Source organism: Calliphora vicina, chromosome 1 (assembly GCF_958450345.1).
Source record: "Calliphora vicina chromosome 1, idCalVici1.1, whole genome shotgun sequence".
Taxonomy (NCBI): domain Eukaryota; kingdom Metazoa; phylum Arthropoda; class Insecta; order Diptera; family Calliphoridae; genus Calliphora; species Calliphora vicina.
Genome location: NC_088780.1, coordinates 145,620,814 through 145,764,992, shown reverse-complemented (window position 1 = coordinate 145,764,992; position 144,179 = coordinate 145,620,814). Strand labels below are relative to the sequence as shown.

The 144,179-nt window shown below is 29.8% G+C and overlaps 1 protein-coding gene across 1 annotated transcript; it reads right to left on the bottom strand.

The window, feature by feature from the left end:
• Nucleotides 1-36,490: 36,490 nt before the first annotated feature.
• On the bottom strand, nt 36,491-139,983 carry LOC135953281 (ETS-like protein pointed). Its single transcript, XM_065503104.1, has 4 exons — nt 139,579-139,983; nt 108,612-108,956; nt 99,040-99,142; nt 36,491-36,612 (listed from the first exon to the last, which is right to left on the bottom strand). The coding sequence occupies exons 2-4, from the start codon at nt 108,939-108,941 to the stop codon at nt 36,491-36,493; spliced, it is 555 nt and encodes a 184-aa protein (XP_065359176.1). The 5' UTR covers nt 108,942-108,956; nt 139,579-139,983.
• Nucleotides 139,984-144,179: the final 4,196 nt, after the last annotated feature.

Genomic DNA, 144,179 nt, shown 5'->3' with positions numbered 1-144,179 from the left:
ATTTATTTATTTAATTAAGTCTATGGATATAATCCTTACAGTTACAGTACTAAAAAAGTCCTTTTTTTATTTTAGTATTGGGTGTATAATTTTTTTAAATTTTTAGCTTTTATTTTGAAACATTTTTAAACTTTTAAGGCGTTTGTTTGACTAAAGAACATTATAAATTATATCTTATTATTTGGAAAATCATTCTAATTATATTGCAGATACTTTAACCTTTCCTAGGTATTAAGTAGTAACTATGTTTTCGTTTTAAGTTAAGTTTCGTAATGTTCTGATCTTAGGGTGTTAATTCCAAGTCGATTGGAATGAATGCAAATTGTCGTTTCTAATAAAATGTACATATAATGTACGTTAATTTTAAATTGAAAATAAATTTATTCGATTAATTTTATTCGAATTCGAATAATTTTTTGTTCAAAATTTATCATTCGAATAAAAAATATATTTTTTCCCCGATTATTCGAATGACAAAACCTACTATATAAACATAATAATTTGTATAATTCGTAAACAACCATAAATTATTTAAAATAAAAGTAATTTTTTTTACACCCCTCTCTACATTTAAATAGCTAATCAATATTTTACAAAATAAAAACATTATTGACACCTAATCAGACACGATGGCACTTTCAAGTTAAATTTTATAGAATATTCCAAGAAAATATAAAATAAATGTGTTGTACTTGAAACGTTTACACTCAAAGAAAAATAAATAAAATTAACACTTTAGCAATAAAAAAACTACAAAATAAGCTTTTAAATACTAAAAATTAAAAAAAAAAGAAAAAAATTATTCTACGAATTGCAAGAAAAAGATATATTTTATTTTCCACTGAAAAACATACAACAACCTGTATAAAACTATAAAAAGATACTAATACATGAGTGTAGCTAGCTCCGCTCCATACTCAACTACATCCATATAACATCAATAAAATAAAAAACTAAATAAATCATTATGAAAGGAATTAAACATAAAATATTATCAATAAACGGTGTGTTAAAAATGAAATCTACATAAAAACGACAAGCGGGAGAATAAGCAGAACACGCTGAAGATGATGATCACGTTGAGGAAGATACACAGTCACATTTATTGGGTATGACATTTCAATGTGAATTAAATTTTATGCAAAGCAACAGAATTAAATAAAACAACATACAGAGAAAAAATATGAAGCACAACTGCAGGTTGCAACAGGGGCAAATTAAAGTCAAAGCGAAGGGGAGTTTTTTTGTGGATGGTTTTTGGTTTTAGAGTGGGTAAATGAACACAGATACAAAATATTTAAAACAAGTAGAGTGCTATATTCTACTGTGCCGAATCTTATATACCCTTCACCAAGTTTACTTTAAAATAAAATTTAAAAATAGATTTTAGCGGAAAAAAATTTTTGGTGAAAAAAATTGTTAAAAAATTCTGTGAAACAAATTTTTTAAAAAAAACTTGTAAAAGAAAAATGGGAAATGATGACAGTTTTTGTTTATTTTTGTACAATGTATAATATGTACGTATCTATCCAGCAAAAACAAGCAAGTAATATTGGAGCTTAAATTGAGATACCTGTCGCTAGCTTATATCTCAGCCATTTATGGGTCGATTTTCTCGATTTTAAATAGCAACCTAAGTTCAACTATAGCGGATATATTGATGTATCAGGCATCTATATAAGTTATTTAGGGGCTTCGGAAAGTTGATTTCAACAGACACTGACAGAAGGACATTGCTATATCAGCTCCGCTATATATAAAACTTTTAAAATTAAAAATTTAGAAATTACAAACGGAATGACGAACTTATAGATACCCTTGCCACTCTTGATGGAGGGTATAAAAATACAGCTGAAACAGCAACAGGCTAAAACATACAAAACAACAACAAAAATATATATGTATTTATTTAAAAAAAAACTATGACACTCTTGTAAACAAATACAAATAAATGCACCACACATTTACAACCAGGGTACCCGAGGAGTCACCACATTCAGCCCAAAAGAAAAACAATCGCAAACAAACCAAACATTCTGCCAACCAGTCAAAAATCAAACGTAAATACTTGTGGAATAAAACTGAATGGGCAAAACATTGCCAAACATACTACTGCTGGAATACTACTTACTACTGGACTGGTACGTACAATTACAGCCCGAGACTGAGACCAGAGTTTTGCTACGTAAAGTCAAATCGGTTTGATTGGTATGAATGTATTTATTTTAAACGTGTATTTTTTTCGTTTATATATGCAATATTTGTATGAGCCTAAATATGTCTGTATGTTTTTCTTACACCGGAAATATAAAATTACACACTCAACACTTGAAATGTGTGTATGTTTATGAACGAACGAAAGAACGAACCTCTAACAAACACATCAGCTGTAAAGTTTTTATTCTTTTTTTATATAAATTGTATAAAAAATGAGCAATAAAATAAATTCAGACAAAAAATCATATAACATACAGTGGTTTTTGCACAAAATAATAGCAAAAGCTTGGAAAAGATTTTAAACAAGTTGGCAAAATTTGTTTTTCAAAAGAATTTTTTTTAGCAAACAAAAAAATACAGACAAACTTGCAAAACATAAGGTAAACAAGAGATTTTAGTCATTTTATTAACAGAGTAAAGTTAGTAACTTTATGATAATCTAAGTATCTCGAAACCCTTTAAATGCGGAACTAAATAATTTAACAAAAGGTTAAAAGATAAATGTACAAATCTGTGGTCGTTTGAAAAACTAGGTAACTCCATTTTTATGTACATTTAAAGTTTTAAACATATTTCACTAATTATTTAATATGAATTTATGTTATTATGCATGCGCATTAAACAAAACATAATTTTAAATATATAATGTTGAAGATTTCTGGTTCCATTGAACTAATTTTTGGACATTTGTTACTTTATTTTTTACGGAATTAAGGCAATTTTAGTAATCATTTGTGGTAAAACATTGACTATTTGACTCAGCACATTAATTTATCCGTTTTTTTTTTTAGTTTCATAATATTTTGAACATTAAAGCCCATAAAAGCAAAACAAAATTTCGTTATTTGACTCAGAATCAAAAATTCAAATAACGGTGAAATTTTGGACGTGATGTTGTTTTAATCTTTTTTAGTGTGAATTTATTTTTTTAACAAATATATTTCATTACTTTTAACTTACAAATACAGCTTTCATCGAAAGAAATTTAATTTGTACATGGGGCATTTCATGTCAAGTGAACCAACTTTTGAAATCGATGACTTCCGATCGATGAAATTTACACCAAGGTTAGTTCTATTGGATAGTAACTCAGACACAATTTTTCAACAAGATCGGTCGAGAACTCTCTGAGTTTTGAGCAAAAAAATTTAAAAAAGGGGCCCATATTGGAAAAAAATTTCGTTTTTGCAAAAAAATTTCAAAAATTGTATTTCTTGACTTATAAAATATTTATTTTGATAGATATCCCACTCGCATCCCACTAAGGGACTAAAAATATCTTAAAGGAAAAAACCTAAGCTTCCTTTTGACTAAAAAAAAATTTGGAAAAAAAAATCGTATTTGCAAAAAAAAACAAGTAAAAAATTGTAAGTCTTGAGTTAAAAAATATTTATTTTGATAGATATCCCACTCGCATCCCACTAAGCGACCAAAAGGGTCTTCAAGGATAATATCTAAGCTTTTGTTTGAGCTAAAAAAAAAAATTAAGAAAGGGTCCATTTTGAAAAAAAAGTCAACAAAGTTTTTGATTTTGCAAAAAAAGTCAAAAAATTTATGTTTTGAGTTACAAAATATTTATTTTGATAGATATCCCACTCGCATCCCACGAAGCGACCAAATAGGTGTTCAAGGAAAATATCTAAGCTTTATTTTAAGAAAAAAAGTCAAAAAAGTTTTTGATTTCGGAAAAAAAATATTAAAAATGTTTTATTTTTTATTTTAAATATTTGTTTTCGAAAGATTGAAGAAAGAGCTATCTAAACTATTTGGGGCACATTTTGCTAAGAACAATAGGTAATAAGTTACATGGATAAGAAAATACACCTGTTTGACCAAAATGTCAAAATTTGACCCCCTATAACTCAGAGAGTTCTCGACCGAACTTATTGTGTCTGAGTTACTATCCAATAGAACTAACCTTGGTGCAAATTTCATCCCGATCGGAAGAAATCGATTTCAAAAGTTGGTTCACTTGACATGAAATGCCCCACATATCAAAAGTAAGCCGAGTTTTTTTAGGTTAAAAATTTGGACCCAAAGAGCTTGTGACCCGAATTTGTCCTATTTCGCTCTTTCTCTCATAGTTTTTGAAACAACCTCGTTTTAAATTTCTAATTTTTCTGTTTTTTAAGAATCTATGTAGTAGTTACCTCTTTTAAAAAAAAAAGCATGGAGTTAGAATGTCTATAAATAAAAATAAGTTTTAAATGAGAAACTATATCAACATTTTGATCTGAAAGAGTGATCTATTTTTGTGTTATCTCAATTTTCGCAAAAAGTGGAGTTACCTAGTTTTATCAAACGACCACAGAAATACAGTGCATTGTTTTACCAGGACTTACACTTTACTGTAAAAAAGAAGACAATTTTGCAATGTATTTATAAATAAATAATAATAGTGATCTCTAATAGAATATCTAAATGCTATAGATTTAAACCTTTTGAGGACAGCTCAATGTTTAAGTGACAGATTCCCTTCTTATAACGATTTAATACTGATTAGAACAAATCTCTATGATCAAGTAACCAGTCTCTTTACTAGTTTTTTGCTAGTTTCCTACCCTCTAGAATACTATGTTACAAAGGATCTCAAATTCATAATTGAAAGAATTTCCTCTAATAACTTTAGGTAATTTGAGAAAAGTCTATTCAAAAGTTAACATAATTCTTAGATTGGTTGGATCCAGAAACTATAAAGATCTTAAAGATCTTACTCTGCTGGGAATATCCCAGAATTTTATCAAATTTATAAATACTTTCCTGTTTACTACGCATATGGGCATTTCCATGTCATAGTACGTGACAATTGTATGCCTATAGAGTGGAATAGATTTTGCAAAACTAAGAGTACAATCTGAAAAATAATTTGGTCTTTATGTTCAATTAAGATACTTAAAAAAAATAAGTTCTTTCGAATCTGTCCAAAATATACAGCGAAATAAAGGTATATCGTACGTGACATAAAACGGAAGTAATTTTGAAATACATGTAGAAATATTCGAAAATTTGCGAATCGTGAGAGTCGTTGTTTTCTTTTAATTTCTTACACTAAACCAAATATTTTTCCTTTAAAATCCGTCATATTTAAATAACAAAAAATCTTTGGATGATTTTTTAATAAATACAATTTAATATCGTACGTGACATACCGTACGTGACAGATTTTTCTCTTATTATGCAAATACTAAATATATATTCGGTTTCAGTAAACAATTTGATAATAGCAATAAGAGTCAAATTTATTTCGTACTACATGCTAATTGGGAGCTTAGTTTAAAAAATTAAAGATAGTCAGTTTAAACTATTATTTATGCCCTTAAAATGTTGTAATAAGCTCTAAATACTTTCACATAGTAACATTTTAGTGTTTTCTCCTATTCAAAATATCTTCAAAAAATATTCAAGGGTTTTTGTTTTTTCAGTAGTGGTTGTCATTCTCGTGGAATTGCCCATATTTCAATCCAATTGTCTTCAATCAATTCACATTAAACTATATATAAATTGAGGAAAGTCTATACTAAAGTCAATACAATTCTTAGATTTCGTTTGTCACTGCAGGGTATTCCCAGGTATTTTATCAAATTTATAAACAATTTAAAAACCAATTTCCTGTTGGCTACGGATATTCAGAACAAATTACCAGCCATCAATAAGTGTATTTAAGTACATTAAATAATTAAATAGTTTTTCCAAATGCTTAAATATTTGCAATGATTCATTAATAAACAGTATTTCAAGTTTTAGTTTCCCGGATCGGTAGTAGTGTTAAAAAGCATTTTTACTATTTGTTTGATAAAAAAACAGGTAAAATTTTACCAACAATGAGTATATGTATATCGTCACCAGTTAGCCAAAAGCGAGTAACAACCAAAAAATTAAAAATTGAGTTTTTAATGAATATTGGTGCAGCGCAACAAGACACTTGTCTTCAAATTTGTAAAAGTGATGATAGATAGGCCCTTTTGCATTTTATGTGACGATATATATATAAAATAGTTATTGAATCATCATTAAGAGTAGAAACACGGACCTAAGTACGCAGTGTTACTACGAATGGTCTCGAAACTGCCATGCAAAAACACATGTGTTACGATCTAATGTTCATATACATATATATTTTCTAATGTCAAATATGTTTTTAAGAAATGGCTGATTCAAATTTAAATAGATAGAACGTAAACCAACTACTATTGTCTGAACCATACCACTGTCACACTACACACACGAATAAAACTCATACATCAATATAGTTATTGAAAATTATGTTGCATGCTGCATTTCCTACTTGTCGCTTATAATTCAAACTGCATATGAATTTTCGAGGTGCAACATACACACACTCACAGCCATACACATAAACCTAATTACATATGTGCAACATTTACAAGTTGTATCGCCTTTTACCGTACATTGAGCAACAGCATAAATAAATGATTGTATTGCTGTTGTTGCACTGTTACACTTGCTAAAGTCATTGAAATTATTTAAACACTACATTTGGAATATTGAATACAAAAGGGGGGATTTATAACAAACATTCGTTCATTTATTTATTCATTCATTCATACTATTTTTAAGTACACATGTGTGTATATTAGGGTGGCTCAAATGCTGAAAATTTGAGCAAAATCGGATAACGTTTGCACTTTTATTTGACTTTCCGAGTTTAGGGTTAAAAAAATTTAATGTTGAAAAAAATTTCAATAAAAAATAGTTTTTGTATTTCTTTTATTCATAGATTTTAACTTTTAAAATCGATGTCTTCCGATCGGGATGAAATTTACACCAAGGTTAGACCTATTGGATAGTAATTCAGACACAATTATTCAACAAGATCAGTCCAGAACTCTCTGAGTTGGAGGGGGTCAAAATTTGACCAGTTTGATAGCTATTTCTTCAATCTTTCGAAAAAAAATATTTAAAAAAAAAATAAAAAAATTTTAATATTTTTTTTCCGAAATCGATTTTAAAAGTTGGTTCACTTGACGTGAAATCCCCCATATATAAAACACAAAAAATGTTCTACCTACCAAAGTATGTCCGCTATATACTCTGAAACCATCCAACCCATTTAGACACTGCATTAGGTCCATTCGTGAAGCCAATTTTCGAATTTTACCATATTTTTATTTTTTTTTAATTTTGAACTTTTGAAAATTTTTGTGTGTAGATCCACACTCTCCCGATGTGTAGATCCACTAAGAAGGGATTTTTGGAAATTCGATTTTTAAGGGGTAAAAATGCTTAAAATCCAACTTTTGTACGTACATATGTATGTACATTAGAGTGCTCCAAAAAAATAAAATTGCGAATTTTGACCGTCCCCCCCTCTAGAATTGTTCTATGTATTGTAGAAACACATTGTGTAAAATATTAGGATGATAGGATAACGTTAACTGGTGGCGCAACGACGCTGAAGTTTTGAGGTGCATTTACAAGGGGAAAATATGCAATTTTTTCAGTTTTTGTAAAAATTTTGCCATTAAAGAATGACTTTTACAATTTAATTTAAAAGAATCGAAATGTGTACGTAATTGTCGTTATAATAAGATATAAAAGACAAAAATTGGTGAAAAAATGTTAAAGTTATTAAAAAATCGCCAGGCAATTAACGTGTCTCAGGCCACTAGAACAAGAAATTTATGAACAAAATTAACATATTTTGAGAAATATTAAAATAAAAGCTCATTTTTACTTAAAATATATCCATATTTACTTGTATATGAGTTTTTGTCCTCGTAGGATACCGTTAACCTATTCGAAGGTATGACCAAAAAAATTAAATTTTTTTAACGGCAGTTTCAAAACTCCAATTTCAAATTTTTAAAAATTTTGTTAAACAAATTTCAGAATTTTTTGATCATCACATGGGGATTTATTGACAACATAATAGGGAATAAAAATGTGAAAAAAGTATGTCAATACCTCCTATAGTTTTTCCGTACCTGCGATATAAATTTTGCGATTTTCGAGAAAAACTAATTTTTTGGCCATATTTTGGGGAATGACCAGAATTTCCTTACTGTAATGATTTTTAAGTAAAAGCTATTCAGAATAATATAGTCCAGGTAATTTTAAATATAGTCTGAAAGTTTTACTAAAATCGGAAAACGTCAACCCTTAAATCGAGAAGGTCAAAGGTCAATTTTTTCAATATTTGGAATTTCTCATGGAAAGATAGCGAAATATTATATATTTTTGGGCCGATTTTAATGAAACTTACGAAAAATATAAAATGAAGTCTAGTGTTCACAATAACAGTACAAAAATGGAAATTAACCCTTAAGAGTACTTGGGGTCAAAATGAATGTGTTTTTCGTGATTTTAAAAGTTGAGGGTCATTTGGACCCCAAGTGCTATTAAGGGTTAATTTCCATTTTTGTACTGTTATTGTGAATACTAAACTTCATTTTATATTTTTCGTAAGTTTCATCAAAATCGGCCCAAAAATATATAATATTTCGCTATCTTTCCATGAGAAATTCCAAATATTGAAAAAATTGACCTTTGACCTTCTCGATTTAAGGGTTGACGTTTTCCGATTTTAGTAAAACTTTCAGACTATATTTAAAATTACCTGGACTATATTATTCTGAATAGCTTTTACTTTTACTCTTAAGGGTTAATTTCCATTTTTGTACTGTTATTGTGAACACTAGACTTCATTTTATATTTTTCGTAAGTTTCATTAAAATCGGCCCAAAAATATATAATATTTCGCTATCTTTCCATGAGAAATTCCAAATATTGAAAAAATTGACCTTTGACCTTCTCGATTTAAGGGTTGACGTTTTCCGATTTTAGTAAAACTTTCAGACTATATTTAAAATTACCTGGACTATATTATTCTGAATTGCTTTTACTTAAAAATCATTACAGTAAGGAAATTCTGGTCATTCCCCAAAATATGGCCAAAAAATTAGTTTTTCTCGAAAATCGCAAAATTTATATCGCAGGTACGGAAAAACTATAGGAGGTATTGACATACTTTTTTCACATTTTTATTCCCTATTATGTTGTCAATAAATCCCCATGTGATGATCAAAAAATTCTGAAATTTGTTTAACAAAATTTTTAAAAATTTGAAATTGGAGTTTTGAAACTGCCGTTAAAAAAATTTAATTTTTTTGGTCATACCTGCGAATAGGTTAACGGTATCCTACGAGGACAAAAACTCATATACAAGTAAATATGGATATATTTTAAGTAAAAATGAGCTTTTATTTTAATATTTCTCAAAATATGTTAATTTTGTTCATAAATTTCTTGTTCTAGTGGCCTGAGACACGTTAATTGCCTGGCGATTTTTTAATAACTTTAACATTTTTTCACCAATTTTTGTCTTTTATATCTTATTATAACGACAATTACGTGCACATTTCGATTCTTTTAGATTAAATTGTAAAAGTCATTATTTAATGGCAAAATTTTTACAAAAACTGAAAAAATTGCATATTTTCCCCTTGTAAATGCACCTCAAAACTTCAGCGTCGTTGCGCCACCAGTTAACGTTATCCTATCATCCTAATATTTTACACAATGTGTTTCTACAATACATAGAACAATTCTAGAGGGGGGGACGGCCTGTACCTAAAAAGTTTTTTTCGTCCATACAATCTTGGAGCACTCTAATGTACATAAATTGGTAAAAACATTTTTATTGTAAAATCCATTAATAAAGAAATATGATTTTTCTATACAGGGACAAACAAATAACCAAAACGGGTAATTTACGCAAAGGGCGGTACATTTTGAAACATAAAGGGTCCTGGACTAATTCGAAACAAAATTAACTTTTTTTCAACAAATAAACAAAATGCGTTTATGCGTAGTAGAACACGTCGGGTATCTTCTAGTTAATTATAAAACCCATTATTTGACATCAAAAAAATCATAAAATTTGATGCATATTTCAAATCTTAAATTTGACATTTTCCAAAAATTATTTAAACGAAATTTGAAACACATAAAACATTTTTTATTCTAATAAACGCTAAATGAGGATTTAGATCCTCGATAGATCTTACAAAACGGTTAACTGTCATACTGTTTATGATCAGTATCAACTCTGGCAAATCATCATGAATAGATATGTAGATCAATTTATAGACTGTTTTATGGTAAAATTGTGTTCAGCAATGTGGCTCATTTTTGGCTTAACGGTTTTTTAATAAACAAAATTGCGGCATATGGAGTGAGATCAAAACACAACAAACCCCACAGACTCCATTATATCTAGAAAAATGCAACGTTTACACGTTGGTTGCATCAAATTTCTTCAAAAATGAAGCCGAAGTTCACGATACGGTCATTGGAGAGCGGTACCGCACCATGATCAATGCTGTTTTGTTTGAGATGAGGTTTCAATAGAGACTGTCAATAAGAATTCAAGGTCGTGCGATTTGACACCTCTCGATGTGGCCACATGATAAACCAGCAACAATTGACACAAAATTACACTCTGTTGGACCATATTTATTCAAAAAAAATCAACATATTTTTTTTAGATGATGAAGAACTTGGGACCATTCAAAATCTTAAAAATGCAAAATAAGGCCCACCCTAATTTATATATTTTAACAATTACTTACAAGTAGATATTTTTCCTTTCAACATTTTGTTGCAGAGGTCGTGGTTGTTATTGTTAGCTTACATGTGTGTGAGTTGAGTTCGGTGCACATTAAAATTAAATGTGTGACACTATTAAAGTATTTATGACATTTTGAAATATTAATTGATATTTAATTGAATACTTGTGGAAAATATTTTAATATAATAATTTTCTGTATTTATGACTGCCACTGACAGCAAAGAGTAAAAACAGCAGCAAAATACTACACCTGTCATTAAGAAATTTGAGATGAACATTGATTTTGTTTGGAAATAAAAAAGAAACATCTTTGTTTTATTCTCTCACCGATAAGCATATAAATGTGTAAAGATGAATTATAGTCCTGTAACCGAAAAAGTTAGAATTGATGCATGACAGATAACATTTTTTCTTTTGAAGGTAAAGTCATAAGAGATTTGACAAGTCATCATATAATAAAAATGCCTACATGGGAATGTCATTAGGAGAAAAGTAACCAGAGATGTCATCAAGTAGTCACACAAGAGATCTTTTACAATTTCCCAGCTGGAATTCGAATGTCTATAACTTTTGCTGCGACCTCAATGAATCTGTTACCCTCCCAAGCTTCCTAACCCAAAATGTTTCCAAAATTTTTTGAATTTCTTAAATTATTTCATGGACTACTACTTCCTTGAATTACTATCAATTATTTTTTAGCAACATTAATTGTTTCTACGTAATAATTTTCGCCTTAAACTCGCACTCTTGTGCCACCCATCTTGTTCAAAAAACATGTTGACATGAAATTTAAAAAAAACGACGCAAATTTGAGCAATGAAGAAAAAAATATAGTGCACGTAGCAGTGACATGTTTATGACAAAGCATCCGTTACAAGACGTGCTAATTTTTTTGGATGCAACTGAAAATTCAACCTCAAAAAATTCACTCAAAATTTTCACAACAACATTTTTTTTGGATAAACAAAATAAATAGAAAAAAACTTAATTAAAACTAAATCATCACGTTGTAAATAAAACAGAGGCATAATTAACAAATGTTTTTAGCTTTAAAACAAGTAGTGAAAAAATATAAGGTATGCAAAGGCTATTTCAAGCGCTACTTTTAAAATATATCTCGAAATATCACTTAGGATTAATAAAATAAGACGGATTTGTTCAGTTCGGTATCAATCATACCAATAATATAATATAAAGGATTTAAATAATCCTGACTTACTTTAGTTGTCCTTAAAAGAAATTATTAACTTATTTGGATAAGACGAATTTTGCTAAATACACCCACAAAATAATATAAAATTCTTTAAAAGTGTAGAAAAGTTGATTTCACCATACCTAATTCTATGTTTATGTAGCTTAATTCTCTAAAGATTGAATTAATTGCAGTAATATGTGTAGGACTTTATTAATTAATTTGAACTTAAACTGAACAAATTAAATAAGCAAAATCCAACACATGAAATAAAAATACAATTGAATTTTAAAGCAAATAAAAATTCCTTAGAATTAAAAAAATTTCTCACGCCTTTTTTTGACATCATGTGTTGGGTTTTGTGAAAAAACAATAAAGAGAAAACAGAACTTATAAATATTTCTTTCACATTTTCTGTGATTTCAATAGATTTCAATCACTCTGCTCACATATGAATGTGTATGATCGTAATGATGATCACAATGTCTAAACATAAATACAGATTTACACATGTCTGTATCTACAAATATTTAAAAGCAACATCAGTTAAACAGTCGTCCAACAACAACAATCCAAAAAACTACTCAAATTACCAAAATAAGAAAAAAAAGGAATAAAATAAGTCCTGTACACACTGTCTCTGAGACAATCTAAAGAAGGATCAATTTAAGTGTATGAACTGTATAAGTACCTGCCTGATCTACAAGCTGCCGCCATCGACTCTTCCCACATATGTGTTCATATAAATATTATTTTTATTTTTATTATTATGTACATTGTAGTCTACATAAATATGTAAGTATTTATTTGTATTTATTTTTAAATACAGGGTATTTCATATATATATTTGTATTTAATTATTTAGTCCCTTGCTTAATTATGATAAACAAAATTCGGTAAAATTGGATTTTAATTCTAACATCTAAGTACTCTTTATCCAAGGTAGACGAACTGTGACACCTCCAAATCGTAATCGAATGGGTCATTGTGATTAGGGTTTTTAATTTCCCGACCTTTTTTGATTCCCGGGAAATGAGAAAATGTTTCTCTACATTCCCGGGTACCAGGCTATTCCCAAAATATATAATAATACTGTGAATTATGAATATTATAAAAAAATTTCATATAAGAACTTAGTGTTATAATCATTATATATAAAGCTTCGTATTAATTAATTCAATTTGAACTTAATTCATTTCATAAATCCATTCCCAATATCTAATTCTTTAACTTCCTTTAAAAGCTTCAATTTGAATGATTAAATTTTTGTTGATTCAAATCTACTACAAATTGAGTTAAAATGAATTGAAACAAATTTTATTTTAGTAAAAGGAATTAATTCAATACATTTAACTGAATCGTTAAGAGATAAAATTTATTTTGATCACGAAAATGGAATTAAGAATTAATTCCTTCGAGCCTTTGTTATATGTTATATTTGCTTATACATAAAGTCTTCATTTGATGCCTTGTTATTTACAAAATATAGAAGTTTATACAAATTAAAGATGAAAATTTCCAAATTATTGGATTCAAGGGTGTTCATTCACAAAATGAAGAATTATGAATTTTTATAATACAGAATGAATTTTTTTGCAGAAAACAACTCATTATAAAGATGTCATTGTTACCAAGAACTATTGCTGAGTTTCCTTTCAAAACCAAAATCAATTCTATACTTGAAAATACCAAATACCAAAATGTGCCGCCATCAAAAGTGGGGGAATCGGTATGATCGATAAACATGCGAGTAGAATCGAACAGCTGAGAACTTGGGAAATTACATATTGGTTTTTATCTCTCAGTGAATTTGCGGCTCATTCTATATCTTATAAATATAAAAATACAGGATATTTTATATAGATGATATTTTTAAAAGCAATATGGCGTAACAACCCATACTCTACTTACCTAGTAAGCCAACAAGAAATATTGGAGCTAAGTGATAACCACTTATTATGGGATTGTTTTTTGAGTTTGAAAGTCTAGTTGCTTACTCACTGCTCCATGTAAATTTTTGCTGTTAATTGTAACTAAGTTCCTTGAAATTTAATTTAAATTCCAACTTTTCCTCTATTGATATTCCAGATTTTGCTTCGGTCGAACTAGTAATTTTGATGTTATATTTTAATTGTAATTCATATAAATATGTACAAGTGAAATGAACTTTACAACCTTTAAATAATAACACGGTGCTACGATGGAAAAAAACTTGGAAAACGACCTAGCGTGGGTTATAGGGCTTGCCGAGTACATTAGAAATTATGTCAAAAAATTTCAGAAACACCCTCAAATACAGAAGTTATCCTGAAAAAAAGTTTTCAGTGATGTTCGTTAACTTATCGATTTGTAACTCTGTCAGTCTCTGTCCGACTTTAAATTTTTAAATGGGGTTGGAAAGAAAACTGAACACGCTTTAAAATGACATGCATTCTTTGATACATTTGTAAGTCATAAGTATTGTTTTTGTTAAGAATGTCTAAAAGAAAAACAAAATTTATCAACTTTTTTGATTTTAGTCGCTTTTCATTGTTTATTTTGATATGAAAGCTTATAAAAGATTTAATTATTCAAATCGGATGAAAATTGTAAAAGTTATTCAAGTTTTCATTAACACCATTTTTAGTATTTTCTCCCACCACTATACAAAAAAAAAAATTTTACAATTTTTAATTTACAGGGTAAATTTCGAAAATGTTTAATAACTTTTGCAAGTATAAACCGATTTTAATAAGTAATATCTCATTTTTGTCTATATAAAATTGTCTTTAAAAAACTTTGCAAAGAAAAATAGGTTTTCATAGAAAAACATTAAAATAACTATTGTTGATTTTGAAAAATGACGAAAAAAAATAAAAAAGAAAGCGAAAATATTTATAAAAACATATATGAAAGCTTAATTCTTTACCTAACTTTGGTTGTTTAAAATTTTGAAATCGGTCTAGAAATGTGTGAGTTAGAGGTACTAAAGTACTACGACCTACCCTAAAACAGTTTTTTCAAAATATCTCAAAATTTTGAGGGTGTTTCAAAATCTTTGAAAACGGTTTTAGTATGTCCTCAACTAGGCCTACAAACTCCATTAGGTGGCTTTTCAAGTTCTGACAAAAAGTGTCATTTTGTAGCAGAGTGTAATTCAAGGGATATTTTTAGGGCGATTTTATCACTGCAACTGGTCACTGGATGATCGATGAACATGCGGCTAGATTTGGGCAGCTGAGAACTTGAGAAGAGAGAGATAGTTTTCCTCTCTTTGGCTGATTATCTAACAATACATAGGTGATTATGTATCTGAGGTATCTTCAGCTAGATTGAAAGACTTTATTAGATTACTCAGATATTGAATATAGTACTTTTCTAATAGTACTTAGTTATGCTTCGATATTCTACTCTTAACAAGTGAAAAGGTCAAATCTATTTTATTGCTTGTGTTGAAGTGTACCAAACCCTCACTAAATTATAAACTAAATTGGACCATAGAAAGCTCGCTTCAAATAATCTTCCAAAAAAGTACTTTCCTTAACATGTGATGATTTTGAGAGACCTTTACTATTTGTGTCCATGACAACCAAGAAAGATAATTTTTAAGCATTTTTTTAAAAACTCATATGAAATCAGGATTTTTCAACAGTATTAATTTAAATTATAAATTAACCCTCTAACCGGCCAATTTTATTTTGAGGTAAAAAAATACCAATAAAAAATTAAATACGTTGGAATAAAAAAAAAACAAAAGACAAGTGCACGTTCATATTTATCACAATAAGTAAATTGTTTGTCTCTTTACACATATTTACCGTTATAACGGGAGAAATAAGCTAATAAAGCAACATTACATACATTTAACTCCGCCTAAAGGCAGCATTGCCGGTTAGAGGGTTAAATTGGAACCATCTCATCTCAACTTGTAAAACTTGGATTGAACTTAAAACTCTCCTGAATTCAGGATTCTTCAACACTTCCTAAATTATAAACTATGTGCAGGATTTTCAGTTACATATTACAACCCAATATTTGGTCTAATAATAACACATTTTCAATAAGTTCGATATAGTTCTTAGTCTTTAAATTTCACAAGAACCAAAACTAAAGTTGCCACAAGCTTATTTTACCTTTTGCAACTGAATCAAAGTTTTTATATATGAATAAATTTATTATTTGGGACCCAAAAAATACACCTTCCTTGAACATAGCTTCAATTAAACTTGAAAACTTCAGGCAAAGCATGCATCCATGTTTGATCATTATATTTACAAAATATTTAATTTAATAAGAAAATGGAAATATATCAATATTTCCAAATTAAAACGGGTTTCGAAAATTATATCTCCTAGTGCCGGAGTAAAATTTCACATTTTATTTAGTATACTATAAGGGTGGTAATGGATTTGTTTTGAGAACTTTATATTGAACATTGGGGTTTACCATGGTTCTGTCTCCTTTCTTTCCAATTTAATCCCAGATATTTCCGAGACTAGACTCTCTAGAATTAATATGGAAAACACACTTAATCGGAACCTTACTACAATATGGGATGAATTGTACGAGATTAATATTAAACTCAGTCTTGCTTGACAAATTCGAGAATATAATGTGACTTTCATTAGAAAATTCTATTTCGAATATCATGTCTTCGCGCGTTTAACGAAAATGTCTGGGGATTAGATATCCTTTCGATGTTCGAGAATACAATGTAACGTTTATTGGAAAAAAAATAATTGGAGGCTGTTTTTGTTGAGATATATTTTCCCCATCAGACCTAATACAATTTTATATGTTGGCCGGTGGTGGATCTCATAAAGGACGAAGCTGTTTGTATAGATACTCTGGAACATCGTCGGAACATATTATATAGATATTATCAAGGGGATTGTTCAGCAGAGTTAAGTAATCTTATACCCAATACGCGCCATTTTAATTAAGATTCTTTTCATTTGTTATTGATTAGTGGACGACTGCAAAAGAGATAGCTGAACTGCTTAAAGAGAAAATTTGTTGCTCTTTAAGCGATACCCTATTTAATAAAGTTATTCATTATCGTACTTAGCGTATCAACATAAAATCTGTGTGAATTTTTCGTTTAATTTAAAGAAAATATAGTTATAATCCAACTATGGTATATTATTTTTATAATACGATATTTTTAAAAATTAACAAACAAAAAAAAAACTATCGCGCAAGTGCTTTTAAACAATTGCTTTATGAACTCCAGTCAGTCAGCCCCCGTCTGTGTTGATTTTAAAATTTGAGACGTCCACAACAAAAGCCAACAACAACAAAAATAGTTTGTCCAGTTTTTTAAAAAAAAAAAACTTTAAAACCCGTTTAATCGTTCCTCAAAACATCCCAAAACATCAAGATCAACTGAGCTGGTGGAGAAAAACAACTCCTGTGCGTTTGTTTGTGTCAGCATGCACAACATCAGCCACATTATGGGGCAGCAGTGGCCGACCATAACAGCGGCAGCAGTAGCCGTGGGAATTTTTTGGTTTTTTCAGTGTTGAAGCAACAGAAACATTAAAAAAAAGTACGTAAAAGATGCGCCAAAACGCCTCTTTGTTTAAATGCTCTTATTTTAACTCCTTGTTCATTATTATGAGTATGTATACATATGTATGTAGTTAGTTAGTATGTGTTTCTTTAAAGATACTTTTTTGTGGATATTTCTTTCTTTGTGTTGTGTTGAGGAGCTTTTTAGTTGTTGTAGTTGCTGTTGTTGCAAAAACTTTCTCATGTACCTCGTACATTTGTTTGGTTTTTGAAACCAATTCTTCTTGGCTGTTTCTTTGTGGTACTTGAAAATCATTCTTCCCCCTTTTAGTTTTATTATATTGCAGTTTGAATTGTTTTTTTTTTTTGTTTAGTTCTTTCTTCATTCATTTGGGTTTAATCAGGTTGTCGCCTGTATACACCAGATTTGGTCAATATCAAAATGCATTTTATTTGTTGTTGTTTTTTTTTGTATTGTATTTGGTGGGGGTCTTTCTTATTTTATGTTTGATTATCCTTTTTGTTGAAATTTATTTTGTTGTTTTTTCATCATCATCATTTGATGTACTTCACATTACCATTAATTGATAACATGACATGGGAATTTTTTCACGGTTTATTTATATTAAGGCATTTTCTTTAAGGGTTTAAAAATAAAATAAAAGCTTAAGATATTAGTGGGTATTAGGTTAAAACTATTTAGTGTTTCTAATAAATGCTTTTCCCGAATTTTCTAAAACTTTTGTAGTTTTCAATCAAAAATGGGAATTTTGCATGAAAAAAAAGTCTTATTTAGTATAAACCATTGTTAATCAGCCCAATTATGAAAAACAATTCCCCTGGAGTTTTTTAAAACAAGTAAGAGAGCTATATTCGGCTGTGCCGAATCTTATATACCCTTCACCAAATTATACTTTAAAATAAAAATTTTTAATATTTTTAGGTAAACAAAATTTAATTTTTTTTAATTTTTTTATATTTTTTTTTAAATTTTATATTTTTTTTAAACTTTAAATTTTTTTTTTTTTTGTATTTTTAAAATTTTTTTTTTTTAATATTTAGTGAAAAAAAATTTTGGTGAAAAAAAAATTCGGGTTAAAAAATATTTTTTCCGATTTTGACCCATTGTAGGTCCAACTTACTATGGTCTTATATACGTCGTTGTATAGGTCTTTGAAATATCTATCATTAGATATCCATATTGTCTATATTAATGATTTAGTAATCCAGATATGGGTCAAAAATCGAGGTTGTCCTGGGTTTCTCCTTATATCTCAGCCATTTGTGGACCGATTTTCTCGATTTTAAATAGCAACCGAGCCGGAAGAATTTCGGAGATATTGATCATTCGTGTATGTAAGTTATTTGGGGGCTTCAGAAAGTTGATTTCAACATACAGACGGACATGGCTATATCGACTCCGCTATCTATAACGAATCAGAATATATATACTTTGTGGGGTCGCAAATGAAAAATGTAGAAATTACAAACGGAATGACAAACTTATATATACCCTTGTCACTCATGGTGAAGGGTATAAAATAGAAAAGTGAAAAAACTCCCGGGCAATTTTTTTCATAATTGGGCTCAATATGTTTCTATTTATCTGGTTTTTCTTGAAATATAATTACATACTAGTAGAGAGTCCTCCAATAGGGACTTCCGAAGTTGATATTATTGCATATGAGGAGGCGCAGAACAAAAGGTACTTTTTTGAATATTTAAAAATTTTAGGAAATTGATTTTTTCTAGAAGATTTCAACCCAAATATTATAAAAATACCAAAAAATCAATTTGTAAAAAAAATCAAAAAAGTACCTTTTGTTCTGCGGCTCCTCATATTATTGATTCACGATTTAAAGGTTAACGTTTTCCGATTTTAGTAAAACTTTCAGACCATATTTAAAATTACCAGGACTAAAAATATTAAATGGGAAAATATTATGAATAGGTTTTACTTAAAATTTATAACAAAAAAATGTTTTTTCCCGAAAATCACAAAATTTATATCGTAGTTACGGAAAAACTGTAGGAGGTATTGACATAATTTTTTCATATTTTTATTCTCTATTATGATGTCAATAAATCCCAATGTGATGATAAAAAAATTCTGAAATTTGTTTAACAAAATTTTTAAAAATGGAGATTCGAAACAGCCGTTAAAAAATATTTTATTTTTTGGCCATATCTGCGAATAGGTTAACGGTATCCTACAAAGACAAAAACTCATACACAAGTAAATACGGATATATTTTAAATAAAAACAAGTAAGAAAGTATGGTCGGCCAAGCCCGACCATATAATACCCTACACTAAGTAAAAGAGCAAAAAAAATTTTTCTTTTAAAATTTCAATAATTTATATTTTTGAGTGATTTTCGGAAGTGGGGTTATATGGGGGCTATGACCAATTATGAACCGATCATCATGAAAATAGGTCGTGTGATTTATGTCTATATTAAAGTTAACTATGTTGAATTTTGTGTGTTTACCAACATTTTTAAGCGATTTATGCACGTTAAAGTGATTTTCGGAAGCGGGTCTATATGGGAGCTATGACTAATTATGGACCGATCGTAACAAAATTTGGTGACATGAATTTTGTGTATATAAAACTTATTTGGAGCGGAATTTGTGGAGATACATATATAAATTAAACATTTATGACCGATAAAGTCCAATTTCGGGAGGACATTTGTATGGGGGCTAGGTGAAATAGTGGACCGATTTCAGCCAGTTTCAATAGGCTTGGTCCTTGAGAAAAAAATGATATGTACCAAATTTGATCGAAATATCTTCAAAATTGCGACCTGTACTCTGCGCACAAGGTTTACATGGACAGCCAGCCAGCCGACCAGACGGACGGGCGGACATCGCTAATCGACTCAGAAAGTGATTCTAAGTCGATCGGTATACTTTAAGGTGGGTGTTAGACTAATATTTTTGGGCGTTAAAAACATCTGCACAAACGCATAATACCCTCCCCACTATGGTGGTGTAGGGTATAATTAGCTTTTATTTTAATTTTTCTCGAAATATGTTAATTTTTTTCCTAAATTTCTTATTCAAGTGGCCTGAGGGGCATTAACGGTATAATTTGTAATAACATTAAATTTTTTTAAGCAAAGTTTGTCATTTATTTCTCATTACAACGACAATTACGTAGACATTTCGATTTTCAGCACTTTACTTTTAGTCCTAGTGTCATAATATTCCACCCTGCACTCTTCAAAATTTTAACAAACATTTTTTTCCATACAACTGATTTTGACTCCACTAATGATGTGTTACAGCAGAAAGTAAAAATCTGGGAATCTAAATTTTGGTTTTGACTTGTCCTTATAAAGGTACTTACAGAGAAATATTAATTTAATGTTTGTTGTTGCAATATTGATAAGCAAAGGAGATGATGAACAACTACTGGGAATCTCCGCTTTAGAGAATAGCTCAGGTATTATTAGTCAGGCAGAATCTGTTAGCGATAGCCTTTTTGAAAACTTCAGGACTCTTCCGGCACGGAAAGGCAAAGTCCGATTGAGCTAAAACTTTTACAGTCGTATTTTTACACCAAAAGGAACAATTCTAGATGTGAGCACTTAAACATTTTAAGAAAAAAAATTTGTCCTTTTACAAAAACCACCCTAGTATGAGATATACCAAAAGCACAAGGTCATTCACGAAAATTCCTAAAGTGATGTCCGTAGGACTCGGGACATCAGTGACAACTGAGGCTTCTAGAGTCTTAGGGCTGACATATCTCAGTTGAGTTTGCTGAAGATATCAAGGGAGGGCTACTCTCAGCACCTTGTATAAAATTAAAAAACAAAAACCTTCTGTCGGTAAAACTAAAAAAGCTTTTCTATTTCTAAACATATTCAATAACACAAATAAACCATTAAACAATTTTACAAATAAATATTCACCACCGTTTTTACTCAAGTTTAATAAAAATTTACATACAACTTCCTCTGAAATAATATCAAGTAATCAAATTTTCTGATGCAGTAAAATTTGTAGCAAACGCATTAATATGGAAAAAGCCATACAGTCTATTAAAATTTTTTGATTTGTTTAAAATTCAATAGCGATGAAAAGAAAGAAAAAAAAAGTATAAAAACAAATTTACTTTGTTTTTTAAACACTTCATAATCACTTCTAAACTCATCCGTTCCAGAGCTACTCATGCTGCCATTTGTTGAAGAATTTTTTCATCATTTTCCAAGTTTTTTTCCTATTTTTTTTGTTGTTGTTATTATTATTCCCCCCAATGAGCCATGTAATTGATTTGATTAGCGCTGTTCTTTGATCTAGTCATAAATATTTTTTCCCAAGTTTGTTTGTTTTCTTTACTATTCAATATTTTTCAAAAATTGCATTAAATGTCCGTCTGTGTTGTTTATGATGATGCATGTTTAGATTTGTGTGCACTTATGAGTTGTAATTGTTAGAAAAATGCTTTTAAATCTTTTTTTTCGGCTATTTCAATAATACATATGAACAAAAGTGAGTGTGTGTGTTTTTATTTTTGCGTACTTTTCCACCAACAAATAGTACGTACGAGCGAGTATCCCGCTGTTCCCATTCATATAAACTTTACATTTTTATTGCATTTCAGAGCAAATCGAGTTGTTAAATGATGTTTATTTCGGTTTTCAATTTAAATGTTTATAATAATTCAATCAAATAATCATAATGTTGCTGCTATTTCAAAAAAGATCATGCATATTTACAGATATTGTATTTTGAATGCGGTTTTTGGTTTTTGATTTGAAAATCTTAATTATTAGTGTTAGTGATATCTTTTGTCGTTTGTTAAATGTTTTGGTTTCTAATTTAGAGGATGTTTAATTTTTGCAGCAAAAATATATGGGCCATTTGTTAAAAAGTTCAATTATTATACGAAACTGTATGCATTTAAGTATGTAAGTATTAATCACAGATCCAGGGTATTAGTTAGTAGAGATTTTATATAGTATGCCATTAAATAGTCACGTTTCATGTCAATGGGTTTCAATTGAAAAATTTCATATTTTAAAATTGTTGTAAACCACAACAACATTTAATAACTTCTCCATACCATACTGACAATTGCTGCCCACATATAAAATAGTTTTGTGTTTATTTTTTACGATTCTGTTAATTTAAATGAATAAATGAAACGAAAACGAACGTGCCATCATTTAATTGTTACTCACTTAAACTACAACAGAACAGAACCAGAACCAGAAAAAAGCTTTACTAATGAACAAGACATTATAATTATTATTAAATCTAATTAAATTCAAGACCATATTCATTCAAGCCACACAACAACAGCTACTAAATCTACAGTCACAAAAATCCTTAATTAATATTAAATGCTGCAGTTGTAGTTGTAGCAGTTTAAAAGATAAAGCAAATATCAGATTTACCACAACCCCTCTATAAAAGCTGGGTAAGAAAATTAAAACTAAAAATTGTTAAATTCAATAGAATTTAAATGCAATTACAACACTTTGTACAGCAGTTACAACAAAAATAATATTAAATGCAAAAAAAACATATATGTTGCTTTAGTAGTTTAAACATAAAAACGCCCACTTAAGTGGACACAACAATTAAAACCAAAAAACTTTAAATGAAACTAAAAAAAAGAGACTTGAATGAAGCATATGAATGGAAGACCATTTAAATATTTATTAATAACTGAGAATTGTTTAAGAAACAACAAGAATATTACAATAAATATCACAGAGATTGAGTATGCTAGTACAGGGTTCGCAGATGCTGTAGTAGTTAACAGAAATGTTTGTTATAACTGTAACTTCAACAGCTTCCAACATGCATTACTATAGCAACTTTCACCTAATTCGTACCATAACCAGGGGCCGAATGCATTCGTGATCGAATATACTATATTATTTCTTTTGTATTCGACGACTAATATTTTCCGATTTGTTTCACTTAATGATTCCCTAGTGTTCGTAATGCTGGTCTAACTAAAGATTTCTTTATGATTTGGAAAAATTATTGAAGTAAGGAGTCCCAAAATTCTCACTAGATTTGAATTTGCCGCCATTTTTTGCTAACCCAAAAAAAGTTTGATAGTTTTAAATGTGCTTAACGAGAGAACGTCACATTTCATTGATTTGCAATATTTCAAGAATAACTAAATTTTGGCAGTCATAGATCGAGCAAAATCATTCTAAGCCATCAAGGATATTTTCACATTGATGGCTTTGTTAACCTTCAAAATTGCTTCATGTGAAGTTCAGAGAACTCACATGTGATTGTCGAATAATAAATGCACACGCAGAGAAAAAATATAATTGGGCATTGTTACTGTAACCTTTAAATAGTGTTACAAGATTTTTAACAATATTACAGTCACAGTAACTATTTACATGATTGTGGTAACCATAATATGGTTAATTTATGATTCACATGATTGTATCAACCATATATATGGTTACAGTAAACAAGTATATGTTTGTGACAACCATATTTATGATGAATAATTTTATCATTATATGTTGTTCTCAGATTATGATAAGCCTTAAGCCGAGAGCAACATAATATGATAAGTCCTTCATCATATGAATGGTTGTCACAAACATATATTTGTTTACTGTAACCATATACATATATGGTTGATACAATCATGTGAATCGTAAATTAACCATATTATGGATACCACAATCATATAAATGGTTACTGTGACAATAATATAGTTAAAAAACTTGTAACAATATTGAAATGGTTACAGTAACCATGCCCAACTATATTTTTTCTCTGCGTGCATATACAACATGTGACAGTTGAATGCGGATTTTCGGCTAAAGGCATAATTGGACTATAATTATTTGAGAATGAGACTGGTCAAGTAGTTACTGGTACTCGATATTGACATATGATAACAGAGTTAATTCTATCTAAAATGATTGATATTGATGTGAACGACAGAATTGCGCAACAATTCTATTACTCATAAAACATTTCCTCTCCAGTACTCTTTCGTTTCGGTGATCAGAACTGGCCCATAGATCGTGTGATTTAACACCAATTGATTACTTCAAAATAGAAAAACAGTTATGCAAAAAAAGTATAATTTCAGAGTACTTAGAACTCATTTGTGTAAAATTTTATCAGGATTGCAGCATAATCAACATATTTATGACAAAATTCCGGGATCACATTTGAATGGGGGCTACATGAAATCATGGATCGATATTGCCCATTTCCAATAACCAACAAATTTTCTCAACAGCGAATATTTGTGGAAAATCAACAGACAGACGGACGGACGGACATAGCTAGATTGTCTTAGAATCTTATGTGGATCCAGAATGTATATGTGGGGAATTTCATGTCAAGTGAACAAACTTTTGAAATCGATGTCTTCCGATCGACACAATTTTTCAACAAGATCAGTCAAGAACTCTCTGAATTACATTTTGGCCAAACATGTGTTTTTCTCATCCATGTAACATTTCTTAGCGAAATATGTCCCAAATAGCTATTAGATAGTTATATTTCTTCAATCTTTCGAAAAAAAATTTTTTTTCTCAGCTAAGGTCTTTTTCTTGAAGACCTTTTTGATCGCTTAATGGGATGCACGTTGAATATCTGTCGAAATAAATGTTTTGTAATTCAAAACATAAAATTTTTGACTTTTTTTGCAAAATCAAAAACTTGACTTGACTTTTTTTCAATTGCCCAATTGCGGATAATAATTCGGACATTACCATCTATGATGGTGCCCGATTTATTATCTGCCTGTGGGAAGCATAGCTGAATGCTACCGGACGCGTCACAGGTTGCGGATAGTGGTACGTCCCACAGATATGTGGGGTAGCTGCTTTATGCAGTCGCGGACAATCAGCGGTTTCGAGAGTAGAGTCTCAGAGGGATACCGGGTTGCACCGGTCTCCACCTAAATTCTGAGTGTCAATGATACTCGAAATGACATGGCGAGTCATTGGCGCCATCCAAAACCATTAGCTACTGCAGGGTGTGTCGATTTGGTACAGCTGCAAGCGGGCGTCTGTTCTTGCATCAAGCGGCTCGCTATATAAATGTGTTCGGATGTTCTCCGTGCCTGTCTGGTAGGCTTAGCTAGCAGCCCTAGCACCAGTCTAGGATGCTTTAGCCCAATCCGCTAATCATCCGAAGCTTAAATGATTAATGAAACCGTAACGAATGAAGAAAATGAAATACAACCGGATATGTTGACGAACTTTGGCATGAAAAAACGGACACGAATAGGAATATGGAACGTAAGGACGCTTTTACACCCATCCAGACTGGAACAACTATGTAAGGAGTTCAAAGATTATGAACTGGCACTACTTGGCATTAGCGAGCTGCGTTGGTCTGATTCAGGAGAACACAGGACCAGTGATGGTCTAACCCTGCTGTACTCTGGAAGAAGGGCGGACGAAGTTAGAGCAAGTGGTGTAGGGTTTTTACTCTCGAAGGAAACTCGTCGAGCACTTGTAAGTTGGCAACCATGCTCGGATCGAATAATAACTGCCACATTTAACACCAGAGCTAGAAGACTAACATGCATCCAGTGTTACGCTCCTACTGAAACAACGGAAAGGTCAATAAAGGATGCATTCTATAGGCAACTTGAAGGGGTTTTGGCTACTGTTAATCGCGGGGACATACTAATGGTCATAGGCGATTTCAATGCGCAAGTTGGTGCTGAAAACTACAGTATGGGGAGTACGATGGGCAGACATGGCTTAGGGAGAATGACGGAAAATGGCGAACTATTTACCGAAATGTGTACTACAAACTCGCTCGTCATTGGTGGCACACTATTTCCTCACAAGAGAATTCACAAGGTTACTTGGATTTCATCTGACCATGTGACCGAAAACCAAATTGATCACATCACCATCAGCCGGAAATGGCGGGGGTCTCTTTTAGACGTACGTAATAAGAGAGGGGCCGACATTGCCAGTGATCACCACTTAGTAATTGCCACACTCCGAATGAAAGTCGCTGCTATAAGGAGGAACAAAACATCGTCAAGGGTCAAATTCGACATAAATAAACTGAAGGATCCCGGCGTTGCTAAGAAGTACACCGAAACATTGGAAACCGCAATGCCAAGCTATATTACTTCCCCTGAATATAGCTGGGCGAAACTTGAACACCTGTTGGCCGACACAGCAGTTCAGAATATAGGTTTCAAAGTGAAGGGACGGAAGGAATGGATGTCTGAGGAAACATGGAAGCTGGTGGAGGAAAGAAAAGTAGCAAAGAATGACATTAACACCTCCAAAACACGCCTCGCTAAGATGACAAGTCAGGTGAAGCATTCTAATCTAGATCGAGCTGTCAAGAAAAGCGCAAGACGCGATAAGAGACGTTGGGCGGAAAATATTGCCAAAGATGCGCAAAAGGCTGCGGAAACAAATCGGAGCAGAGATTTGTATGGAGCAATACGTAAACTAACAAAGACCCCTGTACTCGGTGGAAGGCCCTTAAAAGATGACAATGGGGAGTTAACAACATCAAAGGATAAACAAATGCAGCTTTGGACCGATTTTTACAGGAACATGCTAGCGCAAACCCCCAACACACATGATCAGGCACTGTGCGACTGCGAGTCACATGAGGTTAACCGAAATATCAACACGGAATGTCCCTCTATTCCCGAAATATGTGAAGCTATAAAAGCATTGAAAACCAACAAATCTCCAGGCCTGGACAATATCCCTCCCGAATTGCTGCTGGTCGATCCAATGACAAGCTCGAAACTACTGCTACCGCTCATGGATGGATTTTGGTCTTCCAAGTATTTACCAGATTCACTCTTGGAAGGTGTAATCATTAAAATACCGAAAAAAGGAGACTTATCAGAACGTAGTAACTGGAGGGGTATCACTCTTTTGAATATGCTGTTTAAGGTTATTGCCCACATTATCAAGAAAAGGGTTTGTGATGCAATCTCTCCCGGTATGAGGAGGGAACAAGCCGGTTTCCGCCGTGGAAAATCCTGTGTTGACCATGTCAACAGTCTCAGGATAATAGTCGAGCAGTCCGTTGAATGGAGATCCCCATTATATCTCCTTTTTATAGATTTTGAAAAGGCGTTTGACACGCTCAACCATACAGCAATTTGGAACGCGTTAGCCTGTAAGGGAGTGCCACAACAGCTGATCTCTCTCATAAAATCTATTTATGCTAATGCAACATGCAGAATATTGCATGAAAATGAACTATCTGATAAGATAAACATCGGTAAAGGAGTCCGCCAGGGATGTGTGCTCTCGCCACTTCTCTTTAATATTGTGCTAGATGTCATTATGCAACAAGCTACAACATCAAGAAATGGAATTGTGTGGGGCCTTCAAGATAGACTTGAAGACCTTGACTATGCTGACGATATTTGTCTCCTCACACATTCACATGCTGGTATGGAACACAAGTTGCGCAAAATTGTCGAACATGCCCTGACTGCTGGTCTGAGAATAAACATCGGTAAAACGAAAATAATGCGCATTTTTACCGAAAATAATACCCCTTTTCACATTGGTGGCACACAACTTGAGGAGGTAGAATCCTTTTGTTACCTTGGAAGCATAATTGACAGGCAGGGCGGCTCCAGCGCAGATATTTCGGCGCGCGTAAGGAAAGCAAGGCAAGCATTTGGAATGTTGACTAACGTGTGGAAATCGTCCAATATTTCACAAAGGACGAAGCTCAAAATCTTTAACTCCAACGTAAAGTCAGTTCTACTATATGGTTGTGAAACATGGAATGCCGCCAGCTCTGATGTTCAATCTATGCAAGTTTTCACCAACAACTGTCTTCGTAGACTTCTTAAAATATATTGGCCAAATACAATATCCAACTCTCGTCTTTGGGAAACAACCAACCAAATTCCAATACAAACGGAACTATGTAAACGCAAATGGAAGTGGATAGGTCACACACTTCGTAAAGATGATAATGATATTGCTAAGCAGGCAATCGAATGGAATCCCCAGGGAAGCAGGCGTAGAGGTCGACCTGCTCATACATGGAAGCGGCAGATTGATGTGGAATTGACGAGAATTCGTAAAAGCTGGAGGGAAACTAAAGCCATTGCATACGACAGATCCGAATGGAACGAACTAGTTACGGCCCTATGCTCCTTATAGGAACAACAGGAATTAATATATAAGGTCTTTTTCTTGAAGACCTTTTTGATCGCTTAATGGGATGCACGTTGAATATCTGTCGAAATAAATGTTTTGTAATTCAAAACATAAAATTTTTGACTTTTTTTGCAAAATCAAAAACTTGACTTGACTTTTTTTCAAACCCAAAAGAAAGCTTAGGTCTTTTCCTTTAAGAAATTTTTTATCGCTGAGTGGGATATCTGTCAAAATAATAGTTTTGTAACTCAAGACATACAGTTTTTGACTTTTTGGACCCTTTTTTAATTTACTTTTGCTCAAAAGAAAGCTTAGGTCTTTTCCTTTAAGAGATTTTTGGTCGCTTAGTGCGATGTGAGTGGGATAAGTGTTTTGTAGCTCTAGACATAAAATGTTTGAATTTTTTTTGCAAAAAAAAGGACCCATTTGCAAAAAAGCCAAAAAAGTTTTAGATTTTGGAAAAAAATTTCAAAAATTGTATGTCTTGAGTTACAAAACAATTATTTTGATAGATATCCCACTCGCATCTCACTCAGCGACAAAACAAAATCTTTTAAAGGAAAAGACCTAAATTTCTTTTGAGCAAAAAAATAATAAAAAGGGTCCATTTTGAAAATAAGTCAAGTTTTTTTCGAAAGATTGAATAAATAGCTATCTAAACTATTTGGGACATATTTCGCTATGAACAATGGGTAGTCAGTTACATGGATGAAAAAAAACACATGTTTGGCCAAAATTTCAAATTTGTCTGAATTACTATAATTACTAAGGTAGGTCTGCAACAAACCTATTTATTTTTGGTATAAAGAAATTTCTTTAAATTACACATATTTCGCTCTTTTTGTTAACTCTTTGTTGGGTTCACCTAAAAATTCTACTTAATTGCTGCTACTACATTTGCTGCTACATAAGTTGCAAACCCTATTTCCATGTACTTGCAAGTATGTTGACATATTAATTGAACAAATATTCGTTTTTTTTTCAAACCACATCTTAGGTCAACAATAAGTAAATCTAAAATTTTGTCGCAAACTCTTTTTGAATTGCTTAGTTGGATTGGTCTGATACAAATACTTTTGTATTCTATTCTAAAAGACATGACAAATCTTTTAAAAGTCATCTGTTGTCATCTTGTTGTTACACTATTTGAACAACAAATACAAATATATGATAATATAGACGAAAAGGCAGATGTTTGTTAATAAAGTATTTGTAAATATTAAATTTAAATGTTTCATTTTGTGTGTGTGTGTGTGTCCGTAGAATATTTGTTTAAGAGTAAAGGCAGGGATACACCACTAAGAGGCGACACAATTTGCATACTCACTGTTGCCATCATCATACCTTTTCTTTTAAAGGTTTTATTAACAATATTTTCGCGTTGCTTTTTTAATTTTTATATTTTCTTTTGTATCTTTTAGGAATCAATGGAAAATTGTTGTAATTTGTGTGTGTGTGTGTTTGTGTATTTAGCTGACTTTACCTTTATTGTTTTTGTAATAATGCCTTGAGTCATATTTTTTACTTGTTGTTTGTTATCTGTATTTTTTTTGTTCCTATACTACTCTGTACTAATTCAGTTCATTGATGTCTAGACTTTTTTACTAAAACCTATAGATGACAATAGTTGCAAAAAAAAGCAGAAAAAAATTTATGAAATGTGAACAAACAATCTTCTCGTTAGAAAAACAAAGACAACAAACGCTAATTGAACAATAAAATGTTGTAGCTGGTAGCTACATACTACGGGCACTTATTACTTGGTAAGTAGCTGCGAGTTTTATTGCTACTACTGCTATTATTACTTTTTGAAAGAGTATTTTGTCACTGCTGCACTTTCATTTCTAATGACTTATAATGGCATTTGTATGTATATTGATGAGATGTTAAATATATTATGGAGAGAAACAACTGAATAATTATTAATGGTTGTAAAGTGATTTTTTTTTTCAATTTGATCGCTAATAATTTCGAAATTTAGATATTTAAAAAAACAATCATGAGATATTAAAAAAAAAACAATTTCTACTAAAATATTTCGAAAAAGGGCTTTGTATAAATCGATATTGTTTGGGAATGTATTGAAAACTTATTCATACATTTAATGAGATTTGATAATATTTTGAAGAGAAAAGCTTCTTAGAATATTCTCCGAAGAAATGGCTTTATAGCAGTGTTCGGTACACCTAGCCACCAGAGGTCGAACACGATCGATTATTTATAATATTTACGAGCTTTTTTTTTAGTCTCCTAACTCAGAGCATTCTCCAGAATCTATTCATATCACAGGACTAGGGAAAAGCGAAAAATCTTAACGCTGTAGTGCAAAGAACGGCACATATCCCATCATATATCGGTCATATATCCCATCAAAGATTCATATTGCCTAGATTACAAGGTTGATCCGCTTTGACATATACGAATGTGAAGGAATTCCTATAAAAATGACTATCTGAGAGACAATTTATTTTTATAAAGCAGTGATAGGCATAAAGAGAGAAAGCCGAAATCCAAATCATTGGTATTTTGCTGATTATTATCTCAAAATTACAACATTTCGTATTTTTTGGTTTATTCTATAATGATATTTATAGCAAAATTGTGTAAGAAACTCTATAAAAATAACTAATCATGAGAAGGACAACAATTTCTTTCTATAAATGAGTGATAGACACAGAGAAATAAAGCGAATTCAATAAGCAAACTTGACATTTTGCAGATTATTAGCTCAAAATTACAACACTGCTTATAAAATTCGAATTTTTTTATAAAAATTTATAACAAAAATGTGAACGAAACTCTATAGAAATAACTACTTGCTCGACAATTTCTTTTCACATATTTTTTTTATATATACGTTTATTATAATATTGTAATTAAATCTAGACAATTATTGTTCTTTCAGTGGAAAATCATATTTGGTAAATTAGTCTTAAATTAGATGAGTGGTAAATTTGCTCTATGATACCTTGAACTGTCTTGAGTTACTGTAATAGGGGGTCACACGGTATGTATTGCATTTGTTTTGTGACATGTACTTTGACAATTTTCCACGTGTAAACATGTTCTAATTTCATGTCATATTGTCATAATGTCCTAATATTTCACAATGGTTTAAAAATGTTGTTATTGCATTTCAAGCAAACAATTTCCTAAAATAATACTACTCTGTATTGTGTTGTCGTAACCAATCAGCAGAGACCGGCGCCGAACGCCTAAGATTCGCTTAAGCCGAACCGCCGATTCGAGAAATATTAGGACCTTATGACAATATGACTAATAAGAGACCTTGTGAATTTAACAAGTGTATATTTTGAAATACAACACTGTATGAGTGAAAAATAAAAAACGTGAATTTTAAAATACACATGAAATTTCATATGTATCGAATACATGTCCCAATACATTAGGAATACATACCGTGTGACCCACCTTTAAGTAGCCTTGCGATTTCACATATAAATCAGTGATAGGCACTGAAAGATAGAGAAATTTGTAAAGTTTATTTTAAAATTTAAAACAAATAAAATTTCCGTAAATTCTTTTAAATATTTAGCTCCCTTTCCACTTACATTTAGTATTGTAGATAATCAGAAACTTTATCAAAAATTCATTAAGAAGTGTTATTTTTATTTAAATTTCAGACTTGTTAAACATTTTGAAAATGAAGTTAAATTATTGAAACTGATTAATTGGACTCTTGACAACAACAACTAAAAAAATCACTCTACAAACAGCAATAACAATGAATTTAAATTGAAAACATTGATGTCTACTTAAATTATAATTGTCACGCATATTCAACATGGACAGATATGAAATAATCAATTCATAAGCAGCGAATGGGTATATTCAAGGTTTAAGTCCAATATTAACTTGTTTACTTGAAAGCCTAAAAATATTATAGGCCAACTATAGGTGCAAATTCAGTACATGTCAGTCTGAATATTTAAAATAATATACATATTTATATATAAATATGAACACAACCGCTTTAAAGTTTATCAGCAATAAACAAAATAAGTGTATATAGTTTCTTAAAACCCCCCAGACTGATTCTGTCAATTTTTTTTGAAACAAAACATTATTATTACTTTGGTTTACTCATTGACTTTAACCCCAGCAAACTGAAGAATTCTTATCTGTATTTTTTTAGCATATTAAAGTTTTGGAAAAAAAATAAGCGTGTAGAAAAATTAATCACTTATTTCAACACCTGAAAATTGATTTATATCTTAAAGAACCAGCACAGATATAAATAAAAAATAAAAAAACTGACCAAATAACAATTTATGTTTATTATTCAATTAAAAAAGTGTTTGTCGTAGAACATACACAGAGAAAACAGATTCATAGTAGCAACCGGATTTGTTGTCAATCGAATGATTCGGTTGCACACATAGAATTTTTCGGTTCTATTAACAGAAAGTCACTTGATAAAGAAGAAATTTGGTTGCAGCAACCAAAATTTTGTTACCCCTTCTAAAATTTTGTTAGCCACAACTGTAAAATTCGGCTACTAAGATGAAATCATTCGATTGGCAACAAATTCGGTTGCTATCACGAATCTGTTTTCTCTGTGTACATATGTATGTACAATTCAACTACCGAATTATTTAGTTCAATATTTAGTTAAGTTTTGTTTTTAACAATAAATTCTAAAATAAATAAACTTTAATTTTATTGCTAACAAAAACACACACACACAAAAACAACATTTCGTGGTAAATAAATAAAACCTTTACTTTGAAAAGTTTTTTTTTTTTTTGCTTTAAAAATCAAATTAAATTGAAAATTATGGCTTTGTAAACAATTGTTCGTTCGCCTCTTTCATACACAGATGCAGCTACATATAAATAACAATGGCCAAGAAAAAGTACAAGTATGTTAATCTAAATAAGAAGGTGGTGATTGGATACATTTGTATCCGATGTATGTATATATGTATTTGGACGTACGAATGCCAATATGTAGTAGCCAATAGATACGAACATCTTAATGAATGACTGACTGACCGTTTAGTTGAGCATTGAGTTGTTGGTTGTATGTCAGTCTAGAAGGTGATGTGAACAATTTTATTTATATTTTGGTGTTTTTGAAATTGACCCACAATTTGTAAATGTTATTAATGGTGATATTAATGCTGCTACTGACTGCAGTAGCAGGCAACACACACAAAATAAACCACTATAAAATTCACACAGAAAATTAATTAACTAAATAATAAGACAACCGAAATGTTGGACCCCAATTAACAGTAGTTGTAAAGTGTTTATTCTTTAGTTATGCCCTACACCACCATAGTGGGGATATTAAAGTGTACCAATCTGCTCAGGATCTGAGTCGATTAAGCGATGTCCGTCCATCCGTATGTCCGTCCATGTCACAATTTCAAATGTCCGTCCATGTCACAATTCCATCCGTATGTCCGTCCATGTCACAATTTCAAAGATAATGTGATAATGTGATAAATGCTCAGGATCTGAGTCGATTAAGCGATGTCCGTCCATCCGTATGTCCGTCCATGTCACAATTTCAAAGATAATGTGATAAAATTTTGTACAAGCTTTTCTATTATCCCAATCGGTCCATTATATCTCTTAGCCCCCATACGATTGCTCTATCTGAAATTAGTTAAGCTCTCATAAATATCTTATTTACAGTTATCCAAACCAAATTCAGCACAAATAAGTTTTATATAAACTCGCACCAACAAATTTTGTGATGATCGGTCCATAATTAGTCATAGCTCCCATAAAAGGCCCACGTCCTTTTTTTTTTGTAAGTCATCTCAACATTTTTCTAACAATTTCGTTTAGTTTGAAGCTTTAAGATTTCATAAAAATCCAGATTTTGGATAGAGCATCACTTCATGATCGGATCACCTAACTTCCAATGGCCAGAGCAAATCATTTTTCTTTTAAAATTTCAATAATTGTTTCTCATGAGTAATTTTCGGAAGTGGGTCTTACATCGGACTGATGACCAATTATGGACTGATCGTCATGAAATTAGGTCGCGAATCAATATTTCACATGAAATATTTTCCCTTTTCTTTTTTTCGTTCATCAACTTTGTTCACGTGAAAAAATTCCCCTTGTTGTGAAATTTTTAGATGGAATTTTGTAAACAATAAACAGCTGTTACGAACAAAATCAACTATTGTGAATGTAAAGTTCATCGTGATATTCCCGATAGCAATTTTGACTTCGAGGAAAATGAATATTTCATGGGAACAAAATTTCACATGTTATTGCCGATAGGAGTGTATAATTGTTAAATTTTATTTGAATACCAAAATTTGTATGAGATTTATGATGGTTAAAATGATTTTCAGAAATGGGTCTTATATGGGAGCTATAACCAATATCCATCGCCATGAAATTAGGTCGCATGATTTATTTCTATATGAAACTTATTTGTTTTAAATTTTATGTAGAATATAAGAGATTTATGCTCGTTAACGTTAAATTAATAATTCCCAATGATTTCATATATTCAAACAACTATTAATTTTGAATTTCTACATATTTGTGAATTAATATTGATGCTGCTGCTGTTTTATTTATGATCGTGTAAATTTCTGTTTGATCATCAAATTTTATTGTTTTCTCATTTTGTTGATGATGATGACGACGATGATCATCAATGTTGATTTTAATGATGCTGCTTGCTGCTGGCTTTGTGGCTGTCGTAGATGGCTACTATTGTTGGTAGTTTGGGGGTATTTTATATTGTTGATAAAACTAATGTTGTTATCGTTGCCTGCCAATGATGGTGATGGCTATTGATGTTTTAAAATTTGTTTGTGATGTGTTTTTGTTAAACCAAAAAGCAACAAAAGTTTTATTTTTTTACGATTTTTTCATCTTTTCTTTTTGTTTAAAAAACAATTTAAACAACAAGCTACTGTTTGTTTTCTAAAGAAAATCAATATCATTTCATTTATATGGCCAATAGAGTCGTAATACTTGTATTACCATTTAGAAAAACAACTTCGCCATCACCCAACATCTTTGGATCGGTTGGCGCATCTGGCGTTAGAACTTAAATTTAGCTATTTTTTTTAGTTTCTTTTAACCCGATTTGTTTTCTCAATAAACATGTCTATTAAATTAACATATTATTTTTCTTTTTTAGTTGTTTTTATTTCCACTACTATGTATAAATTTCTTGTTATTTTTATTATCATGCAATTTTAAATGTCTTTTTCTATTTGTTTAATTTAATGGAAATTTCATTTTATTTTTATTTTCTTTATTGTATGGTAACCAACAGATAAAGATTTTTATTTTAATGGTGAGAGAGTTAAAATGTCTTTAAATGAGGTGATAGTTTTATTTTAGATTTGTTTGTGGTTGGGGTTTTTTTAGGCCTGGGAAACAAATCTCTGTGAATTATTAAGAATAAATTGATTTATGATTAAAACGACTGTTTTGAAAGTTGAATTTTATTAAATGCTCGTAAAGATTTCATTAGTGTCAGATATGATGAGCGTTTTTTTGAATGAAGACATTTTAAATCATAAAACGGCTGATAGTTATAAATGTAAACAAGTTTAACTTTTATATAGAGTTAATTATGTTATTTTTAAATTTAAAAAATAGATTTATCTGTAACTTTAAAAGATGTGTACAAAACAAGGAAATTATTTAAATGTATTTTTAAATAAAAAAGTTTAATGAGTTAATAATTTTGAAAATTAAAAAATCAAAGTATTTCCAAAGTTCAGGGCTCAGAAAATGATACCATTAGGGTTGTAAAATGTGCTATGTATCTTAAAAGTATTTGTTTTTAGAATAATAAATTTTGTATTTGAAAATCAGTTCTAAAATAAACATTTTTCATTTAGAGTTTGAATAAGTAGAAACTAAAACAATATTTGGAAATTTAAGCCAGATTTTTTTATATATTTAATATAAATACTTCGTTTAAACTTGTACATTACCCATATTTTATTTGTAATTAAACTGCAGACAAATAAGAACTTACCTGAAAAGAGAAAAAAAATAAATAATTTTAATAAAATTTTAAACTGTCACTTTATTATAAATTTAACTGAAATTTTAAAGTAACTATCAGCCAAAAATTTGTACTGACATGTTATTACATTACATAGAAGCAGTTTAGTAATGCATTATGATGTATGATTACTATGGTATTCAATTAATCGGGTTTCTGATTTAATTGGTTAATCGAGCAAATAATTAATCGAGGTTTAGATTTAATCGGTTAATTTTAAATTATTCGATTAACCGAATAATTTCCATTTTAATTTTAAATTGAAAAGAAAAACAAGAATTTTGTTAGCAAAAAGAACAAAAATATAAAAAAACAAACAAAACATAACATTCCAACAAAACAATAAATAAACATGTGAGTTTTTTACGATTTTAGGGAGATTTTCTGAAATAATCTTTTAAAAAAAGAATATAATTTAAATGATTTCTTTTTTAATAAAACTTGACTTTGAAAAACTCCCTCACTGATTGTAGATGTTGGAGAAATCGAAAGGAAGACATGATAAAGAATACCCAATTTCTCAGTTCTTTTTTTAGTTTTTTCTAAGCATATAAAATCCTCAATTATACATAGGGAGTCCTTTTTGGATTTTTTTTAGATTTTGAATACTTTAATAGTTTCTTTAAGTTGTGATAAAAGAATCATTTATGTAATATCTTCAGTTTCGTCTATTACCTTATCGTCCTTTGACTCATTAGGACAAAGTTCATCATAAAATATTCTAGAAAAAAGAGTCATTTCCAAATTCTTTAGTGTCAGTTTTCATACTATACTTCAAAAAACTATCGCTAGAAGGGAATGTTTACGAGTTAAGAAATAAAATTTTGTGTGTTTAAAACTATATTTCAACATAAAGTGCAAAAAAAAATAAATTTCGGGTAATCGGTTAATCGACACAACTTAATCGGTTTATTTATTATTATAAAACCATCAATTTTGAATTATTCGAACAGTTAACCGACCAAAATTAATCGGTTACTCGATTGTCGCTTATGCTTATCAATCTACCTAGGCGTCATTCACAAATCACCTCAGGCATAACTCATTTATAACAGGTGCTATATGTCGATGGACAACTGAAGCGAACTAATGATTTCACCGGTAACTTAGGCAGGCGCGGATCCAGGTCAACCATTTTGAGAGGGGGAAATTAAACTTTGTTCTACATATTTCTTTTTTTACCTTTTTTATATGAAAACTTTTCGGTTTTCGGGGCGGAAAATCCTGTTTCACCCCCTCTTTATCCGCGGCTGCATTTGGGTCACTACTGGTTCCAAAACTAGCTATGTGACTAGATATTTCAACATGTTCGTGTTTTACATAGATTTCAAAGACTAAAATCCGGGTTCCAAAAAGTACTTCTTGACAATTGACTCTCCAATAGATTACTTCTGGTGAACAAAATAACTACTTTTTAAAGTGCAGTACAGAAAAGTTTAAAGTTGCTATAGTACAGGTCCATTTACGCCGTACTTTATTTACGCGAATTCGATATAACGCGAACTGAAATTAGCAACCATTTTTTCAAATACGCAACTCTTTTTACACGATTTTTATATAACGCGGCAACAAACAACAAGAAACGAGAAAACACAAGCGAATAACAGATTTCTGTTTTGAAAACTTCGATAATTTTTATGAATTTTTTGTTAAGTTTTGATCTCTTTTATGTATTAGAATATTTTGTTTTTTTAATTGAAATTTTCTCCTTAATTTTCGATTAATTACTTTACTTTTATTTTAAGTAAGTTTTTAAAAGTACAAATAAAATAAGTTTACTTAAAGTATATATCGTCGCCTTAAATGCAAACGGACGTAACTACATTTTTATTGTTTTTACAGGATACGTTATAAAATCAATAATAATAGAGTATTCTTGGCAATTGTTCAATCAATCAAAAACTCAATTTTGAATTTTTGTGTAGTTACGTCCGCTTTCATTTAAGGTGACGATATTCTTGTATGTATGTACATATGTGTTTTCTATTTAACGCGATTTTTAGGTCCCAATTTCTTTTTTGTTATGTGACTGATGTATTGTTTTACGCGAAATAAAAAATTATTGGCCCCACAAAAGCATTTCGTTCTAAATTAGAACCTCGTTTTACGCGAATTTGATTTACACGCTATTTTTTTGGTCCCAACAAACCGCGTAAATGGAGGCCTACCTGTATATAGTATATAGTTTGTCAAAAACAAACTTAGTGCCCATGAAAATACATAATAAATATTTATGAATCAATTAATAAATAAGTTATTACTAGACTACTTCTAGCTAAGGCAAATCCTACGTTGTAGTCATTGAAATGTATTCTATAATTGCAAGTCAATTACCAAGTTTTTACTGGCACAGTTTGATACCTTGAAAACTTTCCTTTTCCATTCAACTATTATCACAACATCTGATTCTTAAAGTAAATAAGAATTTACATTACTTTTGACAAGATACTGATTGGGTCAATACACAAATTTATTGCGTGTTTAATTTAGGGCAGGAAATTAACAATATTTGCTTTAATAAACATTAAAACGACTAAATAAATTTGTGTTTAGTTTTATTTTTTATTAATTTACATCTGGCCAACATTTCTTGTTATCAACATTTCATTGATAAATCAATCGTGTTTTATTACAATTTTCTTAAAACAATATTACAAATCATTCAAATTCATTCAGAAAAAAAAAACTCAAATTCAAATCAAATAAAATCGATTTGAATATAATATTTTCCTTTCCCACACTTTTGTTGTTGTTGTTGTGAGTTGGTTTTTGTAAATGTATTTGTTAAAATGTTATTCGCGTACTAGACTTAATTAATCTCTTGTGAAAACTATCGGAAATGATAATTAATTATAATCTTTATCGCCAACTTTGATTATAATAAAATCAAATATTATTTGTATACACCAAAACTATATGGGCAAAAAGATAACATACATAGATACAAATACCAATACCAATATACATATATTGTGTAAAATAAAAACAAAAATAATCACTAACCAAATAAATCTATAATTTGCAAAACAAGTTTATTTACAAATTCATAAACATACAGTGTTGTACCGATCAATGTACATATGTATGTACTTATGTATTGTATTTATCTATGAGGTATATTTAATATATTTCATTGTATTGTTTTGTATTTTAATTTTGTTTTTTTTTTTCGGTTAATTTAGTTTAAGGTGTTTGAAAACAACTTTCATTCATGATTGTTTCTTTAACAGTTTTTTGAATTTGAAATCAAACACAAATCCATCTTGTATGTACAATGTACGAGTATGTATGTATAATGATCATGAGAGTTTGTTTAAGTTTGTGTATTATAAATCTTTGAGGTTTATTTACAATTCGTCTACTCGTATGTAGTTTTTGTTATTTTATTCATCAACAGCGGCATAATTATGGCTTGAAAATTATGTTTCCCTGGCGCTATAAAATTGAGGCAAACCAATACTTTATAGCTTTGTTTCTATACATTTATATGTGTTTTTCTGATTGAATGAATGAATTAATGAATGAACGAACGTATGTGCCATCAATCCATCCATCCATCTAACAAAATATTTATTGATTAGAGCAACATACAATATGTGAATGTCCGTCTGTCTGTCTATCCAACTAAATGAATGAATTTTTTTTAGCAATTCATCTAACGTAAAATTGTTAAGATCTAAACAACAAGCGAAACAGCACAAAAAAAAATAACACGAAGAAAAAATTCATTCATAAAACTTAGGCAGAACACTTGAAGATCGTCTGTTAAGGGGGAGGGGACAAGAGGAGCTGCGTGCTTTGAACTCCTTTAGATTTAACGTTAGCTAGTGTGTGTATATATGTATATAGTTGGGTAAACGTTGTTCAGTTATCTATTGAGGTTTTCAAAGTATTTTTTTTTTATTTATTTATGTTTTTTCTAACTCGTTGCTGTGTGTAGAGATTTTAATTCATAGTTATATTTTGCTATTTTTTCTCAATGAAACTGGTTTTTTGATAGTTTATCTGAAAGGCAGAGTTGGCCAATGTTTGTTATAGAATATAGTAGGTCTAGAAAATGGGCAAAAATAACTTTTTCAACATGACTATCAAATTATGAAAATACAAATTTCTTTTATAAATTTTAAGCATTTTCTAATTTGTATCACCTTTGTGTGAATCTGAAAAGTCGATGGCGTTCGGCAGGCCAACAGTGAGAACGAATGGCCAAAGTTCAAGGTGTAGACAAATGAAATTTGGTAGAAATATTTAGCAGGAAGTGCGATGTTTTAACAAAACTGAACCAATGACACACCCACCACACAAATATCTTGGAACCCAGGAAAATGTTCAGAACTTCTCCTAGAATTAGTGTAATTAGAACAACTTCAGGTTCCTTAATGACTGACTTGGAACTAGTGGTGTCGCAATTACTTCTGAGACCAGTTATGTGGTTTTATATTTTAATCTTAAAGTACTTCTATTGGAACCAGTTCTTTGGCAGTGGAAGGAATTTTTTGGAATAAAAAAAAACAAGTAAGAAAGTATGGTCGGTCAAGCCCGACCATATAATAACCTACAATAAGTAAAAGAGCAAAAAGATTTTTCTGTTAAAATTTCAATAATTTATATTTTTGAGTGATTTTCGGAAGTGGGCCTTATATGGGTGCTATGACCAATTATGGACCGATCAGCATGAAATTAGGTCGTGTGATTTATGCACGTTAAAGTGATTTTCGGAAGCGGGTCTATATGGGAGCTTTAAATAATGGACCGATTTCAGCCAGTTTCAATAGGCTTGGTCCTTGGGCCGAAAAAGTAATATGTACCAAATTTTACCGAAATATCTTCAAAATTGCGACCTGTACTCTGCGCACAAGGTTTACATGGACAGCCAGCCGACCAGACGGACGGACATCGTTTAATCGACTCAGAAAGTGATTCTAAGTCGATCGGTATACTTTAAGGTGGTGTTAGACTAATATTTTTGGGCGTTACAAACATCTGCACAAACGCATAATACCCTCCCCACTATGGTGGTGTAGGGTATAAATATGCCGTCGAAAAAATCAAAAAAAAAGTTTTTAAGATTTTTGAAGACACGAGTCCGTGACTTTTTTATCCAAAAACCTGTAATTCATTAGATTTTTGGTATAAAAAATAATTTTATTTTTCATTATTTGTCCAATGTTCTTTTATTTTGTTTATCCCTTCTAAAAAATAAGATTTAGTTAGGTCATCAAAATAAGTATTTGATAACCGATTCACATCGAGATATCTACTGTTTTGACTGCTTTTCTGGTCTCTGAAATATTGTGGATCCACGTTTCGTTCACGAATACGAAACGTCGCAAAAACTCGTCCATATTGCGGTTGAACAACGCCAAACACTCCTGCAAAGTTGTCACATGATTGCACAGACACAATCGATTGTGAGGAAATACAGTACGCATCTTGCGGAAAGCTTTCTCATACCCAAGTGATCATTCAAAATTGAAACCACTAAGTCATATATATCTTCCACAATCTATCGCACTTTCAATCTCTGATCGGCCAATACCATATCGTAAATTGTTTCGGGTGTAGAACCTTAACTGGGCGTCCAGAACATCTTCCGTGCTTGTATGGCCACAACGAAATTCAAAGTTCCCATAATATTTCCCATTTTATTTTTTTTCCGCAAAAAATAATGCTTAATGAGGACATGAAAGTCACCATTTTTAAATTTTCTTCTCAATTCATGAGGTAGTCTGCTATCAATAGCTGTCAAACACAAACTAAATGAGGCAGCTTGTTCAAATTTTGACAGTAGTCAACTGACAGATGCCTGTTGACAGGAGCACTATTGGCCTTTCAGTTAATAGGCAGTAAATTCACAAAGTCAGGGACTGTCCTCGCATAATTACAATAATAAATATAAATCGCTTTTGAAAATTATGTAATATATTTTAAAATGCTGTCGTGTATTTATTATTATCATTTAAAGTAGCTCCTTATAACTGTACGAAGTGAATAGTACTGCAAATTCAAAGACATCTTAATACTACAACAATTCAATAGTTTACACGAAATTTCGGAGTCCAATCAAACTTGAAAGGTAAATTTTTCTAGATACTCTTACAAATAGTGGAGTATCTGAAATTACTAGTTGGTCATTGGCCACCCCTGATCCGTAATCATTTCTCAAGTCTTTTAAATGTGGCTTAGTGTTGTGATGTGTATAAGTTTGAACGTGTATATATTTTTGTCATTTCCATCCTCCTAAAGTTAAGCAGCAAGCACTGGCACTAGCACCAGCTCTAACACTAGCACTAGCAAACGGCAACAAAAGCAGCTGCCCATCCGGTCGGTCAGTGGGAATAAAATAGTAAAATAAGAAAATTAAGAAAAAGAAAATCAAACTTACAAAAAAACAAACAAACTTGGTCAACAACGTCTTGGCCACTTTTGATACACACGCAAAATTAGAAATCAATTTAAACATTGATCAGGAGGTGGCCGTGGGGTAAAATGAATAGAATGATGTTTTACGTACAGTTCTTCTTCTTCTTAACAACAACAACACAAAAACAAGCACTGATCTAATATAATCAACACATTTGTTTAAGAAAACCTTTTCGGTTGTTATTTCTCTTTAAACAGCAACCCAGGGGGAACCCAAAATGATACAACATTGGTAGCAGTTGAAAAAAACAACTCAAAATTACAAGTTTATTTTTTTTTGTTTCTGTGAACAACATGTTGTTTGGTTGCCACAAATGAATTGAAAATTTTCTTCAATACTTGTTGTGATTTTAACAGGTTTTTCTTCATACAATTTTCTTAAGATCTAATGATATGCTTCCTTCCCCCTTTTTTGCGGATTTTTTTTTTGTTCTGTGCGCGCTGCGCTGTTTGTGTCTATTTGGCCCCTACAAAAGTGTTATTATTATTCTTATCGGCCATCTGAGATAAGAATGGTGGTCAAGGCGATGCACTGCAATATAAGGAGATCAGGCAACAATAATGCATGGAGAAACATCATCATTGTGCTAGACAAAAGATAAATACATCAACCTATTTTCAGAGGAAAATCTACATCCGTTTTATACATACATTTATGTATAGATACACTGTGATTTCCACATATTGTCCATGTATGTATGACAGACTTAATGTCAGTCTGTGTTAAGGAAATCGAGGATGTCAACTTGTGTGTCAAAGTGGCGCTTTTAATGTGTGTTTTTCACAACAACAAAAATGTTCAGCGCGTTTATTAGGTTGGTGAAAAAACATAAATGATCGATCATTTCTGGATATCTAATTTTATTCCTAATTATTGTTTAGAAATAATACTAAATTTACAAAGTTATTTGAAAAACATTTCAAACGACATAAATACAATTTTCGAGCAAGTCCAACTAAGTTAAGTACTCGTACATATACTTAAACAAAAAATCAGCCTAACTACAAAAGCCTGAAGACGATTTTGAAGCCATAAAATGGACTATTATTTTAAATTTCATATCATAAAACAAATTTCAAATATAATTTAAAATGTTGTTTTATTATTTTAAAAAAAGCTTTTTGTTTTGAACTTTTATGTACATTTTCACCCTAACTATAAAAAAAATTTTAAAGTTAATTTTTGTTTTTTTTTTTGAAAAAAGCTTCAAAACTTTTTCCAACATATAGTTCAAACATAAAGTTCAAAACAAAAAGCTTTTTTTGAAATAATAAAACAATATTTTAAATTATATTTGAAATTTGTTTTATGGTACGAAATTTAAAATAATAGTCAACTTTATGGACTTAAAGTCGACTTTAAGGATTTTGAAGTTAAGCTGTTTGTTTTGTTAATTTTTTGAAATTTCTTTTTTTTATTTTCATTTATTTGAATGTATTGGAAATAGTTTTGAAAGCTATTTTTATAATACATATTTCTTATGGTACGAAAAAAAAAAAAAGTTCTATTTTAAAATAAAGTCGACTTTAACAAAAATTAACTTTAACATTTATAGTTAGGGTGAATATTTTATTTATCAGAAAATTAATATTGATAAATTTAATTAAAATTCGAATTTGAACAAAACAAAAAACTAAAAACATTCGGTATAATCATACTATGTGGATTATTCTGTATTAATTTTTGTTAATATTCAATTTTAAAAGGAGCATCATCAAAATGTCTTGGGTCTTTTTAAACCAACAGAAATGACATATTTTTACCAACCAATAAATGCAACACCTTTAATAAATATCATTTCTCGCGCTCTAACTCTCTCCTCATGCATATGTATGCATTTTAATCTATAAATTTCAACTCTATCTTCATTAAAACTCAAAATACGAAAAACTAGGTCCGGAAGTTCCCAACCATGTAATAACAGTTAATGTGTTACATCCAACCTAATAACCCAAGTAAAGTAGTAAAAAACAAAAAACACAGAAAGAAAAACAACACAAAACGATCAGGATATATTTCCGCAAGAACTGGTTCTTTTTTGTGGTCATTCGATTTGTGGTTAGTGATGGTGAGAGAGTAGAATATGGGAGCAAGTATTAATTAATAAAAAAAAAATCAAACCAAATACAGTCTATCACACACTTAGTTAATACAGGGTTAAGAAAGGTGATTTAAAAATAATTACAGTAAGATGTGTCTAGAGAAGAAATGTAAAAATATTTTATTTTATAGTTATGATAATTATCTGTGGGATTTTTATTTTAAAAAACAGGCCTATCTAGGTATAAATTAAATTTTCCAATATATTGAATATAAATATCAATGTTTATCCCATAAATTTAAATATTTTTTTTTATTTATTTATGTATGTTTTTCCAATAGCCAAGCACAATTATCCTAAAGCTATTTTTTTAATGACTACTAATTAAAAAAGTCTGAAAATAAAAGAACAAAAAAAAACTCCCCCTACTGCTACTTATTTACTTAGTGGTATCAGAAAGAACACCCACATTGTGTTCATTATAACTCAAGGCACCCTACAATTTAGACTATAGAGTTGGTCTATAAGAAGTTATAAACAGTAAATTAGATCTGAAATGATTATTATAATTTCCGTATTCTTTACTGAGTATGTACCATTTATCGCATTGTTAAATATCATTGAAATAATCACTTAAAAATCCAACTTTAAAACAAAATGCGTAGAATTAAGAATTAATTATATCGAACCATTGCTATTGAGTAGAAAAATCGATAACCTCAGAGCCAATTGAATTTTCCTTGAGTTTACTTACATATGTACATCACTTACTAGACAACTTCTAAATAGTCAAACTCGAATGCATGAATATCTAACTTGAAAAAATGTTAATCCTTTAAAGTAGCATAACAATTAAACGGTTTCTAGCCTTCAAAAAAAACATATATACTTATTACTTATCTCTTCTTTTCTACACTTATGAATTACAGTAAATTCAAAATAATTATAAATAAATATTGAGAATAATAAAAAAAAAAAACTCATTTACAACTAGCACGAGTATCAAGTATCGCTACAATACAATAAAATGCATAAATATTGAAATGAACTTGCAAGTTCAGATAAATATTTTCAATATAAATACCACAAAAAAAAATGCCATTTTAATTGTTTATCATGCGAATAAATTTCAAAAGGAATTTTCTGTGATGTGAAATGTGTAAAATGCTAATATTTGTAATTTTTAATTGATGAAATAACAATAAATGGAAAATAATTACAATGATGTCATACTTAAAACATCTACTTCATTTTATAAGCGTTGATATGTAAATAAATTAAAATAAATTTTGTGTGATTAAAAAAAATTTAAATATGTAAATAAAGTTACAGGAATTTGAAAATTTTAAATCGAGAAACTTGACCAATAAGTAAATAGACCTGGGTAGGTTCTCACCTAAATTGCACATACTATTATTTTAACTCTTTCTATTTTAATCCGCCTAAGTTGGTTGGTCTTTAAATGGAGGAACCACAAAATAAGTTAGGATACTACACGCAGAGAAAAAATATAATTGGGCATGGTTACTGTAACCATTTAAATAGTGTTACAAGATTTTTAACAATATTATAGTCACAGGAACCATTTACATGATTGTGGTAACCATAATATGGTTAATTTACGATTCACATGATTGTATCAACCATATATATGGTTACAGTAAACAAATATGTTTGTGGCAACCATATTTATGATGAATAATTTTATCATAATATGTTGTTATCAGATTATGATAACCCTTAAGCCGAGAGCAACATAATATGATAATGGTTGTCACAAACATATATTTGTTTACTGTAACCATATATATGGTTGATACAATCATGTGAATCGTAATTTAACCATATTATGGTTACCACAATCATGTAAATGGTTACTGTGACTATAATATGGTTAAAAAACTTGTAACAATATTGAAATGGTTACAATAACCATGCCCAACTATATTTTTTCTCTGCGTGTATATTCGGCTGTGGAGAATCTTAAAAACTTCCATGTAAAAATGGATTTCCGTCAATTACACTGGTCAATTCAATGTTGACAATATCTGTTTTGGATAGTACTCTTCATCAAAGACTAGTTACTTTTAGTTAACGCAAATTAATATATGGGGGATTTCATGTCAAGTGAACCAACTTTTGAAATCGATGTCTTCCGATCGGGATGAAATTTGCACTAAGGTAACTTCTATTGGATAGTAATTCAGACACAAGCTATCTTTTGAGCAAAAAGGGACTATTTTGAAAAAAGTTTTTGATTTTGAAAAAAAAAATGTCAAATTTTTTTTTTTTATTTTTATTTAGAAAGATTGAGGAAATAGCTATCTAAACTATTTGGGACCAATAAATAATAGGTTACATGGATGAGAAAAAGACCTGCTTGGCCAAAATTTTGACCCCCTCTAACTCAGAGAGTTGATCTTGACCGATCTTGCTGAAAAATTGTGTCTGAATTACTTTCCAATAACCTTGGTGCAAATTTCATCCCGATCGGAAGACATCGATTTCAAAAGTATATTCACTTGACATGAAATTCCTCATATATTTAGGTCATTTCATTATAGTCTTGGTTACTTTACACGTTAATCAAACGTAGGGTCATTTGTCTCTTAAGTGTCCCTAAGTAACATTACCGCAACCTAACGTTAACCGTAATGTATACTTTCGGTTCCACTTCCAGAATACCGTTAGCGAAAGCGGTTTAGGAATACATATCATTATATTACTCTTTGAACACGAACTTGTTATGATAGCTAGTATGGTAACCATGAGCTAGTGCTGTAACTGAATCATTGTAATCAGTAAGTGCTTTGACATGCAATGGTTATTTGGGACCTGCTACTAGACAGTAGGTATATTTATAATCTATGTAGAGTCAAATTAAAAAAACGGAATGTAAAATCACTATTTCGGGGATCACATACGTAAATAACAACAACAAGCTAAGCTAAAGTAAAAATTTCTTTCCTTAAAACATCCAAAATATATGTTGGAGATTGTCTCACATTTTAATATATAATTTTCTTTCTACTGAAATGATTTGGCTGATTTTCAATACCGAACTGCTTAGGACAATGATAAACTTTACAGGCGAATCTCATTTAATTCAGTTTTGTTCTCTAGACGTGTGAGTGATTTACACATACAGACGGGTATATTAAAATCGACTTAGTATTTTATAAGGATTAAAAATGTGTATAAATGCTACAGGAATAAATTCGTATATCTTAAATTTAAACCTGTTAATGCTATTTATCTTTATTTGATTAAATATATTATTTTGAAAAAAAGTTCGTTTGAGACTTTCAATTCTTTTCTGTTATTTGTTTTGAATTTTTAACTAGACTTAGGACCATTATTACAACTTGCATTTATGTTCGTAACAGTAAAAGGTAACTTTATTCAAAAAAAAGTGGACTTATTACATTTGAACACTAAACTAAGCATGTGTAGTTTGTGTGGTCTTAGTCTAATATTTCTATTATATATTTAAAAACTTGAGAGTTAAAAAATTTTATATTTAGATAATTTTTATTTTAGAAATGCAATAGTCTAAGTATGTACAATATAAAAAAAACTAGGAGTGTTGTTTCACAAAAATTTTGTTTAATGAATGATTCTAAATTAACATAAACTAATGAATGAATGAAGAAATAAATGGCCGTCCACCGCCAACCCACTGCAAATGAATGAAAATTCAGTTTAGCGTAAAAAATAACTATTCATCATTGCAAAATTGCATTCGTTGAGATTGCGATAACAACAAAATGTATAAATAATAGTTGTTGTTGTTCAGATTGCAACACTATATTTTATTTACAAATACAATTAGTTTGTTTTTTATCTAAATATTACATACACACAAATATCAAATTAAAACCTTTTATCGTTTTTAGTTTATTTTAGAAATAAAGCTGTGAATCCATGAATGAATCTGTACAACCGAGAGAATCGAGAGAGAAATAGAAAGATGATGTATTATAGTACAATGGAAAAGGCACAAAAAAAAAGAAGAAAAAAATACAACAACATAGTATTTAATTTGAGGCAAACTAGCCATGATTAGGAACATCCGGTTTACTAACCGAAAAAAAGCTACACATGAACTCAACATGCGTTTTGTTTTGTTTTATTTATTTTTTTTATTTTGATACAACTTAAAAAAACGCTACGTAAAATAAAGGCAAATTCGAAACTGAATCAGAAACAGAAACAGAGATGAAATACAAAGTAGTAAAGTGATGATTCTAGAATACATGTAAACACATACAGAAATGTTGAAACATGCACATTATACACATGATTATAAGTATTCACTTATACATGTTTATGAAAAAAATATAGAGGTTAAGAGTAACAGTAATTTCGTACATTCGGACATTTCCATAGATAAATTCACCAGGTCTTAAAATGATCACGATTGCACACATCTTACGAAATGTTTCTATCAATAACAACGTAATACAAAAAAATTAAAACCGGACAAACCAGGCTTTATTAAGTGTAATTATTTCATTTGATATAGTTTATGTTCCAATGTCGCGTTCTTGTATCAAATCATCGTTTTTTATTAGCAGGGCTGCGAATTTCGTACAAAAGCATGTCTGTAGCCAGTAAACAATAATCAATTTTTACCAATTACTTTTCCTAATGGCATCGATTTTAAGTTCCATAAATTAAGTTGGGAAAATTAAAATAGAATTACTAAAGTATAAGGAATAATGTTATAAAGCATCTGAAAAAAAAATTTCAATTCCTAGATGTTTACATTTTTCTAGATGCGTTTCGTTTGTACAGAGAAATAGAAACAAGAAAAACATTTTTTTAAAATTTCTTTATTTATACCCTTCACCTTCGTGAGAAGGGTATATATAAGTTTGTCATTCCGTTTGTAATTTCTACATTTTTCATTTCCGACCCTATAAAGTATATATTCGATTAAGCCATGTCCGTCTGTCTGTCCGTCTGGCTTTCGAGAAGTTTGCTATTTAAAATCAGCAAAATCGGTCTACAAATGGCTGAGATATGTGGAAAAAACCAAGACAACCTCGATTTTTGACCTATATCTGGATTACTAAGACATTAATATGGACAATATGGATATCTAATGATAGATATTTCAAAGACATTTGCAACGACGTATATAAGACCATAGTAAGTTAGACCTACAATGGGTAAAAATCAGAAAAAAAATTTTAACCCGATTTTTTTTTCACAAAAAAAAATTGAAAAAACCAAAAAAAAAATAGAAAATTTAAAAAAAAAAATTTTAATTTAAAATAACAATTGAAAAAATTTTTTTTACAAAAAATTAAAAAAAACACCTGGAAAAAAAATAATTTTTTTTTTACCTAAAAATATTTAAAATTTTTAAGTATAATTTGGTGAAGGGTATATAAGATTCGGCACAGCCGAATATAGCACTCTTACTTGTTTTTTTTTTTTTTTTCAATTTCGCGTTCTTGTTCATGGAAATGGCAAATGTGTGAATTAGGATGTGTTTCTTACGAATTCAAAGGATACATTTCTTAATAATGTATCACATCAAAATTTTATCCAAATCAAACAATTTTAACACGTACCGCATCTTTTCAATAACTTGCGTATTTTAAGTAGAAGGCGCCGTGAATAGTTCAACATGACAACTATGAACATAAATTAAATAATTTAAAAAAATGTTTTCTCAGATTTTTGCATTTTTCTAGCTGCGTTTCGTTTATATAGAGACATGGAAACAAGAAAAACATATTTTTAAGATTTCGTTATTTATTTTTAAATTTAAAGACCTACGAATGTCGCGTTCTTGATCATGGAAATGGCCATATGTGTGTATTAAGGTGTATTTCATACGAATTCAAAGATACATGTCACAATAATGTATCACCTGGTACAAAACTATGGACATTTTATGACATATTTTCAATGGTTTGAAAATGCGTTTACAAGTTTTTCCTACAAAAAAAATGGTTATTGAATATTTTGTTTCTCATTTAGAGTAATTGGAATCGTAATTCAAACTCAATTATCTTTCTAAAATTTTTTAATAGACAAACATTATCAGACACTTCAAAAACGGCCAAAAAATACAGTTTATTTAATAACTGTGTGGTTGAAATGTTTGAAAAATTATTTAAAAATATTTTGTTAAAAAATAAAAATTTCAATTTTAATTATAAATCTAGTAAAATAGTATTTAACTACAATTTCATCAAAATCGGCCAATATTGAAAGATTTGACACCAGTACCTCGTTCTGTATTGTATGTGAGAAACTTTTCATTGATAAACTTCCTGTTAAACACAGGGCGAGTATTAGTAAATCGATAACTGTGTCTGTACTTTTAATGTATTCAGTTTAAGTCATCCTGTTAAAAACTGAACGACTACAAGAATTTTTAAATTTTTTTCGATGCGAAAACTTCTCACAAGTTACGGGGTACAGGAGTCAGAATGTCTTAAAATTCTCAAGTTATTTTATTAAAATTTAAACACAGTAATAACTTTTGGGCCGTGACATAGTTATTGCCAAGAATTAAGTTTTTACCAAAAGCCTGAAAATTTAAATACTTGAAATATTTCAAAGAGCAATACTTTATAAATTGTTTAACATAAAATGTTAAATTGGAGTTTTTAAATAAATTTTTATAACACTAAAATTTAGTTAAGGCATAACCAGCCTTCGTGTTAATGGGGGTTGGTCTAAGATCTAAAAAAATATGTTTTTTATGAATCAAAAAATTTTGTGTGACAGAAAGAAACCAATATTTATCTATTTGTTGAAACTACGCACATAAAAGTCGCCGAAGAAGCCTGGATCTTTCACAAAATGTAATTATAAACCAGCCTGTTCATATAAAATCTTTCGAGGTAGTACAATTTGGCTCCATACTGCTTGCTCTATGTCTAGTTAGCAGTAACATTTTCTAAAAGTTTAGGTCTTCCTCTATTTTAGATTGTCCTCACAATTTGGAAATCTTCTTGGTTGAAATATTGAGTATTGCCTAACATAGTTCACATTGCCTAACATAGTTCCCAACTTGAGACGTACGACCCAACGGAATTTTTCGAATATTAAAGAGGAAAAAATAGTGATCCATTTTTTTCATTTAGTTTTTCAAGTGTGCTGAGACTCATAATAATTGGGTGAATTTGTTTCTTAAAAGACAATTCAGTTCAGATTCTGATTCTGATTGTGTATTTAATAAAAAACAAACTGAAACAATTTTATTTTCGCCTTTTTCAAAATTCAAATCACTAAATAACAAACGATTTTTTAAAATTTTTGAGTATTGTAAAAGTATTATTTCAAGAGTCACCTTGATCCTACCAGCACTCCTAGAAATTCCAAAAATTTAATCACAATAAAATTTGGTAAAAGTGGTTGTTGATCTTCAACAAATAATTTTTTCCCTTAACCAATGAGTAGCGAATTCAAGCATACACTCGTAAATATCGTTACTATTCATTTGTTTATATAGATAGTTTTAGGCCAGTCTTGGAAAGATAATGACAGTGATGATGATGTTGATGTTGATTATAATGATGCCACATACTCTCTCGCTTATAAACTCAACAGCATTACACAAACACTAATAGTGATGCTGATGATGACGATGATGGTCATATACTTCTGTATTTGTAGCTTGGTCATTGCCTTAGCCTTCTTTCGATTTAATTTAACTATAGCTCAAATATATACCACTAACATTACTAAAAAAACATGGGGCGTGAGTAAGAGTGTCTGTGTGAATTTGTTATATCAAAAAAAAAAAAAACAAAAAGGATGAAAGTCAAGCCTATGACTTCGCAGACTACTTCACACAACTACTGTTAGCATTATTACTATTATGAGTACAACTGCTGCTATATTATATACTAGAATTATACTAAGAATACAACATCCATCAGTAAGTGGAACTACTGCGAGTACTACTGCTTCACTACTACTGTTTTTATTGTTTCTACTGATGCTGTTGTTATTTTTATGGATCTTTTTTTTATCCATTACTGATCATTATAATTATTATAATGATGATGGTTCTTTTAGCTACTCGACTTTAGTTTTTGTTGCTGTTATTGTTATTTGTATTTATATCTTTTTCTATGTCAGCCGCAGCAGCAGCTACAACAATAAACGATGTTGAAATTTTACTGGGGTCTGTCTGATAATGTTTGGCTACTAGTATTAAGCTTTAATTTGTTTTTCAATTCGTTTATTATTTCTTTTTTTTTTGCTTCTCTCTTTTTCATTTCAGATTTTGACGTTACGTGTTCATGTTCATTGATCTTATTTTTCAAAATTTTTTTTCTGTAACATTTTTATTAATTTGTTCTACAATACAAGCAGCAGCAGCACCAACCACCACCATCATCAGCATTAGCATCAGTAGCTGGAGCAGCATCATTATTCTTACTTTATGGTCGGTCCGTCATGGTCATCACTGTCGGTGTATTTCAATTCGTGTGATGTCTTCTTTCTTGATGTCTTGATAATCGCCTCTTTATGTAACTGTCATATTTAAATATTTTAATTACTCTAGTTTTATTTTACATTTGTAGTTTTTTTATGAAATAATACTTTCATGAATGATCTGAATAATTAATATTTTAATTATTTTCGCGAGAAACTTTAAAAAGAAATTATTACCGTTATTAGTGCAATTTTTTAGTTGGAGATTATTGGAATTGTATATGTAATCCATATTCATTGCAATAATAAAGCTAAAAAATCCTAAATAATATTCCTTCAAATCGAAGTAGGGAATAACCACACAGTCTAACCACAACGTTTTTTAGAATTGCATATAACTTTCAATAAATCTATATTGTAGAAATGTATATTCGGCATAGTACCTCTTATTTCTTCCTTATTTATTTTCTGGCCTTCATTTTTTTTTCAAAGTAGATACAAACTAAGGCTTACATTTACAAAAACATCACATTACCAAAACCATGTTTAAACCTCCATCACTTTATAATTTAAATTCTCTCCCTACTTTATATTAGTTTTATCTGCCAAACTAATAACATTTATAATTCATTAATCTCTAATTTAATTAAAAACCATTTAAAATAAAATGCTTTTATTTTAAGTGACTTTTATAAAAAAAAAAAACAAAACACATAAATAAAACAAAAATATTTTAAACTAGCAGACCCGGTGCGCTTCGCCACCCCAATTAGAAGAAAGAAATAGTACTATTAAGTCTCCGTTTGTGAATCTAATTGTAAATATCTAATTTCATATTTCTGGGTCCATTATTATAGAAAATGCAAAATGTGTTCCAAATTTTAAATTTTTATGTTTATTATTATAAAATATTCAAAAAGTACCATTGCAATAAGGAAATAGTACCATTGATTATCACTTTTAAATTCGCATTCACTAAACCATAACCTGTCAAGTTTGAATTTTAGATTTGTATATCATTTCCTATATTATCAACTAATTTTGTTTCTATAATACTTAAGATTTAATAAATTATCACAAAACCGAAACCGATCGGTTTTTAATTTTTTAAAACCGAAACCGCGGTTTTTAAATTCTTCGATTTTTTGGAAACTCTAGGTCCATTATTATAGGAAATTCAAAAAAGTACCATTAGAATATATAAAAAGTACCAAAAATCCCCCACTTGTGGTTTCCCACTCACTCGGGTCCATATAAGCTTAATTTCATGGCTTTAGGTTCATTGGTGTAGAAATTACAAAAAGTACCATTCGAATAAAGAAAAAGTACCAAAAAGTCTCCCCCTAGAATTCTCACTCACTTAGGACCATGTAGTATGCTTAATTTCATGTTTTTAAGTCCATTGCTATAGAAAATTAAAAAAAAGTACCATTAGAATAAACAAAAGGTACCATGAGGTATCCGCTTGAATTTTCAATCACTTAGGACCATATACGCTTAATTTCATATTTCTAGGTCCATTATATTATAGAAAATTCAAAAAGTACCATTAGAATATAGAAAAAGTACTAAAAAGTATAAACTTGTGGTTTTCCAGTCACTCGGGTTCATATAAGCTTTATTTCATGATTCTAGGTTCATTGGTGAAGAAATTACAAAAAGTAACATTCGAATAAAGAACAAGTAAGAGTGCTATATTCGGCTGTGCCGAATCTTATATACCCTTCACCAAATTATACTCCAAAATTTTAAATATTTTTAAGTAAACAAAATTTATTTTTTTTTTCCAGTTGTTTTTTGAATTTTTTGGAAAAAAAATTTTTCGATTGTTATTAAATTTTTTTTTTAAAATTTAAAAATTTTTTTTTTTTAAATTTTTCAATTTTTTTTTTTTAAATTTTAAATTTTTTTTTTTTGTTTTTTCAATTTTTTTTTTTTTTAAAAAAAATTCTGGTTCAAAATTTTTTTCCCGATTTTGACCCATTGTAGGTCCAACTTACTATGGTCTTATATACGTCGTTGCAAATGTCTTTGAAATATCTATCATTAGATATCCATATTGTCTATATTAATGTCTTAGTAATCCAGATATAGGTAAAAAAAATAGGTCAAAAATCGAGGTTGTCTTGGTTTTTTCCTCATATCTCAGCCATTTGTGGACCGATTTTGCTGATTTTAAATAGCAAAATTCTCGAAAGCATGTCTGACAGAATTATTGAAGATTTGGATCCCGAAGATATCTGGGGTCTTCAGAAAACTGATTTCAACAGACAGACAGACAGACGGACAGACAGACAGACAGACAGACAGACAGACAGACAGACAGACAGACAGACAGACAGACAGACAGACAGACAGACAGACAGACAGACAGACGGACATGGCTTAATCGACTCCGCTATCTATAAGGATCCAGAATATATATACTTTATAGGGTCGGAAATGAAAAATGTAGAAATTACAAACGGAATGACAAACTTATATATACCCTTCTCACGAAGGTGAAGGGTATAAAAAGTACCAAAAAGTGGCCCCCTAGAATTCTAACTCACTTAGGACCATGTATGCTTAATTTCATGTTTTTAAGTCCATTGCTATAGAAAATTAAAAAAAGTATCATTAGAATAAACAAAAAGTACCATGAAGTATCCGCTTGAATTTTCAATCACTTAGGACCATATACGCTTAATTTCATATTTCTAGGTCCATTATATTATAGAAAATTCAAAAAGTACCATTAGAATATAGAAAAAGTACCAAAAAGCACCCACTTGTAGTTTCCCACTCACTCGGTTCCATATAAGCTTTATTTCATGTTTCTAGGTTCATTGGTGAAGAAATTACAAAAAGTACCAATCGAATAAAGAAAAAGGACCACAAAGTCTCCCCATAGAATTCTCACTTACCTAGGACCATATATGCTTAATTTCATGTTTCTAAGTTCATTGTTATAGAAAATTCAAAAAAGTACTATTAGAATAAACAAAAAGTACCAAAAAGTCTCCCCCTAGAATTCTCACTCACTTAGGACCATATATGCTTAACTTCATATTTCTATGTCCATTATTACAGAAAATTCAAAAAGTATCATTCGAATATAGAAAAAGTACCAAAAAGCAGTCACTTGTAGATTCCCACTCACTCCGGTCTTAATTTCATGTTTTTAGGTTCATTGGTGAAGAAATTACAAAAAGTACCATTCGAATAAAGAAAAAGTACCAAAAAGTCTCCCCCTAGAATTCTCACTCACTTAGGACCATATATGCTTAATTTCATGTCTCTAAATCCATTGTTAAAGAAAATTCAAAAAAGTACCATTAGAATATAGAAAAAGTACCAAAAAACCCACACTTGTGGTTTCCCACTCACTCGGTTCCATATAAGCTTTATTTCATGTTTCTAGGTTCATTGGTGAAGAAATTACAAAAAGTACCATTCCAATAAAGAAAAAGTACCAAAAAGTCTCCCCCTAGAATTCTCACTCACTTAGGACCATATATGTTTAATTTCATGTTTCTAAGTCCATTATTATAGAAATTTCAAAAAAGTACCATTAGATGAACAAAAAAGTACCTATAGTACAGTTCACACATTTTGGTACCTAAATATTATCCCCTATTCCTAACACTAACTTCACTCAAATACATATCAGCTAACTTTAATCTCGATAACTGAAATTATTTAAAATGTTAAAAAAGTACCATTAGGAGAAAAGTACCAATTTCCCTTTTCTTACTTGAACACCCCTCAAGTTTGAAATTTAAAAATATTCCATTTTGCCAAAATTGTTTATGCTACAGGCATGTATCAAAATATTAAAATCTGTGTTAATGTGCCCAAGAATAAATATGTTTTAAAAAAAGTACCAAACTGTTTACCCGGATTTGGCCCAATATACACCTTGGTACTCGAGTTCCAAATAACACCCTGTTAGTTAATTTTTGTATGAATCCAGGAACCAACGTTAAAAAAAAATTATCAAAATTGGCTTAATAATTTCAAATATAATGTATTTTCCCGATTTTATCCCCTTTTTGGTACCTTTTTTATCCCCATTGAGGTGGTACAATTTCATAGAAATAAATTTCTGTAACGTTGTGGGAGCTCATAATAAAATATTCGTATGTCTATGTCAAATTATAGAAAAACATATTTTATGAAAAAGTACCAAAAATTAACACAATTTTTATCCCTTAAAGGATCGAATTTCCAAAAAGTACCAAACTTATATTTTTTATTTTTTGTTAATTAAAGAATACGATTTAAAATTTGTTTCTATGTTTATTGGTTTAAAAGATACATAGGGTGCAAAAAAAGTACCAAAATACAGTTTTTACCCGTTTTCTCCCCTAAAAGTTTCGAATTTCCAAAAAGTACGAAACACCTGTCAGCTTATTTTTTAAATGGAGTAACATGCTATTTTAAGTTTTTTTATATCTTTATTAGTTTTGAAGATATAAGGTTACCGAATTTACCCGTTTTTACCCTTTTTTACCCCCTAAACGTTCGAATTTCCAAAAATCCCTTCTTATCGGATCGTTTTGGGGAGGGAGGAACCCACAGTTAAAATTTCGTGATTCTAGCTTCAGCCGTTTGGGCTGTGCGATGATGAATCAGTCAGTCAGTCAGTCAGTCAGTCAGTCAGTAACGTTACTCTTTTATATATATAGATGTACGTACGTACATATTTAAAATGAAGCATAAAAAATTTGACAAGTGAGTGTGGAAAATGTCATATTTTAAATGTACGTACGTACATATTTAAAATGAAGCATAAAAAATTTGACAAGTGAGTGTGGAAAATGTCATTTAATACATAAAAGCATTGGATAAAAATATAAAATGTGACTTGCAGTTTTAAAATGGTTAAGAAAAGAAAAACGTTATAAAAAAGACATAGAGCAAAACTACTAAAAGGCAACAGCTATAATAAAAACTCTAAAAAGCAATTTGAAAATTTCAAATCGATTTCATAATTATTTGTTGTTGCGCATGCGCACCTTTTAATTTGTTGTAGTTTGTTGACTATTAAAAAGAGCAACAACAACAACAATAGCATTAAATAAACTTGAGAATCAAATGATGCATTAAATTACTAAACCATTTTTTTTTCATTTTTGTTCAGTTCGTTTTGTCTACAACGCTAGATATTTTGTGAAGATGTACTGGAACGTATTAAAAATAGGGTTTTGGAAAAAGAGATGTTTTTTGTGAGTCATACAAGTTAGTTCGAAATAAAAAAAACCCAAACATTCAGAAAATTCGTAATCTGCCTGTTTTAATACAGCATGAGCTATAGACTGCCAAAATGTTACCACTTCGACTATAAAAAGCATTATAAAATCTCAAAACTTTCTCATTCTCGAGGTAGTTAACTTTGTCACCCTGTAGCTTGCTCTTAGTCTAATTAGAAATAACATTTTCTAAAAGTTTAACCCCCATATGCATAAACAGTTCATAAATTTATCAAAGGTTTACAAAACAAAATTTCCATACAAAATCTGTTTCATAAACCTTTGATAAATTTATAAACTGTTTATGCATATGGGGGTAAGTCTTCGTCTATGACTTACATATATATGATTTGAACATCATTTTGGTTGAAATATTGAGAACAGCCCATTTTCTAATGCCTAGCACAGTTCCTAATGAGCAATTGAAAATGCTATTTTCAGTAAGATTTATAGAATTTTCTATATAACAATATTTTCTATAGAAAATTTTGTGTATAATAGTATTTTCTGTAGAAAATTTTCTATATTCTATAGAAATTTGTCTGCGTAACAGTTTTTTTCAACAAAAATTTTATGTATAATAGATTTTTTTCTATAGAAAATGTTATATACATATAGCAGATTTTTAATAGAAAATCTTCTATATAACAGTTTTATGCTATAAAAATTATCTGTATAACAGTTTTTTCTATAGAAAATTTTCTGTATAAAATTTTTTTATAGAAAATATTCTGTTTAACAGTTTTTGTTATAGAAAATGTTCTGTATAACAGTTATTTTCTATGATAATTGTTTGTATTACAGTTTTTTCCATACAAACTTTCTATAGAACGGTTTTTGTCTATAAAAATTGTCTGTATAACAGTTTTTTCTATAGAAAATGTTCTGTATAACAGTTTTTCCTATAGAAAATTATCTGTATAACAGTTTTTTCTATAGAAAATTTTCTGTATAAAATTTTTTTATAGAAAATGTTTTGTATAACAGTTTTTGTTATAGACAATGTTCTGTATAATAGTTATTTTCTATGATAATTATTTGTATTACAGTTTTTTCCATACAAACTTTCTATAGAACGGTTTTTGTCTATAAAAATTGTCTGTATAACAGTTTTTTCTATAGAAAATTATCTGTATAACAGTTTTTTTCCATAAAAATTATCTGTATAACAGTTTTTTCTATAGAAAAGTTTCTGTATAACAGTTTTTTTTTATAAAAAATGTTCTGTATAACTGTTATTTTCTATGATAATTGCTTGTATTGCAGTTTTTATCATAAAAACTTTCTGTATAACAGTTTTTTTCCATAGAAAATGTTCTGTATAACAGTTTATTCCATTGAAAAATTTCTGTGTAACAATACTTTTTTATACAAAATGTTGTGTTTTTTAAAGAAAATGTTATGTACCAGTATTCAGTATAGACTTTTTTGTATACCAGTTTGTAGACAATTTGCACCATGGAACTACGCTAATAATTTAAAATTTTAATTTTAGTGATGAATTTAATCTTCAATCCATAATTTCTATTCTGCGGATTCAGAAAAATCAATAATTTTGTTATTTTTACTATTGTTAAATTTTAATAAAAACATAATATTATGAACCTGAAATATAAATATATTGAACTCTTGACCAAAATAGGACAAATCTAATCCTGCATCTGCAAAGTCATAGTTAAAAAGTTGGAATATTTCGGATTTATCCTAAAAATTTTATTACAGATTTTGATAAAATTGTTATGTCAACATAATAAAAAAATATTAGACTAGTGAACAAAGAGTATCACAGTCAAGTTTAATATTATTCTATTTCAAATTCTATCAATTTATGTCCGTAATTTGAAGAAATAGATATCTACCGATAGAAATTACAAAATATTTTTACTCTATAGGTAATAGCTCTGATAGATATCTCCTTATTTGTTAAAATATCTGCCATCAAATGTTTTTAGACCAGTGATCTGTACTCATGGAAACCAGGGACAGAACACGATTGTTTATTTACTTCTAAAAATTATGAGCAAAGAAACACAAATTACAATCAATAGATGGTCCAGTGACAAAAGAGTAAAAAAGTGCTTAACATCTTTTTTTGCCGACCACTGGTTCAAACCTGTAATTCAACGATGTTATTCGTTTAAATCGAACAGTATACAGAACACAACACATATTTGAAATTCACAGTAAAATATGTTTAATCACCACAACCTCTTAAAACACCCTATTTAGATATCGCATCATATCTGCATGTTAAGATATTAACATAAAACCCATTAAAAATATACTTGCAACATTGATGGGCATTAAAATGTATAGCGAAACAAATAAAACAACAACAACACAAAAATAGAAAAACCGCTTGAATAAAGCGAGAGCAAACGCAACGAAAAAAGTCATATCAAATGTTAAAACATTTAAATTTCAAACAGCATTTAGTTAAAGGTGGTTGTATAAAATGCAACAACAAAAAATACAAATACGTAGCAAGAAAAAAGCACGCTTCATTTGTTTTATTGACTCTCTATGTCTGTTGCTGCATTTAACTGGTCTTCTGTCTTCTGGTCAATTGTACTTTAATCTTGTTGGTACGCATGCGCCACTTTAAATTGAAACGAGTGTACGAGCAGGGTATTATTTCGAACATCGACAGGGGCAACGACGCGACGCTGCAACAACTATCGACCATTACATTAATACTTTTCATATCAAAATGTAAATGTTTGAATGTATGTAACATTCATTGAATGTATGAACGAATGTTAGTAAGTAAGTATTTATAAATGAATGGATGGATGAATGAATGGATGATTTTTGTTATGACCATAGAACTGGAAAATTGTTTGCAATATTATTTACTAGAAGCAGGTGCATTTTCATTACTAATAGAGCGCGTACGTATGTATGTACATAAGTATGTAGCGAAATGATACGATTCATAATATCAATATCATATTCATGCCGATTTGTTGCATTTGTAGTGGTGGTGTTGTTGCTGGTGCTAGTAGTATTGATTGTTTATAAATCCATGTATTTTATTTAATCATACAATAGTTGTTGTAGCTGTTTTCAATTTATTGATCAAGTTTTCCATTTGATTTTCAGTTTAAATCGTATGCACTTAGAAAAAAAACATGTAAGAGAGCTATATTCGGCCGTGCCGAATCTTATATTTTTCAAATTATTCTTAAAAATATTTTTATTTAAACAAAATTTTTTTTTAAAAAAGTTTATTCCAATTTTTTTTTAAATTTTTTGAAAAAAAATTTTTTTAAAAAAAAGTTTTTTCCAAATTTTTTAAAAAAAAAATTTTTATGAAAAAAATTCGGGTTAAAAATTATTTTTCCCGATTTGACCCATTGTAGGTCCAACTTTCTAGTTATTATAGCTTATATACATCGTTGCAATGGACTTTGAAATATCTTTCATTAGATATCCATTTTGTCTATATTAATGACTTAGTAATCCAGATATAGATCAAAAATAAGGCAAAAATCGAGATTGCCCCGGATTTTTCCTTATATCTCAACCATTTGTGGGCCGATTTAGTCGAATTTAAATATCAACCGAGCCTGAAGAATTCCTAACATATTGCTGTATGAATCATGTATGTATGTATGTAAGTAATTTGGGGGCTACGGAAAGTTGATTTCAACATATATATACTTTGTGGGGTCGCAAATGAAAAATGTAGAAATTACAAACGGAATGACAAATGCATAATCACCATATTTATTGCTGCTCAAACTGTATTCCGGGGGACATTTGTATGGGGGCTAGATGAAATCATGGACAGATATTGCCCATTTTCAAGTATTTGTGGAAAATTTCAGCCAGCTAGCTACTTTAGTTTGGGCCCTATAATGTTTTCAACAAACATAGCTAGATCTTCCTAAAATCGTATAAGGACCCAGAATATATTCACTTTTTGGTTCTACGATCAATATTTCGATATGTTACAAATGGAATGACAAAATAGCCCTTCTAATCATACTAATTATCCTTTATCTGCTAAAAATGTTATCTTAAGTTTCTTCTGCATATATTTCAAACCATAATATTTCTTGCAGTGTATTTAAAAGCGCACACTCATACTTTCCTACAAATACTGACAAAATATCTAAGTGATCAGATATATTTTCTGTATTAGTTTGATTTGTCGTACGTACATTCATACATGCTGGCATACTGTTCACTCATTTGATTTTTATTTGTAAATATCCTGTGGTATTGATTTAGTCAATAACTAGACTTATGAAATTCTTAAGCTCTATTATTATTTCAGTTGATATTACAACATGTAGCATCATCTTCTTCATATGCCTCAAACGATCTAACTATCGTTTCATTATAGTTTCATTTGTGTCTCCCCTTGATTTCCTCACTTTAATATTGTTTTAAAGTTGATTGAAAGAAAAAAAAAATGTCGACATGTTCGTTAACATCTGGTTAGTTTTGTAAATTATAAGTTTATAACAAATAAGTATTGGCAACACTAACATAAATGTTTGTGTAACGGCCAAATAAATATAAATATAGGGGAATGAATTGTAGCTAGATTACTAATATATAGTTATAATATATTTGGTAACAAAGAAACAATTTTATATACCAACATTCAATATTTCGTTTTCGGAAATTATTAAAATGATTTCAACAGATTTCAAATTTTTAGGTTAAAGTTGCTACAGCTTTTCAATGTTAATTTTTTGTTATTTGTCTAGCTTATTTTTACTACTCTGTAGAGTTTATCTAGGATTTCATTGCCGTTGGTCAAACTAGCTATAAATGAAGTAATTTTGAAGTGTAGCACATGCTTGCCTTTAAGCCAGTACTTAACACAACCAGCTGCTGCATAAAAGAGATATTTTTTTATTTCCTTATAGCCTGTCTGTTTGACTGGATTATTAAAGGGGGCAAATAGCTAAACTAGTAAGTGAAAACTTAAAGAATCTTTAAAAGGTAGCCGTTTTTTTTGAACAGTTGCAAATTTAAATTAATAAATGAAGATTTGATTATTAATTTCCACGTACTAGTAACATATTAGAAATTAATTTTAACATGCACTCTAAACGAAATTCAAAATTTGTTTAGGCAGACCTTGTATGGGGACTAGGGACACATGTTGCCCAATACTTTACAGTACAATTTAAAAGTACGTAGAACTAAATTTTATCAGGATTGCCGCATAATCAACATATTTATTACTGCTCAAACAGTATGAATGGGGGCTACAAACCTTATCAACAGAGAGTATTAAGCTCCATTTGTTTGGGTCCTATTGTGTTTTAAACAGACAGACGGACGGATATAGCAAGATCGTCATAGAATCTTATGAGAACCCAGAATATATATATTTATGTGGGTCATGGACCCATATTGCCCATTTTCAATACCAAACAAACCTTGTCAACAGATAATATTTGTGGAAAATTTCAAGCAAGCTCCTATCGTTTGGGTCCTATCGTGTTTTCAACACACAGACAGACGAACGAACATAGCTAAATCGTCTAAAATCATATGAGGATTTATGTAAGTCTGCGACAAATATTTTGATGTGTTACAAGCGGAATTAGAACATCAATATACCCCTCATCTTTTTTTACGGTGGGTATAAAAAATTACAACACATTTTAAACCTAATTTATTCTCAAATGAAGTTTCTCTCTTTCAGCCTGACTATGGATTAATGAACTTAAATTCAATTCTTGTTAAACAAACACAAACTGCGAAGCCATTTTGCTTGCCTGGTAACACTTAAAGTCTTTGGCGGGCATCGAACCCAAAACCCCCCCCCCAGCTATATCATCGAGTCTATCGGAGCCCCTTCCTCAACAATTGTGAATTAAAGATATGATTTTTACAAAAAATCTTGGACAACGGAAGATTGCTAAGGCTCTATTACTTTTTATACCCTTTACCTTCGTTAGAAGGGTATATATAAGTTTTTCATTTCGTTTGCAATTTCCACAATAGAACTTTCCGACCCTATAAAGTATATCTATTCTGGATCTTTATAGATAGCGGAGTCGATTAAGCCATGTCCGAAATGAAATCAATTTTCTTTAATTTTTTTCAATAATTCTGTCAGACATGCTTTCGAGAAGTTTCCTATTTAAAATCAGTAACATCGGTCCACAAATCGCAGAGATATGAGGAAAAAACCAGGACAAACTTGATTTTTTTACCTATTTTTGACCTATATCTGGATTACTAAGTCATTTACAGGGAAACCAAAACATGCAAATGCATGTTTTTTCTGGTGAGTCTAATGGGCACATGGATAAGATATTTACACGTTTCAGAACTATTTAAGAATTTTGGCATCGATTTGTTAGTGCATATTTTTGCATATTTTACCCTTAAATGCATATTTTTGATATATTTGTTTTAAGAGCATATTTATGTCATATTTTTGCGTTTTAGAGCATATTTTACTGTTTAATAGCATATTTTGACTTTATCAAAAACAAATTTTGTCTTACTTTTTTTTTCAAAATTGAAATATATATGCCTTTTTTTAATATAAAATAAGCACTATTTTAATAATAGCGCCATCTAAATACAAAATTTTAGTTCTAATTCAAACTGAACCGTTCTAAAAGTTAAAGAAATATTATCTTTTAAATTTGCTCCTATAACATCAATTGATGTCGAAAGAACATTTTCTATGTATAAAAATGTTTTCAGATCCAAAAGACAACAATTTTTATTTGAAAATTTAAGTCAATATTTTGTAATTTATTGCAATAATAAGCTTAATTGAAGAAGTGACTTTATATTTATATAAAATATCATCAAAAAATACCTCTCGAGGCCTTTTCATAACTTAAGTTCCTATTGTTTTTATGTTGTATTTATTTTTTTTGTTATACTTGTTTTAGTTCTTGTTATTTTTGTTTATTTGATGTTACTTTACCTTTTAAGAAATGAATTGTATTGATTTTTTTAAATAAAAGTATATTTTTTGGTTAAAATGACCGGTTTCCCTGGTCATTAATATAGACAATATGGCTATTTAATGATAGATATTTCAAAGACCTTTGCAACGACGTATATAAGACCATAGTAAGTTGGACCTACAATGGGTCAAAATCGGAAAAAATATTTTTTAACCGGAATTTTTTTTTCACACAAAAAAAATTTTAAAAAAACAAAACATTTTTTTTTTTAAATTTAAAAAAAAGAAAAAATTCCAAAAAAATTAAAAAAACAACTTTGGAACAAAAAAATTATTTTGTTTACCTAAAAATATTTAAAATTTGTATTTTGAAGTATAATTTGGTGAAGGGTATATAAAATTCGGCACAGCCCAATATATAGCTCTCTTACTTAATTTATATATTCTTTGAATTATTGTAAATAATTTTTGTACAAATTTTCCCAAAAAATCTAAATGTTTTTCAAATTTTCTTTATCAAAAGGTCTGAGATACATATTTTGTTCGTCTTTTATCTTTTGACAGAGATAATTCATAATGTATTTAATAAAAAAGCGTATACTCTAGGAAACCTAGATTATTCTCTGTTTCTATAGTTTTGTACCTTATTTTAAAGGGAATTGTGTTCCAGATAATATATATACACTAATTCTAAATCATTGATTGTAACAATTACAAAACACTTATGAAATATAAAATCTGTTAAAAGACAAAACATTTGCAATGACATATTAATTTATGGCTTAAACTACAAATCTGCTAACAGTTAAATACCGAAAAACACCAAAATGTATTAAAACAAGAGAATTATTAACATAAACACTAGCAAATGAAAGATAACAAATAACAATAAATTTTATATAAAAAGAATCTACATAGATACGATACCAAAAAGATTAATGTTATAGAGAATTTCTTACATGGTGTTATGGCCAACATCATTATATTTCAATATAAATTTATTTTACAAAAAAAAGCAAAAAAATCACAATTAAATACAGCTACAACATTTAAAACATGTTGTAAACATAAACAAATCCCCAAATGTTGAGAGAAAAAAATGCTACAGATATAATTCAATGTTGCTGTTGGTTTTATATCGGTTCAAAGATAGCGCCCATAATAAAAAACGATAAAAAATTGTTTTACACGAAATACAATACAGCAAAACACAACACAACTACACCACCTATTGAATTGTCTTATATATGAATATATTTTTCCAATAGTATCCCATGGAGTAAGTGGCGCTTAAATTTATTGAAAAAAACACCAAAAACAACCAGCACACACACGATTTGTTTTTCTTTATTTTTTAACTTGCAGCATTAGGAGAGCATACAACCAACCTCCCCTTTCAACACTTTTTTAACCGAGTAGTAGCTGCCTGACTGCCACTTTAACATTCGAAAATAAAAACACCCAAAATACACACAGCACACCTTGTTTGCTGAAATATTATTGCTGAACTTTTTTACCAAAAGTGAAAAAATCAAAGAACTTGAAAATGTTACAAACTTATTTATGGTGGCAACTGCCACATATACTTACAAAGTGTTTGGGGTTTTTGCTGCTACTGCTGCTGTTGTAGTGTTGTTTTTGGTTTTTGGGGCCATGCCACAAAATTGTTTTGTTTAGAACAATAAAAGCACACACTGAAACAATCTTACATACTTACATACGTATTAAACCTTTGTCGGTATAGACACAAAAGCGCCACACGATATTTACACGGCAGCCAATGTGGCACACAAACAAAAGCTGATAGATAATAAAACCAAAATCCAAATAAACAAATAAATACTTATGTACTTACTACCGAATGTATAGAGCTGCAGACTGCAGTAGAAAAATACTCAGCTACAGGTGCTTAGTAGTGGTAGTTGCATGTTAAGATAAGGGCCACGTATCCCAGCAATTCTGACTTGCTGACCCGACGTATTATTAGAGAAAAAATTTGTTACAGAATAAGCTTACAAAGACTTAACTCCGGATTACTTAAGGACACTTAGTGACAATTGAATTTCCAATAGACTGGTGGTCAAAACCGCTACTTCCTAAAGTGCAGTACAAAATATATTTAAAGTGACTACACTCTTGAGTACTCAAAGGCAGGAAAGTGGCAATTGACTTCACCATGGATTACCTGGAATGTATAAAGTATCCAATTGACTTATTTTTGCATTACAAAAAGCTCATTCTATGGAGAGGTTTTTTTTTAAATTTTTGTAAGTAAAATTTTAATTTTTTTAGACGTTTCTCCATATAAATAATGATAACTCAAAAAGAGTTAGTCTGATGTTATTAAAATAAACTTAGGAAAACTGAGTTTACATAACCATTATTCCGTTATATATTGCGTTTCAATCGGCTCAGTAGTTTCGGAGTTATAATAACAAATTAAAGTAAAAACAAGTGAGAAAGTATGGTCGGTCTAGTCCGACCATATAATACCCTACACCAGGTAAATGAGCAAAAAAATGTTTCTTTTAAAATTTCAATAATTTATATTCATGAGAGATTTTCGGAAGTGCGCCTTATATGGGAGCTATGACCAATTATGGGCCGTTATTTATGTTGAATTTTGTGCGTATACCAACATTTTTAAGAGATTATTCACGTTAAAGTGATTCTCGGAAGCTGGTATATATGGGAGCTATGACTAATTATGGACCGATCGTAACAAACTTTGGTGACATGAATTTCGTATATATAAAACTTATTTGGAGCGAAATTTGTGGAGATACCTACATTAATTAAACATTTATGACCGATAAAGTCCAATTTCGGGAGGACATTTGTATGAGGGCTAGATGAAATAATGGACCGAATTCAGCCAGTTTCAATAGACTTGGTTGTTGGGCCGAAAAAATTATATGTACCAAATTTGACCGAAATATCTTCAAAATTGCGACCTGTACTTTGCGGACAGACGAACATCGTTTAATCTACTCATAAAGTGATTCTAAGTCGATCGGTATACTTTAATAGACCAATATTTTTGGGCGTTACAAACATCTGCACAAACGCATTATACTCTCCCCACCATGGTGCCCTACGCCATAAATATATTTTTTACGTGAAAATAGCAAATTTTTTTGTTTTAAAAAAATCATGAAAAATCGAAAACGACAAAAATTGTTCAGATTTATTACTGAATCGCTATTGGAGCAATATTGGAGCAATATTGGACCAATATTGGAGCAATATTGGACCAATATTACCCATTTTCAATACCAAAGAAACCTTATCAACAGAGAGTAATTGTGTTTGAATTTAAGCCAGCTAGCTCCTTTTGCTTGGGCCCTATCGTATTTTCAACAGACAGACGAATGAACGGACGAACATAGCTAGATCTTCTTAGAATCATATGAGAACTCACAATATACATACTAATGACAAAATCAATATACCCCCCATATTTTTTGATGGAGGGTATAAAAAGAAAAATTACTGTTAAATTACCAACCCAAACATTTTTCATAATATCTCTCTCTTACTGTTACCCTATAAACGAAAGTTTATTTAACAAATTAGATCACCAAACACTTTGTTAATATAATTAGTTGTTTCTTTCAAAAATCTCTGTAGATAAAATCAATTTGTTAATTATTTGTGTACCACATTTTAACTATTAATTTATGTCGAACAAATTTAATTAAAAATCAAAGAATTTAAAAAAATAAAACATTTTTTAAAAAGACTCTCCATCAAACACCTTTAAGAAATGGCGCCTAAAACGTAGCAGGTAGCAAAATGATTAATTAAATCGTTTAAAATTAATTAATTCAACAAATCTTTATCAGCGATTAATAATTTGTTACAGAGATGAAGAAAACTAAACTAAAACTTTGAAATACATTTAACACTATTTATAAATCTACGGATTACGGACTGATAATGAACTGGTATGTAGAGAATTTTTAATTAAATTATGTTTAAATCTAGATAACATATTAAATACATTCATTATTTAAGATGAGAGGGATAGAAGAGTGTTAAATAAATGTTCAATGCTAATTTACAGGTTTAATTTGAAATTGTTTTACATAGAAGTTATTAATTTAATGATTTGTATAATCAGTCTTTAAGCTTTTGCAGTCCTTTGTAAATAGTTTTAAAATGTTTTATGTTAAATTTAGTAGCTTCTCTAAGTTATTAATCGTATTAAGAAATTATCGATGTTTTTCTTTGGCAAGTCTTTTTTTTCCTAAAACATAAATGTATACATAAATATTGTATGAATATATTTAGGAATCCAAAAGCTAGCTTAAAAGTACAATGTGAAAATTATTATGTCCTACAAATTGTGTTACACAACATTCGAATTTATTAACACAAAAAACACTTGCAACAATTAACTTCCTAGCTCTTTTAACTACTGTCACGATCAAGTGAGTTTACCAATCATTAGGATCACCACTAGTTTAAAGATCATAGGGACGTTTTAATTGGCCTTACATACAATACAAATACTAAAATCCAGAATACAAAAGGAGTTACACCCTAGATTACTTAGATAAATTAAAGTGAAAATTTACTTCTCGGTAGATTACTTGGGATGTATAAAGTAACCAACTGACTTATATTTGCAATATAATGCGTACATACGTGTGAATGGAGAGTCAGTCAGCCAAGTAATTAGAGGAAATTACTGCAGTTTCGTGTTCTGCACAAAACCGAAAACCGACAATTATTCTTCGGTTATAGGTTTTTTCCTTTTTAACTATTTTTAGCAGAAAACTTAAAAATTTTGAGTTGAAAACAAACTCTTATTATATTATAAGTTAATTTTCATATATTTGGAATGAAAAAGCAGACTTAATTACGATTTTTGATCCGGAAATTTATTCACAATATTCCTCTAGTTCAGGCGCAGATCCAGGTCAACCATTTGGGGTAGGAAAAGTATTTAAAATTTTAATTTTTTCCTTTTTTATATAAAACTCTTCGGTTTTGGGAGGGGGAAATTTCCTTTTTTCAACACCCCCCCCCCCTGGGATCCATGCCTGTTCTAGTTGTACATCAGCATTTAATTAACTATAAAAATACAATTTTCTGAAGTCATATTTGAAACATGTAATAGTAACTGAGATACAGGTTAGAGAAATAAAGGGATACAAGACAAAATATTCATAATTTAATGAAAAAAGATTCCTTCAAAATTATGCATGTGTTTTTCAATAATAGCTTCTGTTGAAGTAGTATATCGCGTTTCGTACTTTCTAATCCATATTTTGAAATATCCAAACAATATCTACTGGCAAGTAAACTTTAAATTGAGTTATGACTGCCAGAAAATATCAAAATAATATCATTTGTTAAATAATTGTCATTAAATCCAAAATCATCACAGAGTTTTCAACATAAGAGCCAAGTATTTTATAGCAATTTTTATATTATCAAATATTAAGGGTTAATTTCAATTTTTGCACTGTTATTGTAAATCTAAGACCTTAAGGTATATTTTTCGCAACTTTCATTAAAATCGGCACAAAAATATATAATATTTCTCTATCATTCATTTAGAAATTCCAAATATTGTAAAATTTTACCTTTGACCTTCACGATTTAAAAGTTAACGTAGTCCAGTTTTAGTAAAACTTTCAGAGTATATTTAGAATTATCTGGCCTATAATATTCTGTATAGATTTTACTTAAAATTCATAACAGTAAGGGATTATGATATTCCCCGAAAATCTCAAAATTTAAGTCGCAGGTACGGAAAAACTGTAGGAGGTATGGACATATTTGTTGAATATTTTTATTCCCTATTATATTCTTAATAAACCCCTGTGTGATGATCAAAAAATTCTGAAATTTGTTTAGCAAAATTTTTAAAATTTTGAAAATGGAGTTTTGAAACTGCTGTTAAATTTAATTTGTTTGGTCATAGCTGCGAATAGGTTAGCGGTATCCTACGAAGCCAAAAACTCATATACAAATAAATACGGATATATTTTAAGTAAAAATGTTCTTTTATTTTAATATTTCTCAAAATATGTTAATTTTGTTCATACATTTCTTGTTCCAGTGGCCTGAGACACGTGAATGGTCTGGGGAATTTTTAATAACTTTAACATTTTTTAACCAATGTTTGTCTTTTATATCTCATTACAACGACAATTACGTACACATTTCGATTCTTTTATATTAAATTGCAAAAGTAATTATTTAATGGCAAAATTTGTCCAAAAATGTTTTACGAACTTTAACCCTCGTGCGGCACGCCAATTTTTAACCGACCGAGCTCAAATTTTTTTCAGATTTTTTTCTATCCTAACATCACACAAAATTGCCCTTCATTTTTGGAAAATCAAAAATAAAAAAAATTCTTTAAAAATCCTCTTACCAGTTGAGTAGCAAGTGGCAAAAGTGGCATTGTAATTATGAAACTTCATTCATTCAATTTAAAATTAATTCACTTAAATCTTAATTCAGGATTTAAAAATTTCAACAATACATTCACTTAACAAAAAAAACTTTAGATTTATTGAGATTTTTATTCATTGTTGACTTATGAATTAATTCATAATAAAATTCATTGTTAAATTTTTCCAAATTGTTAAATTTTTGTTAATTCAAATCAAATGCTAGGCCTATTTGTAATCAACTAAGTCTGAAATAAATTTTCAAAATCAAATTAAATTTTATCTCTTAACAATTCCATTAATAAATTCTTTTAGAATTAATTCATAGGCTTAATTCCTCAGTACTTCAAACGTATTGAATTCATGCCTTTGAGAATCATTCAAGTTTCTTTAATTCAAATCCATTGCAAAATAGCTTTACAAATGTATTAAATGATTAAATTTTTCTTCAATTTTAACTATTACAATTTTGTAAATGATTACAAACAAAACTGAATGAAGAAAACATATATTAATTAAATTTGATTAGATTTGAATCAATAAAAATTTAATCATACAACGGTATTCTACCGATTGTATTATGAATTAATTTTATTGAATTAGGCAGCAATTTAATTAATCAAATCGAAGCTATGTTTGTAATAGAATTGAAGAACATTTTAATCATTCAAAAAAATTTATTAAGGCCCTAATTTTGTAAATCACGTCACCAAAGTGATATTTATATGGAAAGCAAAAACAAAATTTCAAACATTTTAAAAGTTTGGTTTTGTTTTATATACAAAATTTTCAAATTATGAAAGGCAAATCAACGCTTGAATTTTGGTGCGTTTGTTCTGTTAAGAATTTGTATATAAAATAAAAACCAATTTTTAAAATTTTTTAAATTTTTTTTTTGCTTTCCAAATAAATATCACTTTGTGACGTGATTTACAAAATTAGGGCCTAAATCATTTTGTAATGGATTTGAATTAAAGAAAACTTAAATGATTGAGTAAGGAATTAATTCTACAAAGATTTAGTTCTTAATATAATGAATTAATTCGTAATTTTAAAAGATAAAATTTAATTTGATTTTGAAAATTTAATTTTGAATTAATTCTATGGAATCTTTGGGTAAAAATCACTACACGCACAGGAAAAAATATTGTTCGAGATGTATACAAATAATTGTATAAATATTTTTATGTTTATGAATTTAAGTACGGTTCAATCTTCTTTAAATTAAAAATCTCATCACAAAAACAATTCTGTCTATCACATTTCTTCTTACCCTGTACATCATTTATCCTCAACATGTATTCATAATCGTACATATATGTAACTAACTACGAGTATGATTCCCACTTACAAATCAACTAGTTTAAATTTTTCAAAAACACTATTAAACTGAATAAAGAAAAAAAATCTGCTGCAAATACAAATAATATGGCTTAAAATGATAGTCATCTCTTTTGCAACTAAAATGTAACAGCTACAAAAAAAATATAATGCAGAAAACTAAGAAAAATTGGGGGGCTAAAAGTTGTATGGTCAGCTGCTTGAAAAGAAATGCTGGACTGGATGCCTGTCTGGTTGCTAAAAGAAGAGTAAGTGTAACTGAACTCCTTACTTACCAATACTTACGGTTATTGCCTCAGATGTGTTGGTTGTTAGCAAAAATGAAGAAAAAAAAGCATAAAGTTTCACCTGCTCATTTTTAATTTTTAGTGTTTTATTTAACCATGATTTTACTGCCGTGATTTTCTTTAGATTTTTTTTTCACCATTTCATGGCTTACAATTGCATGGTATAAAAAAAAATCACAAACTACTACTGGCTACTATTTACTACTGCCACTACTTGTATGAATAAGTGTACGTGTATTAGCTACATGATGATGACCATCATCATCATCGTCATCCTTATAGCCATGATCATGCTCATATAGAGACGTTAAGTGGTAACTATATATTGGCTATTGCCAGCACTTGTATGTATTTATTTATATTGCTCTACTACTTGCTAAAAAAAAAAAAACTACTATGACCGCAAGCTTTGAAAATTTTAAATCTATGTTGTGATTTTTATTATTTGTGTAGTTTTTCCTTAAAACTCTTAATATACAATTTTGCATGGAGTGCTACATTTTTCTTGGTTTGCAAAACATTTATAATTTTATTAAGTATTAGTTTGCAGCTTGACGTTTGTTTTTTTTTTTTGTTTGATTAAATATTTATTTTTGTAGCTTCTGTTAAGACATGTTTTGCATGAATTTTGAAAACAAAGTGTTAAAGTTGATATAAATGGAAAAAACTGATCATTTTTGTTTGCTTTGTTTTACTACAATAGTTATTTCATTGTTAAAATTAACGATGCAGAAACTACACAAATTGTACTAACCATAATATGGTTAATTTACGATTCACATGATTGTATTAAACATATATATGGTTACAGTAAACAAGTATATACTTGTGACAACCATTTTTATGATGAATCATGGTTGTCACAAACATATACTTGTTTACTGTAACCATATATATGGTTAATACATTCATGTGAATCGTAAATTAACCATATTATGATACATTAATACATTTTTCACCAAAAATTTGTGTCTCCCAAAATATTCTTTTTTCACCAAAAATTGTTTTAAATTTTCTGAAGGGTATACGACTCGGCACAGTCGAATATAGCACTCTTACTTGTTTAATACTTATTTAAAAAAATAAATAAATAAAAATGACAATAAAGACATATTTTATTGGTAATAACAAGTTGATAATACTGCGTGAAGTTATTAGCAATTATGCTTAACTTGACTAATTAAAATATGACATAACACTAACTGGTCTTAAAATGTTTAAAAGTATACAATTTAGCAATAATTTGAATGGTGTAAATTTTCCACTCCAATCACAACTAATTTTATGTAAAGTATTAGAAATATAACTGGTTCCTAGCCTTAAGAAATAAGCTACATTAGTAGTATTTTTGGAAATTATAAAGATTTTATTTGCTACAAAAATTAACTTCTGCTTGGGTAAATAGTAATTTGAAGCCATTTCCAAATATTCTCCAAAATTTCTATTATAAAATATACAAATATATTTTCAACAGTCCCAAAGCCAAGCAAAATAAAGATCTCCCAACAAAAACTAAAATTAAATATAATTGCCTATAACAAATTTTTTTTCAATTAAAAAACACATACAAATTCTCAAATTCTTCAAAATTTCGCTTGATTTTGTGGCAACACCATTATTCTTGTAGTTCTTTATATTAATTTTACAGCCTTAAAGTCGGCAACACATATTGTGTGATAGCATTTGTAGCTAAGCCACTAACCATTACGGCAGAAATCTATTACAATTTAGTGTTGTTATAAACCCACAGCTAGCACAGACACTGCAGTTATTGTAGTTAACTGCAATATTATAAATTGAATTTAGTACTGTGGATGTGCTTGTACACATTTGTACTCTTATACACAAACCTTTGAGATTGTTATTGCAGTTAGTATAAAGCGAATTAATTAAATTTAAGGGCGAGGAAATTAAGAGCAAATACAATTTTAAATATGTATTTAATTTATTGTTGCCAGTTTCTATAAAATATATTTTATATATTTTTTTATTAAATTGAGTTAAGAGCATGTTTTGCAGAACTAAAAAAAAAATCCATTCGTAAAGTTGTATTGAAAACTTTATTGATATTTTTGGTTTTTTTCAGCATAATCAAATTTCAATACAGGTACTACCAACGATTTTAGAAATAAAGTAAAATTATGGTAGAAATGTTATGACTTTTGCGTCAAGGTTTATTGTATGTGGAGTCAGAAGCACACCCTTTGCCTTTTATCGACCGGAAGTTTCTAAAGTCAGAGATCATATATCGCACTGGTTTACTAGGCAGGATGCTGCTGCTTTGATAATTATCCTGAGTTTTGCTTGTTCATTGATCTGTGCAGTCAGTGTACGAAAAGTTGCAAAGATGATAGATTAGGCCTTCGGGCAGGTACGCATTAATATTCAGCACTTCAGTATTTCCCTATTATTTATTGACATAATGTTTATTAAACACTATTTGGCAAATACTTTTACTTATAGGCTGTAGGTTAATGTTAGTTTCTGATCACATAGGTATTCCGTTTGTATATAGGGTACTTATACATTCGTTTTCAGCCACTTAAAATACTCGCTGTATTTATTTAAAAGTGTTTTTTTTAGCAAAACGCTACCAGAGTGATGGAAGTAAGTCAATTATTTCCTGACTTAATTTAAATATGTACATTTGTAAATAACGTAAATTGTATTTGCATTTTTTATACTTTTTTTTGGAATAAAATTGTAAGTGACCAACCAGTACGAATAGTGGTTTTATTTTTATTATTTATTTTATTTTTTGTTCTTCTCGTTATTTGTATCATGCAGCTTACGGGATATGATTAATTTAGAGATTTCCGTTTTTCACTTTTTTCCAGCATTTCACGATTGAAATTGATAATGTTTTTCTTTTTTTTAATTTTAAACAAAAACCAGAATATTTGAGTTTCAGTATAAACTAAATACGAACAGCAACAACTAAAATGATTACAAAATTACGAAATATGATATGCTGTTGCAAGAAACAAATAATATTGTATTATTTATTGCAATTTAGTTGGTGTGGTTTAGCATATATGAAGTACATTTAAAGTATTTTTTTGAAAAAGCAGGGAAAATTTTAGTGATGACCCAGTTTGAAGTAAAACAATATTAAGTAATGAAAAAAAATTATTTTATTAATCGATGGTTTCAATGGTTGACAGTGCCTAACTGTCAATGGTTTTTAACATTAGCTGATTATAATGCAGTCAAACATCATCGGAAAGATTATTCCTACATCATACTGATGAAGTTTGGCTGCCTTTGCTCATATTAAACAAAATTTGTCAATTACGAGGTTTGAGCTTGGAAATTTTATATCTAAATTATAATTTAAACTAAATAATAAAATAACCATAAATTTAACTATAAATGTTTAAAATTATAGTCGATGTCCTACTAATGAAATCCATAACGTAAATTATAACAGATCTTTATATTTTCAAAATGATTATAACAAAAACAAAATATTAATTTTACACAAACTTTTAAGTGGTCGAAACAAATTATTATAAGATTTTGAAAGCAAAATACATACATATTCATAGTATTTTAATTAAATTAGCATTATTCAAATGTGCTTTAATCAAATACCTCCAATTCCAATTAAATACATTCAAATTATAGTTTAGCTACAATTATTTTTATTTGTTTCTATAAAATCAAATTTATGAATGAATATTTTTTTCATAACATGTTTGCAAATAAATACAATTTAAAAAAAAAAACACTTGCAGAAAATAAATTATGAATGAAAACCAGTAACGTATATTTAGAATTAAATGCAAAAAAAAAACGTACATATAAAATAAAAAATAAAACCAAACAAGCAATTTTATGAATGAAATTGAATGAAAAGTAAAAAAAATACAACATAAAAATGTTAACACAGCAATTTGAAACAAACAGCTACAACAAACGAGACAGAAAAATCATATACACAAATACAAAACCACAAATTACACTGAAAGTCAATGCAATAACCCAGCAAAACTATTAAAAACAAATTGAAAGTAATAAAGCCAAACCATCCAAGGCGATTGGCCCAGAGGGTATATCCATACTGATGTTGAAACGTCTTGGCTAGCGGGGAGTCGAGCACCTGACAATGGTTGTTAACTTGTTAGTGAGGAGCCAAATTATAGAGTCAATCCGATTACCAAACCTGGAAAGACGCTACTGAGGGTCAATCCAACAGGCCGATTTCTCTCTTGTCATCTGTCGCAAAGACTCTTGAGGTTCTTCTCGTACCCCACGACATAATTAACCGCCATTGCTACTCAAATCTCACAGGCCTTAAATCAGCGGAGGCCTTGTGAAAGGACGATCCTCGTGGCTCTAGATCTGTCGAAGGCCATTCTCTTCCAGGACATCAGTACCCAACAACATGAAGAGATGGAAGGTGACCTATTGGATGTGATTTCACGACATTGATGATCTAAGTGATCGATTTAATGGTTATCTCAGAGAAGTACACAACATCTTCGCTGCGTGTAACCTGCAACTATTACCGGCAAAGTCTTCAGTAACACGCTTCACCACATGGACGAAGGAGATAAAGCACAATCTTGGCGTCATAGTCGATGGAGACTTTAAACCACCTCTACATTTTAGGGGTCACCTTTGAAAGCTTCTTTTTCTCATCAGCCCATGGCACTGCAATTACCCAAAAATTGCGAAGTAGAAACATGGTTCTCAAAGTGTTGTCACCTTCGTTGAGTGATACAGGTTTTTGGAAAAAAAAAATATATTTTATTTTTTAACATAGTCTCCTTTGGAACTCTATGCATGTCCAACTCTATGTCCAACATTTCTTCAATTTTTGTAACCCTTCCAAGAAGATTTCATCGTTAGAGTCAAATCTCTTTCCGCCGAGACATTTCTTCAGGTTTAGAATCAAGACATAGTAACTCGGGTCTAAATCCGGAGAATAGGGCGGAAGAGGGAGCGCTTCCTTGTCTAATTCATGGATTTTTGCCATGAAAACTCCACATATGTGTACCCTTTTGTGCACCCGATTGAAGGAAGCTTTCTCATACCCAAGTGATCATTCAAAATTGAAACCAGTGAGCCATGTGAGATGCCTATGGCTTCCATAATCTATCGCACTTTCAATCTTAGATCTGCCAAAACTATATCGTGATTTTTTCAATTGTTTCGGGTGTAGAGATCTTAACTGGGCTTCCAGAACGTTTGGCATCTTGCGAGCATTCACATTTTCCCAATTTCTCCTCAAGTAACGAGGTATCCTGCTATCAATGGCTGTCTAACACAAACTAAATGACGCAGCTTGTTCAAATTTTGACAGGGGTTAGGTGACAAATACCCGTTGACAGCAGTAGTATTACCCTTTCAGTTAAGTGCCAGGAAATTCACTTAACTGAAAGGGCAATATTGGAAAATTATTAAAACCTACCAAAATGCTGCTTTAATAACTACCACAGGCTGCATGCAAATCCCTTCGGAACAACATCTACACGAGGAAACGAAGGTTCTCCCAGTAAAGGAATACAACGTCATGTTATAGAAAATTTCATCAGAAAATTCATCCTAACTTTAACATCACACTGCTGAAGCATCAGGAAGGACTTTCGTGTATACGAGGAGAACACAAAATTATATGTGCAGGATCCATTGGATCGCAATTCCTATATGGCAGGTTTGAACGACATTCATAGAGACGGCGTCATCACCTAAAGTAGATTCGGAGAAAAACCGTGCCGCGTAAACCAAAAATAGCTCTGGCACACCAAAGGACTGGATGGAACAACATGCTTAATGCCTGTTGATATCGCAGAGACTTTTGACGTCCTAAATGTATGCCCAGCATGTGATCGGGGTCCCCATGATACCCCCACATATTCAACTGCCCCGACAATCCTACTTTACTTAGTCCAATGCATTTGAGGATCAACCCAGTTGAAGTAGCACACTATATCATGGCCTTGACCTCGATGCAGAACCCCTAGATTTTAAACAAATTACGAAATAATAAAGTTACCCGTAAAAACATACAATAAACTTTATAAAATGTTATAGTAGATACAACAACGTAAATGTTTGCTGGGTTATGTTATACTACATGACATTAAAATTACACTACACACACGCACATCATGTAAGATTGATTCTTCAACTATTCGTAATCGTACCACCGTCCAGCCGGTCTATCAGCCCCGCCATTTATACATTTAATAGACGACAACAACTAGACAACAGCGTTTTTAACATACTCAGCGCGATAAAACTGCAAGTGTATGTAACTAACTACGAGTATGTCTGAATGTAAGTGTACTTACATACGATACGTTACGAGACGAGTGTGTGTCTGTATTTTTAAGAATACGCGATAAGTAATAATGATGAATAATGGGCCTGGTTAACTGGTAAACAAATCAGTAGACTTCTACCATCAGTCGTCCTCTAACTTTACAAGAAGATACCGTGAATAATGGACGGGGGGTTAAAAGTAGCATTTTGATACGTTTCGTAGTGGATGGATGGATGGATGCTTAGAAAGATTTATGAGAAAACATTTGTGTGTGAGTGTGCTGCAAGCGGCAGCAGCTTGTTGTCGCGTTTTAAATGATGGAAAACTTGTAACCAGTTCTTCTATTTGCTTAAAGTGGTTTAAATTGGAGGGCCTACACGTTGCAAATACAGCAACAGCAACAAAAAAGCCAAGTCAACAAGAATAATGAATGAATGAACGATGAAATGGCAAGTCGGGGTTAAAGGAGAATAAAATACAAGTATTTCAATAAGTTTTACTTAAATGCTTGTCTAAATTAATTATAGATTTTTGTTTTTAAATACACATTTACATACATAGGCAGTGTGTATGCCTCAAAAGTGAGTAAACACCAGTGAATTGCTTGATTTTTTTAAGATGAATGAAAATCCAAAATACTATCCCTCGATTAAAATTTAAAAGTTTTGATTTGTTGCAGATTAGTCTGAATATTACGTTCAGTTCTAAAATAAACATTTTCAGGTCGGACTCTAATGATTTTAATTATCTTAAAAAAACAAACAAATAAATCACTAGTGTTTATTCACTTTTGAGACTGTGTGTTTATGCAACTTTTGTTGGGTAAGATTTATTTGGTGGGGTCTACAAGTATTTTGTTGTTGTTTTTGTATCCCTTTATGAAATTTTAATAAAGATGCTTCAAGTTAGATCAATAGATATAAAATTGGGATCACTTAGTTCTCGATTCATTTCGAGATAATATTCATAATACAACTTGATAACAAAATATCGAATAGTTTTTCAAAGTTAGCAGACCTCATAAAGCTCATTATCTTTCTCACTACTGTATTAGCAGAGAATGTGTTGAAGCGTCTCGTCTTGACCGAGCAGTTTTGGTTTACAGTCCCAAACTAGTGATTACACCTATTATTAGGGTCACCACTGGTTACAAAAAAGGAATGAAAAAAGGAAATTCCTCCTTAAAAACTAAACAATTTTAATATAAAAATGGGAAAAAGAAAAAAAATAATTTTAATTAATTTGCCCTCTGTGACAATTTGCACTAAAGTGACAATTGACCTCACACTACATTATCTGGTATGTATCGCTCTCACAATTAGATCTACGCTACGGAACGACTCGAGTCTTACTCGAAAAGAAATTTCGACAATAGCTGAACTGTTACAACATGGGATGTGTGAATTTACTTCTCTTTACATTATAAAGAACCAATGACCCAAAAATATATAAATTGAAGGGATAAATTTACTTATTTAGTAGCCAATGAAGAACTGAGTAGCCTGCAGTAGTCGTTGAGCTCAACGCCCAGGCGCTTTGCGTGGCACTCAGTGAGACAGTTTCCAGTTAAAGGAGCTACAAATACAGAGACATTGGACAAGAAGTATTTAGTTTGTGTCTGAATTTTCAAGCTAATAACTGTATATCAAAACATTCGACATCAAATAAGACTCATAAGTTACTGCCAAGAGTATGGATCTCATTTTTCATAATATTCCCTTGAATATCATGAATTCCAACAAAGAGCACAGAAAAAGCACAAGTTTTTGACCTTGGGTTTTCCGATTTTGATCATATTCGGTAAACACATACCCCTTCGAGTCCTTTGGACATTTCCCTTTTTATACCCTACACCACCATAGTGGGGAAGGTATTATGGGTTTGTGCTGGCGGAATCACATGCTATGGATTTCGATCAGATTTGGTACATACAGTTTTCAGGGACGAAGTCTATTGAAACTGGCTGAAATCGGTTCATTTTTTTAGCTAGTCCCCATACAAATGACCTCCCGAAATAGGACTTTATCAGTCATAAATGTTTAATTTATATAGGTATCTACACAAATTTCGCTACAAATAAATTTTGTATATAACGAAGTCATGCCAACTAATTTTATGATGATAGCACCATAATTAGTCATAGCCCCCATCTAAGGCTAACTTTAACGAGCATTAATATTTTAAAAAGTTCATATCCACATTGAATTCAACAAAAATAAGTTTCATATAGACATAAAAGACATGACCTAATTTTATGGCGATCGGTCCATAATTGGAAGACCTACTATTTTTAATAATTTTGTACATATAACACCAATATTTTGTTGGGTAATGTCCTAGTGTTTTAGAAACATTAGCAAATTTTGGATTTAGTTAACATTCTACTATTATATGCAGACTAATGTGATGACAACATATTTGAAATCATCCACGAATATTATTATAGCTCACCTTCCTATCCAAAGTTTTCCAAAGGAAAGATTTTGGTATAAAAACAACCCTCACGTACCTAATTGTCTTATCTGGAAGAAACATAAGTTAAGAAACATGTGATATAATTGCGTTAAAATACCTGCAAGGTATTAACTAAAGCATTGGTTGTTGAACCCAAGATCTCATCTATTAACTGATGTTTATAAGTTGGAGAATAAATAGGAATATTCATTTGTGATGATAGTCAGTGAACTGGTATCAAAAATCTGGAGGAATCTTGATTTAACTGATAGAGTAGAGGAGACACTGGTTCCCCAAAGCGCAAAGTTTGGTTCATATCAACGGGCCATCCTTTCAACCTAACGGATAAAGAAGCTTAAACAAAGTGATACCGAAAATAAAACTAAGAGCTTAATATAAACTTTTCACTTTAATGGTGCACTAAAGCTTAATAAAAAGCACAAACTATTCCCAAAATAACTTCATTTATAAAAACACCCTTTAGTAAACAAAATCTATATTATGTGATGTATGTCAAAATAAATCTTTACTTTCATGCATGTACCCAACTACAAATTATGTATTTATGTAGGGTATCGACAGTAAGAGAATAAACGATAATACGAATAATAAAAACAAGTCTTAAAGTTTTTTTCGGTTTCGGAAAAATTAAAAAAAGTAAAAACTAAAGCGCCCACGGTCAATAGCAACAAAATGCATATAAATTTAAAATTGTAAACAAGAGGGGAGCATGCGCACATACACTTACGCAAACTTTAACACACAGCCATACATATGTACATCCGAACCAGGGATGACAAATGAAATTTTAAAATTGTACCATCCAATATTAGAAATTGTACTTTTTTCGGTTATGATTTATACTAAACAAATATATTTTTTTAAATTTTTACAAAAAGTAAACAATAAGATGAAAGTAAGAGTATTAAATTCCATCACTATATTAATTATTATATCGAGCCCTTAGCGCCAAATTATCGTAAGCGACAAAACACAAATTTTACAGGAGAAAGTTTTTTTGATTATTTTGAAATTTATACATAGAATTAAAAATTTTATGATGCGATATAATATAATTTCGTTCAAGCTATTTGTCTATTTTTCAAAAATATTTATAACTTTTGACAATTAAAAATTCATGGAATACTTTATTGAAAAATATGACAAAAAATTTGTTTTATTGAATTTTTGCATAGATAAAAATTTTTAGAATTGAAATTAAATTTTTATTTATGAATAGTTTTTAATGAAATTTCACAGTTATGTAGATTTTTCTATTTAAAATGGAAAAATAAAAACGAATTTTAAAATTTATTATCAGCAATCCCAAAAAAGGGTTGAAAAATTACAAAAATGGGATTTTTAATTTTTTTGGCTATAATATCCATACCAGATTCGGGGTTATCGGAACCCTTTACAAAATAATTAGAAACATATTGGGCCACCTAAAATCGGTTACTATATTTTGATATCGAATATGCAATTTGAGAATTTTTGCCCTAAAGTTTAATTTTGCATAATTTTTTTTTTTTTTTTTTGAATGGACTTGGTCCCCTCGTTAACAACAATTTTTAAATTCATTTTCATTTAAAATATTTTATCGAAACTTAGCTTTCAGAAAGTATATATTCCTATACATCCTCTTAGAAATTTTTTGCGATAACTTAAAAAGAAAAAAAGTTCTTTTTTGCCAAAAAATTAGCGAAAAATCGCCATTTAAATTTTTTTTTTAATTCAAATACATATAATTTTGGACTTAGTCATTACTTTTAAACAATTCTTTTTCTATTTGAGAAATACATGTGTTGTTAGTCCAACAGAGTAAAACTTGAGATCGGGAATATTTGGATACGCTGCTATCAAAAAACTGGAGTAGGGTGGGTAAAAATGTTGAAAATATAATTTTCAAATGCGAATATCTCCTAGCTTAAGATATAATTGATAGCTACGACTAGGTTTTTTGTAGTGCTCGATGAGGAGATTCTTTATGTGTAATTTTTTTTAAATCGGAACTCAAACGAAGAAATAGGATCATTTTATAAATGTAACATACCCGAGATGTCCTACTGTGAGGACCCTTAGTCGCGCCCCTGGTGGACCTATGAGGTCCACGTTCAAAAATTAAACTCGACAACACTTTTTCTTTGCGTATTCAAACCAATCTAACCATTTAGAAGTTACAGATTTATTTCCCTCTTATTTTCTATACCACTGTGTGTCGCTTACGATAAAATTCGTTTACTGTAAAATGTAAACATTGACTTACGATACAATCTTACCCTCTATAATTTTGAAGTTATTAACAATTTTGATATTCTGAGAACGCTAAAACATCTTCGGTCCATAAAATTTTAATTTTTGCAATAAAAAAAAATTTTGAAAATGTCGCTTACGATAATTTGGCGCTAAGGGCTCGATATGACAATTATGACTGTTCAAGTCAACTGAGGGAACATTGTATGGGGTTTAGGGACAAATGTTGACCGATTTTCAACATACATACTTTTCAGTAAAATTTCAGAGTACATAGAACTAATTTGTGCAATATTTGATCAGGATTTCCGAATAATCAACTTATTTATGACTGCTCAAACAGTATTACGAGGCAACATTTGTGAAATCATGTACCGATATTGGTAATTTTCAATACCAAACATATATTATCAACAAATAGTATATGTGTGTGAAAATTTCGTATGGGCCCTATCGTGTTTTCAATATACAGAGAGATTGCTAGATCTTCTTAGTACCCAAAATATATCTATTTTTTGATCTAAGGCCAATATTATGATATGTAACTAAAAATTTAAATAAATTATTTAGAAAATTTTTTAGTTATTAATTTTTTTTATAATTTTCCAATTTGAATTGTACCAAAAAAAAAAGTACAATTGTACTAACTTTGCCATCCCTGATCCGAACATAAGATTGTGTGGCTGTGTGTATAACTTATAGGCCTGGCTGGGTTCATTCATTCATACACTCACTCACTCACTATCTATTAAACATGTATCTTTTGGTTTTGATTTTTTTTGTTTTAATTTTTTTTATTGAAAATAAAATTGAGGTGTATGAGTACGTTTTGAAATTTTAGCCCTAGGTTAAGAAGATGTATGTAGCTTGAAAGAGCCAAACAAAAACAACAACACATCACAAAAAAGCCGGTTTAAAAAGAAAACGACAATAAACGCATTATGAAATCCCCCTCCCCTCAAAGCTGCCCTGCCGTCAATAAGCTCTTTCTCTTAAGAAAATTAAAAAAAATAATAATAAAAAACCTAAAACAAATTGCAATTGTCGTTATAGAACTACAACTGCAACAACAAGCAGAAGTGCAAGAAAAGAAAAAAAACGCTAAAATAAAGTGATCGATTATAAGAAAAAAAGTCAAAGTGATCTTTTTTGCATCGCATGCTCCCCCCTTTTTTTAATTTTATTGCTAAAAATAAGTACTTATGTATAAAAAAAAACAACAAGAAAACAGAATTTAAAACTTAAAAGACATAAACAACAACAGCAACTACTCTATAAACGTTTAACGAATAAAAGAGAAAAATAAAACAATATCAGCAGAAACAAAAACAAAATAATGAATGAATCGAATGACAATCGTCAGATGTACATATCTACATATATGTATATGTTTGTATATACAAAAGAAAAAAAATCAGCAACAATAAAGCAAAACAACGAAACAAAAATTATAAAGGTATCCACCGTACATACAAACACACTCACTAACATCCATCCATCCCAGCCATCCATTCATCCTCAAACATCCAATTCATTCATTCATCTACCCCATAGATCCCAAATGATCATACATGGCTGCATACATACATATGTATTTATATGCGAATTTGTATCTCTACTCTATTCGTTTGCTATAAATGACTTCGTTTTTAGTTTTTGCTTTATTTATGTATTTATTTGTTTCTTTTTCTTCGTCCGTTTTCATTTCTTTCGACTGCGACTGACTGAATTTATCAAATCGTATGAATGAAAATGAAGGCGCGTTTTATCAAAACATTCAAATAACAAAACAACAACAAACAAACAAACCTAAAGCAGAATAAGAGAGAATCGTCCGTCATATCGGCTCAATAATATTGTACTGAATGTACAATTTGTATGAATGAATATTTTTTTTATTTTTTGCAAACTATAAACAACGAAAAAAAGTAAGAACAAAAAAGTACAAGTAAGAACTATACAAGTCGGTCAAAATGCATCATGTGTTACCCTATTTCAATTACGAGCATTTATTATGATTTCTTTTTTGTGTAATTGCCTAACTGAATTCTCCAATAATCCTAAGCAGGATCTGGATCAGTGCTCGGCATAGAGAGATTATACATTTTAATAACATATTATTATGCACTTTCTTTATCACTAGAATGAAAATATTTCGAAAAATGTTTAAAATGTTCATCTTAAAGCATTTCTGCAGATAAAACAGATTATTTCTGATTTCTTGTTAATCGAAAATTCGATTATATCCATAGACTTTTTGATACTAGAAACAGAAAACAAGTTGACATAGAAGAATTACGATTTAAATAACCCCAACTAAAATTTTACAGCGACAACAGACAATGCGGTCATTTAGATTGAATCGTTTGATTAAAAACAAATTCGATTATCACAACCAAACATATTTTCTCTATGTGATAAAAAAAAATTAACTTTTTTAGTAGGTCGCTCGACTTAATACAAATTGAAATTGTAAGTTCTTAAAGTAATTATTAAGATGCTTAACATTAAAACTTCTAAGGATATTTATATTTAGAGGAAATAATTAGAGTTGGCCATAATACTTCATTTTACTGATTGGTAATTTTTGTTCACAACAAGTAAATGTTCTTTTTGTTCAGTAGTTCATTTTTATTCTGAAGTTTTTGACAGAACTAAGCGCAGACATTGGACAAAATAGTCGCTTTTGGAAACTAATGTTGAATAATATTGGCATGATTTTTAAAAAGTGATGAAAATAAAAAAAATTTCAAACAAATAGATGTCATTTAAAGGTAAGTTACAAACATCTACAGTTATGTCAAACGATAAAACAGAAAAAAGTGAATAAAAGTACAAAAAGACTGAACAGCTTCACATATGAGTGAATTGTTCAATTGAACTTATTCAATTCATATCAATATTGTCTGATAATCGTTAGTCCTATTTATCAACTAAGTGCGGTGAATCCGAATAGTCGGAATCGATCGATGGTTAAGTAATTTCACTTTCCATGCAACTAAAATGTGGACCATTGCGCTTGTAGGGTATACAAACTTGATTAAAAATGCTCACACACACATGAATGTTTAAAAAAACACACAGATACTGTTCGCTCATATTAATACTCTTTCAAATATAACAAAGAGAATTTGTATAAAGATCAGACTTTAAGAAAGAGATTGCCTTTTGCCAAAATACTCTTTTATACATGTAGTTACAAACGTTAAACAAAATTTTATTTAAATATTAATTTCAAATCAAAACAATGCGTGGAAAATTCTTTTTAGGCATTTCATGATTCCTTTCTAATATTGTTTGGTTTAATGTGTTAGAATGGATCTTTATTAGTAAAAGTATTTTACATCTATATATACATATATATTTAAACAAAAATTGTCTATAAAAACCCACGAATTATATTTTAGCAGATAAATTCAATAGATTTGTTTGACTTCAATATTAATCAATACTAAAACAAATTACACATTTACAGTGGAACCTTACAAAAGCAATTTATTGGGGATAAAAGGATCCTACACGCAGAGAAAAAATATAATTGGGCATGGTTACTGTAACCATTTAAATAGTGTTACAAGATTTTTAACAATATTATAGTCACAGTAACTATTTACATGATTGTGGTAACCATAATATGGTTAATTTATGATTCACATGATTGTATCAACCATATATATGGTTACAGTAAACAAATATATGTTTGTTTACCACAATATTTATGATGAATAATTTTATCATAATATGTTGTTCTCAGATTATGATAAGCCTTAAGCCGAGAGCAACATAATATGATAAGTCCTTCATCATATGAATGGTTGTCACAAACATATATTTGTTTACTGTAACCATATATATGGTTGATACAATCATGTGAATCGTAAATTAACCATATTATGGTTACCACAATCATGTAAATGGTTACTGTGACTATAATATAGTTAAAAAACTTGTAACAATATTGAAATGGTTACAGTAACCATGCCCAACTATATTTTTTCTTTTATTATATATATTATTTTATTCCATATTCTCTTTATATCGACAACTGATCTACCTGTGTTGTCATATCGGCATTTAAAGTGCCCTAGTTTAAAAGAAAAAAATGCTAAAATTGTATACATTTTGTTTCTAGACAAAATTACAATTTTAGGCGTAAATCTCGATCTGTTTGATGCGCGAGATAATGGAGATCAATTTTTTTTATTTTTGATCTCATTAGACCTCAGTAAAATCCTTATTTGAATATATTAACAACTAAATTTGTTGTATCTACCAAATTTTAGTTTATAAGCGAATCATTCGATTGTCAATAATTTCGTTTGTTATAACGAATCTTTTTTTCTCGGTATTCCAATTTATTTTAATTGTACCTATTATTATTATATTTTTTTAATTTAATATTAAATATTACGAAGAAGCTTTAAATGGTTCTTAAAATTTTGAATTATTTGCTTTATATTAAACACTGTGGCATGCCTGAATTTATTGTTATCGGTCTATTTTTAGAAGCAAATGAAATTGATAATATAAATATATTTTATAAATTTAGCAAAAAAGAAAGTCTTCTTTTAGAATAGTTATTTAATTTTATTAATTTGATTAAATTTAATACTCTATGTATGAGAGTAAATGAGAAGTAGTTTTTCGTAATCAATAAACTCTAGTACTGCAATTTGACAGCAATTTACATATAAGTTATATGGGACTTGAGGAGTGTTAATTCAGGCAATTCTCAGTTTGATGGTACGCTGCTGAAAATAAAAGTTAACGACATTTCATAACCATTCATGATCAAAATTTTCATATAAATCCAGCATTTAGCACATTCAGAGAATTTATGTTGTCGTATTATAATTAATAGTTTGCTATATCTCCATATTGTAGTTAGCCGATTGATTATTAGCTATCACTTCTAATAACTGGTGCCTAGCCGACCCAAGCCAATTAAATTATCTAGTGGTATCGTAATCGTTAGCCAATAATCGGATTGCATGCATAGGTATTAATCCCAATAACTTGTTGTTGGCCGACCGAGTGTCGAAGCAGATATATCCTTCGATTGTATTCTTTAGCCAATAAGTCATATTTAGAAGATTGAGAGCAGAACTATTGATCTAGTCGGTTTTACGGTTATTATAGTTTGGTAAGCGTATAAAGTGCCGAAAATATGCCACATGTATCACCTTCAATCAAAGGGTTGGAAAGGCACCACTTTTTAAATAGATCTTCTTGTTATTGGTTTTGAAGTTCGTTTAGGTTAATGAAATAGTTTTTGTATTTTTTGATCAAAAGTGTTAAAATTTAAGCAAAAAGTAGGTTTTAGAATATTTAGATGAAAACAATAACAAACTCAGGGTAGCAGTGGTTTTTTGATTCAATCTCAACCATTTGTAGGCCGATTTTTCGGATTATAAATAGAAAGTTTATTTCAACAGACATACAGACATCGCTATATTGACTAGGATATCTCTTCGCGGACCTAGGACCAATATTTATAAAATTAGTAAAAGAAAACATCAGCAGTTAATGATTATTTTGAGCAGTACTTATTTAGTGGTTAAATGAAAAAAAAAAATACTCATTGTTATAGTCTTGGATGTCAATCAATATTGTAAAACGTACAAAAATAATGCATTTGTACTGTACAAATATTTATGTTATTTCAGACAGTTATAGTGAAAGACAAAAATTAAGGAAATCTTAAGAAAAATTTATGAATTTAATAATTCTTTATCTTTCAACCAAAAATCGTCTACATTATGAACTTTTAAAAGGCAAAGAAATTCCTAAAATATTAGTAACAGTTAATTATAATTTAAACAATTTTTAAACCAATTGTTGATGTATGGAATTAATTCTTGCTTCGCTAAATTTATTTTTTGCCCGACAAATTTCAAAATCATTAAATGGTAACGAGCACGCGTTCATTCACATGTCAAAATTAATACACAAATATTTATAAATTTAATCAAAATAAAGCATTTTTTCTTTTTGTTTTAATATGTTTGCCAGCTCATAAATATCAACCAACTGTACACCTATAATTTACAAAAATGTGACTATTATTACCAAAAAAAAAATATTATTTAACAAAAAAAAATAAATGAAAATGAAATTAGCAAAAAACAAAAAAAATATAACCATAATATACCAAAAAAAATTTATGAAATGGTAAATTTGACATTGAAATTTTATTTACAAAGATTTCAAAGAAATGATAAACGATTAAATTCAGCAAAAGTAAACAATGAAAAACAGCAGAACAACAAACAAAACAAACAGTGTAATAAAAGACAACAACATAAAAATGTTATAATAACAACAAAATAAGACAAAATTTATGAATAATATTTTACAAAAACTACAAGTAAATGCGTACGTAATAAATAAATAATTATGAATTGGAAAAATTTCTAAAGTATTTAATTTTAATTAAATTAAAAGTACACAGAGAAAAAATTGATTTAATGAAAGAACCTATAAAAGTTTGTCATTCCTTTTGTTATTTCTACATTTTTATACCATTCACCATCGTATTTATTAGTTTGTCATTCCGTTTGAAATTTCCACAATATAATTTTCCGACCCTATAAAGTATATATGTATATTCTGGATCCTTATAGATAGCGGAGTCGATTAAGCCATGTCCGTCTGTATGTTGAAATCAATTTTCTGAAGACCCCAGATATCGTCGGGATTCAAATCTTCAATAATTCTGTGAGACATGCAATCGAGAAGTTTAAAATCAGCAAAATCGGTCCACAAATGGCTGAGATATGAAATGGCTATTGATAGATATTTCAAAGACCTTTGCAACGACGTATATAAGACCATTGTAAGTTGGAAAATCGGAACAAATATTTTTTAACCGAATTTTTTTTTCACCAAAAAAAAAAATTTAATTTTAAAATAACAATTCCAAAAAATGGAAAAAACAACTTTGGAAAAAAATAACTCTTACTTGTTTTATTTGATAGCGGAGTCTATCTGTATGTTGAAATCAACTCTCTTAAGCCTCTAAATGACTTAGATACATGATTGATACATAAATATATCCGCAATAGTCCCGCATAGGTTGCTATTTAAATTGGGGAAAAGCGGCCCACAAATGGCTGGGATATAACCCAGCAAAAAATCGTGCATCCTAGGATGCAATAGATATTTTGAAAGAAATGACATAGCTTACATTACAGTTACTAGTTGTTATGTAAAGGAGACTCTAGCGATTTTAATTTTGGAAGCAATTTCAATTGGTTTTAAGCGGCTCATCTCGTAGGGTGTGTTAGATTCGGCACAGCCGAATATATTTTTTTTTAAATTTCTGCATCTTCTTTCTAAAAATTAAGGCAAAAGCTGACAGTCTTATATTAATTTGAAAGTCCCTGGAAATATGCATAGTAGCCAGTACGAGGTTAGTTATAAATAATTAATTCAAAAATATGTACATATAATGAAAATCTTAATATTTCAAAAATCTCCCGTTAATGTTTAAATTCATATTCTATGCACTTTTGTTAACATAGTTCATTAACTTTTGCCCATGTTTTCCCCATCGGTTTTTTTTTTGTTTGCCTCTTCTAAATTTAATATCAAAATTATAATTCCTTTTAGAAAAATACTTAAGAAGGAGAAAAAAATAAATTAATAAACATTTTTCTGACACTTGGTTAATTTCAATCAAAACACACCTACTTTTTTCACATAATCCCCATACACACACACGCACAATTATACAATAGCGCGCGTTCACACTTACGCTTGCACACGTACGAAGAACATAGAACACTATCATTTAAATTAAACAACAACGGCAAATAAACAACTAGAAGTTTAAAAAAAAATTTTTTAAAAAAACTTGCATAAAAATGCACTGCAGTGTCAGACAAAGGGCCTCTTCTACCACACACTTAAACTCCTACAAAACAGTGGGGGAAATTTGATTAAGAGTAATAGGGAATTACTTTATTTCTATATATTCAAGAAACCTATTGAAAGACCCATGCTTCATATGCATATATGTAGGTTCTTTTGGAAGGTTTTGACATGAATCATATGCTTCATATGCTTCATATGCATATATGTAGGTTCTTTTGGAAGGTTTTGACATGAACGGCCACTACGTTAAATGCGGACAACCACTAAAATACCAAAGATTGAACTTCATCTCTAAGAAGCTAGTGGATTGACTCACTGCCAGTACTCAACGGCTGGAAAATGGATTGAGTAATTCCCTTGCTGAAACCCAGGAAAAAGTGCCCATAATCTTTCTTGTCACCTGTTTCGAAAACACTCCTATCGCGGTTAACCCATCAACTACCAACAGCTAGTCTTGCAAGATGGAGAATCCCTCTACAGCATTAACCGTTATATCCACTTGGATCACACTAGGATTAAACTATTAGAACTTTTTAAAGGACGGTATCCGTGGCGTCACATTTGTCCAGGACATCATGAAGTCTACAATGTCCAATAACACGATTAGATAGATCGTGAAACATCTGAGTGATCAACAGTCGTTCGTATAGTTTAGACTCTATTAGAGGCAAATACTCAAAACCCCGTAGAATTCCACAAGGAGTCCCTCAGGTCATTATCATTGCCTTAATTTCTAACCCTCTAAGCTACCTTCGCTTCCACAATAAATGGAGGTAATCTCATAAGCTGACGACTTCGCCATCAAGGCAACACCACCTGGACGAGTTGATGAGCGATTACTTCAAAGAAACTCAACATTATAAGCTACCTACAACAAGAAGTCGGAAAGAGATCCTAGATTAGTAACGCTGCTCCAATGTGGTCAACTTAGTTGAGTGATACCTAGTAATACCCTCCATATGCTGCCTTCAAATAACCTTAAACCATCATCCTCAAGAGGCGACGAGACTTCTACCGGCCAAGGAACACAACGTCTTGTTGAATCAAAAATTACTTGTGGGTGTTAGCGAAGGAGACTCAAGTAACGTCCGAATAACATACTTAAGATGAGACAAAGATTCTACAGTTCAAGAAACACAACTAAACACAACGTTATGCTGAAACGAAAGTTCCTTCTTGAATGTAATCGGAGGGAACAACCAAACTGCGACGTCACACAGGTGGAGGCACACCTGATACATGACAGATATGACCTAGGTATGCACGAGGAGAACATCCAGAAATGTGTAGGATCCATTTCATGGCTACTCCTACCACATTCAATAATTCCGTGTTCGAAGGATACCGCATGAATGTCTTACTGCCGACAAACGAGGGAAAGTTCCTGTTGTTCTTAGATGATTATTATTATAGTCATTATGGACCTGGACTTTGCTTCTCAGGACAAAGAACACTCCTCGCTAGGAATCTCTCAACGAGCAGTTGAGAGGATAATTAAGGATCAACGGCACGGGGGAATGTTGGGACAGTTAGATGCACTAGACGTGGCACATTCTTACGGAATCATGAGGGTTTGAATGCGTTGGCCAACGCCAGCACACTGTTCTCTTTGAGACTGAGACAACAACTGAGAAGGAGACAAATTGGAGGAGAGTCAAATGGTTGCAAGGAAAAAGTGACACATATCAATGCTGGTTTGTGACAACCAGACACTGTCTCATAGGCATTCGATTTATTTGAATATAAAATGCATGCCAACGAGGCACAACAACAAAATACATTGACTAGCATGTATTTTGTTGTTGCAAGAGTTAGGTTTTTGACCACAGGCTTAGGTTTTTGACAATTATGTCTCATCTCTATGTTATCCTATGGTTAAAACTCTAATGATATAATTAAAACATTCGATCTGCTAACAAAATCGGGTTCAAAAGTGCCCCTTATTAAATCGAATACAGTGTAAATGCACGCATAACGACCATCTGCAATACAATTCAATCATTTCTTATTCCATTCATAATTTCAACAGTTGTGAGTAATTTTTTGTTTCTTTCTTTATTTTCAACAAACTAAAAGATACAAAATAAATTACAATATGGTTACAAATGGTCGTCAGCATACGAAGCGAATTTTTAGACTTGTTGTATAGAAAGCAATAACATCAAAAAAAAAACAAACAGCCAAAGAAAGAATCACTTATAAATCATAAAATATACAACAAGGAAAAAATGTGAAAAAAGAAGCACTCGTTCGTACTATTTCTAAGAGGGAGTGTGTTGTGTTGGCTTACAGTTGGAGTTGGTAAATAAGTAATAAAGTACTACTATACATAAATAGTGAACCAACTTAAAAATGCATTTAAAAGACCAGTAGTCAAAGACAAACTATTTATACGAAAAGTTGGCAAAGAAGTTGAAGTTTGAGTTGTGTTGTGTTGTGTTGGGAAAGGGAGGGGAGGGCAGTGCAGTGCAGCGCACAATCAAAATCATAATGAAAATGAAGAACAAATGATTTTAGATTTGTTCCTTAGGAGAATGCAAATAAGTTGATTTCTAGGCATTTGTTAGTTTGCTATTTTTTTTGTTATATGTATTTTTGTTTGTTTCTTTTTAATTTCATAAATTTATATTTTTGTTTGTTTGTGATTTGAACGTATGGACGCCGGAAATAAACGACGTGACTTTTTTTCGATGAAAACTATATGAGAACTTAAGAAATAAAAACAACCCATGTTTGTGTGTGAATTTTTTGTAATAATCTTATTTTTATATACCTACATTTATATTTTCGATTTATAATTAAAGAATTATAAAAATGGCTATGAGTTGAGGTATTTTGCATAGCCTCAGATTTACATAATACAATATACAATAAAATAATATATGTATAAAAGTTGATACATACTTATATTATTTATCAAAATAGTTCTTAATCGTGCATAAGAAATAATAAATTAAAATAAACTTAATTTTTTTACAGTGCCACTGAATGAAAATCATTAGAATATTTTGCAGTTTCTACACTGCGAAAAATTTGTGTTTAACAAGCTCTCACTAGTCTCGTGGCATGAGAAGAGAGGAAATAGTTTCCTATATTTGTATTCCAAAGAAAAAAGTACATTTGTTCAAAAGTACTTGGATCCCTACAAAATGAAGTGTTAGACCGGCCTGTCTCTACACCCAAAAAAAACTAGTCACGTTACTAGTTTTCCATTTTTTCCGAAAATAAAAATTACATTTCTGAAGGTCGTTACTGCCCTAAGCTTGCTATTTTTGCCTTCATACTAATTTTGAGCAGTGTAATGTTTTTTTTTTTTTAAACAAGCAAAAATGTCAACATATATAACGATATTATCAATTATTAAATTTTGGAGGATGAAGTGAAGGTAAACCAGAGATGGAAAATTAATTTTTTGTTCAGTATCAAAATAATATTAAAATAGTAATTTTTTCACCTTTTCTCTTTAGAATACCCTGTTATATTCGACCACAATATTCGAAAATGTTTTATTGAAAATACTGTTATACAAAACATTTTCTATAGAAAATACTTTTATACACCAAATTTTCTATAGAAAACTGTTATACAGAAGAAACCTGTCTATAGAAAAAAATGTTATACACAAAATTTAGAAAATACTGTTCAAAAACCTGTTATACACAAAATGTTCTATAGAAAATACTTTTATTAACAATCTTTTCTATAGAAATTACTGTAATATCAAAGATTTTCTATTCTTTAGAAAATGCTTTAATACAGAATTAATATACAATTGCCAATAAGAAAATATTATGGGAATATCATAGAAGATTCGGTTATACAGACAATTTTCAATAAAAAACCCGTATAAAGAAAATTTTCTTTAGAAAATATTGTTATACAGAAAATGTTCTATAGAAAACTGTTACACAGAAACCTTTCTATAGAAAAAATTATTATGCAGAATCTTTTCTATAGCAAAAACTGTTATACAGAAATTTTTTATAGAAAAAACTGTTATACACAAAATTTTCTAAAGAAAAACTTTTATACACGTATAATACTGTTATACACAAAATGTGCTATAGAAAATATTGTTATAAACAAAATTTTCTATAGAAAATACTGTACAAAAAACTGTTATACACAAAATGTTCTATAGAAATTACTTTTATTAACAACATTTTCTATACAAAATACTGTTTGTTATATCAAAAATTTTCTATTCTATAGAAGAAAATATTATGCCAACTACATTAGATTTCATAGAAGATACCGTTATACGGACAATTTTCAATAAAAAACCGTTATACAGAAAATTTTCTTTCTATAGAAAAAATTTTATACAGAAACTTTTCTATAGAAAAAATTGTTATGCAGAATCTTTTCTATGGAAAAAACTGTTAAACAGAAACTTTTGTATGGAAAAAACTGTTATACAGAAACGTTTCTATAGAAAATATTATTATACACAAAATTTTCTATAGACAAAACTGTAATACACAAAATTTTCTATGGAAAAACTGTTATACTCAAAATACTGTTATACACAACATTTTCTATAGAAAAACTGTTAAGGGCAAAAATAATATTTTAAACTGACTATATTTAATTTTTTAATGTTTTAGGTATGTTTTATGCTAAATTTACGGCGAAAACTAAGCTCTCAATTAGCATGTAGTATTCGGCTCTGATTGTTTTTTTGCTATTATTAAATTGTTTATTGAAACCGAATATATAGTTTCTATTAATTTTTTCAGTTTTTGTATACATATATTTACAGAATATATATTCTTTTACGGTATGTCACGTACGATATTAAATTTTACTTATTATAAAATTATCCAAAGATTGTTTTTATTTAAATATGACGGATTGTAAAGGAAAATTATTTGGTTTAGTTTAAGAAATTAAAAGAAAATATAACACCTCTCACGATTCACATATTTCTACATGTACCTCAAAATTACTTTAATGTCAAGTACGATATATCCTTATTTCGCTCGATATTTTGGACAACAATGTTTCGAAAGAACTTATTCAGGGTTATTCCTGTTCTCACATTCACCATTCACCTTATTTTTGGAAGCATAGTTACAACCATAGTATCTAATTTTTTCAGCATTTCTAATTATAAATGTTTACAAGTGATTTTTTTAACCTTAATTATATAATTTTCGAAATCTTATTTTATATTATATTGTTCTAATTATGCTTTCAAAAATAGGGTGAATGGTGAAAGTGTGAACAGGAATAGCCATGATTATTTTTTTAAAAAATATAGTACCCTCTGAATGAAAAATGAAGACCAAGTTATTTATCAGATACTCATATTTTTGCAAAATTTATTCCACTCAGAAAATTTTTAATAAGAATATATTAATTAATGCAAGTACTTTAGCTTTTCTTGAAATCCAACCCCTAAATAAATAGGATTATTACACCATTGCAACACTCAAATGGATTGAGCTTATATCATTCTGAGTCTATTGTAATTGTTTTAAAAGTATCATGAGTACAATCATATGTCCATCCCTGAGGTGAACCAAAAATAACTTTTAAATGAATAGAAAATATTTATGTTTTTTTAAATTACAAACATATATCATTTCAATGTTTAAGATGTTTTGTAAAATTTAAACGTGCGTAACATTTAATAAAAATTTTCCAAAGATCAATTTTTTTAAAATTATTAGATATGAGCAGACATTTGTTGTTGGTGGCACAATAAAAACTGGCCTCTTATGATTTTGTTTTCGAACACATAATTCATTCATTTGTGGTGGCCTTCTTATCTTATCAAATTATTTAGTTTTGATTTAATATGTTTATTTTTATTAGAAGAGAAAGCAAACAAACCAATTATTACTTTTTTTTGGCAAAAAAAAATAATAACACAAACAATGAAATGATATTGTAGCTATAAAATATAGAAAAGTACCTTTGAACGTTACAGATAATATGACAAACAGTGTTTTTTTTAACAACAATTAAACGCCAAAACTACCCAATGCCTCCCGCCCCGATAAACGCTCTATTTCGATATAAGCGTGCAAACAATGGAACCCCCTAGATTTTCGCCCAACACAGAGGTAGTTATTTATACGGGTTTATATTTTTTTATGGATTTTCAATGTATTTCTAATTGTTTTCTTAGAACAATTTTTGCTTTTTATTTTAGTACTAATATGTATGTATATTTTCAAATCTTATCAACTGTAACCAAAAATAAAGAAGAACAAAGCCTAGAAATATTTAAAAAAAAAACGCAAACAAACGATATTTGTCGTCATATCTTAGACCCAAATGTTTGTATAATGTTGCGCAAAAACAAATGAATCGAAAATAATAAATCCCAAATATGTATAATAATAATACATTTTCGGTAATAAGACTTCAAAGAAGAGAATTTTTGTTTTGTTTAAAACAAAATTAATTACGTGTGCAAAAAGAAATAAAATTTGAATAACTTCTAAAATCGAATGTGGAATTTTAAATAAAAAAATATTTTCAAAACTTACCCAATGACGCTTCATGATCTGATAAATCAGATATACTGCATATAGAAGGTGGTAAATCTTTGCTGCCATCAACTGGTTCTTCTTTAATGAAGATATTTTTGGTCTGAAAAATGTAAAAATAGGCAAATTTTAAATACAAAATCGTTTAAAAAGTTAATAAAGTGGTTGTAAAAAATGAAAGAGCGATAAAATAAAATATGACATCACTTGCGGCAACATGTAATGTTAAGTAATCATAATCAAGGTCTATTAATAAGGTCTGTGCAACTCTACAACAATATAAAAACAAAAAGAAAAACAGGCATTTTGTTTGTGTAAAACTATACTGAGCTTGTCAAAACAGTGTACATTTCAAGGCGAATTCACAATAAGGTGGTGTCGATAGCACAGCTAAACACTTGTTTAGATGCTCAAGCTGTCAAATTCACTGAAGTGAATACCACAAAAAACCCAGAAGCAACAAAAACAAAAGGCAGACTTCGACAGCTCCAGCACAGCTGACAAGCACAGTATGTAAACACAAAGGAGCAAAAAACGATCAGCTGATTAGTTGCACAGACCTTATTAATAGACCTTGATCATAATTATTTTCTCAAAATTATTCATTATACTTAAAGTATTTATCTAAATTTTTTTTTTTTAAATTCTATTCATGACCTGTATTTTCAGTTAATCAAAATGTCTTTATCAAAACTTATATCCGTTTTAAACATTTTGCCAATATTCATGTCTATGTACTATGTAATTTTCTATTACAATACAAACTAGCAAATTTATTAAGTTCTCATGTTAGTGAATCATTAATTAATTAGTTAATGTTCTTCACACCCTGTAAAATGCAACTAAATTCCCACCATTAATATTCATTACGCATACTCTTAGAACAATAGACTCTAGCTAAATTTTATAGTTTTTATTATTTTTTTATTTTTTGCTTTCAATTCTACTTCTATTTATTATTATTTATTTTTTAATATTTTGCATAAATATTGCAAACAAAACACATGATCGCTTTTGGAATTATGTTACACTGGTCAGACAAAACGAAAAAATAACTCAATGCAATTAAAAGTATTTAATAAATGCATTAGGAACGAATTGAAAACACAATGTGTCGCTACTAATTGTTGGCTGTGCTTATGAGATCCAAAACAGGGTTTTAGAAGCAAGATCTATGAAACTTCTAAACCTAATTATTGCGATAACAAAAACTTTTCAAACCTTTCGAAAAATTTTATATTTCAGTTTTTAAAGGCCATGATTCACTAGACTACATAGTCTTATAGTCGATTAATTCGGAGCAAAATCTGACAGAATTCTCCCACAATCAAATTAAATTAATCGATCGATCACAGTGTTGCTTTGGTTGGATGAAAAGTATTACAATATATCGACCCCTTTGCGCGAAATTATCGTATGTTACATTTATACATATTGAAATATTATACCGATATTCGCTATATTTATGGAAATATTACTACTTAAGTTAATTTTAACGTACGTGAAATTTAATTTACTAAATCGGTTATTGAATCGCATTTAAAATTTGGTATTGATGATACCAGCCAAAGCTTAGGCATGTAATAATAAAGCTCTCCTGTAAAATTTGGTTTTTGTAACATACGATAATTTCGCGCAAAGGGGTCGATATGACGTAATTATTGCGATAACAAAAACTTTTATAGTCGATTTATTCGGTGTAAAATCTGATCTCCCAAAATCAAATTTAATTGATTGATCACAATGCAGCTTTGGTTGAATGAAAAGTATTATTTGATACAATAAAATAATTTCAATAAGTCTCGTATAGATTAAATTAATGCTCTATTGATTAAAACTACGAATCAGTAACGAATTCTCCAATAATTTAAAAAGTTAGTACCACTGTCTCAGACTTCAAGTCAATTGCAAATTTGGTCCCGACCATAACATTTATTAATACATTTCTCACCATCCCATTAAAAATTAATTTCATTGACACAAAATCTATGGATATTTGAAATACTTCCAATAGCATTACCGACTACTACATACCTCATGCATTACTCAGAAGTAGTCTAGTATAAATTTACGCTATATATTGTGAATCCCGCATTTTTAAGTCATACACTTAATACTAAATCAGCTCTTAAATAATTATTTATAAAAATGCGGGATTCACAATATATGACGTATCTTTTGAACGCATTTTTTGTTTTTAATAACTTATACTATGTCGTTTTGAAGGGTACATATCTGTCATTTATATTGTAAACTACAAATTTTTGTAGTTTACAATATTGAAGTCAATTGAAGTCAAGAGACCTTAAATGACGATGTTGCATGTCCGAAATGATTCTTGAACGCTATAAATGAAAATCATTTTTGCGCCGAATCATTACTTGCTATAGAAAATGGATCCATTCCATGGTAATTCTCTGTATTTGGTGGGAGCAAAAGGGTCCTATCTATTTTGAGCTGCTGAAATCTGACCAGACCATCACAGGGAACCTGTACCGAATGCACCTGATTCGTTTGAAGTGAGCATTGGCTGAAAAACGCACAGAAATCGTAATATTCCATCATGACAGCGCTCGGCCACATTTTGTAATACCAGTCAAAAAGTATTTCGAATGAAGTGGTTGGGATGTTTTGCCTCACCCGCTTTATAGTCCATTCCGTGCCCCGTTCGACTAATATTTGTTACGATCGATGCAAAACGCTCTATCTCGAATATGATTCACTTTGGAGCAGAGTATACGATATTGGTTCTTTCTTGGCCTGAAGAGATGAGCAGTTCTTTTGGCGTGGAATCCATATGTTGCCAGAAAGATGGGAAAAGGTCATAGCTAACGATTGCCAATCCCGAATTTTTATGTCATACACCCCATAATTAAATAAAAACGATTTTTAGCGATTTTTTGTCTCTTTATCGATTAACAAATGAAAAGTATCGAATATGATCTTCGTACGAAGACTATGCTCAAGGAAACCGAGAAGAATAGAGCGGTCTAAGTTCAGTGTGATCCTCAAGCATAAATTGAAAAGAAGCATATCCCTATAAGATAAGGACTTACAATCATTTGACTGGGAATTAGTAAGATTCTGGACTAAGATAATTCGAATTCTACCTACATCAAGAGTATTAATGACTCTTGGTCTAAATCTTTAGCAGATCACTTTATTCGTTATCGATACTTACTTCTCAGTATGTAAAGTTGTGCGGTATATATCTGTAATCGAAGAGAAAATAATTTCCCTTCACAAAATCTCATAGACAATTGATAGTTTCTCCTCATTGAAATCGTCATAGAGCTGATGGAATTTTTTCGCGTATTCTACAAAACGGAAATAATTTCATCCTGGTTTCAAGCAATATATTATTCTAAATATTGAGTAAATATTGGATTTGTAGTATTAGATTTTCGTGAAATGTCTCAACTTTTGTCAATGCTAACGGATCATGTGATCATGGGACAATGGGTAAATATGTAATATTCTTTAGACTAGTGTATTTTCAAGACAGTGTTTTTTATAATAGTATCTTTTCCAGACAGTATTTTTTAGAATAGTAAAACTACTATAACAACTGCTAGGATTTAAAAAAAGTGGAGTCAAAAAAAGGAAGTTGATGAATATTCAGTTGTTGATCATTGCTGAAACGATCTGAAATATGTAGGCCCATAAAGAAATCAAATTTTATACAGTGACATAGCAAACAATGAACACACATGCCTTTTGTTATTCCAACTTTAATAGTTTAACATATGGAATTCTTATTAAATACATACAGTAATGAGTATCCTTATATGGCTTTCAAACGATATAAAAGGAATATTGAGTAGACAAAAAAAATGAGTTAAAGAAAAAGCTTACACACACGCACAAAACCAAAACCTAATAAACTTAATAACGTCATCTTTTAATAAAAACCTAATGATACTTGATGCAATATTTTGAAATGCACACAAAAGTTGACAAAAGTTATTTTGTGTAATCGAATACTTAAAACCACTGTAGCCATCCGGTAACCAATACTCAAGGCAGCAACCCTGAGAGATGGCTACTTTGAAAATTGTTTATTTTAAAATTTTTAGATTTTTTCTTTTTAGTTCGTTTTAATTTTGGAAAGTACAACATACTGTGTCTGGCTATTAAAAATCTCTATGTTATCCTTTTAACTTTGGGGGGAAAGAACCTTCAAGGTTTAGTGAACCATTGTTGAAGAGGTTGTTAGGTTAAATCAATCAAATGGAAATTAATTTGGTAATTCAATCTTAATTGAACGGGTAAAAAAAAGGGACAGCATAAAAAGAATGGAGTCTGTGGTTATTACTTCCTTTGAGAAGGTGTATACATTCGATTTATTGAACCCATTTTTCAAAAAAAAATGTTTTTTTAAGGGAGTCTACATCTTAATTTGTATTTGTTGCTTCATACTTTGGAGAAACATATGTTTAAAACGATACAAGAGTAGATTGCTGACATACAAATCTGTTTTCTTTATTTATTGTTTTGTTTTCAATAAACTGTCAAAATGTGACATTTGAAATCTCATCATTTAGACACACATACACCCAGAAGCAACCAAAATCTAATGAACCATCGCATTTCATATCTCCCCGAATGTTTCATGAAAATAAGTAAAGAGAAAATACTTATACATACTAGGGCTGTCTAGGAATTTATTTAAAATTATAATATACAAATTTACAAGGGTTTGATTATTTGTATTTGTTGAAACATTAAAAAAAAAGAAAAAAATCTAGTTTTTATAATTTTTTATAAGAACTTTTAAGCCTATCTTTGTAAATGAGTATAGGTATATGAATATATATGAGTGTGTACGTGTAATGTGTATTTGTTTTTTTTTATATATTTTTTATTGAATTGATAATTGTGATATTTGTGAAACATTCATTTGACTATTTTGACCTCCATTATCATTATAAATGACAACATTGTTAGTACAAACGAACATTCACACTCATTACACACACTCATTCACACCCAATATACTATTTGCCCCAGCCAACATTCAAATATTGAGCATACAAAAACAAAAATAAAAAAAAACCGTCCAACCACTCATTCATCCATTAGTTATATGGATGTAGTACATTTGTAGTATATTTTCGAGTCAAAGTTACAATTGAATTTAAGTCCCCACAAATAATAAAAGTCATGAATGTCAGTTTTACTCTGCATTTATTAAAATGAATTTAGTTGAAGAAAAAAAAACACTACTGAGAACGACGATCACACAATACAGCCAGGCTATGAAATATCGCTTTGCCGAAAAGCACAGAAGTAAAGAGCACATCCAGCTCAACATGCAACTCAATTCATTTGTAAGTATTAGTACTAGTGCTACTGTATGCATAGAAAATGTTTAATGGAACAGTTGAGGGCAAAATACCAGGGTATTGTGTTATCTCCCCCAGAATATTAAATAAGAATACTTTGTTTGTCCGAACTTAAATTATTTTCAATTTTTATATAATTAAATCATGTTTTATTAAATTGTAGTTTTCTCAATAACTTTCACCGTCCTCCCGTCCTCGAAAAATTAAGCCCGGTACACATCAAGTATAATTAGCGCAGTGACATTGAGTGGATGTAATGACACTTGCATGATACTTGAATTCTCTCTGCTCCAGAAGAGTAAATTCAGTTTGTTTGCCTAACTGTTCACTGTGGCGTTGGGGTTGAGGAAAGCTTACAGTGGAGTTTATTATGGAGTATAATTTCATTTGCGCACTTACAATTTTTATTTTTACTTAACAGTTATCAAATGGCGGCATGGTATAGTGGTTAAAGTGCTTGCCTGCTAAACCAAGCACTCCAGGTTCGATCCCTGGCAGAGGATCATCATGGTTTTCGAGTTTTTAAAATTAACCCCCCTCTAAAACAATCCATCCAAGAAGCCCCCTGACCTCCCCTCCCCGTGGAAAAGAGGTTAACATCATGGTAAAGGTCAGGCAGCCCGCCACCCTCTGGGAAAAAGGTAGGAATCAAAGAATTAGCACGGTTCCCCATCACTACACCAAATATTCAGAGGGCGTTGTTTCTCGCCAACGACAGATGCCAGCCCCATTATCCTAGACCAGCAGACTAATCATCTACTTAGTTGGAGCAACATCGTACATGTATCCTTGGACCCGCTACAGCAGACCAATCATCTACTTAACAAGAACAACAACCGTTTAAAGAAACAAAATAACAATATACTGGTTCTAACATCGTACATTTAGACGCACAATACTCCAATAACTAGGAGAGTGCAATCTTCATGAGAAATACGCAAAAAACAACTGCAAACAAAACGTATAAGATGGAGATGCTTCCAAATGCTCACAAGAGGGGTAAGGAGAAAAAACAATTATCAAAACAAAATTGACAGCTTTCCATTTGAAAAGTTATAGCCTCTTCCGATTCGATTTCCTACAAAATATGGTCGGAATATTGATTTGACTTCGTCAACTGTGAAGAAAGTAATTGATAATTTCTGGGAAATTGGAAAATTTGTAATGATTAACACACTAGTCCTTGAAAATCAAGCCTCTCTTTTTATGGGATTATTTTAAGTTATAACCCTATGATATGTACGTTATGATTCAATAAAAAATAACAATCAAAAGAATTTAATTCAAATATTGCTTAAATTTTGGGACACCCTTTTATTGCTAGAAAATGATTTTCTCTACAATGTGTTGCGTGATACCAATCAACCAAAAAAGGATGACCTTTTCTTGAATAATGAGTATTATATAACAATTCCCGAATTAATTGGACAACAATCCAATTGTCGCAATCCAATAAATCAATAGAATTGGATACGCCATCAATAAGCACCTTTGCTCACTCCTGCGAGAAGTTCCAAAAAAAAAAATTGGAAACACAGTAACATACGTACGAGTTGTAATATCTAGTTGATGTAAAAGTGGGAAGCTCAGATGGAATGAAGTATCTCGTACACCTAATCCTTAATATTTGTATCCACCATTAATACAGATGAAGATCTGGCGAGCGTTTTTGTTTTAACATACAAATTAAGTATTGAGAGCATTAAATGCTATTCAGAGATTGTCCTAAGAGCTGGATTCAAGTTTCACTCCATAACTCTGTTATTCAAAAGAAATGACTTATAATTGAATGAACACCAATAGCAAATGTTGCTGTCATCAGCAAAAGATATGGTGTCGGAAATAACTTCTCTAGATTTTAATCGAGCATTCTCAGATATCGTAATACACGAGTTGTATATGCGATCTCATCAAATGAGAATTCAAAAGATCCATTCAGGGTTACCGCAAGGCTCCGTTCTTCTACGTCCAACTTCCCACCCTATCTATTCTTTTGCAAATGACAGCAACATTTACCATTCTTATTATGAGGGCAATGAGACAAAACATGAATTATTCGTTTAATCGGGATCTTGTGACAATCTCTGAATTGGATCATGCAAATATAGTAGTTTTAAACGATCACAACACTCAATGTTACATGCTGACGCACGACAGATAATCTGGCTACATCTGTATGTATGGGTAAATATTGTGGAAGCAGACGCTCTTGATGTTCTGAGCAGGAGAATACAGTGTGATGTCCGCTGTCGAGAGAAGCATTCAAGTGCGTCGGTTTCCTGAAACGATGTAGGAACTACTTGATTCCATCTGATCTTCCACTATTTCTACCACCTAAATCCTACCGAAAATGGAATACAACTCTCATATATGATTCGCTGGAACACCGTCTGAATAATAAGAAAGGAGCAGTACCACTGACTTATTTTTGAACTTTGATCCCAACTACAAGTAGCTGGGAAGGCCGAATTTTCCATTAATTCCAGCGCAATAGAATATTAAAATTTAATCTTTCGATAAACAACAAAGTTCGTTTTCATAACAATCTTCAATATCCAGACTAATTTGTCATCGTTTACGTGCAACTATTTCCTTGCCCACAGCTGTGTCTGCTGGATGCTTTTGTCCGTCCGTCCGTCCGTCTGTCCGTTTTGTTTTGTTAGTTTCTCTGGAATCTGTATGACAGTCTAGTAGGTTTTTGTGTTCTCCCCATGTTCTTATTGTTGTTATTTATTTTTATGATGATCATTTATTTAATTGGGTAAAAGTGTATCATAGAATTGTTTATAAATAGTTTGAAAATATTTACATACAAAAAATCTTTTTTTCAACGTTTGTTCACGTACTCGCAAACGCATACACTTTTAGAATAGAACGTACTCCTCGTTTGCAACATACATATTTGTAAAGAATTCTGTGTATTCAATAATACGATTAACACTTTGTATTTAATGACTCTTCTTGTCCGTTTGTCTCTCTTGCTCTCTTGTCATAGGCATGAATGTGTGATAATCTTTGTCAGAAATAAATCATAATTTCAAGACTTTTTAACGACTACATTAGTTTTATATATTATTTACTTGACTTTTTTTCTGTTTTCCATTTTAATGGTCACAGCAATCGAATAATTAAAGAGAAATACTTAAAACGTTTTTGGAATATTTGATTGGTTTAAGTTTTATTTCCAAGAATATTTTGTGGACCACTTTTTTTTGGGGGTCTTTGGTTTATTTTAATGATTCTGCATATAAATCAATGGTCGGCATACAGAGAACTTGGATTAAAATAATATATTATGTACAATACTTTATTTTTCTATTGTTAGCTGACCAGCTATTTATTGTGATCTTTATAATATGTGTTGTTTACAAGTAAATTACCGATCTTGTCCGTCTCATAGTGGGTAAGAGTGCCGACCACTGATATAAATTTAAATTAATAGTCTTCGAATTACTGTGAATTGATATGAACTGTTTTCATACTTTAACTTAAGTTTTAGCAAAGTTTAGATTATATCGACTTTAGATATTTCCAGTTACAATAAAACATACATCAACTTTAAATAAAAGTGATTCTGAGTCGATTGGAGCACTTTCAAGTCAGTATTGTTCGATTAGTTTTACAACGATTCGCACAAACGCATAATATGTACTCTCCCCACCAATGGTGGTATTGAATATATAGAATATAAGAATTCTTTCCTGACATACGTTATATTGATCTCAACTCCCGAGACTCACATTGTTTTACTCAAAATTTCGTATGTTTCATTGCAATTTCAATATCACACTCTATTTCAAAAATATTTTACAAATTTACACCCTGAAAATATATTTATGCGCATAATGTTTCCTCATGTAAAAACTCTAAAATTTGACATTGAGTTTTTCATTTTTTTTTTTTTTGCAAATTTCAAAATCTTTAACAAACATTATTGATGTCAATACGATGCTTGTCGACGCATTTGCAAATTTTCATAGACAAAAACGGACAGTCAGTCAGTAAGTCACTCAATAAATAAATGAATACGAGATAAATTGTTTTTGTTGTTGTTGTCTAAATGTTATTTTTAACACTATTGTCAATAATATGGAAATGCAATGCATACGAGAAACGTGACAATAATACATAAAAGTTGAAAACAAGCAGCAATAAAAAAAGGAATTAAAAATTTAAATAAGAAATAAGTAAAATATACTCTTGAATAAGTACTAGGTTAAAACTTACCTCAATTAAATTGGATAAAAATGTGACTTTACGATTCTTTTTCAAACGCATAGTTGAAGAAGTCGTACCCGATGATGTTGAAATTGATGAAATATTTAAATTATCACAATTATTATTTGTAGTATTTAATGAGGATGATGATGATGAGCTTTTATTAAATAAATAGTTTGAGGGGAAATTTAAAATGTCATTAAGGTGGGCCGTTGCTGGCAGATGCTGATGGTGGTGATGATGATGATGGGGTTTGTCATAGAACGAGGCCGCTGATGTTGAGGTGGGCAACATAAATTTATTAGATGGTAATTCGGTTTTACAAATCGCTAATTCCATATTGTGTTACAACATCTGTAAAGAAAACAAAATTATGAAAAATTAATACATTTTTTTTTTAAATTATTAAATTTTTTGATTGGAAACAAAGTCTATTTTCATAACGATTTCACAGGGCAACAAAATCGAAAAAAATTTAGAGGCTTTTTAAACCACTACACAATTTTGATGTATGGTGGTTCCAGTAGTACAAATATGGTCCAAATTTTAATTTAAAAAAAAATGTAAAATTGTTTTTTTTACGTTTCTTTACATTATTAATGATTACTCATAAACGGTTAGTCCAATATTATCAAAGTAAACTTAGGAAAATTGATTACATATCCTTTAATCCATTTAAATATTTTGTTTTAATCGGCTCAATAGTTTCGGAGTTATAATAACAAATTGAAGCAAAGACAAGTAAGAAAGTATGGTTGGTCAAGCCCGACCATATAATACCCTACACTAAGTAAAAGAGCAAAAATATTTTTCTTTTAAAATTTCAATAATTTTTATTTTTGGGTGATTTTCGGAAGTGGGCTTTATATGGGAGCTATGACCAATTATGGACCGATCACCATGAATATGAAAGTTAACTATGTTGAATTTTGTGTGTTCACCAACATTTTTAAGCGATTTATGCACGTTAAAGTGATTTTCGGAAGCGGATCTATATGGGAGCTATGACTAATTATGGACCGATCGTAACAAAATTTGGTGAAATGAATTTTGTATATATAAAACTTATTTGGAGCGGAATTTGTGGAAATACATTTATAAATTAAACATATATGACCGATAAAGTTCAATTTCGGGAGGGCATTTGTATGGGGGCTAGGTGAAATAATGGACCGATTTCAGCCAGTTTCAATAGACTTTGTCCTTGGGCCGAAAAAATAATATGTACCAAATTTCATCGAAATATCTTCAAAATTGCGACCTGTACTCTGCGCACAAGGTTTACATGGACAGCCAGCCAGCCGACCAGACGGACGGACGGACATCGTTTAATCGACTCAGAAAGTGATTCTAAGTCAATCGGTATACTTTAAGGTGGGTGTTAGACTTTGTGCAGGGCGTTACAAACATCTTCACAAACGCATTATACCCTCCCCACTAAGGTGGTGTAGGGTATAAATATATTTTTTATGTGAAAATAGCTATTTTTTTGTTTAAAAAAAATGATGAAAAATCGAAAACGGCAGAAATTGTTCAAGTTTATTGGAAAACTTATAAAGAAATTACCGAAATTTATAGACAGATTTTAGACTGCCTCTTGGTAATCTATGTAAATATGAATTCAGTCTACTGTACAAATATTTGTTGTTGCAACCGACTTTTATACAATAATTGTTTGTATGAACTCAATAAAATTGTTTTATCTTTAAATATTTTCTTAAATATCACTCTGTGGGTCATATATTTTAAAATTCAACAAAAAGGATAAACTAAAAACTCCACAAATTTCATTGGAAAAAACTCATAAAATAGCTAAATATTTTAGTGAAATTTCCACAAAAATAAATTTATTTTAAAACAAACAAATCATTAAACAAAAAACACATAAAAAGTTTTAAACACCCAAAAAAAATAAAAAAAAAAAGTACCCGTACTCATGAAATATGTTTGTACCACATAGTTAGAGACAAAAAGATTAAACGCTAGCATTACCAAAATGATGATCATCATCATTATCTTGACAATAAAGATGCGTTATAAAGCGGCAAAAGATAAAAACAGAATTAAAACAAAAAATTAACAATAAAAGGTAATAAAGATCATATACATATGTACAAAATAAACTAAAAATAGTGCATCCCCGGTTACCTTTGAAGTCATCAAATTCAATACAATATTACTCGTACTATGTAAATACTTGCTTACACTCGAGGAAATGAAATAAAACTAGTAACTTTTTGACAAAATTGTTGGCATTATTTCAATATTTACATACAGACGGACAGACGGACGGATACCTAGACTTCAATGAAAATAATGAATGAATAATGTTAAACTGTTGAAGAGTTTGGTTTGATAGGCCTGAAATATTTGTCTTTTACCTTTACTAAGTATTTAGCCATTAAGATTTTTTGTATTTTTTACGTTTTTTGGGTGCATCACTCTATTTTTTTGATGAATTGAAAATAATTTTTATGAATGAATTGCTATTTGGAAATGGCGGTAAAATTACTTTTTTGTTTAATGTAAGTGTAAACAATCTCTCACACATTTTTTACATCTTCATTTATTCTTAGTTTCTATATACAATGTTTAAAACAATAAAAACAAAAAAGAAAAATGAAACTCATAATTGTTAAAATAAACAATTAATCGATTATTTGCAAATAATAAACATGATTGTAAATAATGCTGGAGTTGACAGGGCTTGAAAAATATTTATTCTTTAATATTATTGTAGATTACAGAAAGACAAACAACAAAAAAAAAGTTAGAAAGAACGATCAGTCAACCATATAATACCCTACACTAAGTAAATGAGTAAAACCATTTTTTTTATTTAATATTTTGGACTTATTAAAAGTTATGACTAATAACTTTAGGTCGTGTGATTAATGTCGATATGAAACTTTTTTCTGTAGAATTTTATGTGGGTACCAACATTTTCGGAAGCGGGTCTAATATTGAAATTATGATTAATTACGTAGCGATCATCATAAAATTACGTGACATGACTTCCGTATATATAAAACTTATTTGAAGCGAATTTCGTGTAGATACCTATATAAATTAACTGTTTAACGATAAAGTCCAATTTCGGGAGGAAATTTTTATGGGGACTAGAGCTAAAACCAATGTATGTACCAAGTTTTATCGTAATATCTTCAAAAGGACAGCCAGGCGGACGGACATCGTTTAATCGACTCAGAAAGAGATTCTGAGTCGATAGCTATACCATAAGATGCAAATTTCATCCCGATCGGAAGACATCAATTTCAGAAGTTGGTTTACATGACATAAAATCCCCCATATACAACATAAATATATCGACGGCATTTATCCAAAATGGTTTATCTGCAAAAACCTGATTGTTCAGGAGAAGCAAAAAACTGTTTAATTCCCTAACTAGTGAGTATTTAACAAGTCGATCTTCCACAATATGATTGATAGGCTTCTACTAATTCCGTAAAATATAAATTATAAAATAATTTATTCATTTTAACGGTAGATAAACCATTTTGTCTTATAAAATTTTCGATGTTAATATTAAAATGAGTAGAAAACCATTTTGTTTGAAAAAATTTTAAATTTAAATACTGTTGTTTTTCACTTTTAAATTATTTTAGGATTAAGAAAAATAGAAGAAGAACTTAAGGAGTGAGATCGAAAAATTCTTAACATACATATATGTTTATAAAAAAGAAACCACTAAACTTACAGCTTTAATTTTTTTTTTATTTGATTGAAATTATTATTACAATTTACAAAAAAAATTATTTTTATAGTTTTAATCACTAGTGATGAAATTTTGAACCTTTTTCGGAAACCCTTCCATTAACGTTTTTATAGTGCTTTCTGTCACTTTGCTCGAACATGTAGTCCATCTCCGTTTAAAATCTACCACACTTTTGGACACCTTTTTTGTACTCTTCAATTCTCTTTTAACAAGAGCCCAATATCTCTCCACTGGCCTTAGCTCCGGGCAGTTTGGAGGATTTGCCTCTCTTGGTACAAATACCACATTATTGTTCTTGTACCACTCAAGGGCTTGTTTGCCATAGTGACAGGATGCCAAGTCAGGCCAAAAATAAGTGGACACATTATGAAGTCTTATGAATGGAAGCAGCCTTTTTTGTAAACATTCCTTGATGTAAATTTCGGTATTTATAGAGCCCGTTGTAACAAATGAGTGGCTTCTTTTGCCGCAACTGCATATTGCTTGCCATACCAAGAACTTTCTGGGAAATTTTGTCTGCTTTTGGGTCCTAAACTTTTCTTCAACATTCCCTCGAGCATCAGCAACATAAAATTTTTGACCTGGAAGTTGCGAAAAATCTGCCAGAACATACGTTTCGTCATCCATTATGCAGCAAGAATATTTTTTTATAAAACTTGACTTCAATTTCCGTGCTCTGTTTTTGGCCTCTAAATTTTTAGTAGCGTTCCTGTCAGGAACTTTTTGAGCCTTGTATGTTTTTAAACCTGCATTAGCTTTAACTTTTCGTACCAAATAGTCCGAGCACTGAGCTAACCGGGCTGCTTTCCTACCGGATGTGTTGGGAGCTCTTTTGAAAATGCGTTCTATTTTTTTGGCTTTAGAAACATCATGTGGACCATTCCTTCTACCTGAACCAGGTTTTCTATCAACTGACAAGTTCTCCCGGTACTGTTTAATAACATTGGAAACAGTTTGACGGCAGACCTTTGTATGCTTGGCCAACTTTTTGTAAGACCAAGTTGGGTTTTGTTGAAAATATTTAATAATTTCAGTACGCACTTTTTTCTGGTCACTCATTTTAATCAGATTAACAAAAAAATTAATATAATTGACATTACACATAATAACTGACATGTTTTTCAAAGGTAACTTGATCAAAAAAAAATTCAAATAATACTTGGGTTAAAAAATGTAATGAAAAACGTGTGTTAAGAATTTTTCGATCTCACTCCTTACTTCAGGTCCAAATAATTATCTGTATGGTTAGTGTTAGGATTTTTATTAATATTTATTAATTACATTTATTTTGAATGAAGATTATCATAGACAGAATGATATTCATTATGTTTCATAGATTTCAATTCCTGTAGATGTTTCCATTTACTTGTGGATATTGGAAGATATTCTTGGTGGATCTATATATCCTGGGTATTTTTTCATTCGTACTGGAAGATCTTTGTACTCATCATTAAAACTGACTTTGTATTTATTAGCTTATTTCTTTTTACTCGCCTCTTTCGTTATATTGATATAATCATGAGGAATATATGGATTGGTCCTTCAACTTTTTTCAATTTTTGCATGTGCACTGTCACATTCCATTTGAGTGTGTCCCTTTTCCAGACATTTTTGCTCAATATATTTTTGTTGTTTTCTATTGAGTAATTAGACGAAGCATTTGCGAGAAAATGGTTCCGATTTTGGTAGCCGCAACCATCGGAATAAAAACCTATAGGCAAATCAACCTTTAGGCAGTGTGTCTTAAGATGAAATTTGAGGACAAAAATGTTGCCATATGTATTTGCATACTATATGCACACTAAGTTAATAATAAAATATATGTAAACTCCCATCCCAATTATCTAACATTTTTTCTGTTAAATTGTGTGAAGATAGAAACATTTTGAAAACATATTTCAAATCTGCGTATTAATATTCGTCAGAAAAGTTGAATTCGTTTTAAAATAATTACGTTCCTACAGATTTTTAATATACGACTGCTATGTAAATCTCGCAAATACATTGTAGATAAAACATTTTGCTTCAAAAAAAAGTGTTTATGTAGATAAACCAAACAAAAAATGTGAATAAGTCGCAAACAAATCAACATTTTGATCAGAAATTCATACCATAGGAAAAGTGCATCACAGGGAATAGTTTGGTATCAAAAACTCATTTTTAAAAAATCTGCAGATAAACCATTTGGATAAACGACGTCGATATATAAATTATTTATTGACAATAAAATATTTTTCTGATACAGGGATTATAAACTGATCCTCACAAAAGTTTGTAGAAAGATTTAAGTTCATATAAAAATTGTTTATGTCCAATTTCATCACGATATTAATCACACTGTCCAACAAATTGAGACTTTTTGATTGGAACAGAATATCGACCCTATAATTCTGAAAGGCAATTTTTTTCATGTTCCAAATTTGGATGCCTGTAACTTTTTATAGGGATGAGATAACTGTTAGCAAGTTAGTTTTAATGTATTCGACATTTTATCGTAAATATAGATATTTAAAAAAATTCAAACCTCCGTGGGCCCGCCCGCCATATCTAAAAGACCAAAAAAAGATCGAGCAGAATTAAAAAAAATAAACCTAAAAATCTCTTGAACTAAAAGAGATTACTTACATATGTATGTATGGATGTTATTGTAGATTTCCTTAAGGACTATTTATATTTTAAATTTCAGCTTATTCGGAACTTGTATTTATGGAGATATTTTTAAAAAATGTGAGACCCGAGATGGCGTAAAGGGCTTTATTTAAAACTTTTGTATCTTTGGTGACCTCCACTGAAATTTTCCGGCAAAAATATTCGTAGAATATTTTAATCCTTAAATGTCCTTTTTGAAAGGAATTTTTTAAAGAGAGGAAATAGAGTGTTAAGATCTTCCACAAAAATTATCCCCATATAACTCTGCCAATAAGAATTCTCACAGATATTATCTTACAACATTTTTTTCAGTTAGTATAATGCTACCTTCGATAAAAAAATTCAGACCAGCTGGACTATAAGTTTATTCTACAAAAATGATACTCAACATGCCCATGTTGAACAGTGTTATTATAAGACAATGGGCCTTTTCGGAAATGCATCACTGCACTGCATTTGATGCGCATCTGTGATTAGTTTGCGATGCTGATGCAAACCAGCTGATGCAAGATGCGCAGACGATGCATCAGCCATTTTGGTGATGCTTGTTTGATGGGTTTTTGCGGATCATCTATTTCACTGTTGCTTTTTAGAACTCAAGATATTTGCAGTGTTAGCAACTTTTGCGTTTTAGAATGTACTGCGCATCAGATGCAGCGCAGTGATGCATTTCCGAAAAGGCCCAATTATGAATGATCAAGTCATTTCCGAAAGTAACGATATTTGGGCTTATTTCGGTAACGGTAGCTTAGCGGTAACGTTAACTTCTATCTGACTTAAATGAATTATAAAGATCGCCAAATATTAAAACTAATGGGACATTTTACGGTAATTGCAGTTATTTGGGTAACGGTATTTAATCGAGATGAAAGAGTATTTTAGGGGTAACGGTAGCCAATAATGCTTTATATTTCAATGTCTAGAAATGCATTTTAAAATACAATTGTGCAAGTGGGATATATGTATAATATACATATATCAAAATGAATGTGTTTTTCGTGATTTTAAAAGTTGAGTGTCATTTGGACCCCAAGTGCTATTAAGGGTTAATTTCCATTTTTGTACTGTTATTGTGAATACTAGACTTCATTTTATATTTTTCTTAAGTTTCATCAAAATCGGCCCAAAAATATATAATATTTCGCTATCTTTCCATGAGAAATTCCAAATATTGAAAAAATTGACCTTTGACCTTCACGATTAAAGGGTTAAAGTTTTCCAATTTTAGTAAAACTTTCAGACTATATTTAAAATTACCTGGACTATATTATTCTGAATAGCTTTTACTTAAAAATCATTACAGTAAGGAAATTCTGGTCATTCCCCAAAATATGGCCAAAAAATTAGTTTTTCTCGAAAATCGCAAAATTTATATCGCAGGTACGGAAAAACTATAGGTGGTATTGACATACTTTTTTCACATTTTTATTCTCTGTTATGTTTTCAATAAATCCCCATGTGATGATCAAAAAATTCTGAAATTTGTTTAACAAAATTTTTAAAAATTTGAAATTGGAGTTTTGAAACTGCCGTTAAAAAAATTTAATTTTTTTGGTCATACCTGCGAATAGGTTAACGGTATCCTACGAGGACAAAAACTCATATACAAGTAAATATGGATATATTTTAAGTAAAAATGAGCTTTTATTTTAATATTTCTCAAAATATGTTAATTTTGTTCATAAATTTCTTGTTCTAGTGGCCTGAGACACGTTAATGGCCTGGCGATTTTTTAATAACTTTAACATTTTTTCACCAATTTTTGTCTTTTATATCTTATTATAACGACAATTACGTACACATTTCGATTCTTTTAAATTAAATTGTAAAAGTCATTATTTAATGGCAAAATTTTTACAAAAACTGAAAAAAATTGCATATTTTCCCCTTGTAAATGCACCTCAAAACTTCAGCGTCGTTGCGCCACCAGTTAACGTTATCCTATCATCCAAATATTTTACACAACGTGTTTCTACAATACATAGAACAATTCTAGAGGGGGGGACGGTCAAAATTCGCAATTTTATTTTTTTGGAGCACTCTAATGTATATATCTTAAAACCGTTTTGCGGTATGTGATTCTACAATCGAAAAGTAATTCCAAAAATTTATAAGAATAAACAATATTTATTCCAAAAATCTTTAGTAGATATTTTCGTATGTTTGTTATTTTTTATTTCTTTTATTTAAAGTTATCGCATGTTTTTTGTTTAAACTTCTAAATGCATAATAAATATGATTGTGGCATGGATTATAAGTACTAGTACTCGCACTTAGTTTTTTTGTAATTTTTTGTATATTGCACTAGTGGGTGTTTATCAACCAGTTTATGAGTTCATATTGTATCTAGAATGTTTTATATACAATAATACATATATTGTTTTTAGATTGTATGTTGGGTTCTCTAATACTAAAAACTACCAGTACTTGAATGCTTGTATGTATGTATCTTTATGTATGGTTCGGTATGTTTGTAAAAGCGTGGGCTATTCATTCAATAAAAATGTTCGCCATAAAAACCCAGAATAAATCGTATGTATGAAAAACCAGCGGGTCTTTACAATGCAAGTTTTACAAGAAAGAACTCTTTACTTTAAGATTTGCAATAATAATAATAAAAATTATAAAAAATTATCAAATTTTAAACCATAAAATAATAATTTTTATGCGTGACAAATGTGTGAAGAGAGAACAAAAGAGATGTTTAAATCATAATAATTTTATCTTTTAAAGAGTTATCTGGAGTTTTTAGGTTTTAGAGATTAAAGAATATTTTGACTGCATTAATAAACTAAATATAATTATTGTATCGTTAAGTTATCAATTAAATTTGTGTTGCCGAAACGTTATCAATTAAATTAATGTTTAAACAAGTAAGATTGTTATAACTTTTATGTATAATAGAGAGGGAATACATTTGTATCGATGCTAAGATTAATCACTGACCGACTCTTATAATTTAAAAGAGAATAACGTGTATTTTCTGCAATATATTTTAAGAAAATTCAAAAAAAAACTTTTAAAACTATAATTTTTGGGAGGTGGCTGACATTTTGTTCTATAACTTTGGTTATACTTGACCGATTTTGCCCATTTTCAATACGAAACATTTCATCCCCTTAAGTAATTCCCTCGAGGGCCTATCGTGAGTATAACAGACGGTAAGACGGACGGACATAGCTAGATTGTCATAGAATTTTAGAAGGACTATATATACTTTTGTGGGTCTACGATAAATATATATATAAAAAACAATATACCCCCATCTTAGTAGAGGTGGGTACCTCTAAATATAATTTGTAACACAAAATTCAAGAAAGCACATTTTTATTTTCCTCATAATTATTGGTAATTACTGCAAATAGAATTCTTTTTTTTTAATCTGACACCTTTTGATTACTACAAATATCATACATACAACATTATTATTAGAGAATATTGTAAGAACTCTCACTCATTCATATTCATCAGTGAAATACATACAATTGTTGTAATCGTTTTATATTCCACTCTTTATCATTGTAATAGAACAATATTCACGCATGCCGTCAATCAGTCATTCACTCGTACATTCGTTCGTGTATTCCTCAAGCACAACACAATCAGTCAGACAGACAGACGTAACGTCAAGAAGCTTATAAGTACGAGGTCAGAATCTTTGAGGAATGTGTTGATTAAGTTGTTACGTTTTAAATAAAGAATTTTTAAAAAAGAAAGAGAATTAAAACTTTTCAAATAATATCGATATTAAAAGTATTGAATAATTTTCTAATGGAAATATTTTGTTTTTATGTGATCATTAAGTTAAACTTAGATTTGTAGTTACTTTGGTTTAGCTGATCATAGTTGTACGCCAAAACTAAAAAAACAGTAAACGATTAAGTTTAACGATGATAAAAACTAGGCCTTGTATAAAATGTCCTATGAATTTCTAAAATATTCAATTTCACAGATTTTCCATCAACAAATTTTAAGCTAAATTTTATGCTAAATGCGCAATTGAACCTTTTCTCTGAAGTCTGTTCGTAGCACAGTCTATGAATTCATTACTCAGCTTAGTTAAAAAAAAGTACCCAAAATAATGCCAATGAATCTAAATTGAATACGAATTAATTTATACCTACATATATATAAATCTGTAAATATTTCTACTCTATTTGAATAGTTTGAATACATAATACCTAAAAAAATAAGAGAAAACTTGGCATATTTTTCCGTTTTAATTTACTAGCTACCTTTTTATTACGTCAGAATTCTAAGAAAACAAAATTTGTTTTATTTAGAAATCTGAGAAATGAAATAAAATTATAAAATAAAGAATCGAAATACTATTACGCCAAAGGAATATTTGGGAGATTTGTTATCGTTCCGTTAGATGTAAGGGAAGATTTTCGTATAAATTAGTAAATTTAAGAAAAATTTTAGAATTTAAGTTTAGTTTCAATAATAGTTATTTATTTCATCAAAGTTTAGCTTGAATCGTAAGTCTTTTTATACTCCAAGATTAACTTTAATCAAAGGTTTTTGTATACTTCAAGTTTAGCATAATTTTTTCAATTTTTTAGCTTTTATTTTTAAACATTTGTACAATCTATGTAAATTTATTCAAAGTATTGGCCATTGTTAGATATGACCTTTTCCTATATTTCTTGGAACATATGGATTCCGATCCAAAAGAAATGCGCATATTTTGATGACAAAAACTAATCAAACCAATTTTGGATACTCTGTTCTGATGTGAAGCGTTTCCTAGAAAAAGCGTTCTGCATTCTAAGAAATAGTAGTCGGACGAGGCAAGGTCTGGACTATAAGGCGAGTGAGGCAAAACTTCCCAACCACTTCTTTCTAAATACTTTTTAACTGGTATTGCAATATGTGAATTAGCGTTGTCATGATAGAATATTACGATTTCATGTCTGGTCGCATATTTTGGGCATTCTTCGGCCAATGCTCGTTTCAAACGAATCAGTTGCACATTTCAGCAGCCTATAATATTTAGGAACCTTTTGCTACCACCAAATACAGATAATTTCCTTAACGCCATGGATATTTGGCTTTGGTGTAGATTCGGCTTCACACACGATCTCTTACGCTTCGGGTTATCGTAATGGATCTATTTTTCATCGCAAGTAATGATTCGGTGCAAAAATGATTTCCTATTATAGCGTTGAAGCAGCATTTCAGACATACAAAAAAACATTCAAGGTCTCTCAGCTTTAATTCGTATGGTACCAAATTTCCCTACTATTGGGTGAATCCAGCTGCTTGCAAAATTTTTGAAACTGCTGATTGAGTAGCTTCCAATGTTTTGCATGCTCTTATTGAGTTTGACAACAATCTTCATAGATAATTGCTTCAAATTCTTGGTCTTCAAACAATTTTGGCTGGCGATCTTTGTCTTCTGTGTCAAAATCATCACAAAATTCGACATTTTCGTAGCAAAAAATACTTTGTTGTTTAAACTATAATATTGTTACGAAACTTGAATTCAAATATAACGATTTTAACGGCTGATTTAAATATGCATAATGCTATTTGAAAGCAGTGCCTCTCAAACTGTAACATATCTATGGGCATTATTAACATTAAATAAAAGCTTTAAGTTGATCATTGATGGTAAGTATGGCAACGCTGAATGTTTGCTGCGACTCGTATATTCGAATTCGAATATTCGAGTTTTGACAGTTAAAGAACATTGTAGAAAGTTCACCAGAGATGGCGTGTGTATTCGAAAGCTCTAGGCTTCGAATATACGAGCTTTGACAGTTAAAAAACAATCTAGAATGCAGATGGCAGTGTTATAAATAGTGGCAGAGGTTGCAGTCGTTAGTGAGTTTATCAGAGACGCTTTTCGAATAAACATCAACTCAGTGCCTTAAAGTGTGCTCTATTTTTCAAGTGAATTCGTGTACATTATAAAGTGTGTTTGTATTTCTGCGAATTTATAAACGTTTATAAAAAAAACACTGAGTGACTATTTAATTCTGTTGTCTTCTTATACTTGAATCGTAGGACTTTTTATACTCCAAGTTTAGCTCCTCTCGAAGATATTTTTAATCTAAATTTAGTTCAATTATAAATCTTTTTATATTCCAAGTTTAGCTTAAATCTTATATCTATTGAAACTCCAAGTTTAGCTTTAAACGTATATCTTTGTATACCCTTCACCATGAGTGGCAAGGGTATATATAAGTTTGTCATTCCGTTTGTAATTTCTACATTTTTCATTTGCGACCCCACAAAGTATATATATTCTGAATCGTTATAGATAGCGGAGTCGATATAGCCATGTCTGTATGTCCGTCTGTGTGTTGAAATCAACTTTCTGAAGCCCCCAAATTTCCGAAATTTTTCCGGCTCGGTTGCTATTTAAAATCGAGATAATCGGTCCACAAATGGCTTAGATATAAGGAAAAAACCAGGACAACCTCGATTTTTGACCTATTTTTGACCCATATCTGGATTACTAAATCATTAATATAGACAATATGGATATCTAATGATTGATATTTCAAAGACCTGTGCAACGACGTATATAAGACCATAGTAAGTTGGACCTACAATGGGTCAAAATCGGAAAAAATATTTTTTAACCCGAATTTTTTTTTCACCAAAATTGTAGGTCTTTTCCTAGTCCAAGTTTAACTTCAATCAAAGGTCCTTACATATACCAAGTTAAGCTTCAATAGTATTTATTATTATATTCCAAGTTTAGCTTATACTTGGTATTTTTTTCGTTTTAATCTTAAGTTTTAATATTCCAAGATTAGCTTCAATCATAGGTCTTGTTATACTCCAAATTAAAGTTTAGCTTTAATCGTATATATAAAACTATTAATTCAACTTTTAATTTATGTTTCCAAATTTGTATGCATTTTACAACTAAAATTTTCTTCAAGTGTAATTATTTGTTATTTATGTATTCTTGAATCAAAGATAACTACTGCAGCAGATAAGATAATAGAAAATTATAATTTAAATAAATAAAATTCTTTTGTTTTGCAAGAGAAAAAAAAACGCAACAAAACAATTTGATAAATAGAATAGGTATAGAGCAGTTATAGTAATTTGAAAATGTGTACAAATATAAATAAATCTTAATAAACCTAAATTTTCATTCAAATCTGTATTTATTTTCACATGTTTTCATTTCTGCTCATATGCAAATTTATTTCCACTTGTTACAGCCACAAAAATATGCCAGTAATTTATCATTTAAATCACATTTAAACTCGCTAAGAACTATTTTGCTGCTGCATTTATTGTTGGCTGTGTTGTTGTAAATTGTCATCAAGGTTATTTCGATTGCATTCATAAAAGTTTACACAAACAAAAAGTATTTTTTAAATGATTATAAATCTGCATTAACGACATGTAGGTATAGAATAGTAAATATTCGAAAACGTACCATCTCATCCCATCCATCACAAGAATCAACGAAATAATGAATGAATGAGTAAGTGAGCAAGTGATTGAGAGAGTGTGCGATGTGACTGATATAAATTTATCAAGTTTCAGCAATTTTCGTTTTTTTTTATTTTGATTCAAAACTAAATTTACATACACTAAATAAAATTTAGAAAAAACAATCACTTTAACCAGACCAAATTTATTTAATTTTTTTTTTATTTAACTTTTTTTGTATTGTGTTTTGTTTCTTTTGAATTTGTTGTTTTATCACCGGAAGTTGTTTTGGTCTACATATTCTCGCTTTGCATACAGCCCCATGCACAAACTAATGTATTTTATATAGAATGAATATGGCTACGATCTCATATTCATTGTTTTATTAAAATTTAGTTTGCAAATGTCCAAATGCATTCAGAGACATACGATGACATGTGAGTATAACATATTTTCTTGGAGATTTATGCGGACTTTTTTTTTTGTTTCAACCCTATTCCAAGGCTTGGGGGTGTGTGTAGTAAGTTTATCTTTAGGTTTTGCGAGTGAAATTAGTTATTTGTTATTGGGTTTTATTAATTAATTTATTGAGTACAATCGTTCAAACAGAGAAAATTTATAGTTGTACAAATTTATAGTTGTAACAATATTATGGTCACTGTAATTATGTAAATGATTGCGGTAACCATAATTTGTTTAAGTTACTATTCACATGATTGTAGGTAGCATACATATGATTGTAGTAATCCAGTATATGTTTGTGGCAACCATTTTAATGATGTAACACTTCACCATATTGTGTTGTTCTCGGTTTATGGTGATATCATATTCTGAGAACAACATATTCATTATGAACATGATTGCCATAAACATATATCTATTTTTTATAATAATATAGATATAATTTAGATAATCATGTAAATGGTAACTTAAACATATTATGGTTACCGCAATCATATACATAATTACTGTGACCATAATATTGTTAAAAAAAAACTTGTAAAAATGTTGAAATGGTTATGGTAAATATGTACAACTAGATTTTTTCTCTGGTTTTATGTCTTGTCTAGCCTACAATTGCATTTCTATTAAGAGTCCAAGTTTAGCATCAATCGTAGGACCCTTCATATTTCAAGTTATGCTTCAATGGTAGTTTATTTCATAACTCTAGTTATGCTTACTCAGTACGCCGTTTTAAAACCCAAGTTTAACTTCAATCGTAGATGTATTTATTTTAGGTCTATTTATACTCGCAGTTTAGTTTCCATCATACGCCTATTCATGCTCCAAGTATAGCTTCAATCATAGGTATTTTCAGACTCTTAGTTTAGCTTCAATTGTCAGTTTTTTATTACTCCAAGTTCTGTTTCAATCTTAGGTCTATTAATACTCCATATTTTATTAGTATTTTTTCTTACTCGTAGCTTGGCTTTAATTACCGATCTTTTCATACTCCAAGTTCTCTTTCAATGGTAGGTCTTTTAAAACTCCAAGAGTAGCTTTAACTGTAGTTCTACTAATATTCCAAGTATAGCTTCAATCATGGGCCTTTCAGTTCTGCTTTAATTGTAGGACATTTTATTTGTAGGTCTACAAAAGACTATACTCGCAAGTTTAGAAAATATAGCTATTGTTGTACTCCAAGTTTAGTGTTAATCGTAGGTCCAAGTTTAACTGCAATCGAAGGTATATTTATAGTCCGAGAATTTCTTTAATCGCAGATATTTTATAGTATCAGTATGTCGCTTTTTTCGCCAAGTTTAGCGCCAATCATACACCTCATTCTATGATTATTCTCCATGCTTAGCATCAATCATTTAATACTCTTTTTATACCCTTCACCATGAGTGGCAAGGTCATTCCGTTTGTTTTTCCGTTTGTAATTCCGTTCTCATTCCGTTTGTAATTTCTACATTTTTCATTTGCGACCCCACAAAGTATATATGTATATATATTCTGGATCATTATAGATAGCGGAGTCGATATAGCCATGTCCGTCTGTCCGTCTGTGTTTTGAAATCAACTTTCCTGTATATAAGGGTATATAAGAAAATAGCTCTCTTACTTGTTATACTTTAAATTTCGTTTCGTATGAAAGTTTAACTTTAATCAGGGAGTTTTGTATCGTCTAAGTTTAGCTTTTTAGCTTCAATCGTTAATCTTTTCCCAATCTTCAATCGCAATTCACTTCTTGTCCAAGTTTGGTCTTTGAATAATCTTTTGACAATCCAAATTTAGCTTGAAGTTTGCTTATTTTGTGTCAATCATAAGTTTGTGATTCATATTTAAATAAAATAAAACAATATTTCTTTTACAATCAAAACAGTTAATTTTTAAACTACTTAGATTTTATGAATGAATAACCAGCCATTAAGATTCTGAAATCGTTTGCAGTACCTTGAAATATCAATTACAAATTGCTAAAAAAAACAACCTCAATACGATAAATAAACTTTTATTTTATCTTAATCAGCGTATTAAATAAAATTATATTAATATAAAACATTGCAATACATTGAACAAAATTTAGTTTTAAAAACAATTTTGTTCATTTCTATTTTTATGTTTTTATTTTAATTTATGATGGTGAAATTGAAATTATCAGCCATATAGAAAATTAACAACAAACAAAACGTCATAATTTAAAAATAACACTACATATTTATAAGCTGCCCTATATTCAAAAAAACCTATTATTTTATTATTTATTTAGATTTTATTGCTGCTTTTTAGAGATAACATTTGCTATATTTTTGTTAATTATATTTAAGGGATTTTTGGTTAGGTTTATTTTTAAAAGAAAATACATATTTGTTTTCTAAATGTTATTTACTTTGTTTATAAAATAATATAATTTTTTTTTAATATTCTAATACCGTTGACAGACATGTCAGTCTACGAGTTATTAGAATTAACGTTTAACAATACAATGTTTAGTGCAATCTGTATGATGATATGTAGTGTGAATAATGTTTCCTTTAGAAAAATTTAAATATTTTATAATGTAAATTTTATAGTCTTAGATAAATGTGAATACCAATTATGTACGGGGAAACCCCAAAGTATTTGATAAAATATTAAAATTATATCTAAAATCCTTTATTAACACTGAGGATCGATTATTATGCTGACATAGTGAAGTAAATTTTTAAATTGCTCATTGTAATTTTGAAAACATTTGATTAAGACAGTCATTAATTCAATTTGATAGTGTTAAACGACCCTTATCTCATAAACACTTGAACAGTAACGCACCTAAGATTCACAATTAATTGCCAGCCCCATTAACTTTATACACATTGACAACATGTTGAAAATTCCTCATTAAATAAAAATTAAACATTTCTTTTGTAAAAATAAAAACACACAACGTTTTGTATATTTTTTTTATCTCAACACAACAAATATTGAAAACAAAGATTTCAGAATATCTATCATATTGTTACAAGCTACAAACATACCGATCTTTCAAAAATCAAATGCCATTATTGCCAAATTGTATTTGCTGTTGTCAAGTTATCTATTAAACAACAAAAACCACAAGATACATAGATAAATAAACATGTGTCACGAAAACCTACAAATTGAAATTGAACAAAATTATTGCTTGCTCGTATCAATAAAAATAATTACAAAGAAATTATTGCATTTTGAAAGGAACACACACAAACCTTAAAATTATTCGAAATTTTTGATAAATTTTCGTAGTTGATACTCTAGAGATCTCTTTTAGTTGTTGTTTACAACAACATTTTGTGTGTGTGTGATTTTTGTGACCCCATAAGGTTGCATGCCTCATGTATGGCTGCTGAACACATGACCCTGCACGATACTTGTACAACTTGTAGCAGAATTACTTGTAGAGTAACTGTAGATCGTTTCACTACACTAGTGGTAAATGGAGGTTTGCTAAAAATAAGGGTTTGAATAATAATTTTATATGTTTTTAAGTGTGTATATTGTATGTGTGGGGTTGTAATCAACACATTCTGATAACAATATATTTTGTGAGACTATTTTTTATGGATATAACGGTAGTAGAGATATTGATAAAGATCGTGTCGGAGATGTGAACACTAAAAAATTATTCTTCAGATTTGCTGGATGCTTATAGTTCTTTATATATTTTAGATTTAACAGTTTTCTAAATTAATTATATAAAAAAAGAGCTATGATTGAAGCTTAACCTGGTGTAAAAATGCTAAATTTGGACTTAAGACTACAGCTTAAACATGGAGTATAAAAAATCACTGACCTTGAAAGCCTGTATATAGGAAACTATATAACTATCTATGAAAAAGTCCTTTAATTGTCGCTAAACTTGGACTATAAAATTTCCTCTAATTAACCTAGATACTCGATCACAATTTATGCTGATCATGGAGTACAAAAATATCTAAGATTGAAGATAAACTTGGTGTAGAAAAAACCCTACGATTTCAGATAAACGTAGAGTAGAAAAGGAGCAACGATTAACGCTAAACTTTGAATAGATGCTGAACTTGGAGTACACAAAGAGCTAAGATTAAAGCTAAATTTAAAGAATAATGAAGCTAAATTTGGCCTATGAAGAAGTATAAAAAGTCCTACTATTGAAGCTAAATCTATATATATAAAAATTGTGCAAAAAATGTATAAAATGAGAACGGCTGGGCCGATTTCTGTAAAATTTGTTATCAGTTGTTCGTATTTTCGAGGTGGTTTTTAATTCCTTAATGGCTTTCCAAATCAAACAATAGAAAGTTCTTAATGTAAATCATTGAAAATTAATGGGGACGAGGCGAAGTCCGCTAGTTTAAGTACAAAAAACTGGCGATTGAAGATAAATTTGGGCTATAAAAATACCTATGATCTAAGCTAAAAATGAAGTTTGAATAGAACTACAATTGAAGCTAAACTTGGAGTATAAAAATACTTACAATTGAAGATAAACTTGGAGTAAAAATACTATTGGAATTCAAAGAGAACAACGCCAAATTTGAAGTTTAGAAAGACTTACGATTGAAACTAAACTTGAAGTATGAAAAAACCTTCGAGTAGAGCTATTTTCGGAGTATAAAAAGAGTTACGATTGACGCCACATTTTAAGTATAAAAACACTTACGATTGAAGCTTATCTCGGAGTACAACAAGACCTATGATAGAAGCTTGGAGTATAAAAAGAACTCGGATTGAAACAAAACTTGGCATATAAAAAGGCTTATGATTAAAGCTAGACTTGGAACATAAAAGACCGACGATTGAAGAAAAACTTGGAGTATAAAAGGACATACGATTGAAATAAACTTGAACTAGGACTATTTTTACTTGGAGTAAAAATAGTCCTACGATTGAAGCTAGATTTTTAGTATAAAAAGACTTACGATTGAAACTAAAATTGAAGTATAAAAACATCTACGATTGAAGCTAGATTCTAAGTATAAAATGACTTATGATTAATACTAAACTAAACTTGGAGATTTTAAACATAAAAAGACTTACGATTGAAACTAAAATTGGAGTATAAAAAGATCTACGATTGAAACTAGATTTTAAGTATAAATAGAGTTACGATTAAAACTAACCTAAACTTGGAGTATAAAATACCTAAGATTGAAGCTGAACTTGGATTATAAAAATACTTATAAATGAAGCTAAATTTGGAGTATAAACTGATCAACGATTAAAGCCAAACCTTGAGTATACAAAAGGCATACGATTGAACTTAAATTTAGGTTCTAAAAAGACATACGATTCAAGCTAAACTTTGAGCTTTAAAAGAGCTATGATTGAAGCTAAATTTGGAGTAAAAAAACCCTACAATTAAAGCTAAATTAAGATCATAAAAACCAACTATTGAAGCTAAAATTTAAGTTTAAAACAAATGCGATTGAAGCTATATTTAGAATATAAAAAAGGGCCACGATTGAAGCTAAAGTTAGTCTGAAAGAAGTCCTGTGATTCGACATTTTGAAATGAACAAAAACTAATCAGTAATTACTTTAATACAGATTATTGACATACTAGATTTTTCAGAAGCAGAAATACACGACCACTAACTAATTATCTTTCTTATAATAGTAATCATAAGCTCCATCTCTGACATAATTTTTACTACAGTTATATTGTTGCTGGTAATTTTCTTTTGTGTTGCTTTCCTTTGTTCTCATTTTTGTATTATTTATTTGTCCCTTTTTTGTTGTGTTTGTTAGTGCACAGTCTGAGATTTTCTGTTTACAATTTGCTGTTGTTGTTATTATTGCTAGGACATTGGTTTATTATTTATCCGTCAGCTACGACAACAAGAGCAACAACAATAAACACTTGCTACACTCAGCAACAAGATCACTTAGGAGGGATCAAAATCAGCAGGTTAATGTTTATGAATGTAAACGAAAGAGGGGTGATTTTGAATTTTATGAGAACATTTTTTTTTTGGGTTTTCGAAAATCACACAGATGAAATCAAAAAATATGTATTAAAGTTTGCATATGTTTGATAGTTTTTTATTTTATTTTTATGTTTGTTTTCATTTCATGCGGCACCAGTGACTGACCGATCTTTTTTCTGTAAATGTAATCAAATAAAAGATTGGGGTTTGAAGAGGATCACAACTGGTTCAACAAAAATAAAATATTATTTGAAGAATACATACAAGTTATGTAGTAATGAAGCATTTAATGATCCATGTAAATTTGTAAAAGTAATGAGGGGTACTTCGTACTGAGAAAAATTGTATCAAAATAATTAATTGCTACAATAATATAAATAAAATTTGCATATTAAAACTGTAATTTGTACCTTTTTAAAAGTTTTTTTTTGTTCTAATCAAAGTTCCAGTCAACTGTAACGATCTAAATTTAATTTCAATTAATTGATTTCAGTTTTAATGATTAATTAAAGTTCAAGACCATTGTCAGATAACGAATTTATTTAATTAGAATGAAAATACTTTTTATATTACACCAATATGTACGGAAAATGTAAAAATCTTTTTATAAACAGAAAATTAATTACAAATGTACAAATATTAATTGCAAAGTAGCGACAACACATCATTTCAAATCCCACCCAATAAGGTTTTTATTGCTGGAATTCAAGTTAAAATATATATCAATTGCATTCTTCAATAAAAAGGAAATACATATATTTTTTGTTGAGAACAAATTTCAGTTTTTGAAATATTTTTCAAAATTAAAACACTATTCTTTAAATTCCAGTTATGTTTCAATAAAATGTTCAATTCTATGATACGCCATTCTCAAAAACAGTGTGTGAGTATTGTCATCCTACACATTTAAATGTGGTTTTGAGAATCTAATGTTGTATTTGAATTTTGTATTTCAATATTAAAAAAAATCGCCAGTACAAAGTCCTTTTATATGTATTTTAAATTAATAAAACGAACAAAAAAAAATTCACGAAATAAAATTATCATAAAACACCTTTGGCTATACTTTAATTGGCTCATTTAATAATAATTTTTATATTTTTGTTCGAGTTTTTCTTTGCAACGTTACCTACTACTGCCTTTTATTTAGTTTTGTTTGTGACAATTTGCTGCCAAATCTTTGAAAAATAATAATGAAAAAAAAATTATTTCTAAACTGCAGTTCAATTCAGTTTATAGGAATACAAAGTTTTGGCTTTTGTTGGTAATGTTTGGAATGAAATAATCAAAATTTATATCATTTTTATTACATTACAAAAGGAATTGGTACAAAACAAGATTCATGGTTGAAAAGACCTCGAATGAAGTTAAACTTGGGGTATAAAATAGTCTATAGATTGATGCTAAACTTGGGGTATAAAAAGACTTACGATTAGTATGTGGTACAAAATAGTTGGAGTATAAAAAGAACTACGATTGAAGCTAAACCTGCAGCATAAAAATAACTACAATTAAAGCTAAGTCTGCGGCATAAAAAGAACTCCGATTGAAGTTAAACTTTGAGTATAAAATGAACTACGACTGAAGCTAAACCTACACCATAAAAAGAACTCTGATTGAAGTTAAACTTTGAGTATAAAATAAACTTCGATTAAAGCTAAACCTACACCATAAAAAGAACTAAGATTCAAGTTAAACTTTGAGTATAAAATGAACTACGATTAAAGCTAAACCTGCAGCATAAAAAGAACTAAGATTCAAGTTAAACTTAGGTTATAAAAAGAACTACGATTAAAGATAAGTCTGCAGCATAAAAAAAAACTACTATTGAAGTTAACTTGGATTATAAAAAGAACTACAATTGAAGTATAAAAAGAACTACGGTTAAAGCTCAGTCTTCAGCATAAAAAGAACTACGATCAAAGCTAAGTCTGCAGCATAAAAAGAACTACGATTGAAGTTAAACTTGGATTACAAAAAGATCTTCGATCATAATTATTTTGCAAGAACTACGATTGAAGTTAAACTTGGAGTACAATTGAAGATAATCTTGGAGTATAAACACTTTTGGAATTCAAAAAGAACTACGATTGAAGCTAAACTAGCAGCATTAAAAGTGCTACGATTGAAGCTATACTTTGAGTAAAAGACTTACGATTGAAGCTAAACTTGGATTATAAAAAGACCTACGACTAAAGCTAAACTTTCAGTACCAAAAATTCATTTTGGAACATAAAAAGTTTATGACTGAACTTGAACTTCGAGCATAAAAGACCTACGATTGCAGTTAAAGTTTGATTGAAAAAGATATGATTGTAGCTAAACTTGGAGCATAAAAACAGCTACAATTGAAGTTAAATTTGAACTTTGAAATGACCTGAAATGACCTGAAAAGTCTGCAATTCAAGTTAAACCTTGAAAAGTGTGTAAAAATATAGACAATTAAAGCTAAACTTGTCTGATTGAAGCTAACTTTGAACTATAAAACTCAAATTTAACATATTGAAAATTATTCGATCGTCCCATACAAAATGAAACCTCATAAAAATTTAGTGAAAATTCTTTCAAATATCTAGAATGAAATACGAAGATATATGCAAGTTTTGGGACGATCTTTTGAATTACAAAATATTCAATTACCATGATTTGAATAAACTAATATTAATCTCTATATTTGAGTAAAAAATTAGTCTCTCCCTTAAAATGTCTGCAACAAATTTCAATATATGTATAAGTATAGCAGTATTGAAAATGCCTGTAAAGTGTAAAAAATTCGTCTAAAATCCAATAATATTGTTAATTTTGTGTGGTATATTGAAATGATATTATTAGACCCACGTACATACGTACAATATTTTGTATTTATTTTGGTATATATGCCGAATATAAACTATATGCACGATATTACCTAAACATACTATGTGTATGTACTCTTTCATACAAAGTGTCTTTTTTAGTAGGTTTGTTTTCTTCGTTTTCTTCTTAACTGCCTGCACTCACTCAAAAGTGACATTTTCAGTTATGCTAGATCAATTTTTGGTTCGTGTAGTCGTAGTACAATATTTTTATTTATTTTTTGTTTTTTTTTGTGTAAAAATCAACAAGAAACAAACAAAAAAAATACGAAAAAGCGAAAAATCGCTTATTTATCTACACATGTTCAGGTCCATTAATTGTGTTGACTCAGAAATAGATTTTTGTGATTTTTTTCACATTCTGTTTTTTTTTAAGTGTATGAGAATATAAATCATAATTATTTTTGCAAGAAGTTGTCAATGAAAAAGTTTATTACCATAAATAATGTATAAAAAGTATGTGTCGTTTTTAAGATGTTTTGCATGATGCCAGCTAAAACTATAATATTTATAAAGATATTTTTTAAAATTGCAAAACAAAAAAAAAATCGCATTAGGTCAACTACTTAAAACGAAATATGTATAAGAATTATTTAAGAAAAGTTCCTAGAATTTTTTGGGATAATATAAATGATCGCTTTGATCAATCTGCACAAAACCTGGAGGGAGAATTTATACACAAACTGTATTCTTCCAGGCAAAAAGCTTGAAAAACTTACCCTGGTTATTTCAGTGAAAAGACACACAATTTTGCGATAAGATAACCAGAACTGTAAGACTGACATACTATTTAACCAACTTCAACGCAAAGCAGACAAACTTAAATTCTGATAAAGAATTATAATTAAGGAGAGTGTAAGGAGAAAGGAAATAATTTAATAAAGCATGACTGAGTATGAGAGAATTAAACGTAGTAAATAAAAGTGTTTTTTTCAGTCTCTTTTTTATTGCTTTTGTCCATTTTCCAATTTCTTTAAATTATTTGGTACTTGGTCGATTTTGTTATTTGAAATTATTGAGCCATTTTAACAATATATTGATCACAATTGACGCAACAAAAGTAACTTACGAACAAATATGTTTACGGTTTTATTGTTCCAGAACATATCCTTCATATTATTGTTTTAAACGAGAAGTTTAAGAACCCCTGCTTTTAAATTATAAGCTAAAATATATATTCCTGTGTATGTTTAAGTCTTTGTTTCTGTTATGTGTGTCAATTTAGTTTAAATACTTGTACACCCATGAAATAAAAGATTTTGCACATGTGTTGTTCCCTTTTCGAAGATGAATTAGGGTGGGATCTCGTCAAAAAGAACAAACAACAAAACAAAGAAAATCTCCTTAAACATGTTTGATACTTTTTGACTTTGTTTTAAGCCTTGTTCTTTTGGATTCGTCTTCTCTTTTTGCAAAAACAATTTATTCAAACTCAACAACTACAAGGGCAAATAACAGTTTTATAGGCATGGCAAACAAGGCTGCCAAATGGTTTTTTGTGTTTTTTGAAACATGAAAGTCAGATAAGGAGTGTATCGATAAAAAGAGTAACATTTCATACAACTTGATTTTTTAAATTCATTTGTTTGCGTTTCTTTTTTGGTTTGACTCAGAGGCTGACTTGACTACTCATGCTGAGCATTGTGTTGAAACTAGGAAAATTGGTTACGGGAGGGAGGATAAAAAGAGTAGTGTTTGTCAACATTTGATTTGAAGTTTCCTACATTAAAAGTAACAGAAAAGATTTTGAGATTTATGACATAGTTTTCCTTGTAATGTATTGTTCGAGCCACGGTCCAGTCGATGCAACAGTGAAACGTTGCTCCAGTGAATCTATTGGATACCCTACTGTCACCTATAAGCACCCACTCTTGTACACGTTTGAGCAACTCCAATATAGACTTCGAAGTACATGAGTGTTGTATTCCATTTTCGGTCGGATATAGATGGTGTAAAAAGTAAGGAAATCAGATGAAGTGAAGTCTTTCCGAGATGTCCGTTTATTACAGTGGACATCGCACTGAATTCTCATACATAGAACATCAAGAGCTTCTGTTTCATTAATAATTACACACATATCGTCCACACCAGCCAAAAATGTTGAAGATTGTTATAAAACTCAACAAGAGCTTTCAAAATCAAAACGTTTGCGAGCAGCAGGATTCATCCAAAAGCAGGGAAAATGGGTACCATACGAATTGAAGCCGAGAGACCTTGGATGACGATTTTGCATGTCCAAAATGATGGTTGAACGCTATAAAAGAGAATCATTTTAACTTAAAGCGTAAGAGATCGCATGTGAAGCTCGAACAACCAGCCGAATCGAAACCAAAGCCAAATATCCATGGAGCTAAGGTAATTCTCTGTATTTGGTGGGAGCAAAAGGATCATATCTGTTATGAGTTGCTGAAATCTGGCCAGACAATCACAGTCAACCTGTACCGAACGCAATTGATTAGTTTGAAGCGAGCTTTGGTCGAAAAACGCTCAGAATATGCGGCCAGACATGACACGGTAATATTCCATCATGACAACGCTCGGCCACATGTTGCAATACCAGTTAAAAATAATTTAGAATGAAGTGGTTGGGAAGTTTTGGCTCACCCGCCTTATTGCCCAGACCTTGCCCGTCCGACTACTATTTGTTTTGATCGATGAGGAATGCTCTATCTGGGATACGCTTCATTTTGGAACAGAGTATCCGATATTGGTTTGATTCGTTCTTGGTCTCAAAAGATGAGCAGTTCTTTTGGCTTGGAATCTATATGTTGCCAGAAATATGGGAAAAAGTTCAAAACTAACAATGGCCAATACTTCGAAATAATTTAAATATTAGAAATAAATAGCAAATTGTAAATTTTGTAAATCTGACCTCAAGCTTAATAAATTAGAACTAAAATCAATAACTAAGGTATAATAGATTATGCTAAAAAATTATAAATAATATAAATCTGTACAAGAAATGCAACAAAATTGGGTTTATTTTTAATTCTAACTTACTATTTATAACAAATTCTAGACCAAAAAATGTTTTTTGAAAATAGCTTGATCAATACGGGTTTCAGATTTTTTTGTTGATCCTAGGATTTGTTCCCAAAATGCCGATTTTTATATAGGTCCTTTGGTAGCTAATTTTATACAAAAAAAACTGCCAAAATCACCTAATCTGGCAACTATAATCCCACAAGGAATCACAGAGAAAAACTTGCGAGTGTAGTAGTTCACATGCACACAATAACAAAGAAGGAGCTACTTTTTGAGTAAGAGAAATATAAAAAGAGAGTATAGAGTGTGAAACAGGTAGTTTTGTTTGTTGTGGTTATACAATTCATTGTCGATTGAAATTGATATTCATCCCTATAGAATTTTCAATACAAATATTTTAAAATCAAACAATAACTGTAAATTTTGTATTAATGAAATGCGTTGTAAATAAAACATTAAAACGGCAAATTTGTTTACAGACCAAAAAGGTCAAAAATCTATAGATTTTATTTTATTTCTGGTTTGTTTTGAAATTTCAACAAATGTTTATGCATAGCAATTCAGATCGTGTGATGTAGCATATCCATTATATGGAAATAACTTAGTAAGAGTGCAATATTTGGATGTGTCAAAAAAAATGTTTAGTCTCGGATTCCCGACATATTGATGTATTAATTACATCTGTATGTTATTTGGGGCTTCGGAAAGATGGCTATATCGAATCCTATCTATAATGATCCAGAATATATACATTTTATGGGGTCGCAAATGAAAAATGTGGAAATTACAAACGGAATAAAGGGTATAAAAAGGGACGTAGTGGTCTTACAAGAACAGAATAGGTTATACAATTAGAAAAGTTATTTGTTCTAGAGAAATATAGGATAAATACAAAGTTGGTTTTTTATCATTTGAATACTATTTATATATGATTTCTTAAACAATTTTAGATATGTTTGCTACTTTTAAGAGCTTTGTAAAGCCCTCAGATAGTAGAAATTGGACATAGATATTAATAAAACTCATCGTGCCAAATTCACATCAGTGAGCATTTCTCCCTGGAAGTCATATACGATATTTATATTAAATAAATTGATAAACAATAGACAATTGAACACTTGTTGTTCTCCTTTTAGATAATAATTACATATCAAAATATTAATAACTCTACAGATAACTAACGACAAGATCTCTTGTTTTACTTGGAAGAACATAAAATTTAACCAATGCAAATTAAACCTCGGTTTATAATTAGTTCTACATTAAAACCAGTTGCTAAACAATAAATTTTGTAATGTTACACAGACAACATTCATCCTACATTGCATCAAACTGCTCCTTAATAAAATTAGATAAAATATCAAGTTAAAAAAAAAGAAAAAAAACTTTTTCTCACACCATTAGAAAGGTGATCTTAACAATCTTATAATAAAAATCTCTTCTTTTAGAAAATAAAAATAAAGAAAACATTAAAATTTGTTTGAACCAACCAATGTTATTTTATACTGGTAATAATCAAAGAAGCCAAACCCAAGTTTTAATAGGCCTAATATTATGAAAACAAATCAGATGTTATTAAGATAAAATAATTAATTATAGCTGGAAATTAGTTAAAGTTTAAAAACTTATCTTGATTAAACTAAAGGAAGAAAAACTAGTAGTACTTTGAAACAAAACACAAAAAAAAAAAAACATCCAGCATTTTTAACACATAGCTTACAAACAAGTATTTAACAAATTTGACGATGATGATGAGTGGTGGCACAATCAAGTGGCAGTAGTCAAAAAGACAGACGGGCAGACATACACATACATTGTCCGTCCGCCCGTCCGTCCTCCATCTGTTGCTACTATAAAAAAGGTTAAACATTTTTATACCACAAACTATATAATTAAAATCAAAGCATAAAACGTCGTAGATCACAAAAACTACATACACAACATAGACCAGAGGCACTTAAATCCATATAAAACCAAAAAAAATCTATGATCATTCATAAAAAAACTGGATTTTTTATGAATTAAAAACAAAATTGTTTTTCTACGATTTTTTTCTTTGAAGATTTGAAATGATGAGTTTTTTTTTAAAAACCTTAAATTTTGATTTTGTTTACAAAGAACTACTAACAGAGCAATAAAGTCGACAAAATCTCTTTAAGAGGTGTCTGCGAGATTCACTCTTGTAATAAATAGAAAATTTGAAAAATATGAATACACTATTTCTTCTCTTTATGGGCTGTAATTTAATGAAGATTATTATGTTTTTTTCTTTGAGGATTATGATAATTATTGTTATTTTAATACAGAGGTTCGCAAAAATAAATCCTCTCACCAATACACTTACTCTCACCAACACATTCAATTCTTTATTTTATTCAGTGCACCTACAAACACACAAATACAAAAACTGAAAAAATAAAGAAAAAGTCATACACCAGTGCTCATGCGTATTCCTAGTTGTCTCGTTGAGTGGACAACGACTACTAAAATGTAAGAGCATAAGAATACGTGTAATTTTATTTTCCACAATTGTGGTATGGGCTGCGCCAAGGCGAATTTATACAAGGTGGTGGTAGTTCTACAAAAACAACAAATGGTCTTAACAAATGTCAAAAAACAGAAATTAAAAATTAAACAAATATGTATTAAAACTAAATATAGTGTAGATAATTGAATAGTGAGGGCTTTACTTATTTATGCAAAATATAAATATTTTGTTAATTAGCTTAGAATATGTAGATATTGAAGTATAAAAACAAGCTTTGACAGGAGTTAGAACCAAACAAGCGAAAAAAGAGTAATCAGCTGATTGACTGACTCCACCTTGTATAAATTCGCCTTGGGCTGCGCATTACTGTTTTAATATGTACATGATATTACGTGTTACAACAAAAACCTTACGAGATTCTCTCTTTTGTTTTGGATACGGTGATCGCACGCACTTTTCATATAAAAACTCTTGTTAATTTTACAAATATGTAACAAATAAAACAATAGTAGTACTAGAATTTTATAGAAGCTGTGGTCGAATTTTGGATGCTTTTCACCAAGGCAAACGTATTTAGTTCAATACTCAATCTAGTTGGATATATGCTGCTGTCGAATTATATTATCGTTTGTGTATGATCATAATATCAATAGTGTATAGCATTTTAAAATACAATAATATTACCTTGTTAATCATATTATGTTTCTGTGATCATATTGTAATAGTAGCACAACCATGCTTATGTCCAACTACATTACGATTTCACCTCAACCATAACATGGTTATCTAAAAACAATGGTAGTCATATTATGGTTGTAGCAAATCATGTCATGATTCCAGTTTAAAAGCTTATAGATGACATGATCATATTATGGAGTATTTGTGTTGATTATAAATATAAAAATATTTTTTCATAGTTTTCATATTGTTACATAAAATGTGTTTAAACACAAATTCATTTCCGACAAACATAGCCTAGTTTTCCTGCATCCAGTTTATTGTATCTTGTTGACATTCTTAAATTTATTGTAATTTTTTTTAAATTTTCATTTGTTTATTTCGATATATTTTATGAGATCTGCTTCGCCAAAAAAAAATTCAACTTATGCCAGCTTGAAAATACTCGTAACTACCGTTCTTTGGTAAAATATCCTTAGAAATTTCATTAAATATTTGAAATTTTACTTTTAAATGTTTTTATTTAAAGCCCCCGCCGACATTTTTATTGGTCTCTGACCACCTATTTTCTTCGAAAAGAATTGAATGCGGAAAGAATTTTTGGCGACATAAATGGTTAAATCTAACCCGCTAGTTATGTTCACCATAATCAATCCCGAGGCTTTCAAGACCACCAGGATGTCAGCTTGGATGAGGTTGCATTTGTCGAGAAGTCAATCAGCCCAATTATGAATAAAAAATTCCACGGGAGTTTTTTTCCCATTGTATTTGAATAGGAAAAATGCGAAAAAAAAACTCCCGGGTAATTTTTATTCATAATTGAGCTTTATATGTTATCAGAGCTTCTATGAAGACACCCTTCGGATCCAAGCCAGTTGTCCCTTTCTGGGAGTACTGTTTGGGATGTACTTCCGAAATCAAATATAGAGACCCTGATCTCCAAGGTTCGCGGAAGAATACCGTCGTTTCCATGGCTGCCGATTTCGTACAAAATCACCGCATTGCCTTAAAACCAAAGGCGGTTCTGCCCTAAATGCAGACTCATAGACGAATGGAGTTATATCTAAAGCCCCTAAGATGACTTTTAATGGTCCTAGTCATACCTCAGAAGCTTCATATAGCTATCCAATCTCACAGCCCCCAATTTACCATACTAAGTTCTTACTTATGGAATTCCTGCAGGCGTAGTAGGAGTTCCTGGGCGTTCCTTTCCAAGACAATTTACTATCCAGGAAAATGACCAAAAATTTGAAAATTATTTTCCTTTCGTATAATATCGATAACGACATTCTAGTGGTAACATGTAATTGCAGTTATAATAATTTCAAAATAAATAATTGAAAATGTGCTAAATCCAAAAAAGAGGTAACGAAATAAGGAATAAACTAGTTTGAAATACCGTTAACGAAACAACTGCAATTACCGTTATCCGTAATAATAAAATAACGCAACTACTAAAGTAACATTCTATAAATATTTTTAAATTATAAAAATTAACATTTATTTTTTTCAAAAAGCATTTCTTAGCATTTTTGCTCACTAAACTGTTCCTGAATTTGCAATGGACAGGCTTTATAGTGATATATTACTTAAAATTATGAAAAGGAGACAAAAGGTATTTTTTTCTAATTTAAATTCAGCCGACATACAAACTATTTTATTTTAATATTAGGTTTTCAAACATAACCATGAAACAAAAAAAACACTCTAAAAACAAGTGGTAATTAAATCTTAAAAGATTTTTAGAAAACCAGAAACCAAAAAGCCAAAATATGAAAGAAAAAAAAATTGAGAAAGAAGGTTTTGTTTACCTGCGTTTTTAAAACATTGGCCGGCCGATTTAGTAGAAACACTGTTTAAAAAACAACTACGTACGGCAATGCTGTGAACTGAGGAGTGAAGCCTGAGTTTTGTTGTTATTGTTGTTTTGTTTTTGTTTAACTTGTATTTTGTTTGTTGCCGCAAAAGAAAACTCAAAAATATGAATTTTTCCTTGTTTTGGTTTATAACACTCAGAATTTGTTATTATTGTTGTTGTTGGCGTTTGATTTTAAAAAAAATCAACAACAACTAAAATACACTGCACTCAACATAAATAAAAACTGCGTGGTAGTATGATTTTTTTTCTTCTTTCTGTTTTTTGTTATTTTAAATGAAAATTTTATTTATTTTGATCTTTACTTTTTCTTATATTTTTTTATTGTTAAACATTTATTCAAAAATAACAGATTTTATTGTAGGCAGCAGAATTTGATTAGAAAATGAAATGAAAAATAAATTTATGAATTTAATTCAATAAATTTTATTTAAGGCACTTTTAAATGGTTGACACACAATTTTTACATTATTAATTTTATTGCACTTTTGTTTAATTTAATATAATGGCTTAAAAAAACTAATATTTCAATTTTTATTTTTGCATTTATTTCTTATTTTTCATTAATTTCATTAACACAATTTGTTTGTTATAAATCACTTGAGAATTTCTTTTTTATTTTGTTAATATTTTGAAAATCTATTTTTGTAATAGAAAATAATATAATTGCGATATTTTCATATGTATATTTCACACGTTTATTTTTCCACGATTTCAAGTGTTTTATTTATTTGTTGCTTTATTTTTTGTATAAAATGTTGTGTTTTCTTTTACGTTTTCCCAAGAAATTGCACTCGTTAGAATTATTTTTTATACATATACAAAATCATTTGGTTTTGCAAATTTTATTTTTTCTATTTTTGTTTTATTTCAAATATTGTTTCAGAACAATATGTTGCTTTTTTTAATTTGTTTTTCAAAATATTTCTATATTTTTTAGCGCCTTTAAAAATCCTCACATTTAACTTTGTGAGAGTTTCATTATCAACTGATTTTATTACACTCTCATAGTTCAGAAACGAACCTCATAAAAGCAAATCATTAAAAATTTAGGTAAGAGTATTTAGTTCTCTTAGTTTAGCTGCTAAATTCCCATACACTCTCTTGCTCATTCTCTCAATTAGTAGATGTGATGGAAACAGAGTTGCCATTAGCTGTTTAGCTCTTATGGCACAAATGTTGTTGTGAATTTTTATTATTTTAGAAACTCCATATCGGATTGATCCCAAAATAAATAGTTAATGTAGAATATTATTATTTCTGCTATAGTATTACACAAAGGAGGAAAATTACTTAAAAATGTATGAATTCTGCCGAAAATAATGCATCTAATGTTTCAGATCTTTATAATTTTAAAAGAATTGGAATTTTGTAAAGTTTTTTATTTAAAATTAGGTTAAACGTTTTAAATGAAACTGAAATCTGGAAGAAGCAGCAATAAATATTATTAGAAATGGAGAGTTTTCTTAAACCTTTGGCGATTTTACTAATTAGGTTAAACGTTTTAAATGAAACTGAAATCTGGAAGAAGCAGCAATAAATATTATTAGAAATGGAGTTTTCTTAAACCTTTGGCGATTTTCCTAACTAAACTAAATATTTAAGATAATGCTATACTCAAATTAACTAACAATTTTATTTCTTTAGTATAATTGAGTTTTTTCCTTTAATTAGTTTCTTCTGAAAAAATGCGATAAATTTATTAACTTGATCCAATTAGACCAAAGCGGCAACGCTGATCCAAATATAATTTAAGCTGCAGTGATGGGAGAACATTTGTAAAACGTTCAAAGGGAAAGAAACTGGACCCCAAGATAATATGACTGGATCGGATACATATCCATTTTAAAGAATGTTATGTTTCAATACGCTGAGGAAAAAAATGTTCCTATTGTGGAAATTACAGCACAACAATTTTCCCAAATACAACTCTTGAGTTGTAATTGATGTAAGTATTTTATTGGCCTACCCAATAGACAGATCTAATATGAGAAATTGTTATCGCAAAGTACTGACTCAAAATTTTAAAACGAAGGGAACTTTATCAGAACTATTTTCATGGAGTCAATTGATTCTTTAATTGGTTCAATGCATCGTTTCAGTAATAAAAAACAGCGATATCCAACAAAATACTGAGTCACTAAACGGGCCAGACAATTTTTGTAAAATGAAACCTAAGTGTCCAAGTTTTCCATAATAATGAATACTTTTTAGAATTGAATTATGTTCTGATTTTGTTATTTTTAATACATAGTATATGTAAATAAAAGAATATGTTAATAAAATACTTAAAATTTTAAAATTTCTTAAGATTTGTTTGGATTGTGAGATATTTATTGAAAATATTCGATTGCATTGTCAACCACTGTATGTAATTTCTTATCACTTATATGTACATTTGTTTTTTTTTTTCTAGAACATTGTGAAGCTCCCCCATATCCTTAAGGATTCAGATTATTTACTTTGATTATGTTGCGGATACTCTTACACTAGTGTAAGTATTAGGGTATTCAGGGTTAATCGGTTAACCGATTAATTTTGGTCGGTTAACTGTTCGAATAATTTAAAATTGATGATTTTCAAATAACAAATAAACCGATTAATTTGTGGCGATTAACCGATTAACTGGAAATTTCTTTTTTTTTTGCACTTTATATAGAAATATAGTTTTAAACACACACATTTTATTTTTTAACTCGTTAACATTCTCTTCTAACAATAGTCTTTTGGAAGGGAAGGGAATGTATAGTACGAAAACTAAAACTAAATGACGTCATGGTAATAGACGATATTGAAGACATTACTGAAAAGAGTCTTTTATCAGAACTTAACGAAACTATTAAAGTATTCAAAATCTAAAAAAATCCAAAAAGCACTTCAATGGTATGATGTAGGATTTTATATGCTTAAAAAAAGAACTGAAAAATTGGATATTCTTTAACATGCCTTACTTTCGATTTCTCCAACATCATCAGTTTTTTTCAAGTAAAGTTTTATTAATACTAAAAAAATATCGTTTAAAAGGAAAGCATTTAAAGAATATTATTTTTTTAAAAGATTATTTCAGAATATCTTCCAATTTAAAATATAATGTATAGCAGAAACGCAATCTACGGAAAATTCTAAGAAAGTTTCCTCAAGAAACCATAGGTCTAAAATCAAATCCTATAATGCGCAAGATCGCCTTTTATCCAGTAAAACGCCTTTTATCAAATAAAAAATAAATACTGAAATATCATTGGTTAAAAGACGAAATGCTATGGTTTATTGGGGAAAATTTCTTAGAATTTTCCGTAGAATGCGATTCTGCTATATGATTTTTGGTGAAAAAAAATCGTCCAACATAATTTTAAATCAATAAATGTCTCACCAAATTACGCCACTACATGACTGCAATTTTCTCACATTTAAATATAATACAAATCACGCCGGTTTTCTTATTGGATTATTTTATCCCAACGACTAAAAAACCGTTATATTGAATTTACACACACTTTGGCAACACTATTTTTTTTTATTTATTTTTGTGAATTTTCTGCTTCTTATTTTCTTTTATCTCTTTTTGTTTTGTGTGAAAGAATTGTTCTTGTATTCGATATTTTTTAATGGCTAATATTTGTATTTATTTTTTTTTTTGCTGATAACACCATGAAAAGTGAGAGTGTAATTTTTGCAATAAAAAATTAAAAGTAAATAAGAAAACAAAAGAAAAACAGCAATAAAATGTTCTTTATCTCAGAATTTTGTATATAATTTAATTTATAAACACTTATTAGAAAAACAATTGAACACAAAATGTTTTCGTTAATTTAGTTCTAATTACCGACCGGCTTTTATTTTATTATTAGTAGAATTTAATGTTAATAAACTATTGTTTTATTTTCTGTCATCCTCGATTTATACTTGCTCACACTTAATAAACTACTAATAAGTTTATTGAAATAATAATTTATATTTCTATATATTTCACATACTAACTAAAGTACCATTAAAAAAATCATCGAAAATTAAGAGAAAAATTTAACTTTTTCTCTTCGGAAAACAATTTTTAAAACATTTCCCAGCAAACATGGCAATATGAATTTACTAATTAAAAGGTTAGATATCGATTAGAAAGTGTTGAAAAGTAATGCCAATTTGCATAATTTCGGTCTGAACTAATTACACTAGTTTAAAAGGTTTTTGATCATAATGTGAAACGTATATGAGTTTGTTATTTAGGCCGTGTAACTTTAACAAAAATATTGAAAAGAATCCTGGAAATACATATTTATTAAGAAAGAAAATTTTAAAAATAACATTGAAATTGGAACAAAATATAAAAATATCCAGTGTTATTTACCCCCTGTCTATACTTGACAAATATTCAACATAACAATAAATGACATTTGTTGTCAAGACAAAGTTGTCTAAGCAAAAGCACTAACAATTTTATCATAACGAAGCAATAATACTAATAAATGGGGACTATACCTGATAATTTTTTATCTAGAGTCTAGATTCTAGAGTCTAGATTCTAGACAAACATTTTGAAGT

Bases quoted from the DNA above. Each gene is read 5' to 3' on its own strand.
- LOC135953281 (XM_065503104.1), bottom strand. From the start codon at position 108,941: ATGGAATTAGCGATTTGTAAAACCGAATTACCATCTAATAAATTTATG. The intron at 99,143-108,611 runs GTAAGTTTTAAC...TACATTTTTCAG, and splicing joins TTTTATCCAATTTAATTGAG to ACCAAAAATATCTTCATTAA. The intron at 36,613-99,039 runs GTAAGTTTTGAA...TTCTCTTTTCAG, and splicing joins AGATCATGAAGCGTCATTGG to GTAAGTTCTTATTTGTCTGC.